At 43.7% G+C, this 144,179-nt stretch overlaps 1 protein-coding gene and 1 pseudogene across 1 annotated transcript in view; one reads left to right on the top strand and one right to left on the bottom strand.

Annotated features, from left to right (window-relative positions):
- Positions 1 to 75,528: 75,528 nt before the first annotated feature.
- Positions 75,529 to 129,561, bottom strand: LOC110525103 (annotated as a pseudogene).
- A 9,946-nt stretch (positions 129,562 to 139,507) lies between these two features.
- LOC110525308 (protein kish-A) overlaps positions 139,508 to 144,179 on the top strand; it is a 9,136-nt gene continuing 4,464 nt past the window's right edge. The window contains exons 1-2 of the mRNA XM_021605319.2: positions 139,508 to 139,659; positions 142,696 to 142,805. Of these exons, the coding sequence (XP_021460994.1) occupies positions 139,657 to 139,659; positions 142,696 to 142,805 (113 nt within the window). The 5' untranslated portion in view covers positions 139,508 to 139,656. The remainder of the gene's footprint in view (positions 139,660 to 142,695; positions 142,806 to 144,179) is intronic.

Here is a 144,179-nt window from a genome sequence, read left to right as displayed (position 1 = left end):
TGCTGCTTGCATCTTTTTCTGTCACCTCACTTTCCGGTGTCTGAACTGCGCTAGAAATAAACTTAGGTACCTCTGCAGTTGTCCCGATTGATAGAGTAGCATCAACCTCAACAGCTGTTTCAAGGGTGGCGTCACCACTGACAGACAATGTAGTAAATCCCTCCTTTGTTGTTGCTGGACTAGACAGGAGAGGAACAGTCATGCTTTCAGGTTGCTTAGTGGACACATCTGAGATGTCTTCACCTGAACTCTCGTGCTCTCTCCGTTCATCCTCAGCTATAGAGTCTATTGTCAAGTCACCACTACCCTGCTCTGTGAAGGAGGCTGTGGAAGCCTCTGTTGGTTTACCTGTGCTTGACATGAACGGAGATTGGGTTGATGTGGATTTTTGGGACTGTGTGATCTCTATTGAAGAAACATTACTTGGACTCTCAGATGTGCTCTCAGTCTCTCTGATTTCATTCTCATCGATTGCTACAGTGAACTGGTACTGTGGTTTAGTGGTGGTTTCCACTGGTGCCTCCTCAACTGTCCCTTCAGGTTTACTTGTCTCCTGGTTGTCATCTGCTGCTGAGATTCCCGAGACCCCCATGTCTACGTAAGTGAATGTAGTGAAAAATGGTGATGATGTGCTTGCTAGTCCAGCTGCTTGGTCCAAAGAAGGCGCCAAAGTTTCAACTGCTGCAGTGGGAGATTCTATGGGTGATTCATATATTTCTTCTGTGGGTGTGATGACTGTTCCTACAGTTGTGCTTTGGAATTGGTCAATGCTGATGATTGCGGAGGAAGATGTGATCATCAAAGCTTCTGACCCTAGTGATGTTGGTGTAGTAGATTCCTTGGTAAACATTTCAGGTGTCAGGTAGCCAGAGCTCTCCTCATCAGTGAATGTGACCACTGAGGCTGTCACACTTGAGACAGGGCCAGCTGAAGGTCCATCTGTGTCTGTTGGTTCTTCTGTCTGCTCAACCCCCTTGGTTCCATTAGTTACTTCAGTGCTTACTGATTTTGTAACCAATGAGACTGTTGAAGATGATGTAGTATGCAGTGGGACTGTTGTAATAGCAGATGTGTCATCACCTGAACTCTCACCTTCTGTGGCATCACTTTCTGAAATGCTGGGTTCTGTCAAGTCTCCACTTCCTTGCTCAGACAATGAAGCAGTATGTGATTCTATTGTCTCAGCTGTGCTAGTGGATAGAGGGTTTTGGGTTGATGTAGATTCTTGGCTGAGCTGTGTGGACTGTGTTGAGGCTGCAACACCTAGAACCTCAGATTTACTCTCGGTCTCTTTGATTTCTGTCTCATCTGTGACTACAGAGAACAGGTCCTGTGGTTTAGTGGTTGTCTCATCTACGACCTCCACACCTAATCCCTCTACCTGAGTTGTCTCTTGGTCATCCTCTGTCTTTGAGATTCCAGATCCCTCCAAGTCTCTGGGTGAAGAGGTGCTGTGTGTATACTGTGTTGATTCACTGGTTTGTTCCATCACCTGTCCAGTAGATGTATGAACAGTGGTATAACTGCTGACAAACTCAATCGTTGAGACTGGTGCCTTGGTAAACATATCAGTGGTCTGGTCACCAGAACCATCTTCTTCTGTAAGGGTCAATATTGAACTTGAGGTCACTGTTGGTCTTGATGCAGTGAAAGCACTAACTGACTCTGATGTGGATGAAGTTGTTGCAACAGAGTCCTTGGTGAACATCTCAGTTGTTGCTCCACCTGAGCTTGTATACTCTTCTGAAGGGAGGATGGTGCTTGTCTCTGTTTCATCAATAATGGGAACAACTGATAGCATTTCTGAGCTTGATGGTACCTCTGGCTGTTCTGGTCTGACAGTACTATACACTAGAGAAAGAAGGGTGGCAGCTGACTGAGTAGTAAACATATCAGAAGTCAGATCTCCTGAGCTCTCCTCCTCTAGGATGGTAGTTTCAACATGAGCAGTTTCCTCTGTACTATGTAGAGAAGAAAATGTATTAGCAGCAGCAGTCATTATCGACTCCACTGTTGCAATTTCCTTTGATACTGAAGTCGTTATATGACTTGGTTTCTCACTGCTAAACAGAGAAGTTGCTGAAATTGTAGCAGTCTTTTCACTGTCTTTTGCTGCAGTGTCCTGTTGCGCTGTGGTAGGTTTCTCAGTGCTATACAGAGAAGAAATTGTATTTGTAGCATTACTTGCAGTCTCAGCTGTTGCAGTTTCATGAGGTTCTCTGGTCAATATTTGTTTTAGCTTCTCAGTGCTAAACAGAGAAGAAACTTTAGTCGTGGACGTCATTTGTTCTGCTTTGACTGTGCTGTATTCAGAAGAAACAGTTGTAGTAACAGACTCTTTGGTAAACATATCAGGGGTCTGGTCACCTGAGCTTTTATCGCCTGCGAGTGTTACATTTGAAATGAAAGCAACTGATGGTTTCTCTGTGCTGCTTGCATCTTTTTCTGTCACCTCACTTTCCGGTGTCTGAACTGCGCTAGAAGTAAACTTAGGTACCTCTGCAGTTGTGCCGATTGATAGAGTAGCATCAACCTCAACAGCTGTTTCAAGGGTGGCGTCACCACTGACAGACAATGTGGTAAATTCCTCCTTTGTTGTTGCTGGACTAGACAGGAGAGGAGCAGTCGTGCTTTCAGGTTGCTTAGTGGACACATCTGAGATGTCTTCACCTGAACTCTCGTGCTCTCTCCGTTCATCCTCAGCTATAGAGTCTATTGTCAAGTCACCACTACCCTGCTCTGTGAAGGAGGCTGTGGAAGCCTCTGCTGGTTTACCTGTGCTTGACATGGAAGGAGATTGGGTTGATGTGGATTCTTGGGACTGTGTGATCTCTATTGAAGAAACATTCCTTTGACTCTCAGATGTCCTCTCAGTCTCTCCGATTTCATTCTCATCGGTTGCTACAGTGAACTGGTACTGTGGTTTAGTGGTGGTTTCCACTGGTGCCTCCTCAACTGACCCTTCAGGTTTACTTGTCTCCTGGTCGTCATCTGCTGCTGAGATTCCCGAGACCCCCATGTCTACGTAAGTGAATGCAGTGACAAATGGTGATGATGTGCTTGCTAGTCCAGTTGCTTTGTCCACAGAAGGCTCCAAAGTTTCAACTGCTGCAGTGGGAGATTCTATGGGTGATTCATATATTTCTTCTGTGGGTGTGATGACTTTTCCTACAGTTGTGCTTTGGAATTGGTCAATGCCGATGATTGGGGAGGAAGATGTGATCATCAAAGCTTCTGAACCTAGTGATGTTGGTGTAGTAGATTCCTTGGTAAACATTTCAGGTGTCAGGTAGCCAGAGCTCTCCTCATCAGTGAATGTGACCACTGAGGCTGTCACACTTGAGACAGGGCCAGCTGAAGGTCCATCTGTGCCTGTTGGTTCTTCTGTCTGCTCAACCCCCTTGGTTCCATGAGTTACTTCAGTGCTTACTGATTTTGTAACCAATGAGTCTGTTGAAGATGATGTAGTATGCAGTGGGACTGTTGTAATAGCAGATGTGTCATCACCTGAACTCTCACCTTCTGTGGCATCACTTTCTGAAATAGAGGGTTCTGTCAAGTCTCCACTTCCTTGCTCAGACAATGAAGCAGTATGTGATTCTATTGTCTCAGCTGTGCTAGTGGATAGAGGGTTTTGGGTTGATGTAGATTCTTGGCTGAGCTGTGTGGACTGTGTTGAGGCTGCAACACCTAGAACCTCAGATTTACTCTCGGTCTCTTTGATTTCTGTCTCATCTGTGACTACAGAGAACAGGTCCTGTGGTTTAGTGGTTGTCTCATCTACGACCTCCACACCTAATCCCTCTACCTGAGTTGTCTCTTGGTCATCCTCTGTCTTTGAGATTCCAGATCCCTCCAAGTCTCTGGGTGAAGAGGTGCTGTGTGTATACTGTGTTGATTCACTGGTTTGTTCCATCACCTGTCCAGTAGATGTATGAACAGTGGTATAACTGCTGACAAACTCAATCGTTGAGACTGGTGCCTTGGTAAACATATCAGTGGTCTGGTCACCAGAACCATCTTCTTCTGTAAGGGTCAATATTGAACTTGAGGTCACTGTTGGTCTTGATGCAGTGAAAGCACTAACTGACTCTGATGTGGATGAAGTTGTTGCAACAGAGTCCTTGGTGAACATCTCAGTTGTTGCTCCACCTGAGCTTGTATACTCTTCTGAAGGGAGGATGGTGCTTGTCTCTGTTTCATCAATAATGGGAACAACTGATAGCATTTCTGAGCTTGATGGTACCTCTGGCTGTTCTGGTCTGACAGTACTATACACTAGAGAAAGAAGGGTGGCAGCTGACTGAGTAGTAAACATATCAGAAGTCAGATCTCCTGAGCTCTCCTCCTCTAGGATGGTAGTTTCAACATGAGCAGTTTCCTCTGTACTATGTAGAGAAGAAAATGTATTAGCAGCAGCAGTCATTATCGACTCCACTGTTGCAATTTCCTTTGATACTGAAGTCGTTATATGACTTGGTTTCTCACTGCTAAACAGAGAAGTTGCTGAAATTGTAGCAGTCTTTTCACTGTCTTTTGTTGCAGTGTCCTGTTGCGCTGTGGTAGGTTTCTCAGTGCTATACAGAGAAGAAATTGTATTTGTAGCATTACTTGCAGTCTCAGCTGTTGCAGTTTCATGAGGTTCTCTGGTCAATATTTGTTTTAGCTTCTCAGTGCTAAACAGAGAAGAAACTTTAGTCGTGGACGTCATTTGTTCTGCTTTGACTGTGCTGTATTCAGAAGAAACCGTTGTAGTAACAGACTCTTTGGTAAACATATCAGGGGTCTGGTCACCTGAGCTTTTATTGCCTGCGAGTGTTACATTTGAAATGAAAGCAACTGATGGTTTCTCTGTGCTGCTTGCATCTTTTTCTGTCACCTCACTTTCCGGTGTCTGAACTGCGCTAGAAGTAAACTTAGGTACCTCTGCAGTTGTGCCGATTGATAGAGTAGCATCAACCTCAACAGCTGTTTCAAGGGTGGCGTCACCACTGACAGACAATGTGGTAAATTCCTCCTTTGTTGTTGCTGGACTAGACAGGAGAGGAGCAGTCGTGCTTTCAGGTTGCTTAGTGGACACATCTGAGATGTCTTCACCTGAACTCTTGTGCTCTCTCCGTTCATCCTCAGCTATAGAGTCTATTGTCAAGTCACCACTACCCTGCTCTGTGAAGGAGGCTGTGGAAGCCTCTGCTGGTTTACCTGTGCTTGACATGGAAGGAGATTGGGTTGATGTGGATTCTTGGGACTGTGTGATCTCTATTGAAGAAACATTCCTTTGACTCTCAGATGTCCTCTCAGTCTCTCCGATTTCATTCTCATCGGTTGCTACAGTGAACTGGTACTGTGGTTTAGTGGTGGTTTCCACTGGTGCCTCCTCAACTGACCCTTCAGGTTTACTTGTCTCCTGGTCGTCATCTGCTGCTGAGATTCCCGAGACCCCCATGTCTACGTAAGTGAATGCAGTGACAAATGGTGATGATGTGCTTGCTAGTCCAGTTGCTTTGTCCACAGAAGGCTCCAAAGTTTCAACTGCTGCAGTGGGAGATTCTATGGGTGATTCATATATTTCTTCTGTGGGTGTGATGACTTTTCCTACAGTTGTGCTTTGGAATTGGTCAATGCCGATGATTGGGGAGGAAGATGTGATCATCAAAGCTTCTGAACCTAGTGATGTTGGTGTAGTAGATTCCTTGGTAAACATTTCAGGTGTCAGGTAGCCAGAGCTCTCCTCATCAGTGAATGTGACCACTGAGGCTGTCACACTTGAGACAGGGCCAGCTGAAGGTCCATCTGTGCCTGTTGGTTCTTCTGTCTGCTCAACCCCCTTGGTTCCATGAGTTACTTCAGTGCTTACTGATTTTGTAACCAATGAGTCTGTTGAAGATGATGTAGTATGCAGTGGGACTGTTGTAATAGCAGATGTGTCATCACCTGAACTCTCACCTTCTGTGGCATCACTTTCTGAAATAGAGGGTTCTGTCAAGTCTCCACTTCCTTGCTCAGACAATGAAGCAGTATGTGATTCTATTGTCTCAGCTGTGCTAGTGGATAGAGGGTTTTGGGTTGATGTAGATTCTTGGCTGAGCTGTGTGGACTGTGTTGAGGCTGCAACACCTAGAACCTCAGATTTACTCTCGGTCTCTTTGATTTCTGTCTCATCTGTGACTACAGAGAACAGGTCCTGTGGTTTAGTGGTTGTCTCATCTACGACCTCCACACCTAATCCCTCTACCTGAGTTGTCTCTTGGTCATCCTCTGTCTTTGAGATTCCAGATCCCTCCAAGTCTCTGGGTGAAGAGGTGCTGTGTGTATACTGTGTTGATTCACTGGTTTGTTCCATCACCTGTCCAGTAGATGTATGAACAGTGGTATAACTGCTGACAAACTCAATCGTTGAGACTGGTGCCTTGGTAAACATATCAGTGGTCTGGTCACCAGAACCATCTTCTTCTGTAAGGGTCAATATTGAACTTGAGGTCACTGTTGGTCTTGATGCAGTGAAAGCACTAACTGACTCTGATGTGGATGAAGTTGTTGCAACAGAGTCCTTGGTGAACATCTCAGTTGTTGCTCCACCTGAGCTTGTATACTCTTCTGAAGGGAGGATGGTGCTTGTCTCTGTTTCATCAATAATGGGAACAACTGATAGCATTTCTGAGCTTGATGGTACCTCTGGCTGTTCTGGTCTGACAGTACTATACACTAGAGAAAGAAGGGTGGCAGCTGACTGAGTAGTAAACATATCAGAAGTCAGATCTCCTGAGCTCTCCTCCTCTAGGATGGTAGTTTCAACATGAGCAGTTTCCTCTGTACTATGTAGAGAAGAAAATGTATTAGCAGCAGCAGTCATTATCGACTCCACTGTTGCAATTTCCTTTGATACTGAAGTCGTTATATGACTTGGTTTCTCACTGCTAAACAGAGAAGTTGCTGAAATTGTAGCAGTCTTTTCACTGTCTTTTGTTGCAGTGTCCTGTTGCGCTGTGGTAGGTTTCTCAGTGCTATACAGAGAAGAAATTGTATTTGTAGCATTACTTGCAGTCTCAGCTGTTGCAGTTTCATGAGGTTCTCTGGTCAATATTTGTTTTAGCTTCTCAGTGCTAAACAGAGAAGAAACTTTAGTCGTGGACGTCATTTGTTCTGCTTTGACTGTGCTGTATTCAGAAGAAACCGTTGTAGTAACAGACTCTTTGGTAAACATATCAGGGGTCTGGTCACCTGAGCTTTTATTGCCTGCGAGTGTTACATTTGAAATGAAAGCAACTGATGGTTTCTCTGTGCTGCTTGCATCTTTTTCTGTCACCTCACTTTCCGGTGTCTGAACTGCGCTAGAAGTAAACTTAGGTACCTCTGCAGTTGTGCCGATTGATAGAGTAGCATCAACCTCAACAGCTGTTTCAAGGGTGGCGTCACCACTGACAGACAATGTGGTAAATTCCTCCTTTGTTGTTGCTGGACTAGACAGGAGAGGAGCAGTCGTGCTTTCAGGTTGCTTAGTGGACACATCTGAGATGTCTTCACCTGAACTCTTGTGCTCTCTCCGTTCATCCTCAGCTATAGAGTCTATTGTCAAGTCACCACTACCCTGCTCTGTGAAGGAGGCTGTGGAAGCCTCTGCTGGTTTACCTGTGCTTGACATGGAAGGAGATTGGGTTGATGTGGATTCTTGGGACTGTGTGATCTCTATTGAAGAAACATTCCTTTGACTCTCAGATGTCCTCTCAGTCTCTCCGATTTCATTCTCATCGGTTGCTACAGTGAACTGGTACTGTGGTTTAGTGGTGGTTTCCACTGGTGCCTCCTCAACTGACCCTTCAGGTTTACTTGTCTCCTGGTCGTCATCTGCTGCTGAGATTCCCGAGACCCCCATGTCTACGTAAGTGAATGCAGTGACAAATGGTGATGATGTGCTTGCTAGTCCAGTTGCTTTGTCCACAGAAGGCTCCAAAGTTTCAACTGCTGCAGTGGGAGATTCTATGGGTGATTCATATATTTCTTCTGTGGGTGTGATGACTTTTCCTACAGTTGTGCTTTGGAATTGGTCAATGCCGATGATTGGGGAGGAAGATGTGATCATCAAAGCTTCTGAACCTAGTGATGTTGGTGTAGTAGATTCCTTGGTAAACATTTCAGGTGTCAGGTAGCCAGAGCTCTCCTCATCAGTGAATGTGACCACTGAGGCTGTCACACTTGAGACAGGGCCAGCTGAAGGTCCATCTGTGCCTGTTGGTTCTTCTGTCTGCTCAACCCCCTTGGTTCCATGAGTTACTTCCGTGCTTACTGATTTTGTAACCAATGAGTCTGTTGAAGATGATGTAGTATGCAGTGGGACTGTTGTAATAGCAGATGTGTCATCACCTGAACTCTCACCTTCTGTGGCATCACTTTCTGAAATAGAGGGTTCTGTCAAGTCTCCACTTCCTTGCTCAGACAATGAAGCAGTATGTGATTCTATTGTCTCAGCTGTGCTAGTGGATAGAGGGTTTTGGGTTGATGTAGATTCTTGGCTGAGCTGTGTGGACTGTGTTGAGGCTGCAACACTTAGAGCCTCAGATTTACTCTCGGTCTCTCTGATTTCTGTCTCATCTGTGGCTACAGCGAACTGGTCCTGTGGTTTACTGGTGGTTTCAACTACTACCTCCACACTTAATCCTTCTGGCTGAGTTGTCTCTTGGTCATCCTCTGTCTTTGAGATTCCAGATCCCTCCAAGTCCATGGGTGAAGAGGTGCTGTGGGTAGTATGTGTTGATGCCCCGGTTTGTTCCATCACCTTTCCAGTAGATGTATGAACAGTGGTATATCTACTGAAAAACTCAATCATTGAGACTGGTGCCTTGGTAAACATATCAGGTGTCTGGTCACCAGAACCATCTTCCTCTGTAATGGTCAAGATTGAACTTGAGGTCACTGTTAGTCTTGATGTAGTGAAAGCACTAAGTGACTCTGATGTGGATGTAGTTGTTGCAACAGACTCCTTGGTGAACTTCTCAGCTGTTGCTCCACTTGAGCTTGTATCCTCTTCTGTGTGAACAGTAACAGGGGTACCTAAATGTTTTTCTGTGCTTGTTGGCCTCTCTGTGACTTCTGTGACTATCTCCGCTGTTGCATTTTCTTGTGACATTGTTTTCTCTGTGCTATATACAGATGAAACTGTAGTAGTAGCAGTTGCAGTGTCAGGTGTTGCAGTTTCATGTGATGAAGTGGTTACTTGTCCGGGTTTCTCAGTGCTATACAGAGAAGTAGCTGTCTGTGGAGACTCCCCTGTTGCAGTTCCATGTGATGCTGTAGTCTCTACATGTTCTGGGTTCTCAGTACTAAACAGAGGAAAAGTGGTGGTTGTTGTGGTTGCAGAGTCTATGGTGAACGTATCTCTTGTCTGGTCAACTGAGCTTTCTTCGTCTGTAGAGGAGATAACTGTGCTCGTCACCACCTCATAAATAACAGGTGTAACTGATGGTTTTTCTGAACCCGATGATTTCTCAGTCTGCCCTGTAACTTCACTCTTTCCTGTTGTGATCATTACATGTGGCATTTCAGTGGTTGTCATTTGTTCTGCTTTGACTGTGCTACAAACAGAAGAAACTGTTGAAGTGACAGGCTCTTTGGTAAACATATCAGGAGTCTGATCACCTGAGCTCTCTTCATTTGTGGTGAGAGCTGAGCTTGTCTCTGTAACAGGAATAGATGAAGGTTTTTCTGAGCCTCCCAGTTTCTCAACCTGCTCTCTAACTGCACTCTCTGCCGTTTCATATGACACTGTGGTAGTAATTACTGGTTTCTCAGTGCTATAAAAATAAGACACTCTGGGAATTGCAGTGTCTTTGGTGTAAATCTCACTTGTCAGGTCACCTGAGGTCACTGTCGAGGATAGGGTTGAGCTTGCCTCAGTCACTTGAGTATCCACATTAGCTCCACTAGAAACAGCTGGGCTGAAAGTCACAGAAGGTGAGACTGTTGGTGACACATCAACTTTTTTACTGGGTTCAATGCTTGATGATAATGTTGATTTCTCATCCTCCATTTTGCTCATGCTGAACATAGGAGTTGCTGTTGTCACAAGAGACTCCTTAGTGGACATCGGAGAAATCTCATCTTCATCTGTAGGGGTGACGGCTGTGCTAGTCTTTGTGTCATCACTAATCGGAGTAGCTGATGGTTTCTCTGTTTGCTCTGTAGCCTCACTGGTTGCTATTGAGCTTGTGGTCACATCATGTTCTGTTTTGACTGTACTATAAAGAGGAGAGAGCGGTGTTGCAGTAGATGTGCTAGTAAAGATACTCGAGTCACCTGAACTTTCTTCCTCCGTAATAGTTGGGGTAACTGAAGGTTTATCTTTGCTTGTGGTCTCTTCATCTTGTTTAGGTACCTCACTTGTCAGAATTGTGCCCTGTGTGGTGTATCGGCTGACTAAGTCTGAGAGAGTTGCCATGGTTGTCTTAATCATCTGAATAGTATTATATATTGGAGTTGTTGAAGGAAATTCTTTGCTGGACATTGGAGATATTGCCAGACTCTCAGAACCCTCTTCATCTGAAGTTGTCTCAGTCTCATCAATGACAGGAACAACTAATGGTTTCTCTGTGCCTGTTCGGTCTTTGGTCGGTGCTGTTATCTCACTTTCCTGTGTAGTGTCTGCTGAGCTTGTTCTTGGTAACGTTGTTGTGGATCCTAACAAGATCTGTTCCATGTTGGATGATGGAGAGCTGGTTGTGAACATATCAGGAGTGTGGTCTCCTGTGGTCTCCTGCTCTGGTGTGGAAACCATATGCGCTGCAGTCGTGTCTTTCACGGTGGGAGACACAAGAGGCTGGCTAACTGTTGTTCCCTCTTTCTGGCTTGTCAAAAATTCAGCAGTGGTAGAGCTCAAGGAATGAGATTTCGTGCTGCCTGCCTCTTTGGATGGCGTCACCTCAGTCGTGATTGTTTCTCCTAAAGTTGTTTGGGCACTTGTTGTTAAGGAAGGCAGAGTGGTGCTGGTTGGTTCCTGAGGAGTGTGTGTGTCCTGTGCTGATCCTTCCTCCTCGCCTGAGGTGGAGCCCTCAATGTCACTGGGGGTCGCTGGCGGTGAGCCATCTTCAACATCAACAGAAGTGGGTGTAGGGACGGACAGTAAAGGGGTTTGAGTGGAGATTACAACATCTGGAACTGCAGAGGTGCTCTTTGTTCCTTCTGCAATTTCAGGCGCATCTGTGGACACGTGCAGTTCAGTTGTGGGAGAGAGAGAGAGCTCTTCCACAGACCCTTCTGGCTGAGTCACCTCAGCATTACTGTCATCATCCGGGGGTTGTGTCTCTGATCCCTCCACCTCTTTGTCAAACACAGAGGTGCTGACTTGCTGGCTTCCTTCAGGGGGTGTGGGTGTATGAGATGTTTGGGTTTGTTCTGACGCTTTGGTTACTGCTGTGCCAGATGGTGAAACAGTGGACACTGCTTCAGTGGACGTAGTTATGATGTCACTTGGTCCCTCTCTGGTTTCTGAAAAAGATGATACACCCTTGGCTGTTTGCTCTGTTTTGGATGGGGTGGTTTCCACAATTGTTGTGACAGGTGCAGAGGTTGCAGTCACTTCTGTCTTTACAGCAGGGCCTTGTGCGGTTTCCTCAACCTGCTCTGGAGGTGACAGAGGAGGAGTTGACTCCACATTAACTATCTCAGGGCCATAGCTTTCAAAAAATGTGTCCAGAGTGGACATTGACAAAGGCAGTGGGGAAGTTGAGAACAGTTCCTCCTTGGGCACCAAAGAGATCTCATTCTGAACCTCAGTCTCATCTGTTATAGTACCAATCTCTATCACAGAGTAATCAAAAACGGTGGGGGTCATCTCCTCCTCGCTGCCCCCCAGAGCAGTCACATTGCCCTCAAACTGGAACTGGTCTCCTCCTGGTCTCCTCCCAACCTCCTCCTCTACCCGTCTTCTCTCTGGCTCCAGGGTCACCTCATGTTTTCCATTGATGAAGCTCAGCATTGGGGTGATGGTGACAGCAGCAGAGGAGAATAAGTCAGGTTCTCCACTGGCCAGCATGGGCTCACCATTCACCAGGGAGGGGGTGGCCTGGTCAGGAACAGCAGGGATGATAGGGAACTGACTCAAAGTGTCTAAGATCAGCAGAGTCGCATCCACTGAAAATGGACAGAGAAATGGAAAGAAAAGAAGAGTGCAAAAGAGAAAGAGAGAGAGAGGGATAGGGAGAAAGAGGGGGGAAAGAGACTGATTAGCATACATGACAATGACACTATAAAAAGTAATTGTGTTGCTAACATTAGTTGATGCATTTATTTATACTTAATACTAAATAATTATTGAAAGTGATTGATAAAGTGCACAAAATGAACAATTGTGACATTGTTCTTAAACTTATTATTAGATTTCTTTCCTCCTGAAATGTAACCTCACTGAACACAGTAATGGTCATTCTCTACAATTTTACTAAGGTGTGGATTTTCCAAAGATACAAAGAGTAGATTATGTGAAAATATACACATTCCTATCCATACGGAAATTGAAAAGCATTCCCACTGGGCACAGACGTCTAGTTTTGATTTACATTTCATTAAGTTGTGAATTCAACAACACATTTCACCATGTCATTGGATTTAGGTTGAAAGTTGGGTGAAAAAAATACAAAATGCTCTGACCTTTTGCAAATCCAACACATTTTCCATGTTGATTCAACGTCATCACATAGGGGGTTGAAATGTCGTGGAAACAACGTTGATTCAACCAGTTTTTGCCCAGTGGGTTGTCTCAACTTTCACAGTTCTCCATCCAGGCTAATTTAGTGAGTGGAAATCCAAATAAAAACAATTCCACGTTTGCCCTTCCTCTTTCAGCTGAACTCTATTCAGCTCCATGGTTTACAAAAACATTGGACCTGAAATCATGTAAGATCCCCTAGGCCTAGGTGATCAGTGGGGGGAAGGAGTCCGCTTCTACTCCTGTTAACCTCCTGTTGACCTTTATTATCTGTCTAGTCACAAATAGGAGGGGATGGTAAAATTGAGTGGCAAGATCCGGCACTAATTAGAGCTCAGCAGCTAATGCCTGTTATGTGCTTATGACTTAATGATTTGATATGGTCACAGCATCGTCACAACAAAGATAGCATGAGAGGACTAGTCACTTTAAAAGCCAGCCTACAAATAATACAAATATTATAAATCAAATCTTCTTGTACACACTTGGAAACTTTGTCTGCCAACTGAATACTATCCAAACCATAATCCACAGATTTATATCCCCAATTAATTTTCTAAGAAAATATGACCACAAGCCATCTAAGTGAGTCAGAAATGTAACATTTAGGCTTAACATTGAGGATTCCAAATTAAATAGTGACACTTCCAAACATCTTTGTGGAACAACGTTTGCTTGTCTGGGGTTACCACTTTTGCATTACAGGTCTTATTAAATATCTGTATTGATGGTGGCCACTTCCAACTTGGATTCATAAATAATACATGTCTTGCAATACTACAGATGTAGGATCTTAATTTGATCACCCTGTTGCAGGAGAAATTGCCTGCAATGCAGGAAATGTAAAACTTGTAGTGTATGAGGTTTAAAAAGGCTTCTGAAATTTCCCCTTCGAAATTTCAGACTTGATTTACCCTTACCGAAACTGTATCAACCCCCACGACAATGCCCATTAATTATAATCCACATAAGAATTTACATTTCCTATTGCTGCAGGATTATTTTCCTGCTGTAGCAAACTGGTTCAAATGAAGATCCTGCATCTGTACACATTCACAAACAATCAAATACCGCACATACAGTATAGCGGTCCAATGACCTTGTGTGACCCTAGGCTTCATCAGTAGTTTTTTTTTCTCCATCAGCTGTGTTAATTTCTTCTTCTTTTTTTATGGTAACTCAGCAGCATCCTTCACTCTCTCTAAAGTACAAAGCTATCCCCATCGTCCTACACGCTTTACGCCTTGCTTTGGAAAGCACACTAAGTGACATGCTTCAACAGTTAAGAGGATGGCATCTGGTATACCTCACAATACTTGGCAGTGATGTTTCAATCAGGCTGTTATGGGGAGCATTAAAGAATGCGTATGCTCGGTGTAACACGGCCCTTAAGCCCATGTCCTGCGGGCTGAAAGGTTCCCCTCAGACCCCAAGTCAACTAAGGCCCTGAGTAAAGACAGACATCCTGTTCCTGCCCTGCTTTGCAAACAAGAACGGCTGTTCGGAGTCAAACCCTGAGCAGATCCATTGGATGTCAGAGTGTCTCCCTGGAGAGGAACGCGTGCCACATCTGATGATCGGCCCACACAACCGTACAGCCTTTGGAAAATAAGTCCTCACACGTCCCCTTGAGATGCACACTCGTTTTTCCCTTCCCCTTATTAATAACAAACGTTGTGAGTCAGCCAGTGCTTCACGCCCTGATCTGACGGCACTAAAATGTATTATAAACAAGGTGGTAAATGGCTTGGCAGAACACAGAGCAGTGTGGTCGTCTCTCTGTCATGGTAATCAGCTCACCATTCTTTGGCTTGATCTGTTTACCATTTTCTACTTGCAATCCAACCAGCGCCAGGGTAGGGGATAATGGTTATGCATTCACCATTCACAACACACTCCTCCTCCATCTATTTCTCTCTCCCATCTGAAAAGAAAAGTTTCCCACAAGCTGTGGCTCAGATAGATTAATGGCTGGAAGAGAGAACACCTGCAGGAGCCGAGGCTGCAGAGGCTGACACTTGTTTAAGGCCAGTGGAGCCTGGGAACACAGGATAGCAATAACCCACCTGTTACACACACACACACACACTCTTTAATCACTGCATCTTACCTCACCAAACACTGCCAACCTCCCTACCCTTTCCACTCCCCCCCACCACCACTGCCACCACTACCACTACCCCACCCCCGCCACTACCCCACAATTACTACTACCACCACCACCCCCACCACTAGCACTACCCCTACCCCCACTACCACTACTACCACTACCCCTACCCCCACCACTACCCCACCACCATTACTACCACTACCCCCACCACTACCCCCACCACCAACACTACCCCCACCACTACCCCCACCACTAACACTACCCCCACCATTACCACTACTACTACCCACACCACTACCACTACCCATACCACTACCACTACCCCCACCACTACCACCAACCCCACCTCTACCACTACCCCCACCATTATCACTACCACTACCCACACCACTACCACTACCCACACCACTACCACTACCCACACCACTACCACTACCCCACCCCACCCCACCACCACTACCCCCACCACTACCACTGCCCCCACCCCCACCCACACCACTACCACTAGCCCTACACCAACCACTACCCCCAATCCCACCTCTACCACGACCCCCACCATTACCACTACCGCCACCCCCACCACTACCACTACACCCACCACTACTACTACCCCCACCACCACTACCACTAACTTACCCTCACCCCCACCACCATGCCTCCCCGCCTCCCTCTTGGCCCTCCCTGCCTCAGTTGCTCCGTGGCGGGTGCCCAAGCTCCTGGTGACATATTACACATCTGTTAAAATAAAACCAGCAGCCCACATAAACCCAGGCCAGCAGTGGCTCTGGAGGGAGAGCAGTGCTCCATGCTGAGGACAGGCACAAACACTCTGCTGTGTGCGAATCATGACCTCAGCCACAAAACTCACCAGCTGCACAACACCACTGCTCCAGAGTCCAGACCTATCTCCTGGCTCGAATTCAGTGGGCAGGTAGGTCATGTGGTTGCTTTGGAGGAATCATTTTGTACTGGAGGGCACATAACTGAAGATCAAATTATAAGTGGACAAATATCATTTTTCTGTGCTCACTGGAGTCACTGTAGCCTATAAAAGGGCTTGATAAGTGACAATAATCACTCACATCTCCCTGATAAGAATTAACAAAATGATCCCATAAGGGCACAGTGATATTTTAACGTGCAATAAAATATCACTGTGCCCTTATGGGATAATTTTGTTCATTCTGATCAGGGAGATGTGAGTGATTATTGTCACTTATCAAGCCCTTTTATAGGCTACAATGACTCCAGTGAGCACAGAAAACTGAGGCAAATTCCCATAAGCAAGTGGTGTCTGCTGTGTTGGCACAAAACAGGCAAGCCACCATGCCACCAGCTACTCAGATGTCCTCACAGAGAGGGGAGATTTTTTCTTAGTGGTGACATCACCCTAGAGGCGGTGTCCAGGCTTCAGTGTGCTGACAGGCATCTGTGCTTACTCAGGTAGGCTGCCAAGCCTCCTCCTTTACTGTCAGGCTGGCAGAAGGAGCTACGTGCGTGTGCGCACACACACACGCACAGGCTGTGCCCTGGGTCTGTTGTGTGGCTCCTCTGAGCACAGTGTTGGCTTTCTCCCCAGCAGGCTGCACCAGCAGGCCTGCACTCTAAGATGGAGTCCCGATCATCTGTACCCAGACTCAATGGCAGCCAAACCAAGCACGTCCTGTAGCACCATGCCAGATCACCACACTCCTTTACAACTAGTTTAGCACCACAGCGGGTCAGTAACACTGGAGTATCCCCCTGTTTTCTCCTTCTCATCTTTCTCATCCTCAAGGCCAGCCTACTCCTCATTTTGGCATAAATGCTGAGGGACAAGTAGCAAATATCCCCATTTACTGTAATCTGAAGTGGGTGAGGTAATGTTACTGACACATGTAAAAGGCCACTTCAGCAGAAACTGCATGCCAATTTGCTTACAACACATTAAGGATTTTATTGCCTTACACTGATGGAAATTAAAGAGGAAAAGTGGCATATTGACACTTGGTAAAATATTACAATCATGCTATTAATCTATAATCCAGCATTACTCAAAAAGCATGAGTAATCACACCTGAAACACACTGGCACTGATCAATAACCTGCTGAATAAATCGTCAGGTACCTGTACAGTAATCCCTCCCACTGGCCGATTGACTGTGAGGTGAGGCCCCACACTCCCTCGTCCTACACTGTTGCGGCTGCCTCAGTGAAGAAGAATACCAGCGATAGCAAAACGCGACGTGGGGAGAGTTATTCTTAACATCGGTCATTTACATAACTCAGGTCCTGGAGGCCTCACTGCTATGCTGACCACAAAACCTGTTAATCAAATAAACAGCTGCTTTCTGAGAGAGTGTGAAGTTCTCCATTTCTCATTCTGTGTTAATTTCCCTCTAAACCCACAGTCTGTCTGGACATCTGTTCAGCTGGACTGACTGACTGAACTGAGGTGGTCCAGGCACTAAGAACCAAGTAGTCTCTTAACGGATGTGGGGAGAGAGGATCCACTGAGGAATTCACTAGCTAGCAGGGGAGAGGAAAACATTTACAAAAAAAGGGTTTTGCAAGGGGTCCCTTGACAGGTCTACAGGGGTGGAAATATATTTAATATATTTAATGATTAGAAATAATGTTTTTTTGTTTTTGTTGCTCTGTAAGTGTCAGAAGATGTACAATTGTGACAATATGCTAATGTTGCAACGTCGGTATTCTTCAGCATTGTTTAGACAAGCTAATTTGCTAGAGAAATGTATGCGTTCAGTGCAGTAGTGGTTCCACACTATAACTGGCTATCCAAATGACAAGACAAGTCATCATTTTCCTTTTCAAGTATCCAGCTCACATAGAGATGCATGTTTCCCATCAAATAGAATTAACTTTACCCATGCTAAATCAGAATACGGTTAGACTATGCTTAGTTTTTGCACATAGGTTTACACAAAGACGATCTTTGTTACACGATCAAGAGAGTATAAAATATTAGCGCTCCATGCTCCTCCAAACTACAGCATCTCCAAAAGAAATCAGCTACACAATTTGCAAAGCCAAAAACTACAAACATGTTCCATAATGGTATTGAAATGAACAACAGTCACACCAAAAAGAAAGAGAGAGAAAGAGAGAGAGAGTGAGAGAGAAAAAAGAGAGAGAGAAAGAAAGAGAAAGAGAGAGAGAGGGAGAGAGAGCAGCACATGCATTCTCCTTGGCAGAGTCAACCCCCCCACCCCCCTTTCAGAACCCTGGACAGCACATGGTCTTACTGTCTCTTGCCAAAAAACCCTCTACTGTACATTCATGTTCATTGGCAGAGAGCAGCAGCACAGTAGGCAATAAGTGTTAACACATGCCTGCGTTACAGACTCTTTGTCATATTGGCCTATGCCTAAACATATTGAAAAGGAAAATAGCTGTTATTCACAGTTAAACCAAAACATGTACTGTGCTTATGTTTTAAAATGCAAGTTGACAGGAGGAGAGTGATCATGTTGAAGACCCACCCTAGTAACAGTAGCCTAACACATCTGACCTCCTACTAGAGCAGACATAAAGGATCCCGGGTAGGGACAGACCTGAAAGACTACTAAGCACATGTGCACCACATGACTGTGTAGTAGCCCTAATCCTATTATAGGGAGGTCCTGATCTTTCCAGGTGATGCACAGCAAACCTTAACCACTGCAATCAACTTAATTGCAGACATCCAGGTTATCACTGTCATGAAAATAAACATAATCTGGAGAGCTACTGGAAGTTTGACCTTTATATGTCATACTTTATATAGGTCACCAAACGTTGAATTGTTACAGATCAACGTTTACCTCTGTTTGCCTATATCATATGACCATAGCATTGGACGTAATGGAATACAGTGAACAAGAGGTATTCTTCTTACCTGACTTGTTCTGCTTCTGCTCGTCAACATTGACAATGATGACATGGATTGGAAGTCCGTCTGGGCCCACGGTGGCTGGAGCCCTGGTGGGCTTGATCACGGTGGAGGTCATGGGGGCAGATGTGAAGTATTCTGTGTCGATGTCTGTGGGGATGTCTGGGTCTTCAGTCAGGGTTTCACAGGGGAACTCAGGGATGTGAGTGGTGGACTCTTCAATGACCTGGACGCCTGAGGTCACATCCTCAGCTGACGTCTCAATGTTGATGAGAATGGCAACTGCTGTTGTGCTCACAGAGGAAGGCTGCTTGGATGTCACGGTTGCATGTAGTGTGGTGGATTCTGTTGGTGGGGCCTGTGTTTGACTTGCCTCTTCCCTGTACACGGTGGCTGGTGTCTCTACATCATGAGGAAGAGGTTTCTGGGTGGCCTCAGCTTCAGAAACACCCTCTGTCTCAGCCGGGTGAGCGACGGCTTGCACGGTTGAATCTTGGGATGAGTGTGTGGTCAGGGCATCAGTTTCTGAGCCATCTAAAGGCTTCAATGATGAATCCGTTGGTATTGCTGAGTGTGTGGTTCCTGGTTGTGTCGGGGTGGTGGTGGGCTCTGTGCAGGTGCCGGGATCTGTATCACACACAATTGGGAGAGTGGTGGGAGATGTGCTGGTTGAGGGGTCATCATGTACCTCTTGAGTTGGAGGAACTGGTGGAAGTCTCTCTACAATTCCTTCAGCGGATCCCTCAAGGACCTCTACTGCTGAGGGTTGGGCACTAGCCTCAACGTCAATATGATCAATTGGTTGAGAAGTAGCACCACTTACTGACACATCTGGAGTGGTAGAGGCAGTCATCATTGTGGAATCATCTGTGGTTTCAAGAGTGTAGGACAGTTCAGTTACATGTAGACTGGAATCATCTCTAGTGTCCTCGGTACTAATAGGTTCATCTGTAGTTTGCTCAGAGGTGATTGGTTCTTCTGTAGTCTCTTCAGTTGTTTCGGTTGTCGAAACTGATTGGGCGTCTTTCAGGTTTAAGGTCATCTCTGGAGTGATCCCTTCCAGGACTGTTTCCTCTGTGTTTCCATGAGCAAACATGGGTTCTGTGCTTGGAGAGGCCTCTAGAAGAATGTCAGGCTGAACCGTGCCGACTTCAATCATGGAGTGATCCTCTGGTTCTTCTGTGGCTTCAGCCAATCTCTGCCCAGATTCTGTGCTCTGTGGCTGGGCCACAATGGTGCCTAAAGACTCTTCAGGTTTGGCATCTTCCACCTGGATGGCTGCAGTGGCCGGAGGGGGAGCAGTGGAGGTAGTATCACCAGGAAGTGGAGCTGTTGGACTTCCTGTTGTAGTGGGTGGAGCTTGGAACGAGTCTCCACGGCCTGGGTACGACTCAACATGGCTTGAGATTCCCTCAAAGTCATTGACGTCGGAATCGGGGAAGGGCGTTGTAATGACATTGTCAATGGTCTGCTTGGTGATGGTGGCAATGGTAGTGTGTGGCTCTGTAGCAGCAGTTGTGTGTAGTGGGGTCACCTCCTCAAGATCATCTTCATGTGTTACCGGGGTGGGGCGAGGCGGGACCATGCTGGTTGAGAACATAGACGGAGTCACTGCTGTCTCAGCTGATTCTCCTGTCTCTGTGACAAGTTCAGAACTCAGGGTCTGGGTAGTGCTGCCTCTGTCCAGAGAAGAGAGCTCTGTTGTGGAACCAATGGGGGACGTGGCCAGCATGGGGGGAGGCATGGTAGAACCCTCCACAGACACATCCACCCAGGTAGTCTGATTTCTCAGCTCCCTCCTAGCTGCGGACAGAATAATAGAAATAGAATGTATTACTGTCAATGAAATGATCAATGAAAAAAGTGCTTGAAACAAAAAGAACCAATGACCGACACATAAAAATTTGGTCAGGCCCAAAAATAGTTTGTTACATAAGAACAGCGTGATTAATAGACAGTAAAATCATATCCCACTGTCTTATTTTTGGACCACTTAACTATTTAATCTGGGATCTTTCAATCTATTTTCAAACTACCCCGTTCCTGTCTGAGGCTCACTGGCTGGCACCAGAATGGTACGTTTGTCTTGGCTGTACCTTGCCAACTCACTCAATCTGCCAGATTTCACACAGCACTACCCACTTACAATACAGCACACACGCTGGTGTATGGCACGACGCCAGTATAGACTTCACTATAAACCCTACAGTGAGTGTCCTCAGAAGACCCAGCATCTATCATGACATCATCTCCCACAGGTGCAATAAGTCTAATAATGCAAACTCTGGAATAAAAGGAGAGCAACAAAATAATGATTTATTAGCATTATTGGCTAATTGTTTATGAAACAATGCAAAGTAACCCCCTTACTAAACTTGGGACTCATCTTACAACGTTCTAAATATACTTGCAGAGTTTATAATAATTTGTAACACTTGGTCAAAAGTGTTTCTTCTTGTGAGAAAACAACCAAATCAGAGTAAAATACCGGACATGGCTTACTAAATTAGTGTTGCCATGGCATTTGAGTGTAGGGCATGAAAGAACTCTGTGTAAACATGACGCTTAGAGACACAGCTGTAGTGTTTATCACTAGTCACTCCATAAATTCGAATTTTCTCTCCAAGAAATAATGATATTATTATGAAATTATTTTTTGACATGTTATGGAGTTGACAGTCCCTAGAGCATCAGTATTGGAAGCAGTTTGCCACCCCTGAGGTTTGTAATCATAACAAAGGTTCAAATGACCAAACAATGGTCATAAATTGTGTCTAGAAGTCCAGTATTATCATGTTGATCCACTCAGAACGTTCTTCCCCCCCATTCTCCCCACTAGCACAGGCTAGTTTCCCTAGCACAGGCTAGTTTCCCTAGCACAGGCTAGTTTCCCTAGCACAGGCTAGTTTCCCTAGCACAGGCAGATACTGTAATGTAGGTGAGGTCATTTTCTAAGCTTTCCATTTTAAATGTTAAGACAAGTACAAACTTTGAACAGTAATTTTACATTTCCAACAGTGTCTATCAGCATGCATATAGCCATTAAGTGTGAATTAAACAGTAGTGTAAAGTACTTAAGTAAAAATGCTTGAATGTACTACTTAAGTCGTTTTTTGGGGGTATCTTTACTATACTATTTACTTTTACTTCACTACATTCCTAAAGAAAATGATGTACTTTTTACTCCATACATTTTCCCTGACACCCAAAAGTACTCGTTACATTTTGAATGCATAACAGGACATGAAAATGGTCTAATTCACTTATCAGGAGAACATCCCTGGTCATCCCTACTGCCTCTGATCTGGCGGACTCACTAAACACATGCTTCGTTTGTAAATTATGTCTGAGTGTTGCAGTGTGCCTCTGGCTATTCCTAAATTAAGAAAATTGTGCCATCTGGTTTGCTTAATATAAGGATTTGAAATTATTTATACTTTTACTTTTGATACTTAAGTATATTTTAGCAATTACATTTACTTTGATATATTTTAAACCAAATACTTTTAGACTTTTACCCAAATAGGATTTAACTGGGTGACTTTTACTTGAGTCATGTTCTATTAAAGTTTCTTTACTTTTGCTCAAGTACGACAATCGGGTGCTTTTTCCACCACTGGAATTAAACAGCACATTAACTTTTAGATGTCTTTTGTTGTAGTTTTGTGGATTAGCTCTTGCTTTTTGGTCTCTTTGTGCCTGTCATCGCACGGTCTCTGGGTTTACTGGTGTTGTTCCTCGCTGTGCTCCAGCTCCTGACTTCATGTGGCTACTGCAACTGCTCCTCCAATATTCCTATTACATAGGCTAATCAGAATTATGATCCCTCCCTATCAGCTTAAAGGTTAAGCTGCTAAGTGATTAAGACTATTCCTCCCAGTCTGGTCTCAGTGACTGGATCAAAGCTTGATTGTTCAGAAGGCACATCCTCGCTCGTTCTCTCCCTGTCCCTATGTCTGACTCACTCTCCCCCTCTCCCTCTCTCCCTCATATATATATACACACACATACACACACACACTCCTCTCCTCAGCGGCGAGACAGGCTGTGTAAAGCAAATGACAGCTGTTCAGCATTACGTACTTTCCCTCCTTCTCTACCAGCTATCTCTGATGTAAGGTGTGAGACCATTTTTTCCCTACCAGGAAAAACAGACCGTGGTCTGTCAGAAAGCAGAGGGAGTGCACTTTCTCACTGATGTTTGTGTGCTGTCACTGTTACTCGGTCCTTTGTTTTCTCCAGTCCAGGGACCAAATTATCCCTCCATTTTCCTCCTCTGCCACTCATCTAAATGACTAATGTTTATATAATGTCTATTTGGTGTTTTTGTGTTCCTCGAAGGGGAAATGATGAAGTGTTTGAGTCAATGGAAAAGGGGGTACTTGAAAAGCACTTAGGTGAGAACAAAACCAAAAAGGGAGAGCTAAAAGGCAGCACAGGGAGATCTAAAATGGAATACAGGAATGTGGAGGTAAGGATGCCCTCTTTATGTGACCTCCTAACCCTGTGACTTCTAGCGTCTCTCAGGGAGGCCCAATGACCTGGCAGGGGGTGGCTTATCTAGCCGATCCTCGTTTAAAAAGATGGAATGGCTAGGTCAGAGGTCGGCTTATCTAGCCGACCCTCGTTTAAAAAGATGGAAAGGCCAGGTCAGAGGTCACCAAGGCTGACTGGTTTTAGAAGTCTGGTCAGTAGCTCCAAGTGAGTGTTACAGAAAAGGGGCAAACTCTGACAGCGGAAACGAGAAGAGAGAGGAGAAAAGAGAAAGATAAGGAGAGGAGAAACGGTGACAGACCTGTATCTGCACTTTCTTTTGGTGGCCAAGTCATTTGGCATCACCTGGAGATGTCATGTTTAGATAGAGTTTAAATAACTTGGATCAAATAAGTATATTACGTATTATATATATTTATTTTTTTTACATCTTATATTTGTATAGTTTATGAGGTAGTGTGTGACTGTTTTCTCTGCTCAACTGCACCAATGAGGTTATTCAAAGCTAGCCACAGAGAAAGAAAACACTAAATGTGCCCAGCCTTGAAGTAATACAGCTATTACAGCCAGACAAATAATGATTGTGTAGGACCCTCCAACACACTATTGGTAAATAAATCGTCCATTAGTATCAGATTGGGCTATGCATCAAGTAAAACACCCATCAGATTGGGCTATGCATCGAGATCAAAGGCAGCAAGAGTTTAGAGTCATGATTTCATTCTACTGTTAACCAATCCCAATTTAGTTGCTGAGGGCGGGACACAAAAGGACATACAATGAGGTGAGTAATTCACTGTAACGGGCTACATAGTCTATCTAGCACGAAACGAACAACGCTCTACATAGGGATCTGTTTTGTTGACAAAAGAAACATGAAAATTAACATGCAAATAAACCATACACTCAATACAAGGTGAGTTATACACAACATATTGAGAGTGGACTGTTTTGTAGACATTTCAGTATTTGTGTCAGAGAAGGTGCAGACAGGATGAGGATTGGTGGGTGGGAGTGAAGCAGCTGCACTCTAAAGGGGGGACACATCACAGCACTGTCCTTGACCAGAAATATTAAACATTCTCTGACCTCAGTCTGTGTCTGAGTAGTGTGCTCTGAGAGTACTCTGTTAAAATCCAAAAGGAACCCTTTCCACATAGATGCCTATGTATGTTTACCTGTAAAGCAGTAGGCTCCCAGCTGGGTGGAGGGTTCTGGGAAGCCAGTCTGGTTTCTGTAGCGGTACATGGTCCTGACGCCCAGTAGACCTCCACCGCACTGCATTCTGGGTACGGCGACGGGATGGCGAGCGCTACCGTCAGAGAGCCAGCCGTAGTCACATCTGTCCAGACCCTGTCTCCAGGCGGAGTGGAGCTGACCCGGCGACGCCAGTACGGCGTTCCTGTTCTCACACTCCTTCTTCGCCTCCTCAAACGTCATCTTACGGGTCACAGGCGCATAGTACACCTCACCTGAAAACAAACAGGCATTACATGTAAATTGTGACTTTCTAGAGAATGGGCATCAGGATGTTGTAATACAACTTATATGTGTGCTATCACTGATTATAGTGTTATCGCTAACTTTTTCGTCCTTTAAAAACCTGCTGCAGGCATAATATTGTTTGCTGTAGCTTGGAAAATAAATACATGTGACTCTGGATGACAACATAATGATGTTTGTTTCCCTGCCATGATACTAACGAGTATCACAATACTGGTATCATCCATAACAAATATGTCATTCCATTTTGACCATGGTAGCAGTGTCATGAAGATATAGAGCCATAACTATAAGCCAGTGTCAGTGCAGTGGAGGGCTCTGGGCCTAAACCTTCTCCCACTAATTCATTTAGGACTACAGTACAGCATTCATTCCATTATCCTGAGGTGGGCTAGCAATGCTGACTATGTGTTTTCACTATCAAAGACAGTCTGTCCCTCATGCCATTAAGTCCCCCACAGTGGGTGTGGCAGTCCATAGTTAATGTAGTCAACTTCCTTACTCATCATCCAAAGTTGTTTTTAAAGATGTCAACACTTATTGATTATGTTTTCAACCAGCCTGGAGTGGAATCTAGTTCAAAACAAGCGACAGTGGGGATAAAAAAAACTGCATGTTTTCAGTTAAGATTTGGGTGTAACGTTCACTGTCTTCTCAGTAGTTTCCATATGAATTGTCCCATACTTTAAACCTTACAGATTTACTGCCGTAAGTTTCGGACATCCCCAGTCGCAGTGTCTGGTGTTAAATTTGTCTTTAATAAAGCAGGCGTGAGACATATTAAATACCACAACAGACAACTGTCTGTTTCTGTTCTGTTGCCATGTGTCTCAGTGTCAAGGGAAGTATACTCTGGCTTGCTAAACATTGAAAAATGTTCACTGAAAGTCTCAGAATCCATAAATATGCATTGATATGCACAGTAATACCATACAGAAACATTGTAGTATAAGGTATGACAGTGTATATACCATACAGAGGAAGTATGTATAAGGTACAGTATGACAGTGTACATACAATACAGGTACCATTTTGGATTCAGGATCAGGGGTGTTTGATGCTATTTCCTACTTCACAGCAAAATATATAAATATATATATATATTATGCCTTCTTGAACATGTGAACTTTCATATGCCTGAATTACAAATGTGTATGGGTTCCGTAAATATGAATAAAACATTTAAATTATGAGCCTAGTTTAGCCAAGGAGAAAACACTGAGCTATATAGGGAGAAAGTTAGGACCCATGATTGGCTGAGATAATAGAGGGGGGACAATAGACAGACTACTTTCTGGAGGACAATGCCATGCTGACTCATGCGTTTAAATGTGGTTTTTTAAAGAGATGGGTGGGCCTAAGGCTTTAGAGGGCGTTAACAATGTTGAATGGGCATAAACAAAAAGGAGCTCTCTAGGAAGTGTGAAAATCATTCAAGGTCTGTTTTCTCCTACTTCTCTCCAAAGTGGGATAACAAGTTTATCCAATTTCAAAGAAGCATAACTTTTATCATGTTTCCCCCAACTGCAGTGTATGATATACAATTTTGAAGCTATGTTTCTGAACTTTCATAAAATGCATTAAAATAATGAACATTTGATATAAGCTCACCTTCCTAAATTCCGTCACAAATGTGTATTTGTGTACTGTGCATTATTGACATGCATACAGTGTATGTGCATTGTAAATGAGAGGGATGAACTGTGAGCAGAACATGGTGAGGTACGGGTGGGGTGGGGTGCTGCTTCCTGGCTGACATTATACTGGAGTAACTACATTTGTTCCTCAGCTAGCCTCCATAACAGTGCATTAAGATCAACACTACTACATGTTATCTTGGCCAGGTCGCAGTTGTAAATGAGAACTTGTTCTCAACTAGCCTACCTGGTTAAATAAAGATTAAAAATCAAATAAAAACCCTAATGGTATTATCATACTCCTTCTGATCCAAGAGGATTTGACCTGATAATACCACAAGGAAGACACGTGTGCTACTTTCCCAGCATGAGTGGAGGAGTGACGTTAGCGCTCATAGACAAGTGATGGAGCACGCTGCGACTCACATTCAATTTGTCAGCAGGCTCAGCGTGAAGGATAAACACAGATAATAAAGTGTATTGGCCGCTCTCAGGCTTTCCCTTTATGGTGCCAGAAGCATTTAAAGCTCCCATCACCACATAGTTTCTGGTGTCGTTTTTAGAGCCTTTGTGAAGGAAGGAAGGATCTGGTCCAACATTAAGAGCCTGGCAGTTTGTCTCTTTTGATGGTTGTGCCTGTCAGGGGAATAACGTTTGGCACCATGCTGCTTGTCAAAGTTATGTAGAGTTACTGTAGCCTTCACTCATTCCTATTTACAGACTGCAAGTATGTTATAAACAGGCAACAAACAAAATAGAATCCAGTAAATATTTAGAGAGGAAATGCCTTGCCACATGCATTTACTTGCTTACAATACCAGAATAAAGACCTAAATTGGTACATTGCCAACTCTTTCCATCACCAGGTGTGTAGAAACCCATTTCCCCCCCATCAGTGTCGTTTAGCAGCTTGTCTGTGTATGGTTCCATTGGATGTGCTCATCTTAGTTTTCATTGGACGTACCACTATCCGACCCTACATCCAACATGTTGTTCTCTTACCATCCAGCTTGTCCACATAACAGTAGACATCATAGGTCTCTGTGGCCTTCCTGGCTCCATACGTCCTCACCCCAGCCTTCCTCTGCAGGTTGCCATAGCAGCCAGGTCTAGGTCTGGTGATTGGGTATCTACACATGCAAACAGAAGATAAGATCACATCATGTAATTGGTCCCCAAAGGGAAAGGTGATTGCACCAGCTAACCTGTACATCATGTCATAAATGAGAAAGCCAGGGAGTCCGAATAGAGCTGGTACTGTCACTGGCTTAAACTCAGTATATGTCAGTACACATGCAAATTCAGACCAATGACAGCTATGGCAGAGAGGGTAAACTAAAGAGTTTTAGACTTCAGGCCCTGTAACAACCAGTTACCAGTAGCCTGGGAGAGAGTCCTTTTCTGATTTAGCCAATTACATCTATTAACTTTTTGACACAAACAGAATAGAACATGGAAGATCATCTCACCTTACTGACAGATCTGCGATCCAGCCTGCGTCACATTGGTCAAAGCCGTCATCATAGGCTGATTTAAGCTGGTCAAACGTGGCGATGGAGGCTCCTATGGTTTGGCAGGCCTGGACAGCGCTCTTGTAGTTCATGTTGTACCTGCTGGTGCTTGCCCGGTAGTGAAACACAACACCTGGGAACAAACACAAACACACAAACACACACACACACACACACACAAATGAGTTCCTGTGTAGAAAAGTGCTCTAGTAAATAATCTATTAATAATCAAAGAGTAAAAAACTGGGGGTCATGACTCCTGTCTAATAGCACACACGTGTGAAATAAATCGGGGTCTAATATGTTAATTGTGATGAGCTTAGATTAAGATGACTAGAACCCTCTGCAATGACCACAAATGAAGATAACACTGGATGATTTAGAGACGATACCATGACCCTGACTTCCCATATTTGTGGCAGTAGACTGACTCTGAAGAAATGAATGATAATTGCAACAAGTTGGAGAAATGGGTGGTTATGTCTCTGTGAAAGCCAAAGCGATCCCAAATCAACCCATCCCTGTTTTCAATGTCCCGAATATGAGTTATGTCTGCCAGATAATGTAACTCCCCAAATAAAGATTGAGAATATAGTCATGAATGATTGGGACACAGTTATCCTTCTACACAAAAATTAAGATTTACACCTCAGTTGCCATAGCTCTGGAACTGTTCTGCATAATATCCCACTTGGGACATAGACTGTAAACATGCCAAGATTCAAAATGGTATGTTGACATCAGTGACTGACCTTACTGTGTTTGTCTTTTATCAGATCATATCTAGTTTTCCTGGTGAGAAGATTAACTTTGCATGCCACTGTTTTCAATGAGAAACTGTTTCTTGCAAAACATTGGGAGAAAGAATGTTACACTAATACCAGATGTACTTCCTGATTAATGATTCCAACATGATTGTTTCCTGTGCTAAATCAAGGGGATAAAACAAGATGTCTTATTATAAGAGCATAGGGTCTCTCACCATTCAGGTAAAAAGGATGGGAACCATCAACAGGCACCAGTATCATCAAATGCACACAATACTTAGGCCTATAACGTAGCTGAGTAACTCCTCCCTATGGCATAGCCACTCCAGAAGTGATGTGCCCCATATGATGATATATATAGAGTTGGGTGTCTCTAGCACAAAATGCAGGAAACCCCAAGTCTACAGTCGACACATGTGCTCCCTACTTTCATATTTACTGAATGACACATTGAGGGAAATTGCTTTGAATTGTTACTAATACGTCTCCACCACTTCATTCAAAGGTTGGCTCATCCACTTCATAAGCTTATCAAATATTTTCCATTGTGAACTTGTCAAAGTGTCAATGTGCTTAGCAGATATTTTCTCCGGCAAAAGGGAATAGGCAGAGAAACTGACTATACAGAAATAAACAGATGACACCAACCCTTGACGTCGAGGTTGACCATGTCCTGCGTGTCCTCGATACCATACATGACCTCGCAGCGGTAGGTGCCGGCGTCGCTGGCTCGGAGCTTCACCATGGTCAGAGAAGAATCCCCCACATCCTCTGGGTGGCTGGGCACTGACACACGGTTTCTGTAGATGGAGCCAATCTTAATGATGCCATTTTGGGCCACCAGCACCGTGGATTCCTTTTCTCCATCCATCTTGGTCCATTTGATGCGCAGGTAGTCTGTGCTGGTGGGGGTTACTGTGCCGTTGGCGTTGATGGAAGGCTTGGCTGTGGGCATATTGGAGAAGTGGCACGGCAAAACCACCTTCCCCGAGAGGGAGCCACTCACAGGCCTCATCATAGTTAACGTGTTGGATGCTGGGAAATATTTAAAACAAAAAAGACTAGGTAAGGCAGCTGAAAATGTATAGAGAGATTACTGAACAATTGCAAGTTCTTTCAGAGAATAACAACTTTAACTCTGGTGCAGTATCAGTATGGGTGATAAAGGACAACAACAATAAAAGCAACAAGAAACAATACATTGATTCAAGGTTGTCCCCTTCAACCACACTACCCAAGCTTTTCCTCTAGCTTAAAACATCTGTTAAATATAGTCTGGGACAAGCTCTTCATAAAAAGTTTAACCTTTTATTCAAAGTTGAAACACTCTGCAAAGACTTCTAATTAGTCAAGCGTATTGCTAGTTTGCTATGAACCTCTTATTCAATAACAGACACAGAGGGTGTAACATTAAGTCCCAGACAACTAAAGGACATGCATCATAGCACCAAAGTAACCCTTGGAAAGTCAAGCCTCATCCTCAAAACTATGGGTGGGGAGACTCCCAGTGACATACACAGAATGTGATGTATGGTCATAAAAATGTGTATGACATAAAATAGTCAAACAGGGAAGGCATGTCTGCAGCCTTAAAAGTTGTTCCACTACTATACTACCTGTCAGGAACCATAAGAAAAACTGATCCACTGTTCTTCCAGGCTATCAGAGCTAAAAAATACACAATTGGCTGGTTTCCCAGACATAGATTTACCTTGGTTTTGGACTAAGGAGCACGTTCAACAGATAATCTACATTGACATGCGTTTAAATCCAGGATTAGGTTTAATCTGTGTATGGGAAACCCCATAAACTACGAATGATACTTAAAATGCAATGTCAAGTCATAAATTAAGAGTTTTCAAGTCATCAGAGTAAAAGCTATTATTTGGTCCACATATCTTAAAATATATTGTTACTCTCTCTCTCTATGAAGGCCAACACCGCAAAAAAAAAGGTTTGCTATGTGGGGCACAGCTACAGTATGACACAGCTATGACAGCTTATGAGCATCGCATCTGGTCTTTCTAAACAACTCAGACTTTCTGGCAGCAGGTCGGACAGGCAAACAGTCCTCTGGAGCAAGGTTATTCACAATTCCCTCAAGTATTGCTTTTTATAAAGTAATCAACACAGAGTAACTCCCAGTCGCTGTTTATGTTCCGGTTAGAACCACACCACACACAGCGCACATCCTCACGATGCCAGATGCAATGCCATGGCAACGGGATGAATCACCCTTGGCCACCGCCACGGGATTATCACATTGAAGGGAATCAATGAACGCTCGGAGCAACGATGTACAGAATGCTTTGGAAGCGGTGTGGGACAGCCGTGAGCAAGGGCTCTAAACAGAGGGCCTTACTAGGGCTGAGAGGTGAAACCAGCTGTTTTAGCTGAATCCAGACTGGGACCTGGGCCTAATTGAAAGGTATCCTGTCTGTACAGGGTAGCCTAGTGGTTAGAGTACAAATCTGACAAGGTACAAATCTGTCGTTCTGCCCCTGAACAGGCAGTTAACCCACTGTTCCTAGGCCGTCATTGAAAATAAGAATTTGTTCTTAACTGACTTGCCTAGTTTAAAAAAATGAAAAAATAAAAAATTTAAAAAAAGGACCTGAGGTTCTAGCGCCCATCATAGGGCTGACCTTACTCTGCTTGCAGGGCTCACAGGCATTGACTTGGCGTTGTCTGTCTGCTTTTTTGTTGTTGATTGGGGCGAAACCTCATTGCTGTTATTTATTTTTTTACATTTATTTATTTCACCTTTATTTAACCAAGTAGGCTAGTTGAGAACAAGTTCTCATTTGCAACTGCGACCTGGCCAAGAAAAAGCTAAGCAGTTTGACATACTGTATACAACAACACAGAGTTACACATGGAATAAACAAACATACAATCAATAATACAGTAGAAAAATCAATATACAGCATGTGCATATGAGGGAAGATAAGAGAGGTAAAGGCAATAAATAGTCCATGGTGGCAAAGTAATTACAATATAGAAATTAAACACTGGAATGGTAGAATGTGAAGAAGATGAATGTGCAAGTTGAGATACTGGGGTGCAAAGGAGCAAGATAAATAAATACAGCATGGGGATGAGGTAGATTGGATGGGCTATTTACAGATGAGCTACAGTGCCTTGCGAAAGTATTCGGCCCCCTTGAACTTTGCGACCTTTTGCCACATTTCAGGCTTCAAACATAAAGATATAAAACTGTATTTTTTTGTGAAGAATCAACAACAAGTGGGACACAATCATGAAGTGGAACGACATTTATTGGATATTTCAAACTTTTTTAACAAATCAAAAACTGAAAAATTGGGCGTGCAAAATTATTCAGCCCCCTTAAGTTAATACTTTGTAGCGCCACCTTTTGCTGCGATTACAGCTGTAAGTCGCTTGGGGTATGTCTCTATCAGTTTTGCACATCGAGAGACTGACATTTTTTCCCATTCCTCCTTGCAAAACAGCTCGAGCTCAGTGAGGTTGGATGGAGAGCATTTGTGAACAGCAGTTTTCAGTTCTTTCCACAGATTCTCGATTGGATTCAGGTCTGGACTTTGACTTGGCCATTCTAACACCTGGATATGTTTATTTTTGAACCATTCCATTGTAGATTTTGCTTTATGTTTTGGATCATTGTCTTGTTGGAAGACAAATCTCCGTCCCAGTCTCAGGTCTTTTGCAGACTCCATCAGGTTTTCTTCCAGAATGGTCCTGTATTTGGCTCCATCCATCTTCCCATCAATTTTAACCATCTTCCCTGTCCCTGCTGAAGAAAAGCAGGCCCAAACCATGATGCTGCCACCACCATGTTTGACAGTGGGGATGGTGTGTTCAGCTGTGTTGCTTTTACGCCAAACATAACGTTTTGCATTGTTGCCAAAAAGTTCAATTTTGGTTTCATCTGACCAGAGCACCTTCTTCCACATGTTTGGTGTGTCTCACAGGTGGCTTGTGGCAAACTTTAAACAACACTTTTTATGGATATCTTTAAGAAATGGCTTTCTTCTTGCCACTCTTCCATAAAGGCCAGATTTGTGCAATATATGACTGATTGTTGTCCTTTGGACAGAGTCTCCCACCTCAGCTGTAGATCTCTGCAGTTCATCCAGAGTGATCATGGGCCTCTTGGCTGCATCTCTGATCAGTCTTCTCCTTGTATGAGCTGAAAGTTTAGAGGGACGGCCAGGTCTTGGTAGATTTGCAGTGGTCTGATACTCCTTCCATTTCAATATTATCGCTTGCACAGTGCTCCTTGGGATGTTTAAAGCTTGGGAAATCTTTTTGTATCCAAATCCGGCTTTAAACTTCTTCACAACAGTATCTCGGACCTGCCTGGTGTGTTCCTTGTTCTTCATGATGCTCTCTGCGCTTTTAACGGACCTCTGAGACTATCACAGTGCAGGTGCATTTATACGGAGACTTGATTACACACAGGTGGATTGTATTTATCATCATTAGTCATTTAGGTCGACATTGGATCATTCAGAGATCCTCACTGAACTTCTGGAGAGAGTTTGCTGCACTAAAAGTAAAGGGGCTGAATAATTTTGCAAGCCCAATTTTTCAGTTTTTGATTTGTTAAAAAAGTCTGAAATATCCAATAAATGTCGTTCCACTTCATGATTGTGTCCCACTTGTTGTTGATTCTTCACAAAAAAATACAGTTTTATATCTTTATGTTTGAAGTCTGAAATGTGGCAAAAGGTCGCAAAGTTCAAGGGGGCCGAATACTTTCGCAAGGCACTGTATGTACAGGTGCAGTGATCTGTGAGCTGCTCTGACAGCTGATGCTTAAAGCTAGTGAGGGAGGTAAGTGTCTCCAGCTTCAGAGATTTTTGCAGTTTGTTCCAGTCATTGGCAGCAGAGAACTGGAAGGAGAGGCGGCCAAAGGAAGAATTGGCTTTGGGGGTGACTAGTGAGATATACCTGCTGGAGCGCGTGCTACGGGTGGGTGCTGCTATGGTGACCAGTGAGCTGAGATAAGGCGGGGCTTTACCTAGCAGAGACTTGTAGATGACCTGGAGCCAGTGGGTTTGGCGACGAGTATGAAGCGAGGGCCAGCCAACGAGAGCATACAGGTCGCAGTGGTGGGTAGTATATGGGGCTTTGGTGACAAAACGGATGGCACTGTGATAGACTGCATCCAATTAGTTGAGTAGAGTGTTGGAGGCTATTTTGTAAATGACTTCGCTGAAGTCGAGGATTGGCAGGATGGTCCGTTTTAAGAGGGTATGTTTGGCAGCATGAGTGAAGGATGCTTTGTTGTGAAATAGAAAGCCGATTCTAGATTTAATTTTGTATTGGAGATGTTTAATGTGAGTCTGGAAGGAGAATTTACAGTCTAACCAGACACCTAGGTATTTGTAGTTGTCCACATATTCTAAGTCGGAACCGTCCAGAGTAGTGATGCTGGACGGGCGTGCAGGTGCGGGCAGCGATCGGTTGTATATCATGCATTTAGTTTTATGTGCATTTAGGAGTAGTTGGAGGCCATGGAAGGAGAGTTGTATGGCATTGAAGCTCATCTGGTGTTTTTTATTATTTCATTTTACATTTATTTAACCAGGCAAGTCAGTTAAGAACAAATTCTTATTTTCAATGACGGCCTAGGAACAGTGGGTTAACTGCCTGTTCCGGTTACTAGTCCAACGCTCTAACCACTAGGCTACCCTGCCACCCCACAGGGTAGCCTAGTGGTTAGTTAACACAGTGTCCAACGAAGGGCCAGAGGTATGCAGAATGGTGTCGTCTGCGTAGAGGTGGATCAAAGAATAACCAGCAGTGAGAGCGACATCATTGATGTATACAGAGAAGAGAGTCGGCCTGAGAATTGAACCCTGTGGCACCCCCATAAAGACTGCCAGAGGTCCGGACAACAGGCCCTCCGATTTGACATACTGAACTCTATCGGAGAAGTAGTTGGTGAACCAAGCGAGGCAATCATTTGAGAAACCAAGGTTGTTGAGTCTGCCAATAAGAATGTTGTGACTGACAGAGTCGAAAGCCTTAGCCAGGTCGATGAATACGGCTGCACAGTAATGTCTCTTATTGATGGCGGTTATGATATCGTTTAGGACCTTATAACAGTAATGGTTACTGTCAACCATATAAAAACTAATTATATTTTCACATACACCGGATAGATATAGTGAATCTGTTGTTTTAACAGGTCAGCAAAGGAAGCACGGCACCCCTGGAACAGATTAGAGTTAAGTGCCTTGCACATGGGCACAACCACAGGTTTTTCACCTTGTCGGCTCAGGTATTTGAACCAGCAAACTTTCGGTTACTGGCCTAATGCTATAACCGCTAGAATATCTGCCACCCAAAGCACAATACTTTCCAACTGACTTAGTACCAACAAGTGTTTTTGACTAATTGCCTACCTGAATTGTGCTGAGACACATGCATGGGTCATTCCTCAAAATAAGTGCATTTTGTATCGCTTTGATATTTATATACGCTTGAAGTGGGAAGTTTACATACACCTTAGCCAAATATATTTAAACTCAGTTTTTTACAATTCCTGACATTTTATCCCAGTAAAAATTCCCTGGCTTAGGTCAGTTAGGATTCACCACTTTATTTTAAGAATGTGAAATGTCAGAAAAATAGTAGAGAGAAATATTTCTTTCAGTTTTTATTTCTTTCATCACATTCCCAGTGGGTCAGAAGTTTACATACACTCAATTAGTATTTGGTAGCATTGCCTTTAAACTGTTCAACTTGGCTCATACACACATGACCCAAGTGTGTGTAAACTTCCGACTTCAACTGTATATTAAATTAAGTGCCCTTTAATATAGACCGCATGGAAAATTCAATAAAGGCTTGCTAAAGTTCCAAAATTCAGCATTTTGACATGTCCCTCTGTCAAAACCTGTGCCACTTCTAGGAGGATTTTAACCCACTTAATCCCAAAACGTCTCCCAATTCCACTGTCACTGTGAAGCCCTAGTCATTTTGTTGCTTTGACAAAGTCATATCTGAAGATTATTATTTATTTAATGTGATTAGTGATTCATTTACGCATGTCCCTTATTTTAAGGACAACCATGTTATGTGAACTGAACTCTCACTTTAATATGGTGAAACTAATCATTTTTTAACAAACTCACACATACATAAACTGTACAGAGAGAGAGAGAGAGAGAGAGAGAGAGAGAGAGAGAGAGAGAGAGAGAGTATTAGTATTAATAGTAGTAGTAGTAGTAGTAGTAGCCTGTAGTAGTAGTAGTAGCAGTAGTAATAGTAGAAGTAGAAGTAGTAGTAGGCAACACTTACCGAATCCAGATGCACTTTGACACAGGCAGTATAACCAGAGGATATGTTTTATTTTCAGTATCATCTTGAACCTGAAGGTAGGAGGGAAACACAATGAATTAACTGATTGTTGTGAGACACCAGCCTTCTGCTATAAGTTCTAGCAAGATACACATTCCTCATTCATTACAGTGATGCGTCCATTGACATGTCAGCATGTTCAAAAGTGAGCGATAGCGGTGGACCAACAAAATTAGGTAATTGTTACAGGCGAACTCCAACGGATCGATTAGAAAATATAATCCTGATAGCGGTTAATGGAATGGTTCTGTCCGTCCCCGTTTCTGCGGTGTCACTCTACAGCCCAGAACGAGTGTCAAGCGGCTCTCTCTTGCTTAGTATGATGCCCCGGTGGTCGCTAAGGACAATTTGTCTGTCTTGTCACTTCCTCCGAATGTGGGTGGTTGGATTGAGAACCCCATGGAGGTAGCCTCCTGTTGGGTCAAATCACAAATGTTTGGGGGAAAGGGGGGACGCTCAACAGACTGGCTGTGAGTGGCCTCATTTAATTTGCACCTCGGCAATGTAAACACGAGTGACAGGTAAATCAGTTGGAACTGTTACATTATAGTCTCTCGGTCGGCTGGGCACGTTTCCCGAGGTGAAATGAAAAGGTAATAAATGTTTCTGATAGCAGGCACTCGGTTATTTGAGTTGATTGTGGGAGAGAGTTCAGGGCGGGTAGGCTGTGTGACATGTTCGTCTAGAGGGGCTGGGTTGGTTGGCTGGCTGGCTGGCTGTCCTGATTCAATACACTCCACCCTAAGAACAGTAATTCAAAGAAAAAAGAATCTCTGGCGGCTGGTTACTTTTTTACCTTATTTTTTGTTGGGGGGAGGGGTAGTCGATGAGTTGCCAATTCACATTGACCATGTATTAATCTAAAACATGTCTGTTTGATGTAACGCTCCGCGTTCTGTCAGCTTGCTCTATCATTAACCTCGTTTCCAGGCTCAATTGCTAGAGAGAGCCGGCTCGGCTGGGTGGACGAGATTACTCTCTCATCGACAAGTGAATGTCTAAAGCGACTCAAACTCAATTTGGCTAGACTTCCCTATACCACTGGATAGACTAACAGCGGTAACCAATGGCACACAAATAGGCTTACAATAGCCCAGTGTTTGTAATGCTTTCTCGAGTTGTGCATAAAAGCGCATTGCAAGAAATGTAGACTATACACTTGTTTAAATCCCCAAGAGCTTTCCTTGTTATGAGTTTGCTAAAATGTGAAACATTGATTATTTTCACTGTCAACATTTCCCACTATCACATATATATAGGGACACCTGTGGGCTACCTAATGTAAATGTCACATACATTTAATCAGGACTTGATATGACCAATATCGTTAAAATACCAACTTTGAGAAAGGTGATGCATAACTGAGTGAAACTGGTTCACCTGTCAGACTACAAATCTCAACCGTCGTCTACAGAAGAAGAACAAACATTTGGTGTCCAACAAGTGTGGACAAAATGTGAACTGTGGGCAGTGGTGTACCGTACTTAAGTAAAAATCCTTTGTAGTTTTTTGGGGTATCTGTACTTTACTTTACTATTTAAATTTTGGACAACTTTTACTTTTACTTCACTACATTCCTAAAAGAATGATGTACTTTTTACTCCATACATTTTCCCTGACACCTCAAAGTACTCGTTACATTTTGACAGAAAAATTGTCAAATTCACACACTTATCAAGAGAACATCCCTGGTCATCCCTACTGCCTCTGATCTGGCGGACTCACTAAACTGAGTGTTGTAGTGTTCCCCTGGCAATCCGCCAATAAATTAAAAAAAATGTGCCTTCTGGTTTGCTTAATAACAGGATTTTGAAATGGTTTATACTTTTACTTTTGATACTTAAGTACATTTGAGCAATTCCATTTACTTTTGATACTTAAGTCTATTTAAAACCAAATACTTTTAGACTTTTAGTCAACTAGTATTTTACTGGGTGACTTTCACTTCTACTTGAGTCATTTTCTATTAAGGTGTCTTTACTTTTACTCAAGTATGACATTTAGTACTTTTTATAACACTGACTGTGAGTTACACAGACAGGGTATTTAAGGACAATACAACTTAGTCTACAAATATGCACGCACTGAACTGTTTGTCCAATGAGGCTATCATCTGCAAAGGATGCTCAAATAGAATGTAAAAATAAATGTATAACTAATTATTGTATCCCTGGTCCAAGAAAATGTATAGGCCAATAGAGACATAAAATATGATACGATTTTTTATAAGACATAAAGGCTCATACATACATGCTTATAACAAGTTATAAAGCATTATACCTGAATGCTTTAAGTAAAGGCGTACTAATATATAGTATAATAAAATAACAACTACAAACATTACCTTAAACAAAGTTTTAACTCCATGAAATATAGAAAGAGAATCAGTTTATATCCTTGAAATTCCAGTTACTCCCAGTGTAGTCATGCGTAAAAAGTGGCCAATAAATATTTGATCTGAAAGTCGGTCACTAAGCACTTATTTCCCGGGTGCGCCGATCCTCTCCAATCACTGCTTCTGTGGTGCAGTGTCCCACTCCAGTATGTTGCTTGTTCTGATCCGGGCAAGAGCAACCAAGAAGTGGTAGCCGGCTGCAAGTTCAAATTCTCTTTACACCCACTGTTATTTCGTCACTGTTGGAGAGGAGGGGCCCACTGCCCATCCCAAAAAATTGTGGACACCTTTGGGAGGGAGAAAAAAAAACATAATTAGACCCTTTGTCTAACACGAACATCCTCATCCAATAACGTTGTTGCTACACCACATAATTCACTTGCACTGGTCAGACCGTTGTCAATGAAACCATTTAACTTTCCATTTGGAACCCAGATGTACCCATGCGTCAATTAAATTAATCAATACAAAATAGTGATATGTTTCTGTTCAATATTCAAATCACTAGTCAGAGCCATCATCTTTTTTTCCATACTTTGATCCAAGAAAATACTGAAGATGACGGATTCCTTTGGAATAAAAGGGTGTCCAAAATTATGCTAGGTGTAGACCGCTCCTACCTAAGGGTGCGCGTAATGGAACGGAGCGCGTTAAAGGACTGATGTGTAATTCAACAACTGGATAAAGTTCCTTGTGCTAACAGGTTGGACAACACACACAACTGTAGAGGGATGAGGTCGCCCACTTTTGACAAAATTTCGATACAACCCAATCGAATCAATAGGCTACAAATGGTGCGTAAAACATACACTTTTGAGCGAAAGCCTATTCCTGCCAACCTTGGGGTCCGGCGATAAACGCAAGCAACTGTATGATAATTAAATGAAAAAATCGGATGTAGCCTACTGCATGAGTAGTTGGCAAGTTCACTTCATTTGTTGCAGGCATTTCATTAAGTTCACCATTGGCAACGCAAATATGACCTAAGAACAAGGCTACTTCACGGCTCTAAGTTGATCGGATAAATGAGACCACTGACATGACCCAACAGAGCCAGAGCCTGAGAGCCAGTGACTGATCTGACAGTGAAGCCCCTTTGCCTGTCCTTTCCACACGGGGGAGAGGCCGGACCGCTCTACCTCCGAGCTGATAGTAACGTTCATTGGCTACTGTCATGATACAGAGGCTGGATGAACCTCTGGGGGAGGTGTGTGTGTGACCAAAACTCAAAAAAGGGATTCCATTCCGAAATCGTTGTCAGAGGAGCTTGTTCATTGTTAAATCAAACAAGGAATGCACATGCAGCCTTTCTCATGTAGCCTATAATCAATTTCAAATCTCCTAGTTCTTGATACAGTATGTGTACTGTCATTTTATAAAGTACATGTTGTTTGTTTGGGAGAAATTATATATTAACATTTTCACATTTTACACTTTAGTCATTTAGCAGACGCTCTTATCCAGAGCTACTTAAGTATTCTTAGGTCTAATACCACACTTCTGCATAAAACAATTCATTATGAAAATCATGCTTGGCCAGGCATAGGAAAATATATATTTTTAAGTAGCTATTGTTTTTGGATGAATTATTGTCATTTAAAAGTGCTTTAAGATAATATAAATGTTAGAATGTTTCACCTACTTTTGCATGACATGTTGGTCAATAATATGTATTCACAAATTCGTCATTAAACAATATTATCATGATATGTGTTATGGAATGGTTAGTTCCGTAGGTTAAGGGTTAAAATAACTATTCCCAACAGACACTGTATTCAGACTATCCCGTCAACTATTTACACAGGGATGTCCAATCCAACATAATTCATCCCTTACATGCCTTATAGGTGATTTAAGTCTTACCATTTGGATAGTGGAGATGGCTAACAGCTCCATTTGGGATGTCTACATAGTATAATGGGGACCTCCACACCTGTTATGTGCTTAGATGTGTTAATAGACTTTAATACAGTCTATGATCATTGATCACATAAAACTGACAACATGGCACTCCATTATCATTATAGTGGATCCACACAGTGGGAATGTGTGTGTTCCTTCTCTGTAAAGTATGTGAATGATGTAGCCTACTTTTGCACTATATTTGCCTAGTCAGAGGTGTTGCTAACATTTATGATAGCAAATTTCAATTTACAAAAAAAAATATCACTTTTTAAGGCTACTGTTTTACAGGCCTCCTGGGCCATGTACAGTGTTCCTCATTGAGTTCCATGAATTCATTTTGGACCTTGTAGTCATGGCAGATAATATTCACATTTCTGGTTACTTTAATATTCACAGTCCACAGACCCACTCCAAAAGGCTTTCGGAGCCATCATCAACTCAGTGGATTTTGTCCAACATGTCTCCGGACATACTCACTGCCACAGTCATACTCTGGACCTAGTTTTGTCCCATGGAATAAATGTTGTGGATCTTAATGTTTCTCCTCATAATCCTGGACTATTGGACCACAATTTTATTATGTTTGCAATCGTAATAAATAATCTGCTCAGACCCCAACCAAGGATCAAAGTCGTGCTATAAATTCTCGGACAACCCAAAGATTCCTAGATGCCCTTCCAGACTCCCTCCACCTACCAAGGATGTCAGAGTACAGAAATCAGTTAACCACCTAACTGAGGAACTCAATTTAACATTGCGCAATACCCTAGATGCAGTCGCACCCCTAAAAACAAAAAATATTTGTCATAGGAAACTAGCTCCCTGGTATACAGAAAATACCCGAGCTCTGAAGCAAGCTTCCAGAAAATTAGAATGAAAATGGTGCTACACCAAACTGGAAGTCTTCCGACTAGCTTGGAAAGACAGTACCGTGCAGTACCGAAGAGCCCTCACTGCTGCTCGATCATCCTATTTCTCCAACTAATTTGAGGAAAATAAGAACAATCCTCAATTTATTTTTGATACAGTTGCAAAGCTAATTAAAAACCAGCATTCACCAAGAGAGGATGGCTTTCACTTCAGCAGTGATAAATTCATGAACTTCTTTGAGGAAAAGATAATTAGAAAGCAAATGATGGACTCCTCTTTAATATGCATATTACTTAAAAGCTCAGTTGTCTTGAGTCTGCACAACTCTTCCAGGACCTAGGATCAAGGGAGACACTCAAGTTTTTTAGTACTATATCTCTTGACACATTGATGAAAATAATCATGACCTCTAAACCTTCAAGCTGCATACTGGACCCTATTCCAACTAAACTACTGAAAGAGCTGCTTCCTGTGCTTGGCCCGCCTATGTTGAACATAATAAACGTCTCTCTATCCAACAGATGTGTACCAAACTCACTAAAAGTAGCAGTAATGAAGCCACTCTTGAAACAGCCAAACCATGACCCAGAAAATATAAAAAGCTATCAGCCTATATAAAATCTCCCACTCCTCTCAAAAATGTTAGAAAAAGCTGTTGCACAGCAACTCACTGCCTTTCTGAAGACTGTCAATGTCTTAACACTGAGACTGCACTTGTGAAGGTGGTAAATTACTTTTTAATGGCGTCAGACCGAGGCCCTGCATCTGTCCTCGTCCTCCTAGACCTTAGTGCTGCTTTTGATACCATCGATCACCACAATCTTTTGGAGAGATTGGAAACACAAATTGGTCTAAACGGACAAGTTCTGGCCTAGTTTAGATCTTATCTGTCGGGAAGACATCAGTTTGTCTCTGTGGATGTTTTGTCCTCTGACAAACCAATTGTACATTTCGGTGTTCCCAAGGCTCTGTTTTAGGACCACTATTGTCTTCACTATATTTTACCTCTTGGTGACATCATTCAGAAACATAATGTTAACTTTCACTGCTATACGGATGACACACAGCTGTACATTTTGATGAAACATGGTGAAGCCCCAAAATTGCCCTCCCTGGAAGCCTGTGTTTCAGACATAAGGAAGTGGATGGCTGCACATTTTCTACTTTAACTCGGAACAAACAGAGATGCTTGTTCTAGGTCCCAAGAAACAAAGGGATCTTCTGTTGAATCTGACAATTAATCTTGATGGTTGTACAGTACAGTCGTCTCAAATTAAACTGTGAAGGACCTCGGCGTTACTCTGGACCCTGATCTCTTTTTTGACGAGCATATCAAGACTGTTTCAAGGACAGCTTTTTTCCATCTACATAACATTGCAAAAATCGGAAACTTTCTGTCCAAAAATGATGCAGAACGATTAGTCCATGCTTTTGTCACTTCTAGGTTAGACTACTGCAATGCTCTACTTTCCGGCTACCCGGATAAAGCACTAAATAAACTTCAGTTAGTGCTAAATACGGCTGCTAGAATCTTGGCTAGAACCAAAAAATTGTATCATATTACTCCAGTGCTAGCCTCTCTAAACTGGCTTCCTGTTAAGGCAAGGGCTGATTTTGTCACTCCCTGGCCATAGAGAGGCTTTTATTCTCTATTTTGGTTAGGCCAGGGTGTGACTAGAGTGGGCATTCTAGTTTCTTTATTTCTATGTTTTCTATTTCTTTGTTTTTGGCCGAGTGTGGTTCTCAATCAGAGGCGGCTGTCTATCGTTGCCTCTGATTGGGAATCATACTTGGGCAGCCTTTTCCCACCTGTGTTTTTGTGGGTAGTTATTTTCTGTATAGTTGATTTGCCTTACAGAACTGTTTGTTTTTCTCTTTGTTATTTTGTTAGAGTGTTTTGAGTAATAAATTATCATGTACACTTACCACGCTGCGCTTTGGTCCGATCCTCATTCTGACGAGAGACGTTACAGATGTCAAGGTTTTAATGCTAACTTACAAAGCATTACATGGGCTTGCTCCTACCTATCTTTCCGATTTGGTTCTGCCGTACATACCTACGTCACAAGACGTAGGCCTCCTTACTGTCCCTAGAACTTCTAAGCAAACAGCTGGAGGCAGGGCTTTCTCCAATAGAACTCAATTTTTATGGAATGATCTGCCTACCCATGTGAGAGACGCAGACTCTTTATTGAAGACTCATCTCTACAGTAGGTCCTATGATTGAGTGTAGTCTGACCCAGGAGTGTGAAGGTGAATGGAAAGGCACTGGAGCAACGAACCGCCCTTGCTGTCTCTGCCTGCACTGGGATTCTGCACTGGGATTCTCTGTCTCTAACCCTATTACAGGAGCTGAGTCACTGGCTTACTGGTGCTTATTCCATGCCGTCCCTAGGAGGGGTGAGTCACTTGAGTGGTTTGAGTCAATGACGTGATCTCCCTGTCCTGGCTGGCGCCCCCCCCCTTGGGTTGTGTCATGGGGGAGATCTTTGTGGGCTATACTCGGCCTCGTCTCAGGGTGGTAAATTGGTGGTTGTGTGACAAGAGATGAAAAGAATCTGCCCACTCCATCAAGCAATGGGGACAACAACACAGGGCATTCACGGGACCTCATGGAACCATGGACCGCACCTGCAGAAACTGGACAACAGGGGGAAGCAGAGGAGATACCTATCATAGACTTCTCCCAGCTGACGCTTGGCATACCACCTACGCCACCTCCAGTGGTAGAAACAACCAGCTGGTATGATTGAGTAGAATCAGCCAACAGTAACACGGAAGCAGCAATGTGAGAGTCAGTAGTGCATGACCTTAAAGGGTAATAATAGGAAGCTTCTGTTTAACACACAGCCCTAAGGTTACGTAGGTCTACAGCACCAGTGGGAACTTCCCCTGTAAAAAGGTATATAAAGAGAACAGAGATCATAAGACAGCGTGATCCTCACTGACATATGAGACAGACTTCATATGGAGAATCATCACAGGTAAATTTACTATTGCACTATACTCTTTTTGTTAGACTATAACAATATCTGAGAACTGGATTATTTTGCCTAAGTACTTATTGGATCACTATCTGAATATACTTGGTTGAATTTAGTGACCCAGAGACTGAGTCTACGAAACACAGAGATCTAAACGCCTCTTGAATACAGACGAAGTGGCAGTCACTCAGTGAGACATCAGGTACAGATGTGATTGGCAATACAGGGAAACAGCAAAGTACCAGTTACAATATATTGTGTTAAAGGTGGGAGACTGGATTAGGATCAAGAAACCACCAGGAGCTGATACAGGGAACAGAGTAATTTTTAAAAAACACGGAAAGAGACAGCAAATAACTGAGGTTGTCAGTGCTAACCCAGTTAAAGTAGACAGTAATATAACAGTAGATATCTCCCAACTTAAGAAAGTATGTCCGCCCCAGAGGTAGTGCCAGAATGGTTGCATCTGCTTAACTGCAGGTCAGGGCTGCAAGTGCGCCGTTCTGGAGATACTATATGGGTTGCCTCACACACCTGGCATGAGGATTTAGTCAAGGTTGGGGTGGTGGTGGCCCCGAACACAAAGCTGTTGTGGCAAGAACGTAAGTGTATGGATGTTACAGGGTCAGGACATATGAGCACTGTACCATGTGACAACTGAGGAGAACCAACTGCCGAAGTCCAATACCAAGGACCGGCTAATCTTAGCCTTAGGCAATCGGCCACAGGAAGTGATAGCGGAGAGAAAGGCGGGAGACAAAGAGTCGGCCGCATACTCATGTTTAGAGCATGTGGATTACATGTATTCCCGAATTGTGTATGGGGAGTACAAGTAGTATCGGGAACCTGGGACCCTAAAAGATGCTTATGCATGTGGAACCACAGGGGAATCATACAACCTAGGAGTGTAGAAATCAGCAAGTTAAGGGAAATACGGTCTTACTAAGAGGGAGCTTGCTTACGCCAGCAAGGCTAGAAGACCCTCTCTGGCCGGTGGAACAAGGACCCCTCCAGTTGGCCAAAGGGTCTAGTACCTATTGGAATAGTGAAGAGTGGCTAAAAGCCAGGGAAAGAGACCCAGTACCCCTTACGGGATATGGGACCAGTAAAGGAGAACCAGAATGTTGGATGATGGTAGACGGGAAATTTTCCCTATGGAACCCAAGGCATGACCTAAGTCAGATGCTGATAAACAGACATGACCGGGAACAAGATGATGAATATGAATTAGACAATAACCATGAGAGAAACGACCACCATGGAGTAATAAGAAGATGCTGATGGGAAGGAACATGTAAGCCAGTGAGAGAACATCACTGGGGTAGGTTAATGAGGAAAGAAAAGACAATGTGCTGTGTCTCTAAGCTTATGGCTATAGAGAATACAGAACCCGTCCGAGGTGACAAAAGAGAAAGCCATATGGTGAAATTGGGCTGGCAAATATACATTGCCCAGGACCCTAAGACTAAATTGGACTGTGTATACTTGTGCCACATGTTGGTGGACAGGAAAGCAGCTCCTGGAGAGGGAAGGGGTAGAAATGAAGCTGCTCCACCTGATCCACAAGGAAAAATTAGAAGGTTTATTAACCTAATAAAAAGGAAACCAACTCCAGACACACAAGACCCTGGAGAGGGCACATCTAGACAAAGGGATAGAGGCCATACTAGGTCCCCCATTTGTAAAAAAAAAAAAACAACAACAAAAAACAATTAGAACCCCCTCTGTCTCCACAGGGAAGCGTGAGACTGGGGTAAGTATTCTTTCCACCATAATCATAGTGCCAAGGGCTACAGTATTTGGACTAACCCTAGGGGTAATATACGAAAAACAAGAAAGAGAAATTATACAAGGTTTAGAGATAGAACAAGAAAGATGCCAGAATTCAATACCCGTATACAGGGCATTTACTAAGTGATGGGGGGTACCAGTACAATGCACCCCGAATAATAGAACAGACGGCCCTGGATATCCATCAGTAAAGTTAAAACAGAGATATACTATTACGAAATGGAATCTGACCTGGGATCATAACAATACCATAGTGGTGTTGTGGAAATCAGTTACCAATAACACACTCCAAGGGTATATAGTAAATATAACTAAAGGACCAGTTCTAGTTAATCAGACGTGAGAATGGACAATATATGAATTCATATAAAGGCGGCCAATGGAGGGGACAGCTGGGTGATGCAGAGAATATAACAGAGATCAAATTTACAATGCCTTGCGAAAGTATTCGGCCCCCTTGAACTTTGCGACCTTTTGCCACATTTCAGGCTTCAAACATAAAGATATAAAACTGTATTTTTTGTGAAGAATCAACAACAAGTGGGACACAATCATGAAGTGGAACGACATTTATTGGATATTTTTTAACTTTTTTAACAAATCAAAAACTGAAAAATTGGGCGTGCAAAATTATTCAGCCCCTTTACTTTCAGTGCAGCAAACTCTCTCCAGAAGTTCAGTGAGGATCTCTGAATGATCCAATGTTGACCTAAATGACTAATGATGATAAATACAATCCACCTGTGTGTAATCAAGTCTCCGTATAAATGCACCTGCACTGTGATAGTCTCAGAGGTCCGTCAAAAGCGCAGAGAGCATCATGAAGAACAAGGAACACACCAGGCAGGTCCGAGATACTGTTGTGAAGAAGTTTAAAGCCGGAATTGGATACAAAAAGATTTCCCAAGCTTTAAACATCCCAAGGAGCACTGTGCAAGCGATAATATTGAAATGGAAGGAGTATCAGACCACTGCAAATCTACCAAGACCTGGCCGTCCCTCTAAACTTTCAGCTCATACAAGGAGAAGACTGATCAGAGATGCAGCCAAGAGGCCCATGATCACTCTGGATGAACTGCAGAGATCTACAGCTGAGGTGGGAGACTCTGTCCATAGGACAACAATCAGTCGTATATTGCACAAATCTGGCCTTTATGGAAGAGTGGCAAGAAGAAAGCCATTTCTTAAAGATATCCATAAAAAGTGTCGTTTAAAGTTTGCCACAAGCCACCTGTGAGACACACCAAACATGTGGAAGAAGGTGCTCTGGTCAGATGAAACCAAAATTGAACTTTTTGGCAACAATGCAAAACGTTATGTTTGGCGTAAAAGCAACACAGCTCATCACCCTGAACACACCATCCCCACTGTCAAACATGGTGGTGGCAGCATCATGGTTTGGGCCTGCTTTTCTTCAGCAGGGACAGGGAAGATGGTTAAAATTGATGGGAAGATGGATGGAGCCAAATACAGGACCATTCTGGAAGAAAACCTGATGGAGTCTGCAAAAGACCTGAGACTGGGACGGAGATTTGTCTTCCAACAAGACAATGATCCAAAACAAAACAACATTTCAGTCTCTCGATGTGCAAAACTGATAGAGACATACCCCAAGCGACTTACAGCTGTAATCGCAGCAAAAGGTGGCGCTACAAAGTATTAACTTAAGGGGGCTGAATAATTTTGCACGCACAATTTTTCAGTTTTTGATTTGTTAAAAAAGTTTGAAATATCCAATAAATGTTGTTCCACTTCATGATTGTGTCCCACTTGTTGTTGTTACTTCACAAAAAAATACAGTTTTACATCTTTATGTTTGAAGCCTGAAATGTGGCAAAAGGTCGCAAAGTTCAAGGGGGCCGAATACTTTCGCAAGGCACTGTATCTATGATCAAAGTACGGCCAATTCACCTTGGGAAAGTGTTGAGTGCCACAGTTTAACGACTGCTTTCAACACCTCGGCCTGGCCTCGGAGAAGAATAACAACACGTTGGCCTCGGATGAGCAAAAATAGCATGGCCACAAGTCATGCATCTGCAAGTCATGCATATGCAAGTGCAGCAATAACAATACCCCGTGAACCAGGCGGAAATAATACTAGCACAACAGCACACGACAAAACAGAAATGAACATAACACACACAGAAGGCCTAAAACAGAGTATGAATCAAGGGGGCGTAGATATATCATGTCTGAAAGGGAATAGCTCCAGGTACTGAGTAAGGCGCAGTACGCAGAGGCGGATTACAGGACCAGGCCCTGAAGCTAAATGGTAACCTGTATTGCTTGCTGTTTGGGGTTTTAGGCTGGGTTTCTGTACAGCATTTTGTGACATCAGCTGATGTAAGAAGGGCTTTATAAATACATTTGTTTGAGAGTCAGTTCTAGTGTGCTGACTGATGTTCGAACATGCAAGGATACATACATCTGGCATTGGAATGCTGATTTCCTCTCGCATGACTTCTCAAACAAGCTGATCTGTCTCTAAACCTTTGACACTGCATGTGTTGTGCGAGGCCTGAGTCTTCCTGTGTGACCTCAGGCTAAATACAAGCAGGAAGTCAAAAATAGACAACATAAACATCATAGTGAATTACTTACAAACTTTATTATGACAATTAATATGAGATATGAAAAACAAAAATACTTATCAATATAAACTAAGAACCATGTCCCAACACAAAATAAAATGTGTATGGTGAAAATTTCTTAGGAGGTGAATATTTCACAAATATTACCTTCCTCTTCCACATTGTACAATGGTATTCCCCTTGACAACAAACAGCACATCAAATTAAATCATCTGGTTTTGTAGACCAATGCACTGCATTGACAGTGGTGAGTCATTGAAAGTCTGTCTTCCTTTAGTTTGGCTGTGATGCTGAGACCAACCTTGAAATGGCATCCTGATTGGTTATCTGCTCAGCTCACGTTGGTGGGTCCTTCCTGAAAATGTGAAAGTTGGATGTCGTTTAGTTTCCTTAAGCAAATTTAGCCGCTAATAACAACACTAATGACTGCCCTTAATAGTAGTCATTGAGAACAGGCTCTGTGAATCAAAGCTGACAGGCAGGTCTGGTCTAGCAGTGTAGGCAAGTTGTATTGTGACATCACTGTGTTGTCTTTGAGACTCTTCAGACCAGATGAGAGCTCGAACAGGGGTGATCAGCCTGTTTTTAGGGAAGATGGTCCTGGCCCACTGGGGGCCCTTGTAAAAGTGTTAGGTGTCGTCTCCATGCCTGTCTACACTGCAATCATCCCCGGGCTGACCACCAGGTACCTACTATACCCCCTCCCTACAGCTGGCTGGCCTAGAGTGGTGAAACTGGAAAAGAGAGGAGGGTACCCTCGTCAAAAAAATCCTATTTATTACAATCCAAAAGACAATCCAAAAGATTTTGGAACCTATCCTATAGGATTTTAACCTTTTGCACTGTATCTATAGAATATAATCCTTTGGAGTCCAATAGGACTGGTTTGAAAATCTGATAAGATTTTCAGATTGGATTCCAATAATTTTATTGGAATCCTATAGGATTTTTGACTAGGGTAAAATGTGTAGATCAGAGTTATTTTATAGTACAGACCCCTTGACTTTTTCCACATTTTGTTATTTACTATTTACTATTTGTGTATTAGTATTGTATTTGCGAGACATTCTACTGCACTGTTGGAGCTAGAAACAAGCATTTCACTGCACCTACTAAAACACCTGCAAATCTGTGTACACAACCAATAAACTTAGATTTTTATTTGAATCTTAGGACAGGTATCAATCACCTTTGGACAGCAAGTCAGTCATCAGGAATAACACAGAGTTGCAGAGATGTTATACAAGACCAATGGCATGGGGCATTGACTTCTGAGGTCTGAAACAACTGGAACACTTAGATTTTGGTAGTGAGTGATCACTACCAATAAGGTTAGGATTGAGGAAGATTAGCTGATCCTAGATCTGTGACTAAGGGCAATTTCTACCCAGACCACCTTGCTTAAAGAACTTTGCCATTGACCTTGTCTGTGCCAATACTCTGCTCACCATGGCATCCTCCAGTCAACACATCATATGACTCGACGGGGCTAACAGATTTTACAAGGGGGGCCCATCTCTTCCCTTACCCCCAAAGAGAGGGAGAGACAGTGGGTTGTAACAGGGTAGGGAGATAAGAGGGCCTTCCTCAGACAGCTGCTTTAAGTTAGTGGGCTTCATGTTCAGACACATGTTGGACCCTTCCCTGGTCTGTGAGTCAGATTAACGTGTCCTGAGACGCACAGCTAGGGAACATGAAACATACAAAGGAACTTATCAAGGAAGCTTCCTGGGCCTGGATTCGCAAAAGCGTCTGAAGGCTAAGTTAATCGTTGGAACCTTGGTAGGATCATCGTTAAATCTCCGAGCTCTTTTCCAAAACCATTATTACTAAAGTTACTCTTGAAAACGCTTGTTTATCACCAACTGCCTCAGACCACCAGTAGAACAGCTAAGTGCATAGTTAGATGCTTTTTTTGCCCTTACATGTCACTTTATCTCTGCTACAAAAGATCTCTGCTAAACATAGAATGAATATGTTTATCTGTCTCTGTGTGTCACGTCCTGACCTTGGTTCCTTTTTTATGTCTCTATTTTGGTTTGGTCAGGGCGTGAGTTGGGGTGGGCATTCTATGTTTTTCATTCTAGGTTTTCTGTTTTGTGTATTGCACCTTGCAGAACTGTTCGTTTGTTGATTTTTGTTCAAGTGTTGGTATTTATTAAACGCATTATGAATACTTACCACGCTGCACCTTGGTCCTCTTCTCCTTCTCCCGACGACAATCGTTACACTGTGGTCGCTGATAACTTTAGAAGTAGTTGACTAAAAATACAAAAGTTGCCAATGTTTTTGCAATTGTTACAAACAAGCTAAATATAAAAATATTATTCAAATTAAAACTGAGATGAGTGCATTAAAAGATCAATACAGTACAAGGCAACATGTAAAGTGTTGGTCCCATGTTTCATGAGCTGAAATAAAAGATCCCAGAAATGTTTCATACGCACAGATAGCTTATTTCTCTCCAATTTATGTACACATTTGTTTACTTCCCTGTTAGTGACCAAAAAGCCAGCAGCATACCACCCTGCATCCTTCTAAAGCTAAGCAGGGTTGGTCCTGGTCAGTCCCTGGATGGGAGACCAGATGCTGCTGGAAGTGGTGTAGGAGGGTGAGTAGGAGGCACCCTTTCCACTGGTCTAAAAAAAAAATCCCAATGCTGCAGGGCAGTGATTGGGGACATTGCCCTGTGTAGGGTGCTGTCTTTCGGATGGGATGTTAGACGGGTGTCCTGACTCTCTGTGGTTACTAAAGATCCCATGGCACTTATTGTAAGAGTAGGGTTGTTAACTGCGGTGTCCTGCCTAAATTCCCAATCTGGCCTTCATGGCCACCTAATCATCTCTGGTTTACATTTGGTTAATTCATTCCTGTAACTATTCCCCAGGTCATTGCTGTAAATTAAAACGTGTTTTCATTGAACTTACTGGGTTGCCAAGATAATCCATCCATCTGACTGGTGTGGCATATCAAGAAGCTGATTAAACAGCATGATCAGTGTACAGTAATGGGGACAATAAAAGGCTACACTAAAATATGCAGTTTATCCACAGATGTCTCAAGTTTTGAGGCAGAGTGCAACTAGCATGCTGACTGCGGGGATGTCAACCAGAGCTGTTGCCATAGAATTTCATGTTCATTTATCTACCATAAACTGCCTCCAACATCTTTTTAGAGAATTTGGCAGTACGTCCAACTGGCCTCACAACCGCAGACCAAGTGTAACCAGCCCAGGACCTCCACATCCTGCTTCTTCACCTGCGGGATCGTCTGCTGATGAAACTGAGGAGTATTTCTGTCTGTAATAAAGTCCTTTTGTGAAATCCATAGATTAGGACCTAATATATTTATTTCAGTTCACAGATTTCCTTATATGAACTGTAATCATAGAAATTATTTCATGTTGCGTTCATATTTTTTTCCAGTATATTTCTTGATGTGTAACAAGGATGTGCCAAATCTGTGATTTAGTGCATTAGCCTTTTATAGAGACATTGAACCACTGGTCACTTCCGTTTCACACTCTGTAATTAAATACTGTATCCCTGACGTAACTCAACATAATATTTCTACAACTTTGTATTTTAGTTTTGTTTCTACACACCGCATATTGATTTATACACTGGATTCTTGACATAGCTTATTGTAATATATCTACTGCTGTACAAATCATTCTTAGTTGATTTTGTGTAAATGTTCCTAGATTACATAAGTATAGATTGTATTTGATTATTGCTACAGTGCTACTTGGGCTGTTAATCAGATTTGTCCCGCCATTCTTGATTTTTTGTATTTTTTTCCTCTTACATTTGAATTGTTCAACATGTTACTGCATTGTTAGGAGCTAGTAAGATAACATCTGCTAAACTGTGTAGGGTAAGCATTAGAATAAGACACAATATTCCATATAGGTGATAATATCTCTCTAGGAGCTGATCCGTCATCAGTATTGTAGAATAATTATAATATTAATGTAAGATTTGAATGGAGAAAGTGGATCCAAGAGCAGAGCTGCCTTTCTTTCCATCCTATCAGTATTGACACATGCTCGAACTAAGCACTTAGTGGAAGTTCTTCCTAGAGTTGTTTGGCCATTATAGGAACAATACACTGTTAAAACACAAATTCCTGTTAAAACACAAATTTCATCGCTATTGGGAAACCAGGCCCAGAACAGTAATCCCAATGGGATGACTAACCAAACACCAAATCTGCATACCTGCACACAGTCCTACACCATTTGCAAATACACTTCTGTCAGAAAAGAGGTCACATTTTTTTCTTCCAATGAATCCAAGTAATTCCCAGCATAATGAAATGAGATTGAGTGAATCGATAATTTCATCCACCTACAATCTACCCAACTTTTGAAATTTCCTTCTGAGAAAAAGTGAGTTGATAACAAGAAACAGACTGCTTGCGTACTCATAGACTTGAGTCAGTTACAGTAAATAGATTGCAGAAGTGTGGGATCCATTTCATTCCCTACCCCCTTGCTGTAAATACGTTAACCAGTACATACTTCTTCATAGGGGATTCAGAATCACATATTTGTGGGGAAAATCTCCAGATTCTGCAACCGAACACGGTATGAGAAACGTCACGTGGGCTAGATTTCAGCCGTTAATTCATTGGTTTAAAATTGCAACTCACAATGAAAACATTGATTCTTGCTGTAGCTCAGCCACAGTTAAATGAAAAGAGCTAAGTGAGTGAGACGCTTTACAGTCAGCAGTCTAGCCAGGTTGCAATTACATGGGAGAAGGCATGATGGGTGGGAAGCTTGTCGATTGCCTAGTCTGACCAAGAGGCATGATAACAACATAATATCACAGATTGCTGATGAGAATAATCTAATTCATGCAATTAAGGAAAATGACTTTCAATAAAATCCATATAGGATTTTCAAAGCATTTTATTTGAACAAAGCCCAATAATAACAGTTTTGGACCACCCATTGTAACAGCCTGAGGTTTGAATTTATGATAGGGACAATAAAGATCTTGCCATGTTTTCGTCGGTCTCATTGAAAATGTTCAGTCAGTTGGTGCGTGAGAATCACAGAGCACATATAGAATCATGCTCAAGACCACTCTAAAGCGAGGTTTTCATTAGCAAAATGATGGTCCTATTCAATCCATAGCGTTTGCCCAGTAAATTCACATAAGAATATTTCACACGAGACACCGTACCGTCAGATAAACTTCTGAATCATATAACACTAAACAAGATAGTGTTTACTGTGTCCATGTTAAATCACTTCAAGGGAAAGATAGAGGTCAAGAATGTGGTTATGAGCAAAGACTCAACCATAGCTTTGTTAATCCAAAGGATGAGCTTGAGTGCAGGTATACGTTTAAAATTGGGTGACCAGCGGACATATACACTGTTCCCACGTCACCCTTGGCCCTGCAATTAAAAAAAAACAACAACATTTAAGTAATTTGGCAGACACTCTTATCCAGAGAGACGTACAGAAGCAATTAGGGTTAAGTGCCTTGCTCAAGGGCACATTTACAGAATTTTCACCTAGTTGCCTCGGGGATTCAAATCAATGACCTTTCGGTTACTGGCCCAATGCTGTTAACTGCTACGCTACCTGCCACCATCTGCTAGCAGTTTGGGGAAGATTGTAATGATACTAAAGTAGGCCAAGTGAACATGGAATACTGATAATACAGGAGAAGAAACTAACCGTCTTAGAACACACACATACACACACATACACACACACCAATTCGACTCGGAAACACTGGGCTCATCTGGTTGTACTGTACATGCACACTCAGTCTCAATACACTCAGTCACTACAAATATACTCAGTTGCCGAAGAGGATGAAAACCACTCAGGGATTTCACCTTGAGGCCAATGGTGGCTTTAAAACAGTTAAAGTTGGAAGGCTGTGATACGAGAAAACGGAGGATGAATCAACAACATTGTAGTTTCTGCAAATTGTAACCTAATTGACAGAGTGAAAAGAAGGAAGCCTGTAAATAATAAAAAATATTCCAAAACATGCATCCTTTTTGCAACAAGGCAATAAAGTAATACTGGAAAAAACGTGGCAAAGCAATTCACTTTTTGTCCTGAGTGTTATGTTTGGGGCAAATCAAATACAACAAATTACAGAGTACCACTTGCCATATTTTCAAGCATAATGGTGGCTGCCTCATGTTATGGGTATGCTTTGAATTCTTAAGGACTGGGGAGTTTTTCAGGATAAAAAAATAAAAAATAAACAGAATGGAGCTAAGCACAGGCAAAATCCTAGAGGAAAACCTAGTTCAGTCTGCACTGAGAGATGAATACACCTTTCAGCGGGACAATAACATACAACACAAGGCCAAATCTAGACCGGAATTTTTACCAAGAAGACAGTGAATGTTCCTGAGTGGCCGAGATACAGTTTTGAATTATATCTGCATAAGAACAGCCCTTAGCCATGGTATATTGGCCATATACCACACACCTCAGGCCTTATTGCTTAATTATACCATGGCGTTTTTGAATACTCGTTTTTTGATTGGCTTGAAGGTCATTCTAGAGTGTGCATTAAATCCCTATAATGCATGGTATATCAGCACGGTATAATTCAATGGCTAGTTCATTCTTACATGTTCTATGTTTGAGCTGCTTTTGAAAGCAAAAGTTGAATTGAAAACATTAACATTATTGCATTGTTGATTTAAATTTAGCAAGATAAGACTGATGGTTTGGTTTACTAAACTAGCAAGTCTATTTGGCTACCAAGGTAACTACTGTTGCTACCTAGTAAACTTGCTAGCTGCTTCAGTGGATGTTGAACACAATTCCACCGGCAAACAAACACATTTCTAGTGGCAAATGTGTTCAATTATAGCGATGGTATAAAAGGGATAATCAACTCAGGGCTCTATGCGTTCTCTGGAAAATAACGCAACTCAGTGGAAGGTTAGTTCCACTCCGCTAGTGCATCGTGGAACACACCTTCCAAGTCATTCACTATTTTCCATAGAATGCATAGCCCCTCACTGATTATCCCGTACAGATTTATAGAATGATTTCTCTAAAACTGTCAAATTTGTTATTTTAGACAATATATTCCCACAGCACTGGCAATCCATGATTGACCAACTCCCTGATCAACATGGCTGACCTTAGGACCATCGTAAGAAGGTTAATATCTGCTCTAGTCTTCTAATTTTTAATTCTATGTTTCTACTCTTGCATGCAGCATCAAATAGGGACAGGCTATAAAAAAACAGCTTCATAGAATAGAATCTCAATCAAGCACAAAACATGAGTTTACAGGTCCTTATCGTGACACAATATTCCTTGTCAACATTGTGTGAATTGTAAAGAACAGGAGTCATATGCAATATACACATACCCACACTGAGAGGCTACAGTAGCCACTTTCTGATCATTCGTGAAATGGCAGATCATGTTCCCTTTTTGGTGCTAAACAGACTTACAGGCCTGAGCCCCAGGGCAAAATATGGCCCTCTCTCTCTCACACACAAGATGGCACAGTCAGTTCAAAGAGGGGCAGAAGGAAGGCCTACTGCTGTGTTTGTAATGCCCTGAAATGTATTCCTCCAGTTTCCAACAGCCTGCCTGCTGCCTGACCTACATACCTGTACCACCCCCGGCGTGAATAGCTGCACTGCCCACTGCGAACACCAAGCTTGATGGGTAATGTGGTCTGACATTGCTGGGCCAACAAAACCAAATAAACTCATGAAAGGAAAGTTACCATAACTAAGAGGAGCACTGAACTGTTCAAATGTCTTCCTTTCTAGACAAAAAAGTCAGTACTATTTTTTTGATTTTCAAGTCCCATTGATTCAAATAAGATTCAGAGCCAAACATAACCCATGATGCTATGTTTTTTTGGAGCAAACTGAACCTGTGTATCTGCCAAGCCTTAAGAAAACGCTTCCCAACAAGCAAGATCATTCCAATAGTTATCTAAAAATACTGGATGACCTACAACAGACTGCCTGGGTAAAATGAACCAGTTAATTCACTACAATTGTTTCAGTAACATAATACTGCAAAACCCTCAAATTAAAAGACACAGAAGTTGCACAGGGAAGTTGTACAGGGAACACAACATTCTCTAAATATTGCTTGTTGACTGCAGGAGCTGTGTCAGACATTACAGTACCAGCACAGTGGGTAGTCTGAACACCACATACCTATTCCCCAGACAAGGAGCCCTATGTCTCTCCTCCAACATGGCAGGACAAGCAGCAGAGCAGGAAGAGTCCTGTCATCACCAGGACTGAGAGAAGGGTGCAGGTGCACACTTAAGTGAATTAAGATGATAAGCAAGTCATTGGACGCTTAATTTGAGGCTGGCATAGCAATCAACGCTTTCTCACTACCAGTGTTAACCTTTTCAGCTGCCAGGGATACTCTGTCTTTGACACATATAAGCCATAATATGGTATTACATGGAAGTCTAGAGTCTCTAGAGATTGAGAAAATCATTTCAAATTCTCTACGTCAAACTCTTCCTCATATACAGTACCAGTCAAAAGTTTGGATACACCTACTCATTCAAGGGTTTTTCTTTATTTTTAAAATGTTCTACATTGTAGAATAGTAGTGAAGACATGAAAACTATAAAATAACACGTATGGAACCACGTACTAACGAAAAAAAGTGTTAAACAAATCAAAATATATGTTAGATTCTTCAAAGTAGCCACCCTTTGCCTTGATGACAGCTTTGCACACTCTTGGCATTCTTTGGGGGCTCCCGAGTGGCGCAGCGGTCTAAGGCACTGTATATCAATGCTAGAGGCGTCATTACAGACCCTGGTTTGATCCTGGGCTGTATCACAACCGGCCGTGATTGGGAGTCCCATAGTGTGATGCACAATTGGCCCAACGTCGTCCAGGTTAGTGTTTGGCCGGGGAAGGCCGTCATTGTAAATAAGAATTTGTTCTTAATTGACTTGCCAAGTTAAATAAAGGTTAAATTCTCTCAAAACAGCTTCACCTGGAATGCTTTTCAAAGAATTGAAGAGTTCCCACATACACTGAGCGCTTGTTGGCTGCTTTTCCATCACTCTGCGGTCCAACTCATCCCAAACCATCTCAATTGGGTTGAGATCGGGTGATTGTGGAGGCCAGGTCATCTGATGTAGCACTCCATCGCTCTCCTTCTTGAGAGATCAAATAGCTCTGGAGGTGTGCCTGGAGGTGTGTTGGGTAATTGTCCTGTTGAAAAACACATTTTAGTCATGCGAAGTACAAACCAGATGGGATGGCGTATCGCTGCAGAATCCCGTGGTGGCCATGCTGGTTAAGTGTGTTTTGAATTCTAAATAAATCACTGACAGTGCCACCAGCAAAGCACCCCCACACCATCACAACTCCTCTTCCATGCTTCACGGTGGGAACCACACATACCTGTTAACCTACTCTGCGTCTCACAAAGACACAGCGGTTGGAACTAAGAATCTCAAATTTGGTCCAAAGGACAGATTTCCACCGTTCTAATATCTAACACCATTGCTTGTGTTTCTTGGCCTAAGCAAGTCTCTTCTTCCTAATGGTGCCCTTTAGTAGTGGTTTCTTTGCAGCAATTCAATAATGAAGGCCTTGTTCATGCAGTCTCCTCTGAACAGTTGATGCTGAGATGTGTCTGTTACTTGAACTCCGTGAAGCTTTTATTTGGGCTGCAATCTGAGGTGCAGTTAACTCTAATGAACTTATCCTCTGCAGCAGAGTTAACTCTTTGTTTTCCTTTCCTGTGTCGGTCCTCATGAGAGCCAGTTTCTACACAGAGCTTGATGGTTTTTGCGACTGCACTTGAAGAAACGTTCAAATTTCTTGACATTTTCCAGATTGACTTACCTTCATGTCTTCAAGTAATGATGGACTGTTGTTTCTCTTTGATTATTTAAGCTGTTCTTTCCATAATATGGACTTGGTCTTTTACCAAATAGGGCTATCTTCTGTACACCACCCCACCTTGTCACAACACAACTGATTGACTCAAACACATTAAGGCAAGACATTTAAAAAAAAAAACTTTTAACAAGGCACACCTAACAGGTGACAACCTCATGAAGCTGGTTGAGAGAATGCCAAGAGTCTGTAATGCTGTCTTTAAGGCAAAGGGTGGCTATTTGAAGAATCTCAAATATAAAATATATTTTATTCTTTAATAGTTTTTTGTTTACTACATGAATCCATATGTGTTATATCAAAGTTTTGACGTCTTCACAATTATTCTACAATGTAGAAAACTATACCAAACTTTTGACTGGTACTGAACATAATGTACAGTACTAGCTACTCTGAGGGAGGCTGAGTGGGACATTTCATTGTGGATTAGGGTTTGCGGAGGGATTAGCAGCAACATGGCCTCCTGCTGTCATTAATAGTATCATCAGGTCATAACACACAGTGGTCAGACTGGCTCCTCAGACACAGCCTCCAAGATCAGGTTTCCCTAAGGCACAGGTCTGGGACCAATCTACCCTCCCCAAATCCATTATGATAGACATTATGTGAGGGTTGGATGCTAAATTTTCCACCATAGTCCCATAATCCCTGTGCCCAAGAAAGTGGAGGTAACCTGCCTAAATGACTACCGTCCCGTAACACTCACATCGGTACAGTGCCTTGCAAAAGTATTCATCCCCCTCCTATTTTGTTGCATAACAACCTGCAATGGGGGGGGGGGGATTCATGTAATGGACATACACAAAATAGTCCAAATTGGTGAAGTGAAATTTTTAAATAACTTGTTTTAAAAAAAAAAATTGGGGGGCGGAAAGTGGTGCGTGCATATGTATTCACCCTCTTTGCTATGAAGCCTCTAAATAAGGTGCAACCGATCTGGTGCAACCAATTACCGTCAGAAGTCACATAATTAGTTAAATAAAGTCCACCTGTGTGCAATCTAATTGTCATGTAGTTATGTCCTTGAGCTGTTCTTGTCTAATGATGTTCTGTATGATGTCATTATGTATTATGTTTCATGTTTTGTATGGACCCCAGGAAGAGTAGCTGCTGCTTTTGCAACAGCTGATGGGGATCCTAATAAAATACCAAATACGAAATACATGATCTGTCACATGATCTCAGTATTTATATACACCTGTTCTGATAGGCCCCAGATTCTGCAACACCACCAAGGAGCACCACCAAGAAGCGGCATCATGAAGAACAAGGAGCTCTCCAAACAGGTCAGGGACAAAATTGTGGAGAAGTACATATCAGGGTTGGGTTATAAATAAATAACCAAAACTTTTGAACATCCCATGGTGCGCCATTAAATCCATTATTAAAAAACTGAGAGAATATGGCATCACAACAAACCTGCCAAGAGAGGGCCGCCCACCAAAACTCACAGACCAGGCAAGGAGGGCATTAATCAAAGAGGAAACAAAGAGACCAAAGATAACCCTGAAGGAGCTGCAAAGCTCCACAGCGGAGATTGGAGTATCTGTCCATAGGACCACTTTAAGCCGTACACTACAGAGCTGGGCTTTACAGAAGAGTGGCCAGAAAAAAAGCCATTGCTTAAAGAAAAAAATAAGCAAACACGTTTGGTGTTCACCAAAAGGCATGCGGGAGCCTCCCCAAACATATGGAAGAAGGTACTCCGGTCAGATGAGACTAAAATTTAGCTATCTCTGGTGCAAATCCAACACCTCTCATCACCCGAGAACACCATGCCCACAGTGAAGTATGGTGGCGGCAGCATCATGCTGTGGGGATGTTTTCCATCGGCAGGGACTGGGAAACTGGTCCAAATTTAAAGAATGATGGATGGCGGTAAATACAGGTATATTCTTGAGGGAAACCTGTTTCAGTCTTTCAGAGATTTGAGACTGGGACAGAGGTTCACCTTCCAAGCAGGACAATGACCCTAAGCATACTGCTAAAGCAACACTTGAGTGGTTTAATGGAAAACCTTTAAATGTCTTGGAATGGCCTAGTCAAAGCTCACACCTCAATCCAATTAAGAATCTGTGGTATGACTTAAAGATTGCTGTACACCAGCGGAACCATCCAACTTGAAGGAGCTGGAGAGGATTTTCCTTGAATAATGGGCAGAAATCCCAGTGGCTAGATGTGCCAAGCTCATAGAGACATACCCCAAGAGACTTGGAGCTGTAATTGCTGCAAAAGGTGGTTCTACAAAGTATTGACTTTGGGGGGGGGGGTGAATAGTTACGCACGCTCAAGTTTTCATTTTTTTGGTCTAATTTTGTCACGCCCTGACCTTAGTTATCTTTGTTTTCTTTATTATTTTGGTTAGGTCAGGGTGTGATGACGGTGGTATATGTGTTTTCTCCTGTCTCTGGGTTTTGTATGTTTATGGGGTTTCCTAGTGTAGGTGTTTTTATGTCTATGGTTGCCTAGATTGGTTCTCAATCAGAGGCAGCTGTTTATCGTTGTCTCTGATTGGGGACCATATTTAGGTAGCCATATGCCTTGGATAGTTTGTGGGTTATTGTCTATGTGTAGTTGCCTGTCAGTGTCTCATAGTTTCACGTTCGTTTTGTTGTTTTGTATAGTTTGTTCAGTGTTTATTCTTCATTACAAAAAGAGTATCGCCTTTCTGAGGAGGAACGAGAGGCAGCGAAAGCGGAACGGCGATACTACGAGGAGAAATTGTTACGGTGAGTGAATGAGGACCCAAAAGCGAATTAACTTAAACAGAGCTTCTTTAATAACCAAACGTAGGTAGGCTCAGATAGACCGGCAGATTCCGACAGGACAGGACAAGGTTACAGCAAACATGACGATAGTCTGGTTCAGGCATGAAACACAACAAACAAGAATCCGACAAGGACAGGAACAAAAACAGAGAGAGATATAGGGGACTAATCAGAGGGAAAAAGGGAACAGGTGGGAAAAGGGGTGACGAGGTGGTTAGGAGGAGACAAGGCACAGCTGGGGGAATGAGGGGGAGAAAAGGTAACCTAACAACGACCAGCAGAGGGAGACAGGGTGAAGGGAAAGGACAGAGACAAGACACAACATGACAGTACATGACAGTACCCCCCCACTCACCGAGCGCCTCCTGGCGCACTCGAGGAGGAAACCTGGCGGCAACGGAGGAAATCCTCGATCAGCGCACGGTCCAGCACGTCCCGAGAGGGAACCCAACTCCTCTCCTCAGGACCGTACCCCTCCCAATCTACGAGGTACTGGTGACCACGGCCCCGAGGACGCATGTCCAAAATTCTACGGACCCTGTAGATGGGTGCGCCCTCGACAAGGATGGGGGGGGGGGGGGAAGACGAGCGGGGGCGCGAAGGACGGGCTTGATGCAGGAGACATGGAAGACCGGGTGGACGCGACGAAGGTATCGCGGAAGAAGAAGTCGAACTGCGACAGGATTAATGACCCGAGAAATACGGAACGGACCAATGAACCGCGGGGTCAACTTGCGAGAAGCCGTCTTAAGGGGAAGGTTCTGAGTGGAGAGCCAAACTCTCTGACCGCGACAATATCTAGGACTCTTAGTTCTACGCTTATTAGCAGCCCTCACAGTCTGCGTCCTATAACGGCAAAGTGCAGACCTGACCCTCTTCCAGGTGCGCTCGCAACGTTGGACAAAAGCCTGAGCGGAGGGGACGCTGGACTCGGCGAACTGAGATGAGAACAGCGGAGGCTGGTACCCGAGGCTACTCTGAAAAGGAGATAGCCCGGTCGCAGACGAAGGAAGCGAGTTGTGGGCGTATTCTGCCCAGGGGAGCTGTTCTGACCAAGACGCAGGGTTACGAAAAGAAAGACTGCGTAAGATGCGACCAATAGTCTGATTGGCCCGTTCTGCTTGACCGTTAGACTGGGGGTGAAAGCCGGAAGAGAGACTGACGGAAGCCCCAATCAAACGGCAAAACTCCCTCCAAAATTGAGACGTGAATTGCGGACCTCTGTCCGAAACGACGTCTGACGGAAGGCCATGAATTCTGAAAACATTCTCGATGATGATTTGTGCCGTCTCTTTAGCAGAAGGAAGCTTAGCAAGGGGAATGAAATGAGCCGCCTTAGAGAACCTATCGACAACCGTAAGAATAACAGTCTTCCCCGCTGACGAAGGCAGTCCGGTGACAAAATCTAAGGCGATGTGAGACCACGGTCGAGAGGGAATAGGAAGCGGCCTGAGACGGCCGGCAGGAGGAGAGTTACCGGACTTAGACCGAACAAGCAGCCACGAAACGACGCGTGTCATGCTCCCGGGTGGGCCACCAAAAACGCTGGCGAATGGAAGCAAGCGTACCCCGAACGCCAGGGTGGCCGGCTAACTTGGCAGAGTGAGCCCACTGAAGAACGGCCAGACGAGTAGGAACGGGAACGAAAAGAAGGTTCCTAGGACAAGCGCGCGGCGACGGAGTGTGAGTGAGCGCTTGTTTTACCTGCCTCTCAATTCCCCAGACAGTCAACCCGACAACACGCCCCTCAGGGAGAATCCCCTCGGGGTCAGTGGAGGCTACTGAAGAACTGAAGAGACGAGACAAAGCATCAGGCTTGGTGTTCTTAGAGCCCGGACGATAAGAAATCACGAACTCGAAACGAGCGAAAAACAGCGCCCAACGCGCCTGACGCGCATTAAGTCGTTTGGCAGAACGGATGTACTCAAGGTTCCTATGGTCAGTCCAAACGACAAAAGGAACGGTCGCCCCCTCCAACCACTGTCGCCATTCGCCTAGGGCTAACCGGATGGCGAGCAGTTCGCGGTTACCCACATCATAGTTACGTTCCGACGGCGACAGGCGATGAGAAAAATACGCGCATGGGTGGACCTTGTCGTCAGAGAGGGAGCGCTGAGAAAGAATGGCTCCCACGCCCACCTCTGACGCGTCAACCTCGACAACGAACTGTCTAGAGATGTCAGGTGTAACAAGGATAGGAGCGGATGTAAAACGATTCTTGAGGAGATCAAAAGCTCCCTGGGCGGAAACGGACCACTCAAAGCACGTCTTGACAGAAGTAAGGGCTGTGAGAGGAGCTGCCACCTGACCGAAATTACGGATGAAACGACGATAGAAGTTCGCGAAGCCGAGAAAGCGCTGCAGCTCGACGCGTGACTTAGGGACGGGCCAATCAATGACAGCTTGGACCTTAGCGGGATCCATCTTAATGCCTTCAGCGGAAATAACAGAACCGAGAAATGTGACGGAGGAGGCATGAAAAGTGCACTTCTCAGCCTTCACAAAAAGACAATTCTCTAAAAGGCGCTGGAGGACACGTCGAACGTGCTGAACATGAATCTGGAGTGACGGTGAAAAAATCAGGATATCGTCAAGGTAAACGAAAACAAAGATGTTCAGCATGTCTCTCAGGACATCATTGACTAATGCCTGAAAGACAGCTGGAGCGTTAGCGAGGCCGAAAGGAAGAACCCGGTATTCAAAGTGCCCTAACGGAGTGTTAAACGCCGTCTTCCACTCGTCCCCCTCCCTGATGCGCACGAGATGGTAAGCGTTACGAAGGTCCAACTTAGTGAAAAGCCTGGCTCCCTGCAGGATCTCGAAGGCTGAAGACATAAGAGGAAGCGGATAACGATTCTTCACTGTTATGTCATTCAGCCCTCGATAATCTATGCAGGGGCGCAGAGACCCGTCCTTCTTCTTGACAAAAAAAAACCCCGCTCCGGCGGGAGAGGAGGAGGGGACTATGGTACCGGCGTCAAGAGCTACAGACAAATAATCTTCGAGAGCCTTACGTTCGGGAGCCGACAGAGAGTATAGTCTACCCCGGGGGGGGGTGGTTCCCGGAAGGAGATCAATACTACAATCATACGACCGGTGTGGAGGAAGAGAGGTGGCCCTGGACCGACTGAACACCGTGCGCAGATCGTGATATTCCTCCGGCACCCCTGTCAAATCACCAGGCTCCTCCTGTGAAGAAGAGACAGAGGAAACAGGAGGGATAGCAGACATTAAACATTTCACATGACAAGAGACGTTCCAGGAGAGGATAGAATTACTAGACCAATTAATGGAAGGATTATGACAAACTAGCCAGGGATGGCCCAAAACAACAGGTGTAAAAGGTGAACGAAAAATTAAAAAAGAAATGGTTTCACTATGATTACCAGAAACAGTGAGGGTTAAAGGTAGCGTCTCACGCTGAATCCTGGGGAGAGGACTACCATCCAGGGCGAACAAGGCCGTGGGCTCCTTTAACTGTCTGAGAGGAATGTCATGTTCCCGAGCCCAGGTCTCGTCCATAAAACAGCCCTCCGCCCCAGAGTCTATTAAGGCACTGCAGGAAGCTGACGAACCGGTCCAGCGTAGATGGACCGACAAGGTAGTGCAGGATCTTGAAGGAGAGACAGGAGTAGTAGCGCTCACCAGTAGCCCTCCGCTTACTGACGAGCTCTGGCCTTTTACTGGACATGAAGTGACAAAATGACCAGCGGAACCGCAATAGAGACAGAGGCGGTTGGTGATTCTCCGTTCCCTCTCCTTAGTCGAGATGCGGATACCTCCCAGCTGCATGGGCTCAGCACCCGAGCCGGCAGAGGAAGATGGTAGTGATGCGGAGAGGGGGGCGACGGAGAGCGCGAGCTCCTTTCCACGAGCTCGGTGACGAAGATCAACCCATCGCTCAATGCGAATAGCGAGTTCAATCAAGGAATCCACGCTGGAAGGAACCTCCCGGGAGAGAATCTCATCCTTTACCTCTGCGCGGAGACCCTCCAGAAGACGAGCGAGCAAGGCCGGCTCGTTCCAGCCACTGGAGACAGCAAGAGTGCGAAACTCAATAGAGTAGTCTGTTATGGATCGATTGCCTTGACATAGGGAAGACAGGGCCCTGGAAGCCTCCTCCCCAAAAACAGATCGATCAAAAACCCATATCATCTCCTCCTTAAAGTCCTGATACTGGTTAGTACACTCAGCCCTTGCCTCGCAGATTGCCGTGCCCCACTCACGAGCCCGTCCAATAAGGAGAGATATGACGTAGGCGACACGAGCAGTGCTCCTGGAGTAAGTGTTGGGCTGGAGAGAAAACACAATATCACACTGGGTGAGGAACGAGCGGCATTCAGTGGGCTCCCCAGAGTAACACGGCGGGTTATTGATTCTGGGCTCCGGAGATTCGAAAGCCCTGGAAGTGGCCGGTGGATCGAGGCGGAGATGGTGAACCTGTTCTGTGAGGTTGGAGACTTGGGTGGCCAGGGTCTCAACGGCATGTCGAGCAGCAGACACTTCCTGCTCGTGTCTGCCTAGCATCGCTCCCTGGATCCCGACGGCTGAGTGGAGAGGATCCGAAGTCGCTGGGTCCATTCTTGGTCGGATTCTTCTGTTACGGTGAGTGAATGAGGACCCAAAAGCGAATTAACTTAAACAGAGCTTCTTTAATAACCAAACGTAGGTAGGCTCAGATAGACCGGCAGATTCCGACAGGACAGGACAAGGTTACAGCAAACATGACGATAGTCTGGTTCAGGCATGAAACACAACAAACAAGAATCCGACAAGGACAGGAACAAAAACAGAGAGAGATATAGGGGACTAATCAGAGGGAAAAAGGGAACAGGTGGGAAAAGGGGTGACGAGGTGGTTAGGAGGAGACAAGGCACAGCTGGGGGAATGAGGGGGAGAAAAGGTAACCTAACAACGACCAGCAGAGGGAGACAGGGTGAAGGGAAAGGACAGAGACAAGACACAACATGACAGTACATGACAGAAATACCGGAGAATAGTGGAACGGCGACGATATGAAGGTACACGGCTAGCACGGAAGTCTGAGAGGCAGCCCCAAGAATATTTTTTTGGGGGGCACACGAGGAGATTGCATGAGTCAGGTAGGAGACCTGAGCCAACTCCTCATGCTTACCGTGGGGAGCGTGTAACTGGTCAGGCACCGTGTTATGCAGAGATGCGCGGTGTCTCCAGTGCTCTATTCTATCCCGGTGCGCTCTATTCCAGCTCCTCGCATTTGCCGGGCTAGAATGGGCATCCAGCCAGGGCGTATTGAGCCAGCTCTATGTTCTGGATCTCCAATGCGTCTCCAAGGTCCAGTGTATCCTGTGCCTCCTCCCCGCACTCGCCCTGAGGTGCGTGCCACCAGCCCAGTACCACCAGTGCCAACACCACGCACCAGGCTTCCTGTGCGCCTCCAGAGCCCAGTGCTCCCTATTCCTCCTCCCCGCACTCGCCCTTAGGTGCGTGTCACCAGCCCGGGTACCACCAGTTCCGGCACCATGCACCGGGCCTCCAGTGCGCCTTCCAGGGTCCAGTACGTCCTGTTCCTGCTCCCTGCACTCGCCCTGAGGTGCGTGTCCCCAGCCCGGTACCACCAGTGCCGGCACCACGCACCAGGCCTACAGTGCGCCTCGACAGTCCAGTACGTCCTGTTCCTCCTCCCCGCACTCGCCCTGAGGTGCGTCACCAGCCCAGTACCACCAGTGCCGGCACCACCCACCAGGCCTACAGTGCCCCGTCCAGAGTGTCTGGCGACAGTACCCAGTCCACAGCGTCTGGCGACAGTACCCAGTCCACAGCGTCCGGCGACAGTACCCAGTCCAGAGCGTCTGGTGACAGTACCCAGTCCAGAGCGTCTGGCGACAGTACCCAGTCCAGAGCGTCTGGCGACAGTACCCAGTCCACAGCGTCCGGCAACAGTACCCAGTCCAGAGCGTCCCGCGACAGTACCCAGTCCAGAGCGTCCCGCGACAGTACCCAGTCCAGAGCGTCTGGTGACAGTACCCAGTCCAGAGTGTCTGGCGACAGTACCCAGTCCAGAGCGTCTGGCGACAGTACCCAGTCCAGAGCGTCTGGTGACAGTACCCAGTCCAGAGCGTCTGGCGACAGTACCCAGTCCAGAGCGTCTGGCGACAGTACCCAGTCCAGAGCGTCCGGCGACAGTACCCAGTCCAGAGCGTCCGGCGACAGTACCCAGTCCAGAGCGTCCGGCGACAGTACCCAGTCCAGAGCGTCTGGCGACAGTACCCAGTCCAGAGCGTCTGGCGACAGTACCCAGTCCAGAGCGTCTGGCGACAGTACCCAGTCCAGAGCGTCCGGCGACAGTACCCAGTCCAGAGCGTCCGGCGACAGTACCCAGTCCAGAGCGTCCGGCGACAGTACCCAGTCCAGAGCGTCCGGCGACAGTACCCAGTCCAGAGCGTCCGGCGACAGTACCCAGTCCAGAGCGTCTGGCGACAGTACCCAGTCCAGAGCGTCCGGCGACAGTACCCAGTCCAGAGCGTCTGGCGACAGTACCCAGTCCAGAGCGTCCGGCGAAAAAGAAGAATGTATTCTTATCACGCTGCGCCTTGGTCTCATCATTACGAAGAACGTGACAAATGTATTGTTTGATACACAATAAAAAATATTTTGCATCTTCAAAGTGGTAGGCATGTTGTGTAAATAAAATGATACAACCCCCCAAAAAATCTATTTTAATTCCAGGTTGCAAGGCAACAAAATAGGAAAAACGCCAAGGGGGTGAATACTTTTGCAAGCCACTGTAGGCATGAAGTGCTTTGAAAGGCTAGTCATGGCTCACATCAACACCATCATCCAGGAACCCTAGACCCACTCCAATTCGCATTTCACCGGAAGGATCCTTAGATGACACAATCTCAACAGCACTCCACACTGTCCTTTCCCACCTGGACAAAAGGAACACCTATGTAAGAATGCTGTTCATTGACTACAGCTCAGCGTTCAACACCATAGTGCCTAGAAAGCTCATCACTAAGCTAAGGACCCTGGGACTAAACACCTCCCTCTGCAACTGGATACTGGACTTCCTGAAGGGTCACCCCCAGGTGGTAAGGGTAGGCAACAACACATCTGCCACGCTGATGCTCAACACGAGAGCCCCTCAGGAGTGCGTGCTTAGTCCCCTCGTTTACTCCCTGTTCACCCATGACGGTAGGCCTGATCACCGACAACAATGAGAGTCGCTGGTGCGCGATGAGACAAGGAGATCCCTACCGACCAATCCCTCCCTAACCCGGACGACGCTAGCCCAAGTAAGCATTTCACATACAACACCTGTTGTATGTGACAAACACAATTGAATTTGATTAGATCAGTGTCTAGGGGGAATCATCATTCTACTCCGCAGGGGGGCGAGGGATTCAAGTTCAGACTGACACAAAGCTTCAGTAACAGACTCCATCTTGGGCATTCTGACCCAGTCCTCCGCTAGATGCCTCCGGGGTAGACCAGGCCATGGAGGCACCATGGAGAGAGATAGGGGATTGGATGCTCCACACTACCATCAGTTAAAAGGTTTAGCACATCATGGCAGCCTTGTCATGAACGTGTCAGTAGACAAGATAAATAAAAAAGATTTTTAGTAACCTTTCAGTAGGACAGGTTACTAAAAGACAAACCACAATGTCAATGCACATGCTGCCTGTACAATATCACTAGTTTGTTTGGGATGTATCAATATTTCCAAATAAAAACTGTGCACATCCCTCCACACCATCAGCCATTAAAATTAGCAAAAATATTGTCTATGGAAATAACCACAATCTGTGCCACATTTGTCAGAACATTCTGCTGTTCCATTTTAACGGCCAAGTCTCAGGGCTCTGAGTAAACATGTCTAGTTTATGAGGAAATGTTCTATGTGTCAGTATGTGCCTCTGTGCGTGTGTACAGTGTAAGTGTCAATGGTTCTAGTTTTGTAAACAAAAGACAGTGAATGCAACATGTTTGTGAAGACCCTTTATTGCACTGTATATTCATGGTTTCTCTTTGTGTCTCGTGTGTGTCAGGTTTACTGTGGATCCTTTATGGGTCATTCTTTAAAAGAGTGCGAGATTAGCAAGTTCTCTTAAAAGGTGCAATGCAGAGGTTTTTATCTCAATATCTAATCATTTCTCAGTAACAATTAAGTACCGTAATGGGGTTGGTTTCAATTAAAATGGTCAAAAAGAAACCAAAATAGCTTGTTAGCAAAGAGCAATTTCTCAAGCAATAATTTTTGTAGGACTGTCTGGGAGTGGTCTGACTGGGGAGGGGAACACTGAAAACTAGCTGATATTGGCAGAGAGGTTCGGAGCTATCTTTCTTATTGGTCTATTAACTAATTTACCACCTGGTGATGTCACCAGGCTGGCCAAAACCCCATCCCAACCAAACAGGCTGAAATTTCAGGCGGTCTTTTCAAACAGCTTTAACGCTAAAAGGGCTTTATCATAATTTTCACAATTTCACAGTATTATTCCAACCTCATAGTGTGGACATATATATAAAACAGAGGAAAATCATGTTTTTGAGTGCACTGGGCTTTTAACAACAGTTCAGGTATAGGTGCTCATAATGCCTTTACAAGACTAGCAATTCTGTTAAAACAGACCGTGAGACAATAGATTACGACAGCAGCCGAAGTCAAGTAATAGTAAAACCGAACCTTTACGCTACCGTTCAATGATAAATATTTGCAAGTTGAGGTGATCAAGACATAATGGCACCATATCAATTTGCAATCCGTATTCTAACCATTAATCAAAGGTAATTATTGCTGTAAGGTTTAAGAAACCACACAAACAACAAATTCAGACCCTTCCCCGAGTCTGACTGATCAGCCTTACCACTGGGAAAACACAAACAACAAATTCAGACCCTTCCCCGAGTCTGACTGATCAGCCTTACCACTGGGAAAACACAAACAACAAATTCAGACCCTTCCCCGAGTCTGACTGATCAGCCTTACCACTGGGAAAACACAAACAACAAATTCAGACCCTTCCCCGAGTCTGACTGATCAGCCTTACCACTGGGAAAACACAAACAACAAATTCAGACCCTTCCCCGAGTCTGACTGATCAGCCTTACCACTGGGAAAACACAAACAACAAATTCAGAACCTTCCCGAGTCTGACTGATCAGCCTTACCACTGGGAAAACACAAACGTAGTGTGCTCCAGCGGCGCCTCCTACTATGGCTGAGCCTCCTACTATGGCTGAGCCTCCTACTATGGCTGAGCCTCCTACTATGGCTGAGCCTCCTACTATGGCTGAGCCTCCTACTATGGCTGAGCCTCCTACTATGGCTGACCCTGTAAAACAACACATTTCACTGCACATATCTGGTATTTGTGACAATGAAACAACTTGTATTTTTTAGAACTGTGGTGGCAGGTCTGAATGTTATCAGACTAGACAAGACACCATGTGAAGGGAGTAGTCTCCACAGTCTCTGACATTCCCCCATGGTGTGCCGCTGCATGGTCTGACTCAGAACTTAGGCCTGGAAGTTGGCAGCTCCAGCTCTGGGGCGAAGTCAAGCTCTTGAGAAATTGCTTCCATATCTTTGGCCTCGAATTGCGACCGCGTCTTCCAAGTGATTAACTCCCAACGCCATTCCCGGGTTGCACTGGAGAAGGATAAGTAACTGTCGTCACAAAACCACAAACATGTCTGTTGTGTGTTTTTGACGCAGCACTGCGTGGAGAAAACCGCCAGAGGCATTTACAGTATGTAAGAAAGATGGGATGGTGTCAAATCATAGCCTGACGACTCACACTAAATTATTCCGCTGCTCTGTCGTTTGCTACATACTTTGGTCAGAGACTGCCATCATTGAAGTCGTTTTTACGTACAAAACAAAGTCACCAGCGATTGGATCGTCTCTAACCAATCAGATTATCAAAGCCAATGACACATTTTCAAACAGACTCATTGCGGTTAAGAAACGTTTGGCCAAAGCAAGGAGTCAAGTCAACCTTGTGACCTTGTTGATTGGATCAAGATGTTCAAATTACAGAAGGACAAGACGCAACTTGTCAAGAGACCCGTGCCAAATACAATTCTACTGAAAATGGTGTGTAACATTTCTACAAGTAACAAAGATCTAATGGTAATAAATGTGACCTGATGATATGTCACTGAATATGAATGAAAAATGAAAAGATCTTCAGAAGACAGCTGCATACAGTAGTTGTTGTTGTTGTGGGTTTTGGTGTGAGGATTCACTGGTTAACAGTGACCTGTCTCCTGGCTGGAGAGGTTTCATGGTTTACAGGGAGTCATCCACAGCACTAAGGAAGATTCTAATCAGGCTGTTTGGGAGCTCTGGCTGAAGTCCAGCCATACAGAGAGGGTGGGGGGGATGGGGCGATAGAGAAAGGGACAGTGTTTGAAAGAAAGAGGGAGCAAGGGATGGAGAGGAAGAAAGACAAATCCAGGAGCAGTGCTCACTGTCGTAGAAAGTTTTCTTTTCCATTGCAGTGCATGGGCTAGGGCTAAATTGCCCTGAGTATACCACTCCGGGCAACCATGATATTTGTTTAAGAAAAAGAGGGTAACAACAAATTAACTCATGCCGTTTGAACTGGCCAGAGTGCAAATGAGAGAACTGCATGTTTTTACTGGAGCTAATGAGCTGCAGCTGTTAACGCCTTGTTGTACATGCTGCATCATGGTGTTCAGCTGCAGTCTTTTGGGTGGCTGTTTATTTGCAGACACCTTGAAGAAGAAGTGATGGGTTCTCAAAAACAAGGCGAGAGGAAGTGATGCGACGCAAATTCATTTGAAAATTGGAGGCAGCAAGCTTAGAAGAAAAGCACATTTTTAAAAATACTCCAAAAGCTTTAGAGTTGCGCAATTATCACAGACTCATCTACAGTGAAAGAACCAATACTAATGTGTAAATTAAAACTCACAAAGGCTAAAATGTACAAAACGCAAACACCAAATCATAACATCACATTTACATTCAGAAAGTGTGATGGCTCCTCTGCCAGTAGCTAAGGTCTATGTTCAAGCCCATTAAAGCATTAAAGCCCATTAAAGCAGTGCACTTTGACAGAGAGCAATGATTTACAAGTATCCAGTGTTTGCGTGCATAAACGTGATAATGAGGGGTGTTGAAAGGTGCCAAAGCAAACATACAAAACAGCCACAAAAATGCCACAACAAAAATCTATCTAACATCTACCCGAGCCCAGGTGTGTCCCATTTTGCTGACGACCCTCCCGGCTCCGCCCACCGACATCCTATTAAGGAAAACAAGAACAAATATAAATAATTTGGCAGACAGAGTGGGAGGGTCGTCACATACTGGTGAAATTGTTCTCCCAATGCCTCTTTGTGTATGTGGAGGAATGGCCAATTTTAAAGGATGTGGAAAGATTCACGAGATCAAGCATAATTCTGTCGAAATGACTCAGTATGTTTACCATTTGAAAGATGCATAGATCAGCTTCAGGCACATATGGACCGGGCTACACAAACAACCATGAAACCTTTAGGGTTAGGCCAACAATTTCTGTTTCTGCAAAGAAATACCAGCCGACCTACATCTAGTTTTTGTATGTATTTTTTATCTCAACCTTGAAAGACCCTTTGGTGATAATTATTATTATTAGTAGTAGTATTTATTACATGATTAGCAATATCAAGTTCTTGCCAAAATAACTTTTAAGCCTGAATGATGCACAAAAAGGTACTCTTTGTTTGATGTAGGCATCGAATCGGGATGCCAGTGGCTGACTGGTTAACCACTCTTTACAAATTAGCCCGTTAAGCTTATCAGTTTAATGGTTAATTTGCACTATTTATGGATGTTTGCATAAGGTACATTGTATTAGTGAACATTGCAGGACACTGTGAAAGCTGAAAATAGTTTTGAACACCACAAGGGGTCACAAAGGTTCAATAAGTAAGATACGGGGCAAGAGAACAGGTGAAGGGGTCTGAAGAAAGTTTAAAGTTACACAACAGCTGTTTTTATCTGAATATCAAAACATTTCAGGGAAACAATTAAGCACCTTACTGTGATTGTTGTCAAAAATAAACAAAAATAGCATCTTAGCAAGAAGAGCAATTTCTCAAGCAAGAATATTGCTAGGGCTGTCTGGCAGTGGTCTGAGTGGGGAGGGGGAAACTGAAAACTAGCTGTTATTGGCAGAGAGGTTTGGAACTCTTTCTTATTGGTTAATTAACTAATTTACCGCCTGACCAAAACTCCATCCCACCACAACAAGCTGAAATTTCAAAACAGCCCTTGTACTAAAAAGGGCATGATCATAATTTTCACAATTTCACAGTATTATTCCAACCTCATAGTGTGGAAATAAAAAACACAAGATAATCATGTTTTCTACTGCAATGGGCCTTTAAGGTTCTGTAAAATTATTGAAGTGGCCAAGCTGCTAGTTTTGACTATGATTAAATCCCTCGAATAGATATTCATTCAGGCTATATACGCATGATATTATTATGAGTATTCAGGGATGATTGTGTAGACATGAACTTTTTGGCATGGATAACTGGTTTTCAACTGTTAAAAAAACTGGGCACTCACTTACAGTTGAAGTTGGAAGTTTACATACACCTTAGCCAAGTACATTTAAACTCAGTTTTTCGCGATTTCTGACATTTAATCCTAGTTAGGATCACCACTTTATTTTAAGAATGTGAAATGGCAGAATAATAGTAGAGATAATTATTTATTTCAGCTTTTATTTCTTTCATCACATTCCCAGTGGGTCAGAAGTTTACATACACTCATTTAGTATTTGGTACCATTGACTTTATATTGTTTAACTTGGGTCAAACGTTTCGGGTAGCCTTTTGGCCCCTTCCTCCTGACAGAGCTGGTGTAACTGTGTCAGGTTTGTAGGCCTCCATGCTTGCACATGCTTTTTAGTTCTGCCCAAAAATCTTCTATATGTTTGAGGTGAGGGTTTTGTGATGGCCACTCCAATACCATGACTTTGTTGTCTTTAAGCCATATTACCACAACTTTGGAAGAATGCTTGGGGTCAATGTCCATTTGGAAGACCCATTTGTGACCAAGCTTTAACTTCCTGACTGATGTCTTGAGATGTTGCTTCAATACATCCACATAATTTCCCTCATCATGATGCCATCGATTTTGTGAAGTGCACCAGTCCATCCTGCAGCAAAGCACCCCCACAACATGATGCTGCCACCCCGTGCTTCACGGTTGGGATGGTGTTCTTCGGCTTGCAAGCCCTCCCCCTTTTTCCTCCAAACATAACAATGGTCATTATGGCCAAACATTTCTATTTTTGTTTCATCAGACCAGAGGACATTTCTCCAAAAAGTATGATCTTTGTCCCCATGTGCAGTTTCAAACCATAGTCTGGCTTTTTTTATGGCAGTTTTGGAGCAGTGGCTTCTTCCTTGCTGAGTGGCCTTTAAGGTTATGTCGATATAGGACTCGTTTTATTGTGGATATAGATACTTTTGTACCTGTTTCCTCCAACATCTTCACAAGATCCTTTGTTGTTGTTCTGGGATTGTTTGCACTTTTCGCACCAAAGTATGTTCATCTCTAGGAGACAGAATGCGTCTCCTTCCTGAGCGATATGACGGCTGCGTGGTCCCATGGTGTTTATACTTGCATACTATTGTTTGTACAGATGAACGTGGTACCTTCAGGTATTTGTAAATTGCTCCCAAGGATGAACCAGACTTGTTGAGGTCTACAAAAAAAATTCTGAGGTCTTGGCTGATTTCTTTTGATTTTCCCATGATGTCAAGCAAAGAGGCACTGAGTTTGAAGGTAGGCCTTGAAATACATCCACAGGTACACCTCCAATTGACTCAAATGATGTCAATTAGCCTATCAGAAGCTTCTAAAGCCATCACATAATTTTCTGGAATTTTACAAGCTGTTTAAAGGCACAGTCACGAGCAGTGTTGGTGCAATGATTGAATAACATCTATGTGCAACTTCTGACCCACTGGAATTGTGATACAGTGAATTAATTATAAGTGAAATATTCTGTCTGTAAACAATTGTTGGAAAAATGACTTTTGTCATGTCATGCACAAAGTAGATGTATTAACTGATTTGCCAAAACTCTAGTTTGTTAACAATACATTTGTGGAGTGGTTGAAAAACACGTTTTAATGACTCCAACCTTAGTGTATGTAAACTTACAACTTCAACTGTACCTAAGTATCATACATATATGATGTCAATGATGCCAAAATCATAATAATATTCATTCAATACAATGTTGACATATGACATTTTGATAATAATAATGGTGGTAGGGAGGTCAAAGGTAATGAATAGGATCATTCTGATGTTGACAACTACCATATTAGGGCTTCATTGGCTGTTGCACTAACCTGTGAGTTTACTTCTGGTCTGGAGAGGGCTTCTTGACCTTTAACTCTGGGCTCTGATGGTAACAGAGCACATGCTTGCTGCTGGGCAACACATCTTTACTGTCTTGCACAATGTCCTCCATAGAGCTCGTCTGGCTTGACATGTCTGGGTGACAAACACATACACACACAAATTACATAAAAGACACCCTCTCAAAGCTGTTGGTGGTGTCAGTAGTCAGAGGGGATGTATTTACTTTAAGTCAGTTTGGCTGTAAAGTGATTAAGGGGGGCCATTCAGAGCCACATTCTTTGATGAGCTCATTCATTCTCAATGCCAGAAAACACACCAAGGTTATGAAAAGATCTATGAAATGTCTATAAAAAAGGTGATCGTACGGAATCAGTTTACACCTACGTATGCAACTGCCCCTTGAGGTTTAATTCACATGTATCAAATGACTGTGTCTAAGGTCCTATTATCCTAAACCTAACATGCTGACCAAACTGGACGCGCGCCTCCGTCCTCGTGCGCACTTCGATTTTGTTCACCCACACCAGAAGCGATCAGGACACACAGGTTGAAATATCAAAACAAACTCTGAACCAATTATATTAATTTGGGGACAAAAAGCATTGAACATATATGGCAATTTAGCTAGCTAGCTTGCTGTTGCTAGCTAATTTGTCCTGGTATATAAACATTGGGTTGTTATTTAACCTGAAATGTACAAGGTCCACTTCTACGACAATTCATCCACAGATAAAACGGTAAACCTAATTTGTTTCTCATCATCTCTCCTCCTTCCTTAAGGCTTCTTTTCTTTGGAGTTGGCAATCAACTTTACAGCATTACTACAACCTACCGGAGTGTGGACCTAAGTTCCTCTTTCAGTCACTCACGTGGGTATATGCTCCTAAAAACCTATGAGGAGATGGCACATGGGTATATGCTCCTAAAAACTAATGAGGAGCATGTTGAGCGTCACAAATAGAACCAATTTCTATTTTAGCACCTGGCCACGCAGACGCTTGCTGACGCCCATGAGCAGTGTTGGTGCAATGATTGAATAACATCTATGTGCAAATGTATTTTGCAACGCTTGCGCACGTGATGCAAGCGGTGTGGTCAGCATGTAATTCCTTACTCCAACCCGGGTCCTAACCCTAATTCTTTACTCCAACCCGGGTCCTAACCCTAATTCTTTACTCCAACCCAGGTCCCCAACCCTAATTCTTTACTCCAACCCGGGTCCTAACCCTAATTCTTTACTCCAACCCGGGTCCTAACCCTAATTCTTTACTCCAACCCGGGTCCTAACCTATTCATTTGCCTGTACTACTGTCTCCTTTGTAGAGTAATTGGCAGGGAACTGTCAGTGTCGTGATGAGTGATGGTCAGAAATGATTTAGGTCAACTGATCTCAAGGAGAGTGACTGGCCATGGTTGATGAACTGAGATGCTGAAAACCTCCCCAGGTTGTAATCACTCTGTTTCCACCTTTAAACCTTTTCCCCCCTCATTCATAGGAGAGCAGGGGTGATAATGTAGTGTCATTTAATGTAGCCTACATACATTATAGAATATACAAGGGGGTCACCTGGGGATGCTGTAGGTTTAGAGGTCTGTCATAGTCTAAAGGACACCTCATCATCCCCACTTCCCTCTCTGCTCCCTCACACTCCTACTCTCCTTCCCTCCCTACCCTTCCCTCTCTCAGCCCTGACACTCTCTCCTTTGTTTCCACTCCATAGGTCTTTGGGTCCTAAATGTACTTCCTGTAAGAGTGTGTCATAGAGTCACATGTAGACATTTACAGAGCACAGAAAAAATGACGGGAAAATTGTAGGCTAGATTTCCTTTTTCCCTCACACTTATCTGTCTGTCATCCTACTCTCTCTTATCAGGCCATAATCAAGAGGAAAATTTAAACCAGGACACTCACAGACGGACATGGGTTAACTAGGGTCAAAACAGCCACATGGGCTTACTCTGGTCTGGTCATGTTCACAGACAAACACAAAAACACAAAAGAAGCACATATGGCGACAGATTTTCATTTGAATATTCTAAAATCAGCAAAAAGTCAGTGTGTGATTACATAGTACACACAAAATTAAAATGTTTATGTGCTGAATAAAAATCTAAAGTTTAATGTGTTTCCATTGCATTTTCAACGTAATAATTTTTGTCAATGTTTTGTCCCAAAAACTGTTGCATTAAATAGCAGTTATGCCTACTCTGGTTTTGGCACATGCACTCTGGACAACAGCTCACAGATACAGTGCAGGTAGGCTAGTCTGCATGATGAGATTAATATGGATAAGAGCGAGAATATTCAAATTTATGAAACGGCAGTCAAGCATTGATCATCATGTCACCAAAATTAGACCCTCAATATTTATTGGAAAGGAACACCAAGCTCATCATCGGGCACTCTCACCACACTGAAGTTCATTGTAACTTGTTTCATCTGTAGCCTAATAAACTGCATGGTTTCCCAAATTGTAGTGGGAGGACCACACACCATATCATCGCGTTGACTCCAAGTTTGCTACGATATGATGAATATTATAATCTGTATTTGCGCATAAAGGCATTTACACCACCATTTCTCGCAAAATGAACTTTACCGACACAAAACGATCCCACCATGTCGAATGAACAAATTACCTGTAAGACTTTACTCGCATGAAAACTGTGGATGGAAATGTGGTTATAAACAGAATATATAGTCAGTTTGAGAATATTGAACAGTGCTAACACACACACACACACACACACACACACACACAGAGAATAGACCGACCCATTGGACAGAGCCACCACAACTAATCCCGATGCTACAGTACAGATGAGAGAACCATGACTGTGTTGCATATCAAAACCGCCTGCTCCATCCCTCTGCTGGGTTTGGACCAGACACAAGGAGGCCCCAGTTCCCCCCGTACAGTAGAGACAGGGGGGTGGCTCTCTCTGACGCAGACAAGGGACCACCTCGCAGGCGGACGTGCTGAACCCCTTGGAAGCAGAGAGGACTACACACAGTGGGTTTATGACTCACTGGTGAGAGCTTTCCAGGCATCCAATACCCCAGGCGGTGGCGTTTCGATCTAAACCACTGTTCTAACATCAGTTCTGTTGCCATGTGGAGTTTATGGAGCAGTAAAAATTAACATGGATAAACTTGGGAGCTCGCAGACATGGACTGGGAGAGCCTGACCTAATATGTCGTCATGGTAATTCATATCATGACCTATGGCATCATGAGCAGTAAAGGGAATGGGTGAAAAATTCAACCCAGTTGAACACCCCACCCAAACTGTTGCTTGTGCTCGTGGTGCTGGAGTGGACCAATAAGAGTGTTGGTCACACTACTGTAACTTAATAGAGCACACATGAATCAGATTTTACCACAGGTAGAAGCTGCTATGTCAGTGTTCCTGAACTGCACAGTGGTTAAGAAGGTGAACTCTGTGGTTAAGAATGCTTCTTGGCACCTCTCTGTGGGTGTCGGCCAAGGCAAAATGACACTTCCACAGACCAATGGGGTGCTTGATTGATTGACACACAATGTCCTTTTATAGTCATACTCCAAATTCCCAATGGACTCCTAGACCCAATCACCTATACCCTTGTGGAGATCTGAAATGATAAGATAGGTACATTCAGATTTTTTCTTAAACCTATTCAACCCTTTCAACTAAAAAAAAAAGTGCATTTATTTGTGAATTGGCATGCGCCATGCTTCCATCTTGGTGGAACAATTGGAAGTGAGAACCAATGGAAGAACACCTATGGAAAAAAAGCTCACGTAATGACAGAGTACCACAGAATCAACATCAACAGTGTGTTTTAGGGAAATTCATTAGTCAAGCCTTGTCATGGTGTCTAAATTACAATGAGTTTCAGTATTTGGCTGCTGTATTCATGGTGGGAAAAAATTGGAATATCAGAATAGAAACACACACACAAACCTCTGATGAGCACGGTGGGTGCCTGAGATGGGTGGAAGCTCTGAGGCAGGTCCTCCTCCTCCTTAATGCTGTCTCCAGCCTTGGATTTGACAGTTACCCCAGTTACCCTACGGAGAGACAGGAGTGAGGGAGAAGAGACAAGGAGAGAGAGGGATCACTCACTGAGGCATCACACTTTATTTGGGGACATCATTGACATCTCTCTCAATAATTAGATCTTTTTTTGACATCTGTTTACCTTTTTCAGACATTAGCAATCGATTAAAATGTAATTAAAATTCTCAACAGATTTTCCTGGTTACACAAGCAACTAAATTAAATACAATTAAATCCAAGACCATGAGGGACAGCAAGAGAGCCAAGCACAAGCAACTAAATTACGTGTAAAATCTACTATTCCGATAGTATCCCGTGTAGAGCTTTCAATATAGTATGGACTGGACTGTCTGCTCAGTTACACGCACGCACGCACGCAGGCAGGCAGGCAGGCAGGCAGGCAGGCAGGCAGGCAGGCAGGCAGGCAGGCAGGCAGGCAGGCAGGCAGGCAGGCAGGTTGGCCTGCTCAATAAATGAGCCACTTGGGTCTCTAACTAACTTCAACAGTAGGGTGGCTGTCTTTCCACTTTGGGTTGACTATGGCTACAGCTCACTCAGAAGCATGATGAAATCATATATAACGTCCATCATTGTAGGTTTTTGTCCATCAAAAGTACAACTCAAGTCAACTACTTTCAGACAAGTTAGTCCCTCAAAAGACACCGATTGTACGTTTTCTTATTTATAGGACAATCATCATGCGGCGGCCTATGTCAGAAACTGACAAGTTGGTAAAGAGACAGGGGTGCCGGGGACATGAAGACAGACAAAACAAAGAACCCGACGGTGTGTTGGAATATGCAGTTGTTGAACCACCAACCGGTGGTTCTCCTGCTCTTCCACCCGCTGTTGGACGTGTCTGATGGTGTCCTGCAGGGCCCTGATCTTGACCTTCTTCTCATTAAGCAGCATGATGAAACGAGAAAACAGGTCTCCCTCCATTGTCTCCATCTCCTGGACATGCTTTTCCAGACTGGGGATCACAGGTGGTATCATCACATTAGTGGTGTGTGTGATGCACGCACACTATTAATGCCACAATGCCATAGAGAGAGAGAGAGAGAGAGAGGGTGAGAGAGAGAGAGACAGAGAGAGAGAGAGAGAGAGAGAGAGAGAGAGAGCGAGAGGGTGAGAGAGAGAGAGAGGGTGAGAGAGAGAGAGAGGGTGAGTGAGAGAGAGAGAGAGAGAGAGAGAGAGAGAGAGAGACTGGAATATACAAGGTTTGAGGTCATCTGCTTTTTGCCTAAAGAGCAGGAGCCAAGACTTCACCAAAGTAATCAGAAATGCAGACATTGTCTTCCTGAAAGAAGAATGGTATAGAGCAGATGGACCCACTGGTTGCCCTCTAGGTTACAGAGAGCTGGTAGTCCCATCCACCAAACAACCAGGTGTGAAACAGGGATGGGACTTAGGGGGTATGCTTATTTGGTATAGATCACACTTAACGCACATTAAATTAATCAAAGCAGGAACATTTTACATTTGGCTAGAAATTAAAAAATAAATAATCTCAAAAGAGAAAAATGTACCTATATCCCCCGACTAGAATCCCCATACTTTAATCAAGACAACTTCTCCAACCTAGAGGGTATTAACTATTTCCAGACACAGGGATAGGGCTGTGGCGGGCACAACATTTTGTCAGCCGGTGATTGACAAGCAAATAACTGACGGTCTCATGGTAATTGACCGTTAATTAACAAACACATTTAGCATCTTCTGGCTTCCACACATATCCTACAAGCCACTGATGGAACATTGGAACGCAGACCTTTGGAACATCTGCATTGTAAAAAGTTGAATAAGTCCATGTAATATAGCCTAAACCTTCACAATAAATCCAATACTTATTTTAGACAGGTCTAAAGAAGCATGATATGAAGAAAATATAGTCTATTTCAGAAGAACAGAATAGCATACTCTTTGGCTATGCCAAATGGTTACGGGATACACTAGTTAATTTGCTTAGAATTCCGTGACATTATTTTATTTGATAGTATGAAGAATACAATTGAACAAAGCTGAATAAAATATAAAAGGATATTTTCTCCAAACGATTTGAGGGAGTGTGCAAATGCGGCTATTATGTGTTTTATTTTAAATAACCTTTATTTTAGAGGTTAACAAAGAAATAGGTACTCCTATATGCTTAATTTAGAGTTATTAATGTAACTTCAGTTATTCCACAAACATTGGGCTATATGTTTTGATTTTTACATTGTAAGGCTGCATGATTTGACACTAATCATGATTTTAAAAAAGTAGCTTGAAAGGCAATAGCTCTGCTTTGTTTTTTTTGTGCAGGCTGTACACACTTGCACAGGCGGTCTCTCATTCACAATTTGACAAGCACTTAATAATGCCTCGAATTTCACGGTGGCATCCACTTTGTGTGGCTGTAATGCCCCCTAAAAAAATCCATGCCTTTTGAGGCCAGTGGCTGTTGTGCTCATGGCCCGGACTGCTGTGCTGTGCCCTTCTCCCTGAGTGCTGCTAGCTCCGAAGCACCTCTCACTCACATGGCTTTCCCTCACGTGATCGGGTCTTCCTCACAGGCTAAAAGTGAAAACAGACACATCAGGGAGGCAACTGCGCCTGTCCTTATCCAATTCGGAGGTGCATATTGAAGATATTCATCAGCCAACAAGATGAGTAGGCCTAACAAACAGCAAAAGCACTAGCCTATGTCAATCTACTATTCCCCATAGTATAAAAGTTGAACTATTCTATTCTGTGCAAGGAATAAATATTCCTAACATAGTCTGTGACAGTTGTGGGATGCAATAGATCCCAAATGAATACAATCACTAGCATCAACAAACCTTTATTATGCAATGTGGCTGACGCAACAGATCAGAATGTTTAGCTTAAAATGTTGATAAACGATAAGGCTATTTCTTCACATTACAAGTGCAGCAATGTGCACATAGCAGTAGGCTACACGTGCGAATGTTCCATTAGCGGAAAAACACCATTATCAGAAGTGACCGCAAATGCGATTATGCATGTAAAGCTTTTATTATAAAGGTGCATTTGTATGGTGAAAATATTCTACAAAGTTGAAACTCGTGTGCTACTTATGTATGCCAGTTAGGCTCTACACTTGCACATGAATGTGCTTAATTTTAAGAAGTTATTTGGCCTATATAGGCCTATGGGCTAGGCTACATGAGGTGTGCAACTATGATTCAAAAAAGTCGCAAAAAAAAGGCATTGTCCAATAATCCAGAGGGCGCGATCAGAGAATTCATGCAATCCGCCTTGAAACTTTCTACAGAGACTGTAAACGAGGTGGCTTTCCACCGAGTACGTAGACTTGGAGCTAGGAATGACAAGACCAAGGGTTCCCCGACCGATCATCGCAAAATTTGAACACTACCAACAAAAGGAGTTGATCAAAAGCAGGGGAAGGGAGTTTAAAGGGACCAAATTTGGTCTCAATGACAAATTTCCAAGGGAGATAAACAAATGTCGCAAGAACCTGTATCCGGTACAGAGGCAACAAAGGGAGAAGGGTAAGCGTGCCGTTCTCATTGTGGACAAACTCTTTATAGATGGACAGCTATTCCGAGACAGCTCCATAACACCATAGCTGTACTAAATTCTACAGGGATTTCAGGTTACGAAAAAAGAAAGTATGGGGACTGTAAAAATATCTGAACACTATGAAGTGAATATGAACACAAATGTACTCAATTACATACTCGCTTACACATACAGACCAAATACTTACACATACACACTAGATCTAACTCTCTTCTCTCACTCTCTTCTCTCTTCTCCTCTATTGTCATGAACTGTTTTATAATTTAATATATTTCTTGTTTGTCTATCTTTTTTATGTCTTTGTCTACATGTTTATATATGTTTACAACAAGAAAGGGGAATATATCAGAATAGGGGAATTGGGGAATAATAACATATTGTACGGAATACATTTGCACTGTAGTGAAGCCGTCTCTATGGTAATGCAAGGTATCTTTCATGATCATGTGAAACGTCAATTGCTGGGATGTGTTTTTCAATGCTGTTAAAGATAATTATGATGCAACTATGATGGTGATACGATATGGATTACAATTATCATCGTGAATATTAAGGCTATACGCACTAGATGTTACACATATAGACACTCAACCATGCAAATTGCCGGAGTTATTATTGATTTGGACAGCACACATTATAGTCTTACTGTTAGATGTCGTACACACTCTCACTACAGCATATCACATCCAATATCATACACATCAACCTACTCAGATTTACAACACACATATCTTGTCTCAATTTTCTAACATTGCTGGCATTGGCTCACAGGCAAACAGGCAAGGAAATAAAACAAATATTGCTGGATTTCTTGAATTCTAAATATCAGACATTTGAAATCTCTAATTGTGGCAATCATAATACCTCTGATGGAAGTAACTTTACAAGCAGTAATTATGGTCAATTTAGACTGAGAATATAGTATCTAGTTATGGTAATGGGTGAAATAAATATCGGCAGTTAAAATTGTAAAGGTTTAGCAGATTATAAAAAAAGAAGATCAGTCTTTACGTGGCTAAAAGAAAAGCAATGTAACATATACAGTTGACAGGAAACTCACTCTACATCCTTAGATAAATTTGTGTGGAAAAAGGAATGGGATGGTGAAGTAATTTTCTCTCATGGACAAAGGAACTCAAAAGGTGTGATGATATTCATTAACAAAAATGTGATCTGAATGTGCAAATAGTCAGGAATGATTCGCAAGGAAGGTGGATATTTTTGAATATGAAAGTGGACGAAAAAGAGACTTGGCTCATTAATCTATATGGTCCAAAGCAGGATGATCCATACTTCTTAGAAAATATTTCTACCAATGTATTGAACTGACAGGCAACAAATGATCAAAACATTATGGTAGGACACTATAACACAGTGTAAAGTACCTGAATGGACGGTACAGGAAATCACAAATATTATGGACACATTAGAAATAGTGGATATTTGGAGACTAAAAAACCCAAACCTAGTGAGATAAAGGAGGAGACTTAATCAAGCTAGTCGTCTTGACTACTTTCTTGTCATTTTCTCTCTTGCGTCAAAGGTTAAAAAAGTTCTAATAGGAGACAGAATGCGATCGGATCATCATCTAATTGGCCTTCACATAACTCTTATAGAATTTCCACGTGGACGGGGATATTGGAAATGTAATCAAAGTTTACTGGAGGACAACTTTATTTTGAACTAAGACAAAACATCCACAGCATTATGGTAAACCCAGGGAGTTCTTTCAGAACAGGGCAGAATGCTTCATGAAACATTGCTTCGACAGTGGAAAAGTAAGTCAGCTAGCAAGGCATTGTAGTCATTTTATAACGGGTGATGATAAGCAGAAATAAGGGAGTACTAACTAACTCTCATAGTAGTTTATATGAGTTTCTCTTTCAAACAATCCGCTGGCCTCGTACACAGTCAATAGCTAACATTCGCCAAAACAAACACGCTACTGATAGTGCAACCGTAGTAACAGTACAGAAGAAGATTAAAAATGATCAGTACATATTACTGTAGAAATTATTGTTGAAAACTAGTATATGTTGGAACTGTTGCTGTTAAAATACAATAATTGTTATTCTTAACTGGAATAAACTCATTGACGAAAGATGCTTTTTGAGGCAAACACACTCACACAGTTCTGGGTTGCTCATCTACAGCAGGAAGCGGTCTCCTGCCTGACTGAGAAAGCAGTGGATGTTCTGGTCCAGTTTGGCACAGCATACAGTTGAAGTCGGAAGTTTACATACACTCTGGTTGGAGTCATTAAAACTCCTTGTTCAACCACTCCACAAATTTCTTGTTAACAAACTAGAGTTTTGGCAATAATTTCTCCAACAACTGTTGACAGACAGATTATTTCACTTATAATTCACTGTATCACAATTCCAGTGGGTCAGAAGTTTACATACACTAAGTTGACTGTGGCTTTAAACAGCTTGGAAAATTCCAGAAAATGATGTCATGAATTTAGAAGCTTCTGGTAGGCTAATTAACATAATTGGAGTCAATTGGAGGTGTGCCTGTGGATGTATTTCAAGGCCTACCTTCAAACTCAGTGTCTCTTTGCTTGACATCATGGGAAAATCAAAAGAAATCACTCAAGACCTCAGAAAAAAATGGTAGACCTCCACAAGTCTGATTCATCCTTGGGAGCAATTTCCAACGCCTGAAGGTACCACGTTCATCTGTACAAACAATAGTACGCAAGAATAAACACCACGGGACCACGCAGCCATCATACCGCTCAGGAAGGAGACGCGTTCTGTCTCTTAGAGATGAACATACTTTGGTGCGAAAGTGCAAATCAATCCCAGAACAACAGCAAAGGACCTTGTGAAGATGCTGGAGGAAACCGGTACAAATGCATCTATATCCACAGTAAAACAAGTCCTATTTCAACATAACCTGAAAGGCTGCTCAGCAAGGAAGAAGCCACTGCTCCAAAACTACCATACAAAAAAGCCAGACTACGGTTTGCAACTGCACATGGGAACAAAGATCGTACTTTTTGGAGAAATGTCCTCTGGTCTGATGAAACAAAAATAGAACGGTTTGGCCGTAATGACCATCGTTATGTTTGGAAGAAAAAAGGGGAGGCTTGCAAGCAGAAGAACACCATCCCAACCATGAAGCACGGGTGTGGCAGCATCATGTTGTGGGGGTGCTTTGCTGCAGGAGGGACTGGTGCACTTCACAAAATAGATGGCATCATGAGGCAGGAAAATGATGTGGATATATTGAAGAAACATCTGAAGACATCCGTCAAGAAGTTAAAGCTTGGTCGCAAATGGACAATGAACCAAAGCATACTTTCAAAGTTGTGGCAAAATGGCTTAAGGACAACAAAGTCAAGGTATTGGAGTGGCCATCACAAAGCCCTGACCTCAATCCTATTGAAGATTTGTGGGCAGAACTGAAAAAGCATGTGCGAGCAAGAAGGCCTACAAGCCTGACTCAGTTACACCAGCTCTGTCAGGTGGAATGGAGCAAAATTCACCCAACTTATTGTGGGAAGCTTGGGGAAGGCTACCCGACACGTTTGACCCAAGTTAAACAATTTAAAGGCAATGCTAACAAATACTAATTGAGTGTATGTAAACTTCTGACCCACTGGGAATGTGATGAAAGAAATAAAAGCTGAAATAAATTATTCTCTCTACTATTATTCTGACAATTCACATTCGTAAAATAAAGTGGTGATCCTAACTGACCTAAGACAGGGAATTTTTACTAGGATTGAATGTCAGGAATTGTGAAAAACTGAGTTTAAATGTACTTGGCTAAGGTGTATGTAAACTTCCGATTTCAACTGTACCTATGCGAGTCTGTGTTCTCAACTCTGACATACTTTTAAAAAACAAGTACAGAAAAAAGTTAAGGCTGAGCATGACCTCAGTGTTGCAATGTCAAAAACGGAGCCCAGAATAGACATGCTTGTTGAAAACTTCAACCAGACACACACCTCTCATTAGGACTGTGTGTGTGTGTGTGTTTCTGGTCTACATCTGTGTGATGTGATCAATCAGTTTATTCCAGTTCAGAATAAAATATGTATTGTATTTTACCAGCAACAGTTCCAACTTAGACTTTCTTTCAACAATAATTTATACAGTAAGATGTACAGTAGGCCTGATCCCTTTTTCATCTGTACTGTTACTTAGGGTTCACTATCAAAAACTGAGCCTGTGTTTGTGTTCTGTTATTCATCTGTGTGATGTGATCAATCTGTTTTTTACAGTTCAGAATGAAAATTATTAATTGTATTTTAACAGCAACAGTTCCAACCTAGACAGATATGTAAGAGTGTTTTTAAGAGGGGGAAATAAACATTAACAGATATTTATATGGATATTTAATTTCATTGTTATTTGTTTTTGTCTATATTGCATTTGTTTAAGGCATAAGGGCAATAAAATGTACCGATATGTATGTATAGTTGCATATTTTCCTAAGCTTAGGTCCCAGGTAAACACAGAATTTCTCATTTGGGTCCCAGGTTGAAAAAGTTTAAGAACCCCTGCACTAAACCTCTCTTCCTCTCTAAAAGTTTCACTTATTAAAAAGTTTTACTTGAACCCTTAATGGTTCCCAAGTAGACTACTAAGAAAAGCTCATCCATTGTTTAAAAATTGCCTTTTTCGATTAATTGAAAATTATACTTTTTTCAAAGTATCTCGCTGTTTCAAAACAAGAATTGCAAAGCTAGCTACAATTTCAATTTCATGCCCCTGAAAATATTGAACAAATATAACAACAAATATTATGGCTGAACTTGAATGTGCTGGTTGATAAAATACCTGTATTTATGGGAAAGATGTTTGAAAATTGTATTTTGTTCTTAAATGATATTGTAAATTGGAATGGTGGAGTTATGTCCTTCGTGGAGTTATCAGAATTGTACGGGAAGGTCTGCTCAATCCAAGAGTATAACCAATTGATTACCCCAAAAATGGAAGAGGCAGGTGGCAGTGGGAAGAGGTATGGAACTGGTCTGTCTGCCCAATATAAAGGATCAAAACTGGCAGAGGAATAAAAATAGTATGAATAGGAAAGTATACCAGTTTCATTTGAGGACCAGGATGTTGACAACATTGCCATATAGATTGCAAAATAGTCGGGAAGAGATTTTTGATACACCGATTCCAGAGTACAGGGTTTACGAGCTGATATATAAAACAACGCAAGATTCAAGACTTTGTGCTTTTCAGCTAAAAGTGTAATATAGAATTATTGCCACCAACAAAATGTTGAATATTTGGGGCATAAAATCATTGAAGTTCTGCAGATTTTGTTGTCAGGATACAGAATCAATGGAGCATTTATTTTGGTATTGCCCTCAGGTAGCCTGTTTCTGGTCTCAGGTTCAGGAATGGCTGAAAATACATAGCATTGATCTAGCAGGTGTTAATGTGAGTGTAGCAAAATGCTTGTGCTTCTAGTTCCGACTATGCAGTAAAATCTAACAACTAATCTAACAAATTAACAACAACTACCTTATACACACACAAATACACACAAATGTAAAGGGATGAATAAGAATATGTACATATGGATGAGCGATGGCGTGCGGCATAGGCAAGAAGCAGAAGATGGAGTAGAATACAGTATATACATATGAGATGAGTAATGTAGCATATGTAAACATTTTTAAAGTGCCGATATTTAAAGTGACTAGTGATACCTCTATGTAAAATGTATTAAAGTGGCGTTATTTGAAGTGGCTAGTGATACCTTTATTAAGTTTGTTTATTTAAGTGGCCAGAGATTTGAGTCTGTATGTTGGCAGCAGCCTCTCAATGTTAGTGATGGCTGTTTAACAGTCTGATGGCCTTGAGATAAAAGCTGTTTTTCAGTATCTTGGTCCCAACTATGACGCACATGTACTCACCTCACCTTCTGGATAATAGAGGGGTGAACAGGCAGTGGCTAGGGTGGTTGTTGTCCTTGATTATCTTTTTGGCCTTCCTGTGACATCGAGTGGTGTAGTCGTCCTGGAGGGTAGTTAGTTTGCCCCCGTTGGGCAGACCACACCACCATCTGGAGAGCCTTGCGGTTGAGGGCGGTGCAATTGCCGTACCAGGCGGTGATACAGCCCGACAGGATGCTCTCGATTGTGCATCTGTAAAAGTTTGTGAGTGTTTTAGATGACAAGCCAAATGTCTTCAGCCTCCTGAGGTTGAAGAGGCGCTGTTGCGCCTTCTTCACCACGCTGTCTGTGTGGGTGGACCATTTCAGTTTGTCCGTGATGTGTATGCCGAGGAACTTAAAACATTCCACCTGCTCCACTACTGTCCCGTCAATGTGGATGGGGAGGGTGCTCCTTCTGCTGTTTCCTGAAGTAAACGATCATCTCCTTTGTTTTGTTGACATTGAGTGAGAGGTTATTTTCCTGACACCACACTCCGGGCCCTCACCTCCTCCCTGTAGGCTGTCTCATCGTTGTTGGTAATCAGGCCTACCACTGTAGTGTCGTCTGCAATCTTGATGATTGAGTTGGAAGCGTGCATGGCCACTAAGTCATGGGTGACCAGGGAGTGCAGGACAGGGCTGAGAACGCACTCTTGTGGGGCCACAGTGTTGAGGATCAGTGGGGTGGAAATGTTGTTCCCTACATTCACCACCTGGGGGCGGTCAGTCAGAAAGTCCAGGACCCAGTTGCACAGGGCAGGGTTGAGACCCAGGGTCTTGAGCTTGATGACGAGTTTAGAGGGTACTATGGTGTTAAATGCTGAGCTGTAGTCAATGCACAGGTGATATGATCATGGATATGGTGGTGATATTGTCCATGACTAGTCTCTCAAAGCACTTAATGATGACAGAAGTGAGTGCAATGGGGCGATAGTCATTTAGTTCAGTTACCTTAGCTTTCTTGGGGACAGGAACAATGGTGATAATTTTGAAGCATGTAAGGACAAGACTGGGATAGGGATTGGTTGAATATGTTCGTAAACACACCAGCCAACTGGTCTGCGCATGCTCTGAGGAAGCGGCTAGGTATGCCGCCTGGGCCGTCAGCCTTGCAACGGTTAACACGTTTAAGAGTTTTACTCATGTTGGCCACGGTGAAGGAGAGCCCACAGGTTTTAGTAGCGGGCCGTGTCAGTGGCACTGTATTGTCCTCAAAACGAGCAAAGACGTCGGTGTCAGCGACGGGCTGGTTTTCTTTTTGTAATCTGTGATTGACTATAGACCCTGCCGCATACGCCTCGTGTTTGAGACGTTGAATTGAATTGCGACTCTACTTTGTCTCTATACTGACGCGTTGCTTGTTTGATTGCCTTGCGGAGGGAATAGCTGCACTGTTTGTATTCAATCGTGTTTCCGGTCACCTTGCCATGAGTAAAAGCGGTGGTTAGCGCTTTCAGTTTCGCACAAACGCTGCCATCAATCCATGGTTTTTGGTTAGGGAAGGTTTTAATGGTCACAGAGAGAACGACATCTCTGATGCACTTCCTAATAAACTCGCTCACCGAGTCAGCGTATAACAGAACTGATGTTGCAGGCGAAAGCCTGAGAAAAATCCAATCCGGAAGTGCCTCATGTTTTGAAAGCCCTGCGTTCCAATGCGTCCCTATTGAGCAGTGAATGGGCTATCAACCAGATTACTCTTTCTCCGTATTCCCGAAGGTGTCTACAGCATTTTGACGTAGTTTTACGCATTTATGTTGAAGAATACACGTAAGCGGCTACATTGCGCAAGTGGTCAATAGATGCTCCCAGAGAGATTGTCGCGTAAAATACAGAGGTAGCCATTACTCCAATCGGTCCTACTGAAAAACTCATTGTCCCGATGGATATATTATCAAATAGATATTTTAAAAACACCTTGAGGATTGATTATAAACAACGTTTGCCATGTTTCTGTCGATATTATGGAGCTAATTTTGAATATTTTTAGCCGTTTTCGTGACTGCAATTTCCGGGCGACTTCTCAGCCAAACGTGAAGAACAAACGGAGCTATTTCGCCTACAAAAATAATATTTTTGGAAAAAAGGAACATTTGCTATCTAACTGGGAGTCTCGTGAGTGAAAACATCCGAAGCTCATCAAAGGTAAACGATTTAAATTGATTGCTTTTCTGATTTCCGTGACCAAGTTACCTGCTGCTAGCTGGACAAAATGCTATGCTAGGCTATCGATAAACTTACACAAATGCTTGTCTAGCTTTGGCTGTAAAGCATATTTTGAAAATCTGAGATGACAGGGTGATTAACAAAAGGCTAAGTAGTGTCTCAATATATTTCATCTGTGATTTTCATGAATAGGAATATTTTCTAGGAATATTTATGTCCATTGCGTTATGCTAATTAGTGTCAGGCGATGATTACGCTCCCTCATGCGGGATGGGGAGTCATCAAATCTGTCGTTCTGCCCCTGAACAGGCAGTTAACCCACTGTTCCTAGGCCGTCATTGAAAATAAGAATTTGTTCTTAACTGACTTACCTAGTAAAATAAAGGTAAAATAAATAAAAAATATCCCAGTCCACGCAATCTTGAAGTGTGGAATCCGAATGGTCAGCATGGTCCGAATGACCAGCATGGTCAGCATGGTCCGAATGACCAGCATTGTATGGACCTGAGCATGGGTCTTTCCTGTTTTAGTTTCTGTCTATAGGCTGGGAGCAAAAAAATGGGGGGGATTGTGGGAGGGTTCTCAGATGGTTGAGGGACATCTATTGGGGATCTTGGAGGGTTCAGGTCCCCGTGTTTTTGGCCTGGTGGGAGATCTGTCGATGTGCCCTTGGGCAGGGCATTGACCCTGGATATTTTGGGGTGTCGCTCTGAATGGGAGTCTGTTGGATGACTGGTGTGGTGTAGTTGTTGAGTGGCTTCACTGCAAGTATATTGTATGTTTTGGATATAAAAAAAAAATAAGGTAATTTTTTTTTTTAAATAAATAAAGGCATTGTTTCTTGCATATGCTGGACATCATTCACAAGTGATAATATATAAGTGATAGGCTAATATTGTCACCCATCACTAAATACTAAATAATATATGTGTGACATTTGTTTTGAATTTGAATGGACCATTATCAGTCACCTGTCTCGAAACAGAGGCAGCGTGAAAATATACATGCACTTAAAAAGTGAATGGAGGGCGCTTTTCCCGTGGTTCATTTTCATGACAGCCAGGTAGGCTATACTCCTGTTGTAAAGATAAGCAATGTGTGTTAATATTAGAAAAGTTGAGAAATAAAAATATAGCAGGCCAAGCCTATAGAAAGCTGATGGGATCCTCCTCTTTTTAGTATTGGCCATCACTCTTGCAATTGCATAGCCTACAGAATGTTGCGCAACATGAGCTCAATGGGCTCTCATGAAGTGTTTGATTAGATTTTCGATTACATTTGCATTGACATCAGAGTAATTAGAGGGACAATAGAGTGCTCAGTACCAGGCAGTTAGCAAGTTTGGTTGGCTACTAATGACCATCAGTAGCATCAGAGCTTGGAGAAGCCCAATCACCGTGACTAAAAGGTCAGGTGGAATTTGACTGCCTTCATGACTCACAACTCGTGATCTTCGGTGTGGTGGTAATATGGTCACCGCAACAGCCCTACCCAGGGAGATGAACTAGTTTTTGGGGACATAAATGCCATAACTGGACAAGACCCTGACACTCTCAGCACACAGGGGGACAATCACCTACCTGGAGGTGACACCATTCCCTCCCAGATATGCCCCCCTAGACAACTATGTCAAAACAACCAACAAAAATGGGTCACAACTCTTGCAGTTCTGTCACACACTGGGTCTGTACATAGTCAATGGTAGGCTTCGAGGGGACTCCTATGGTAAGTACACCTACAGCTCATCCCCAGGCAGTAGTACTGTAGGTTACTTTATCACCGACCTCAACCCAGAGTCTCTCAGAGCGTTCACAGTCAGCCAACCAACACCGCTATCTGATTTATACCACAGCAAAATCACAATCTACTTGAAAAGAGCAATGCACAACCATGAGATATCGAGGCCGAACAAACTGGGCAGTGTAGTGTAGAGACCTACCAAAAAACTATTGTCCAACAACAAATTGACCAACAATCCAATCCCTCCTAGACAACCTCCAGGACAAAATGTTTCCCTGCAATAGCAAAGGTGTAATCTTAGCAGTAGGAAACCTGAACATAGTATTTGACCTAACAGCTAACATATTGCTAATCAAACAATTATTTTTTATTAGTCACATACACAGCGTTGCAGATGTAATTGCAGGGTACAATTGTAATGGCTTTCTTTAGGTGAAGGAGAGGCGGACCAAAATGCAGCGTGGTGGTTATTCATGTTCTTTAATTTATAAAGACACTACACATGAAATAACTAACAAAAACAACAAACGTGAGAAAACCTAAAACAGTCCTATCTGGTGCAAACACAAAGACAGGAACAATCACCCACAAACACACAGTGAAACCCAGGCTACCTAAGTATGATTCTCAATCAGAGACAACTAATGACACCTGCCTCTGATTGAGAACCATACTAGGCTGAAACATAGAAATACCCCAAAACATAGAAAAACAAACATAGACTGCCCACCCAACTCACGCCCTGACCATACTAAATAAATACAAAACAAAGGAAATAAAGGTCAGAACGTGACAGTACCCCCCCCCCCCCCAAACATGCGGACTCCGGCCGCAAAACCTTAACCTATAGGGGAGGGTCTGGGTGGGCGTCTGTCCGCGGTGGCGGCTCTAGTGCTGGACGTGGCCCCCACTTCACCATAGTCTTAGTCTGACTTATTGTCCGCTTCCGTGGCCTCCTAACCATGGCGACCCTTCTCAATGGACAGAGGGGCAGCTCGGGACAGAGGGGCGGCAGCTCGGGACAGAGGGGCGGCAGCTCGGGACAGAGGGGCGGCAGCTCGGGACAGAGGGGCTTTGGCGCCTCTGGGCTGAGGGGCTCTGGCGCCTCTGAGCTGAGGTGCGGCACTGGCGGCCCCTGGCTGACTGGCTGACTGGCGGCCCCTGGCTGACTGGTGGCACTGGCGGCCCCTGGCTGACTGGCGGCACTGGCGGCCCCTGGCTGACTGGCGGCACTGGCGGCCCCTGGCTGACTGGCGGCACTGGCGGCCCCTGGCTGACTGGCGGCACTGGCGGCCCCTGGCTGACTGGCGGCCCCTGGCTGACTGGCGGCACTGGCGGCCCCTGGCTGACTGGCGGCACTGGCGGCCCATGGCTGACTGGCGGCACTGGCGGCCCCTGGCTGACTGGCGGCCCCTGGCTGACTGGCGGCCCCTGGCGGCCCCTGGCTGACTGGCGGCACTGGCGGCCCCTGGCTGACTGGCGGCACTGGCGGCCCCTGGCTGACTGGCGGCTCCTTGCAGACTGGCGGCACTGGCGGCGCTGGGCAGACGGGCGGCACTGGCGGCGCTGGGCAGACGGGCGGCACTGGCGGCGCTGGCGGCGCTGGGCAGACGGGCGGCTCAGGCGGCGCTGGGCAGACGGGCGGCTCAGGCGGCGCTGGGCAGACGGGCGGCTCAGGCGGCGCTGGGCAGACGGGTGGCTCAGGCGGCGCTGGGCAGACGGGTGGCTCAGGCGGCGCTGGACAGACGGGTGGCTCAGGCGGCGCTGGGCAGACGGGTAGCTCAGATGGCGCTGGGCAGACGGGTAGCTCAGATGGCGCTGGGCAGACGGGAAGCTCCGGCAACGCTGGAGAGGAAGGCTCTGGCAGCGCTGGACTGAGTAGCTCTGGTGCCTCTGAAATGAGGGGCGGGAGCTCTGGTAACGCCGAACAGGCGGGAGACTCCGGCTGCGCTGGAGAGGAGGAAGGCTCTGGCAGCGCTGGAGAGGCGGGAGACTCCGACAGCGCTGAAGAGGAGGAAGGCTCCGGCAGCGCTGGACAGGCGGGAGCCCCTGTAAGGATGAGCCTGGTGCGGGGGGCTGCCACCGGAGGGCTGGTGCGTGGAGGTGGTGACGGATAGACCGGACCGTGCAGGCTGGAGCTCTTGAGCACCGAGCCTGCCCAACCTTACCCGGTTGAATGGTCCCGGTCGCCCTGCCAGTGCGGCGAGGTGGAATAGCCCGCACTGGGCTATGCAGGCGAACCAGGGACACCGTGCACAAGGCTGGTGCCATGTAAGCCGGCCCAAGGAGACGCACTGGAGACCAGATGCGTAGAGCCGGCTTCATGGCACTTGGCTCGATGCCCACTCCAGCCCGGCCGATACGCAGAGCTGGAATGTACCGCACCGGGCTATGCACCCGCACAGGGGACACCGTGCGCTTCACAGCATAACACGGTGCCTGCCCGGTCTCTCCAGCCCCCCGGTAAACACAGGAAGTTGGCGCAGGTCTCCTACCTGGCTTCGCCACACTTCCTGTGTGCCCCCCCCAATACATTTTTGGGGCTGACTCTCGGGCTTCCATCCACGCCGCCGTGCTGCCTCCTCATACCAGCGCCTCTCCGCCTTCGCCGCCTCCAGCTCTTCTTTGGGGCGGCGATATTCTCCAGGCTGTGCCCAGGGTCCTTTACCATCCAACTCATCCTCCCATGTCCAGTACTCCTCGCGCTGCTCCTGCTGCCTTTCATCACGCCGCTTGGTCCTGTTGTGGTGAGTGATTCTGTAAGGGTTTTCTTTAGGTGAAGGAGAGGCGGACCAAAATGCGGCGTGGTGGTTATTCATGTTTTTAATAAAGACGACTATACATGAACAGACAAAACAAGAAAAGTGAAAACCTAAACAGTCCTATCTGGTGCAAACACAGAGACAGGAACAATCACCCACAAACACACAGTGAAACCCAGGCTACCTAAGTATGATTCTCAATCAGAGACAACTACTGACACCTGCCTCTGATTGAGAACCATACTAGGCCGAAACATAGAAATACCCAAAACCTAGAAAAACAAACATAGACTGCCCACCCAACTCACACCCTGACCATACTAAATAAATACAAAACAAAGGAAATAAAGGTCAGAACGTGACAACAATGAAATGTTTAAGTTCTGAACACCAACATTGCAGTGAATGAAGTGAATGAAACAACAATAACCAGGGTAGAATGTCCTCGAGGGAATGTCTATAGGGGGAGCAGCAGAGGGGGAAGTGAGAAGTAAATTAAACTATAAAAAGAATAATAAATACATATTTACAACTGTAACAATGATAAATGTCCATTTGGGGGTGGGGGCAGGGTAAATTACATCTCAAGGATGATCAATGGAAATTGGATGCACCTGAGCTCAATTTGGAGTGACATAGCAAAGGGGTGTGAATACTTATGTAAAATAGTTATTTCTGTATTCAATACCTTCGTAAAAATATAAAAAAACATGCTGTTGTCTCATTCTCATTAGGGCTATTGTGTGAAATCCACTCAGTAACATAACAAAATGTGGAATAAGTCAAGGGATATGAATACTTTCTGAAGGCACTGTTTGTGGTCTGTCGTACGATATTTACTGTAGGTAAGAAACCAATTTGACATTTGCTCAGGACATTGTTTTCACTGAAGAAATGTTGGAGTCTGCTATTGATGATACTGCAGAGGATTTTTCTGAGCTTACTGTTGATGCAGATTCCACGGTAGTTATTGTGGTCAAATTTAGCTCTACTTTTGTGAATTAGGATGATCAGACCTTGCTTCCAAATACTGGGGAAGATGCCAGTCCGTTGAAGACTAAGAATAGCCCATTTGAATTTGTGGTCTGTATATTTTATTATTTAGTTTAGTATACCATCAACACCACAGGCCTTTTTGGGTTGGAGGGTCTGTATTTTGTCCTGTAGCTCATCCAATGTAATTGGAGAATCCAGCTGGTTCTGGTAGTCTTTAAATATCTTATTCTAAGTTTGGCAAATGATCACGTACTGTATATGTGTTTGCGCCTGGTTCTTTGTTATATGGTCAAAAAGGTTGGAGAAGTGGTTTATTGCAAAAATGTCTAAAAACATGTTCTCACTTTGCCATTATGGTGTATTGGGTGTAGATGAGTGAAAAAAAAGTTGTAACACAACACAATGTGCAATAAGTCAAGGGGTATGAATACTTTCTGAAGGCACTGCCACTGCCGTGGGGTGAGACAAGGATGCACCTTGAGCCCAACCCTCTTCAATATGTATATATTAATGAATTGGCGAGGGCACTAGAACAGTCTGCAGCACCCGGCCTCAACTTACTAGACTCTGAAGTCAAATGTTTACTGTTTGCAGATGATTTGCTTCTGTCCCCAACCAAGGAGGGCCTACAGCAGGGATCATCAACAAGATTCAGCCGAGGGGGGGGGGGGGTCATTTTGATCTTGAGCGGATGGTCGGAACGTTATTACAAATAATTTGTAGTCTAACAATTGACCACAAGAAGCCCAAACAGATATATCTGACTAAAACATAATCATTTCAAACCTTGCTTACATTTGTATACGGTCACTCTTTTATGTGCGGCAATACTTAAATTAAATCACTTGGAGCTGATTTGCTGGGTTGGGGAACTCTGGCCTACAGCATCACCTAGATCTTCTGCACAGATTCTGTCAGACTTGGGCCCTGACAGTAAATCTCACTAAGTCAAAAAATAAAGGTGTTCCAAAAAATGTCCAGTTGCCAGGACAATTCTATCTAGACACCTTTGCCCTAGAGCACACAAAGAATTATACCTACCTCGGCCTAAACATAAACACCATAGGTAACTTCCACAAGGCTGTGAACAATCTAAGAGACAAGGAAAGAAGTGCCTTTCATACCATCAAAAGGAACATAAAACTCAACACCCCAATTAGGATCTGACTAAAAATACTTAAATCAGTTATAGTACCCATTGCTCTCTATGGTTCTGAGGTCTGTGGAGCACTCACCAACCAAGAATTCACAACATGGGAAAATGATCCTTCATGTACAACGCAAAACATCAAACAATGCATGCACAGAGCAGAATTAGGACTGTACCCGCTAAATATTAAAATCAATAAATAACTGTTAAATTCTACACCCACAAAGCCCCCACCTACAGAGATGAACCTAGAGAAGAGTCCCCTCAGCCAGCTGGTTCTGGGGCTCTGTTCAGAAACACAAACAGACCCCACAGAACCCCACAATTAGACCCCCCCCCCCCCCCCCCCCCTAAAAAATAAATAAAAAATAACCATTTGACACACTGGAAAGAATCAAACAAAAAACTGAGCAAACTGGAATAGTATCTGGCCCTAAACAGAGAATACACAGTAGCAGAATACCTGACCACTGTGACTGACCCAAAATTAAGTAAATCCTTGACTATGTAGACTCTGTGAGAGAGAGAGCCAGGTATGCCTATGTGCCCACTGCCCAAATAAATGAGGTGGAAACTGAGCTACACTTCCTTACCTATTGCCAAAGTTATGACCATATCACAGACACATATTTCCCACAGTTTACACAGATCCACAAAGAATGTGAAAACAAATCAAACATTGATAAACCCCCATATCGGTTAGGATAAATACCACAATGTGCAGTCCCAGCAGTGAGATTTGTGACCCATCGCCATGAAAACAGGGCAACCAGTGGAGCACAAACAACATTGTAAATACAACCAATATTTATCTGTGTACTTATCTTCCCCTACTATTCGTACTACAACTATGTGCACAATGTTAAAAACAGTGTACAAAGCTGATAACAATACATTTGAAATATATTTATGTCTTTGAAACCTTTATGAGTGCAATGTTAACTGTATATTTTTTATGTTTTTTATGTGCTTTTTTGTTTCTTCTCACTTTTGTTAATTTCACTTGCTTTAAAGCCACTTTGAATTGAGAGAGAGAACTTTGGGTGGGTGTTATTGGGATGATGATGTGTCCCACCCTGGCCAGACATGAGCCACTCTACTGTCTGGCTTTTTCAGCTACTCAAGGGATCAGGGAGGAAAGAAAAAAGAAAAAAAAAGAGCAAAAAGAAAAAAAAGAAGAAATTAATTAATTAATAGAAGTCAATTCCCAGAAATCCCCAATAGTCTTTGTGGCCTGGACGTGGGTAACTCTCTCCTCTCACTTGGGCGGCTAGTGATGATGTTATTGAGTGATGATGTCATTGTTGAGTCTCTGGGGAAAGAGGGCTAGGGAGTAGACCTAAGACGAGGAGCACGGGCACAACAACCCACAGATAAGTGGACTGCATCGTAAAAGTGGAAAGTTACTTCCTTTTTTCGTGCCCTCAATCTAAACATACACGTGCACGCGTGTACACATACACAGTCCTTACTCTGCAAGGAGGTGCTGCCGCTCCTGCCGGAGGGTCTGATTCTTCTCCTGCAGCCGTCTGTTCTCTGCCTCCAGGTCAGCGCTGTGCTCCAGAGTGTGGGCTATCATCTCCCTGTTGAGATCCACAGGGGCAGGGTGCAGCTCCACTGCACCCATGTTCACCTACACATAGAGAGTTGGTTGGGAAAGTAGAGGGAGAGAGTGAAACAGACAGAAACAGACAGAGAGGTGGTTGGGAAAGTAGAGGGAGAGAGAGAAACAGACAGAAATAAAGAGGGGAACAAGATTAAGTGAAGTTCTCTTCTTGAGTGTGTGCCTGTGTGTTTATGCAGTGTTAGTAGGTGTGTGGTGTGTGTGAGGAAACAATATCAGTGTGGGATTCACTACTATCGCTTTAGAAACCACTACAGAACAAGCACCCAGCTCTCTACCCACCCAAACGGGCATTCAGCAGCAAGGAAGCAGCCTCTCAGCACAAGAGGAACTCAAAGTTGTTTATCAGAATGGAGTGCTTTAGAGGAGATACTAGACTTTCAGGATCTAGGCCTCGGTGGCTTGAAGACAAGACTTAAAGTTCCAAAGCTCCCTCTCTCTCACTTCATCTCACTTACTCCTTGGTGAGAGGGAGTGATGTAGGGAAAGAGAGGAGAAAGGCAAGAAGGAGGTGAGACTGAATAGGGAAAATAAATGCTCCAAGCTTTTTCTCGTCTCCTCTCTTGTCCCCCTCACCATCCCCACTCCTTCTAAACAAGGTATAACAGTCAACTTAATTCATCGGTCCAGACACATCTAGCTACAGTACTGTACCTCCTAGGGGCTCTTGACTGACGTGTCATTATGGGGCGTCCCACAATCGTCATTCTCTGTTTTTATACACTAATAACACAGGAATGCCTGTACATGCACACAGTGAACATCCATTGATCTGAGCACATAGACAGAGAGCTGTCAAATATAGGGGGCCTTTCAAAAAGGATAAGAAAATAAGTCATCAAATGGTGCCAAGGTGAGGTCATCAAACAGAGACAGGGTGGGAGTTGGTTTACTGCATTTCCCTCTCTTTCTGTAACATGTTGAACACACTTCTAAGCTTCACTCTCTCAGGTAATGAGGTAGCCCGCTGTGTGTCTGCTGTTGTTTCCTGAAGGAGACAGACTGGTGGTACAGTGAATGTTCCTTATAAACCTGTCAGCTTGAGGGGGGCTGTCTCTGCTTCTGGCTAGCCGTCTCCCATCTTTCACCCTCAATGGTCACTTGTCTGGGCATATCTACTAGCCTATAAGCATCCAAAAAAGCACCTTTAAAATCTGTATGGCAAAGTGACCTGTGACGGTCCTTACTAGTGCATGTAGCTATAACAAAGTGGAAATGTAGCTACAGTAGTAACTAAATCACATCAATTGAGTTATGCTAGCTAATATGTTGTCAATGATTGTGATGTTGTTGAGGTCATGGTGGCTGGAGTAGCTAACTGAATGATATAACGCACAGCTCCACCCTCTCTCTCAGTCACTCTTTCCTTCTCTATGAAGTGGTCTATATACCGGATGGCGCTAGCTGGATGAATTAGCTAGCTAGCTATGTTAGCTAGTTAGGCCATGGCTAGTAGTACCTTTTATTGGTTTCTCGCAGTCATAGACTGAATTGTACATATACTTACAATTATAAAATCAATCATAAATAATGAACAAATGGTAAAATCCTAAACTAGCAAAACACCTGAGTAGTCAGGGTTTGAGTGAGGCCAGGGTGCCAGGGACAGCATATTCCAGAACTGGTTAGATGAAGATGAAGATGGACGGTAGGTCTGCTGTGGTTACAGAGAAGTGCTTAATGCGCTTGAGGAGGAACTGCTTCCTGCTGGTGCTTGTGGTCATGGTGTCAACCTGGCTGCTCCAGCGCAGGTCCTGCTGGACAGAAACCCAGCACCCTGAACTTTGATGTCTATGACAGGGGGACACCATTGATGAAGAGGGGGTGGTGCAGGCTGGGTTTTCAGAGAAGATGACATGCATCACTACACATTTATTCTCATTGAGAAGCATGTCATTGGTAGCGGTCCAGGTGCTGAGATCATCCAGTTCCCTCTGCATTGATGATGGTTGCTGCAGTTTCGTGGTTTCAAGCAGATTCATGTCATATTTCGACACGGTTGGCAGCTTCATGTGAAGCATCATTGATGAGGGCAAGGAAAATGACAGGGTCAAGGAAGGTCAGAGATTAGAAGGTCAGCTAGCAATAATGCAACAAGGATGCATCCACCAGATGCGGAAGCAATTGAGCCTAGGGATGAGGTTACGGTTAACGATAGGTAGCTAACAGGCTAATATTTAATTAGCTAGCTAGCTAGATAGATAGATTCCCAATATTTCTGTCATGTACTGTCATGTTGTGTCTTGTCTCTGTCCTTTCCCTTCACCCTGTCTCCCTCTGCTGGTCGTTGTTAGGTTACCTTTTCTCCCCCGCTTTCCCCCAGCTGTTCCTTGTCTCCTCTGACTACCCATTCACCCCGTTTCCCACCTGTTCCCTTTTTCCCTCTGATTAGGTCCCTATATCTCTCTCTGTTTCTGTTCCTGTCCTTGTCGGATTCTTGTTTGTTGTGTTTCATGCCTGAGCCAGACTATCGTCATGTTTGCTGTAACCTTGTCCTGTCCTGTCGGAATCTGCCGGTCTATCTGAGCCTACCTATGTTTGGTTATTAAAGAAGCTCTGTTTAAGTTAGTTCGCTTTTGGGTCCTCATTCACTCACCATAACAGAAGAATCCGACCAAGAATGGACCCAGCGACTTCGGATCCTCTCCACTCAGCCGTCGGGATCCAGGGAGCGATGCTAGGCAGACACGAGCAGGAAGTGTCTGCTGCTCGACATGCCGTTGAGACCCTGGCCACCCAAGTCTCCAACCTCACAGAACAGGTTCACCATCTCCGCCTCGATCCACCGGCCACTTCCAGGGCTTTCGAATCTCCGGAGCCCAGAATCAATAACCCGCCGTGTTACTCTGGGGAGCCCACTGAATGCCGCTCGTTCCTCACCCAGTGTGATATTGTGTTTTCTCTCCAGCCCAACACTTACTCCAGGAGCACTGCTCGTGTCGCCTACGTCATATCTCTCCTTATTGGACGGGCTCGTGAGTGGGGCACGGCAATCTGGGAGGCAAGGGCTGAGTGTACTAACCAGTATCAGGACTTTAAGGAGGAGATGATACGGGTTTTTGATCGATCTGTTTTTGGGGAGGAGGCTTCCAGGGCCCTGTCTTCCCTATGTCAAGGCAATCGATCCATAACAGACTACTCTATTGAGTTTCGCACTCTTGCTGTCTCCAGTGGCTGGAACGAGCCGGCCTTGCTCGCTCGTCTTCTGGAGGGTTTCCGCGCAGAGGTAAAGGATGAGATTCTCTCCCGGGAGGTTCCTTCCAGCGTGGATTCCTTGATTGAACTCGCTATTCGCATTGAGCGACGGGTTGATCTTCGTCACCGAGCTCGTGGAAAGGAGCTCGCGCTCTCCGTCGCCTCCCTCTCCGCATCACTACCATCTTCCTCTGCCGGCTCGGGTGCTGAGCCCATGCAGCTGGGAGGTATCCGCATCTCGACTAAGGAGAGGGAACGGAGAATCACCAACCGCCTCTGTCTCTATTGCGGTTCCGCTGGTCATTTTGTCACTTCATGTCCAGTAAAAGGCCAGAGCTCGTCAGTAAGCGGAGGGCTACTGGTGAGCGCTACTACTCCTGTCTCTCCTTCAAGATCCTGCACTACCTTGTCGGTCCATCTACGCTGGACCGGTTCGTCAGCTTCCTGCAGTGCCTTAATAGACTCTGGGGCGGAGGGCTGTTTTATGGACGAGACCTGGGCTCGGGAACATGACATTCCTCTCAGACAGTTAAAGGAGCCCACGGCCTTGTTCGCCCTGGATGGTAGTCCTCTCCCCAGGATTCAGCGTGAGACGCTACCTTTAACCCTCACTGTTTCTGGTAATCATAGTGAAACCATTTCTTTTTTAATTTTTCGTTCACCTTTTACACCTGTTGTTTTGGGCCATCCCTGGCTAGTTTGTCATAATCCTTCCATTAATTGGTCTAGTAATTCTATCCTCTCCTGGAACGTCTCTTGTCATGTGAAATGTTTAATGTCTGCTATCCCTCCTGTTTCCTCTGTCTCTTCTTCACAGGAGGAGCCTGGTGATTTGACAGGGGTGCCGGAGGAATATCACGATCTGCGCACGGTGTTCAGTCGGTCCAGGGCCACCTCTCTTCCTCCACACCGGTCGTATGATTGTAGTATTGATCTCCTTCCGGGTACCACCCCCCCCCCCCGGGGTAGACTATACTCTCTGTCGGCTCCCGAACGTAAGGCTCTCGAAGATTATTTGTCTGTAGCTCTTGACGCCGGTACCATAGTCCCCTCCTCCTCTCCCGCCGGAGCGGGGGTTTTTTTTGTCAAGAAGAAGGACGGGTCTCTGCGCCCCTGCATAGATTATCGAGGGCTGAATGACATAACAGTGAAGAATCGTTATCCGCTTCCTCTTATGTCTTCAGCCTTCGAGATCCTGCAGGGAGCCAGGTTTTTCACTAAGTTGGACCTTCGTAACGCTTACCATCTCGTGCGCATCAGGGAGGGGGACGAGTGGAAGACGGCGTTTAACACTCCGTTAGGGCACTTTGAATACCGGGTTCTTCCTTTCGGCCTCGCTAACGCTCCAGCTGTCTTTCAGGCATTAGTCAATGATGTCCTGAGAGACATGCTGAACATCTTTGTTTTCGTTTACCTTGACGATATCCTGATTTTTTCACCGTCACTCCAGATTCATGTTCAGCACGTTCGACGTGTCCTCCAGCGCCTTTTAGAGAATTGTCTTTTTGTGAAGGCTGAGAAGTGCACTTTTCATGCCTCCTCCGTCACATTTCTCGGTTCTGTTATTTCCGCTGAAGGCATTAAGATGGATCCCGCTAAGGTCCAAGCTGTCATTGATTGGCCCGTCCCTAAGTCACGCGTCGAGCTGCAGCGCTTTCTCGGCTTCGCGAACTTCTATCGTCGTTTCATCCGTAATTTCGGTCAGGTGGCAGCTCCTCTCACAGCCCTTACTTCTGTCAAGACGTGCTTTAAGTGGTCCGTTTCCGCCCAGGGAGCTTTTGATCTCCTCAAGAATCGTTTTACATCCGCTCCTATCCTTGTTACACCTGACGTCTCTAGACAGTTCGTTGTCGAGGTTGACGCGTCAGAGGTGGGCGTGGGAGCCATCCTTTCTCAGCGCTCCCTCTCTGACGACAAGGTCCACCCATGCGCGTATTTTTCTCATCGCCTGTCGCCGTCGGAACGTAACTATGATGTGGGTAACCGCGAACTGCTCGCCATCCGGTTAGCCCTAGGCGAATGGCGACAGTGGTTGGAGGGGGCGACCGTTCCTTTTGTCGTTTGGACTGACCATAGGAACCTTGAGTACATCCGTTCTGCCAAACGACTTAATGCGCGTCAGGCGCGTTGGGCGCTGTTTTTCGCTCGTTTCGAGTTCGTGATTTCTTATCGTCCGGGCTCTAAGAACACCAAGCCTGATGCTTTGTCTCGTCTCTTCAGTTCTTCAGTAGCCTCCACTGACCCCGAGGGGATTCTCCCTGAGGGGCGTGTTGTCGGGTTGACTGTCTGGGGAATTGAGAGGCAGGTAAAACAAGCGCTCACTCACACTCCGTCGCCGCGCGCTTGTCCTAGGAACCTTCTTTTCGTTCCCGTTCCTACTCGTCTGGCCGTTCTTCAGTGGGCTCACTCTGCCAAGTTAGCCGGCCACCCTGGCGTTCGGGGTACGCTTGCTTCCATTCGCCAGCGTTTTTGGTGGCCCACCCGGGAGCATGACACGCGTCGTTTCGTGGCTGCTTGTTCGGTCTGCGCGCAGACTAAGTCCGGTAACTCTCCTCCTGCCGGCCGTCTCAGGCCGCTTCCTATTCCCTCTCGACCGTGGTCTCACATCGCCTTAGATTTTGTCACCGGACTGCCTTCGTCAGCGGGGAAGACTGTTATTCTTACGGTTGTCGATAGGTTCTCTAAGGCGGCTCATTTCATTCCCCTTGCTAAGCTTCCTTCTGCTAAAGAGACGGCACAAATCATCATCGAGAATGTTTTCAGAATTCATGGCCTTCCGTCAGACGTCGTTTCGGACAGAGGTCCGCAATTCACGTCTCAATTTTGGAGGGAGTTTTGCCGTTTGATTGGGGCTTCCGTCAGTCTCTCTTCCGGCTTTCACCCCCAGTCTAACGGTCAAGCAGAACGGGCCAATCAGACTATTGGTCGCATCTTACGCAGTCTTTCTTTTCGTAACCCTGCGTCTTGGTCAGAACAGCTCCCCTGGGCAGAATACGCCCACAACTCGCTTCCTTCGTCTGCGACCGGGCTATCTCCTTTTCAGAGTAGCCTCGGGTACCAGCCTCCGCTGTTCTCATCTCAGTTCGCCGAGTCCAGCGTCCCCTCCGCTCAGGCTTTTGTCCAACGTTGCGAGCGCACCTGGAAGAGGGTCAGGTCTGCACTTTGCCGTTATAGGACGCAGACTGTGAGGGCTGCTAATAAGCGTAGAACTAAGAGTCCTAGATATTGTCGCGGTCAGAGAGTTTGGCTCTCCACTCAGAACCTTCCCCTTAAGACGGCTTCTCGCAAGTTGACCCCGCGGTTCATTGGTCCGTTCCGTATTTCTCGGGTCATTAATCCTGTCGCAGTTCGACTTCTTCTTCCGCGATACCTTCGTCGCGTCCACCCGGTCTTCCATGTCTCCTGCATCAAGCCCGTCCTTCGCGCCCCCGCTCGTCTTCCCCCCCCCCCCCCCCATCCTTGTCGAGGGCGCACCCATCTACAGGGTCCGTAGAATTTTGGACATGCGTCCTCGGGGCCGTGGTCACCAGTACCTCGTAGATTGGGAGGGGTACGGTCCTGAGGAGAGGAGTTGGGTTCCCTCTCGGGACGTGCTGGACCGTGCGCTGATCGAGGATTTCCTCCGTTGCCGCCAGGTTTCCTCCTCGAGTGCGCCAGGAGGCGCTCGGTGAGTGGGGGGGTACTGTCATGTACTGTCATGTTGTGTCTTGTCTCTGTCCTTTCCCTTCACCCTGTCTCCCTCTGCTGGTCGTTGTTAGGTTACCTTTTCTCCCCCGCTTTCCCCCAGCTGTTCCTTGTCTCCTCTGACTACCCATTCACCCCGTTTCCCACCTGTTCCCTTTTTCCCTCTGATTAGGTCCCTATATCTCTCTCTGTTTCTGTTCCTGTCCTTGTCGGATTCTTGTTTGTTGTGTTTCATGCCTGAGCCAGACTATCGTCATGTTTGCTGTAACCTTGTCCTGTCCTGTCGGAATCTGCCGGTCTATCTGAGCCTACCTATGTTTGGTTATTAAAGAAGCTCTGTTTAAGTTAGTTCGCTTTTGGGTCCTCATTCACTCACCATAACAATTTCACCATTAAACGTAGCTAGGTTTATGTAATGTTCCCTCGAGCTATCAAGCATTGTTTCATGATAACATTTGGTAGGTAGAAAACCAGAGAAGGCTGGTGGGAGGAGCTACAGTATAGGAGAATGGGCTCATTCTAATGTATGGAATGGAATAAATGGAATGGTATCAAACGCTGCCTTTACTGTCAATATTACTCGCCAATGTGCAATCATTGGACAAAAAATTAGACGAGGTACAATCACGAATGTCCTACCAATGGGACATCAAAAACTGTAATATCCTATGTTTCACAGAATCGTGCCTGAATGATGACATGGATATTCAGCTAGCGGGATATGCGCTGCACCGGCAAGATAGAACAGCACACTCCAGGAAGATATTGGGGGGGGGGGTCTGTGCATATTTGTAAACAACAGCTCATGCATGAAATTTAAGGAAGTCTCTAGATTTTGCTCACCTGAAGTAGAGTATATTGTGATAAATTGCAGGCCACACTACTTGCCTAGAGAGTTTTCGGCTATACTTTTCATGGCAATTTATTTACCACCACAGACAGATGCTGGCATTAAGACCGCACTCAGTCAGCTGTATAAGGAAATAAGCAAAAAGGAAACCACTCACACAAAGGCGGCGCTCCTAGTGGCCGGAGACTTTAATGCAGGGAAACTTAAATAATTTCTATTAAAATGTTAAATGTGCAACCACAGGGATAAAAATTCTAGATCACCTGTACATCACACACAGAGACGCGTACAAAGCTCTCCTTCGCCCTCTATTTGGTGAATCCAACCACAACTCTATCCTCCTGATTCCTGCTTACAAGCAGCAATTAAAGCAGGAATCACCAGTAACTCGGTCTATAAAGAAGTGGTCGGATGAAGCAGATGCTAAACTACAGGACTGTTTTGCTATCACAGACTGGAACATGTTCCGGGATTCTTCCGATGGCATTGAGGAGTACACCACATCAGTCACTGGCTTTATCAATAAGTGCATCGAGGACGTCGTCCCCATAGTGACTGTACGTACACACCCCAACCAGAAACCATGGATTACAGGCAACATTCGCACAGAGCTAAAGGGTAGAGCTGCCGCTTTCAAGGTGCGGTACTCTTATAAGACAAGGTGACGGAAGCTTTTAAGAAATCCTGCTAAGCCCTGCGACGAACCATCAAACAAGCAAAGCGTCAACACAGGGCTAAGATTGAATCATACTACACCGGCTCCGATGCTCATCTTATGTGGCAGGGCTTGTAAACTATTATAGACTACAAAGGGAAGCCCAGCCGCGAGCTGCCCAGTGACAAGAGCCTACCAGACGAGCTAAATCACTTCTATACTCGCTTCGAGGCAAGCAACACTCAGGCATGTATGAGAGCATCAGCTGTTCCAGACGACTGTGTGATCACGCTCTCCATAGCCAACGTGAGTAAGACCTTTAAACAGGACAACATACACAAGGCTGCGGGGCCAGGTGGATTACCAGGACGTGTGCTCCGGGCATGTGCTGGCCAACTGGCAGGTGTCTACACTGACATTTTCAACATGTCCCTGATTGAGTCTGTAACACCAACATGTTTCTTGGAGGGAGTTGAAAGTCCGTGTTGTACAGCAACAGCCCCAAAACATCACTGCTCTAGAGGAGATCTGCATGGAGGAATGGGCCAAAATACCAGCAACAGTGTGTGAAAACCTTGTGAAGACTTACAGAAAATTTTTGACCTCTGTCATTGCCAACAAAGGGTATATAACAAATTATTGAGATGAACTTTTGTTATTGACCAAATACTTATTTTCCACCATCATTTGCAAATAAATTAATTAAAAATCCTACACTGTGATTTTCTGGATTTTCCCCCCTCATTTTGTCTGTCATAGTTGAAGTGTACCTATGATGAAAATTACAGGCCTCTCTCATCTTTTTAAGTGGGAGAACTTGCACAATTGGTGGCTGACTAAATAATGTTTAGCCCCACTGTACATACTACCTCAATCAGACCGACTAACCGGTGTCTGCATGTAGCCTCGCTACTTTTATAGCCTCGCTGCTATATATAGCCTCGCTGCTATATATAGCCTCGCTGCTGTTATTTTTCACTGTCTTTTTACTGTTATTATTTATTTCTTTACTTACCTATTGTTCACCTACTACCATTTTTGCACTATTGGTTAGAGCATTTCACTGTTGTAGTCGGCGCACGTGACAAACTTTGATTTAATATGATTTGAAGACAAAAGAAGAGAGGTCAATCTTGAGGATAGAGCTTGCTCAAAAGGGGTGCTTGCAAGTTCACCGTGCTTACTCAATAACTATTTTGGTTTGCTAGATGGTGTATTCATGACAAGTTGGAAAATCTGAACCTCTGAGTTAAAATTAAGTTATTTGCGTAGAGCTTCCTATTGGTTGATTTTGATACTTTCCAAGTGGGAAACTCAGACCTCACAGCCACAAAGTCATAAACCACACCTATTTCTACATTTTATCTTCTTAAAATCGGATTTTCTCTAACCCTAACCTTAAATCTAACCCTAAACTTAACCACAATGCTAAACTTATGCACTAACCCTAACCTTAAATTAAGACCAAAAAGCAAATTTTGGTTTTCATGACATTTTTCACGATATAGAGCCCTACTGTGGAGGTGTCATAATACCCATAAAACCTACCATTTATTTTTCCCATAGGGAATTTTAAAAACACTTAAAGGGCTGTGTTTTGTGTATCCTTACCATGGCATGACGTTTTGATAACCATGTAAATCTCTCGCGGACAAGGTGACTTTTAGCAATTTATTCGCCTCTATCAGATTCAGAAATGCTAATTAGCATCAAAGTAGACATCATGCAAAACTACAAATCCCTGCAAGCTCCTGCATGTAATCTTTAGCTGACACCTTTGCTAACAGGTATTGTGTCAATTTAAAAGATACACAAGATAGTTCACAGAATTGTCCATTTAAAGAAATGTAGCCAAATGCTTACTTGCAGGCTCCTTCTCAACAATGCAACAGCAATTACAAATGATAAAACATAAGAATACAAACATAAAGTAAATGGCTCGGTAGAATAGAATAAACCTTTTATCATAAGTATAATACAGGAAGGCACAATATTTACAAGTTTCAGGGAAGGGGGGATTGAGGGGCAAGTGTTTAAATGTGTTTAAATTGTGCAGTATTAACAATAGTAAATAAGAGTCTGGTAGCAGCAGTTGTGATGTGTGTGTAGCATGAATGTATGTGTGTGTGGGTGTGTGTGTGTGTGTGCGCGTGTGCATGTGTGTGTGTGTGTGTGTGTGTGTGTGATATGACTGGTTTCACATTTGTTTCCACCGACTATAAGTTAAAATAGATCTAAAACAAGTGTCATTTTATATTTACAATCCCCTTATCCAAACAGATTACTCATTTACCTAGGTCTTATTAATAGCTCTTATCAAGTTGTAAATTACAGTGCATGGAGAATGGTGTTATTTCTATCAGAAAAAAGAAAGTTGATGTTTTTCCACTTGGAACCGATAGGTTGCTGGACCTTATTCATAGTTTCCTCACGTGTAAAGGTGGTGGAATTATGAGAGAATTAATACATGCATTTCCCCATACTTAAATTCAAGAGGGACGTGTGTAAAAAAGGAATTAAGTTAATTTTACGTATGCATACCTCAGGTCTAAATTCCCCCCATAGAGAAAGAGGATGCAATGCCTCATGATGAGTTGGGAAACCAGAAGGTAGTGAGGTGCTAAATCTTTGCTGGGCTGTGTTGGGGTCGTTGACCCACTGTAATAAAGGCTGGCGTCTTCAAAAGCTCTCATTAAATGCTTGTAATTTTTTGTCTAGGCCAGAGTTGTCCTGGCAGGCCACACAGCTGTTTTCCCCTGGCACGGTGAACCTGATCGTGTCAAAGTAGACACTCCTCATCATCACCGTTCTCTCTATGTTTCCCTTCCTGCTCTCTGTTGGTCTCTTTCTCCCCGTGTATTCTCTCTCACAAAGAAGAAGAAAACACAGAAATCAGACCTGTGAGGAAACCTGCACACCACACTTTTCAGAAAATACGAAAACTTAAGGAAACCTGAACACAAGTTTGGGAGAAGTTATATGTGCACAGTGTTCCTCATTCTTACTGTGACTAGACCATGCTAGTTCACTCTTATACAGTATTTAAATAACTTGCGCAATGCTAGTTTATTCTGACTTCTGTAAGTAATTTCAATTTTGGACAAACTGTTGTCCAATATTTGACATTTCTTTCCACCAGTGTTTGTTTTTCATGGTACTAAAATCAATGTTTAATTCCTGTAAGGATTTCATTGTGTTTGGAGATCACTGATTTAGTTTATATGTTATTCAATACTTTGGCTTGCCGAATAGGGCCCTTTATACAGCTCTGCCTCATTCACTTCTCAATAAACTAAGTTATGCTCTTCTGTTTTCAATATACAGCATAATATTTTATTGTTCACTAACTATATAGCTTTCAACACTCAAAAACGTGACAATACAAAGCTAAAACACCACAATGCACATTAACCCCCCTCAGACTCCCTGTCCTTGTTTTGTGTGATTGCTAACCTAAGCGCTGCCATCGGCCTTGGTGTTGCCAAACAGCCGATGTAACGGCTGTGAAAGAGCCCCAACAACGAGGGCTGATTACGACATGGCCATGTAAATCAGCACTTTAACAATGCACTAATGGCTTCAGGATTCGGAGGAGACCACCCAGGTTATATTGAAAGACAGCTTCCCAACCTCGTAAAAATAAGACCAAAATGAAGATGTTACTGACTGATCCTATGCAGGCTGAGCCCCACAGCCTGAGAGTCTATGAAACTGTAAGCGTTCTTAATAAGAGATGATAAAAGTAATGTGCAGAGTTTCAAATGAGAGAGCTGTTTAACTAGAGGGTGTTTGTACACAGGTCTGTGTGAGTGACCGTTACATGTCTGAACGAGCAAAGGTGAATCTGAGCAAAGGTTTAGAAAGTGCACGTGTGTTCAGGGAATGATGTGTCACACTGAGTCACACTTAAGGCTTTGTTCTTACTTTAGCTCCAACCAACCTTCACTTCTTCCGTCAGATCTCCCCCTTCACCCCCGTGCCAGGGCAGCGTGTCAGTCAGCTCAGTGTAGCTAATCACAGGTCAGTCTATCTATACTGTAAAGTACAGTACATCTCTGTGACCCCGTGGTTCAACCCTGGTTCACATTACTCTGCCTGTAAGATGTGCTGTTTCATTTATCACTATAATGATAGGTTAGGGGAGTAGAAGAGGTCATAATAGCATGGGGTAAACTATAACCCTTGTGTACACTAACACGCTGAGCATTGCTGACAAGTCAGAGTGAGCCCTGAATTCGACTGCAGCTTGGCTACTCCTGTTCTGGGCCTCTTGTATTCAGTTGGTTTTGCAGCTCATTATATTTTGAAGATCATTATGTGCACATTTGTTTCTCTGCTCCCTCTCATTCTGACGACAAACTGTTTCCTTGACACAAGTCCTTCTTGCGAGTGACCAATGTAATGTGTTTAGGCTATGTTGGGTCCATAATGTCCTGTGAGTGGGTGTTTAAAGCCCTGGGGGCCAGGTCACTGGGTGTCCTGGGACCCTTGTCCTGGTAGAGAGAGGGAGGGCTGGAGGGTAAGAAGCTCTGTTAGCAGGGGCCATAAATAACCTGTTTATGAACTAGGGCCGGCTCCATCTAAGACATTTTGAGACAAAAGATCACAGGACTAATGCAAACAATGAGTATGGTTACATAATGTGATTACTGTGAAAAGTCAGATGAATATAATAGTTCAAATTAAAATGTTTACATGCTTTGGAAGAAGAACGATTTCCTTAATAATCCTGTTTACATGGACACATCTGAAATCAGGCTACCTGATGGCACTCTGATCAATGCCGAAAATCACCAAGCAAACTAAACATTCTACCACAGCAACCATGTTATTTTTGGGACATATAAAGCTTGTATGTGAAAACTACTTCTAAGATGCATACATTCAGTTGTTCTGAACTCACTTCACTCACGCTAGAGGGAGGCTCGCCCGGCTGGCGCCAACACATGAGCAGATCAAATACACTGCTGGAACACCGATTAAGGTGTTTATATGTCCTAATAATTAGAAAGACTGCCCTGAAAACCAGGTGTTTTAATCGGCGTAAGTTTACTTTGATTTTGAACTTATGCCGATTAAGATAAGCAGAGTAAGGTGTTTACATGACTATTGCATAATCTGCCTACTGGCATAATCAGTTTAATATCAAATTATTACTGTGCATGTAAACGTACTCAGTGTGTGTGTGTGTGTGTGTGTGTGTGTGTGTGTGTGTGTGTGTGTGTGTGATGCACACCGTGAAAAACAAAACATATTGCAGACTTGTTGAGCAGAACAGCCATTCTTTCAGGAACTGTTGATTTCTCCATCTCAGAAAATCCCCAAAGGATCACCACATCGTATTATACTAGAAGAGGTGCAGAAAGACGGACAGGGTGAAGTCTCCGTGGAAAGACGGACAGGGTGAAGTCTCCGTGGAAAGACCGACAGGATGAAGTCTCCTGGGAAAGACGGACAGGATGAAGTCTCCTGGGAAAGACGGACAGGATGAAGTCTCCAGGGAAAGACGGACAGGATGAAGTCTCCTGGGAAAGACCGACAGGATGAAGTCTCCTGGGAAAGACGGACAGGATGAAGTCTCCTGGGAAAGACCGACAGGATGAAGTCTCCTGGGAAAGACGGACAGGATGAAGTCTCTGTGGAAAGACGGACAGGATGAAGTCTCCGTGGAAAGACGGACAGGATGAAGTCTCCGTGGAAAGACGGACAGGATGAAGTCTCCTGGGAAAGACGGAGAGGATGAAGTCTCCGTGGAAAGACGGACAGGATGAAGTCTCCGTGGAAAGACAGACAGGATGAAGTCTCCTGGGAAAGTCGGACAGGGTGAAGTCTCCTGGGAAAGACGGACAGGATGAAGTCTCCTGGGAAAGATGGACAGGGTGAAGTCTCCTGGGAAAGACCGACAGGATGAAGTCTCCTGGGAAAGATGGACAGGGTGAAGTCTCCGTGGAAAGACGGACAGGATGAAGTCTTCTGGGAAAGACCGACAGGATGAAGTCTATGTGGAAAGACCGACAGGATGAAGTCTCCTGGGAAAGAGCGACAGGATGAAGTCTCCGTGGAAAGACTGACAGGATGAAGTCTCCTGGGAAAGACAGACAGGATGAAGTCTCCGTGGAAAGACGGACAGGGTGAAGTCTCCATGGAAAGACCGACAGGATGAAGTCTCCGTGGAAAGACGGGCAGGATGAAGTCTCAGTGGAAAGACCGACTGGATGAAGTCTCCGTGGAAAGACGGACAGGATGAAGTCTTCTGGGAAAGACCGACAGGATGAAGTCTCCGTGGAAAGACGGACAGGGTGAAGTCTCCATGGAAAGACGGACAGGATGAAGTCTCCGTGGAAAGACCGACTGGATGAAGTCTCCGTGGAAAGACGGACAGGATGAAGTCTCCTGGGAAAGACGGACAGGATGAAGTCTCCATGGAAAGACGGACAGGATTAAGTCTTGCTTCTCTCATTCCTTTACTTTTCTTTTCCTTCTGAGACGCAGTGATAAAGCTAAAGGTCAAAGTCTATGCCGTGTGCCAGGCCTTGCCAGGGTGTGGGCAGATAACTGGGCAGGACCAGAACTGCCATCCTGTGTGACCGATATAGGCTACCCTTTCACAGAGAGCTGAGGTATTGAAAAAAAGGCCTCCTTTCAGACAGAGCAAACACATCTTTCTGTTTTCATGTGGAATTTGTTAACTTGTGAATTTTGCATTTGCATATTGCTAGTGCTGTGAACACACTTCATAGCACATATATACTTGCTATTCAATAGGGAGATTTGCATTCACCTGTCTGGTTATTTCTGTAAGTGAATATAACGAAAAGGAAGCAAGGATACAAGGGAAGGTAGGTCAAGGGGAGGAAGGTCCTTCAGACAATTGAGATGCATCTCTGTGAGGAATTGTTGCAAGGAAACACTATAGACCAGGTATATTTTCTACGAATATTGAACAGTCCAAGTACATGACATCCTTGAGAAATGTAGGAGATTAATGTTGAAAGTTACACTTACACTGTGTAAGCAATAGGGAAATGAGAACAGAAGCCATGGATTTGACGGAAGGCAACCTAGTGGTTAGAGCGTTGGGCCAGTAACCGAAAGGTTGCTGGATCGAATCCCCGAGCTGACAAGGTAAAAGTCTGTTGTTCTGCCCCTGAACAAGGCAGTTAACCCACTGTTCCCTGGTAGGCCGTCATTGTATAAAATAATTTGTTCTTAACTGACTGGCCTAGTTAAATAAAGGTTACATTTCAGAATACAAAAAACAAAAAAGAACTAAGCTAATGGATACCACACACATTTGTAAATGTTTGTAAAAATATCCTATTAGATACATGGCCTTGATATGCATACTCCATTCACATACAAAATTACTTATACATACCATACATTCCCCAATTTGTAGACACACACAGTTATGACCCCAGCCTTATTACCCCAACCCGCTATGTCCAAATTTACAAACACATCTTCGACACTCAGAATATACCTCCCCACTTTGTAGTTTAACACACAACTGCCATACACACACATCCTTAAGAAATATATCCTTAAAGAAAACATGTTCCATGTGCTCTCTCAATACAGGCATAACAGCCAACATACTGTATATGTACACCCATCCGCCATACAGTGCCCATATGCCCATCACACAGACACACTTCCATTATTCCCCTGTCTTATACATCCGACACAGATAAATCCCAGCGGTAGCGTGCGGAGCACAGCTTAGGACAATACGCCAGGGCTCAGTTTTATTGGAGAGAATGAAATGCATAGAAATATAATGAATAGAACAGGAGTCCCAAACAAGTGAAAACATTTTTGCCTGTTCTATTCGTTGTATTTATATGCAACCTATCCGATAGGCGAAATACAGGGCCCAGGCTTTTCTTTACCAGCTTCTCCTGTCCACACACTGTGTGTGTGTGTGTGTGTGTGTGTGTGTGTGTGTGTGTGTGTGTGTGTGTGTGTGTGTGTGTGTGTGTGTGTGTGTGTATGTATGTATGTATGTATGTATGTATGTATGTATGTATATATATATATATATATATATATATATATATATATATATATATAGACCTAGTCCAGACAGTCAGTGCCCAGAACAGAAGGTCAGCAGCAGGGAGGGGAGGTGGAATGTAGGACTGGAGAACAAAGGGATAATGAGTGAAAATGGAAACACATAGTGGGCATAGAGAGGAACAAGGCATTCCTTATGGGGTCACCCAACTCCCAAGTGAATGTCCTGAAGTCACCCTGGTTACACTGGGAGCATCCAACTCCCAAGTGAATGTCCTGAAGTCACCCTGGTTACACTGGGAGCATCCAACTCCCAAGTGAATGTCCTGAAGTCACCCTGGTTACACTGGGAGCATTCAACTCCCAAGTGAATGTCCTGAAGTCGCCCTGGTTACACTGGGAGCATCCAACTCCCAAGTGAATGTCCTGAAGTCACCCTGGTTACACTGGGAGCATCCAACTCCCAAGTGAATGTCCTGAAGTCACCCTGGTTACACTGGGAGCATCCAACTCCCAAGTGAATGTCCTGAAGTCACCCTGGTTACACTGGGAGCATCCAACTCCCAAGTGAATGTCCTGAAGTCACCCTGGTTACGCTGGGAGCATCCAACTCCCAAGTGAATGTCCTGAAGTCACCCTGATTACACTGGGAGCATCCAACTCCCAAGTGAATGTCCTGAAGTCGCCCTGGTTACACTGGGAGCATCCAACTCCCAAGTGAATGTCCTGAAGTCACCCTGGTTACACTGGGAGCATCCAACTCCCAAGTGAATGTCCTGAAGTCACCCTGGTTACACTGGGAGCATCCAACTCCCAAGTGAATGTCCTGAAGTCACCCTGGTCACACTGGGAGCATCCAACTCCCAAGTGAATGTCCTGAAGTCACCCTGGTCACACTGGGAGCATCCAACTCCCAAGTGAATGTCCTGAAGTCACCCTGGTTACACTGGGAGCATCCAACTCCCAAGTGAATGTCCTGAAGTCACCCTGGTTACACTGGGAGCATCCAACTCCCAAGTGAATGTCCTGAAGTCACCCTGGTTACACTGGGAGCAGGGACACAATGAACTCATTCAAAAAGGCAAAGTCTACTTGATAATCTAGACATCCTTTGGTTTTCCAAAAAGTTAAGCAATTTCATCCATACTGTGATATAAGAAACTTTAAGGAAAATGACCCTGTTGCAGAGTACGCAAGGTGAAACCCCATTAATTGCTTAATATACAGTACACATTACAACAGACAGGATTTAGTAGAGAGTATATATTACTACAACAGACATGATTTAGTAGAGAGTACACATTATTACAACAGACAGGACTGAATAGACAGTATATATTATTACAACAGACAGGACTGAATAGACAGTATCAAATCAAATAAAATACAATTTTATTTGTCACATACACATGGTTAGCAGATGTTAATGCGAGTGTAGCGAAATGCTTGTGCTTCTAGTTCCGACAATGCAGTAATAACAAGTAATCTAACTAACAATTCCAAAACTACTGTCTTGTACACAGTGTAAGGGGATAAAGAATATGTACATAAGGATATATGAATGAGTGATGGTACAGAGCAGCATAGGCAAGATACAGTAGATGGTATCGAGTACAGTATATACATATGAGATGAGTATGTAAACAAAGTGGCATAGTTAAAGTGGCTAGTGATACATGTATTACATAAGAATACAGTCGATGATATAGAGTACAGTATATACGTATGCATATGAGATGAATAATGTAGGGTAAGTAACATTATATAAGGTAGCATTGTTTAAAGTGGCTAGTGATATATTTACATCATTTCCCAAGTGGGAAATATTATTACAACAGACAGGACTTAATAGACAGTATATATTATTACAACAGACAAGACTGAATAGACAGTATATATTATTACAACAGACAGGACTTAATAGACAGTATATATTATTACAACAGACAGGACTTAATAGACAGTACATATTATTACAACAGACAGGACTTAATAGACAGTATATATTATTACAACAGACAGGACTTAGTAGACAGTACACATTACAACAGACAGGATTTAGTAGAGAGTATATATTACTACAACAGACATGATTTAGTAGAGAGTACACATTATTACAACAGACAGGACTGAATAGACAGTATATATTATTACAACAGACAGGACTTAATAGACAGTATATATTATTACAACAGACAGGACTTAATAGACAGTATATATTATTACAACAGACATGATTTAGTAGAGAGTACACATTATTACAACAGACAGGACTGAATAGACAGTATATATTATTACAACAGACAGGACTTAATAGACAGTATATATTATTACAACAGACAGGACTTAGTAGACAGTACACATTATTACAACAGACAGGACTACTACTGGAGCCCACGCAACCATTAATCATAGCCATATACCCCTTTCCTAGCTAAAAATGGCATGTATCTCTGGAAAACAATGATGTGTGTGTGTGTGTGTGTGTGTGTGTGTGTGTGTGTGTGTGTGTGTGTGTGTGTGTGTGTGCATACGTGTGTGTGTGTGTGTGTGTGCATACGTGTGTGTGTGTGTGTGATTGTATAGCACTGTGTGTGTGTTTTGGGGTGGGAGGGGGTCTTTATTATGGGAAGCGTGGGCAACTAGCGGAAAGCTTGCCCTGTCAGCAGCAGATCCACCTTGCAGAGGCTGTGGGGAAGATAATGAGACGGAAGTGAGAGGCGGCAATGCCCTGATAAAGACTGATAATTTGAGGCTTTCTAAACAGTTTAGTGTGTGCCATGGAACACGGTGACACTATTGGGTCACATTTCTGATTGTACCAGAAAGACTCCAGCAAGATTGTGGGAGAAATCTGCATGTCAAAATGACTGCAGTTCTTTAACAAATATCTGTAAGTGCAACTTGTGCAAACAGACAAAAAGATGAATGATGGACACCCAGACAGACCACATGGATTAGTCCTAAATTGTATCCTCCATTGTGGTCTGGAGAATCTTCATTTTCAGCTTTCTTCCAATTGTCATACAGAACTGGCCGTCTCAATTTCTTTGTAATTTGCAACCAAATACACAATTTGAGTTGTATTAATTGTCCTACTTTTCAGTCACTCTGCTCCCTGTCTGCTTTTGTTGGTTTAGCAATTTATCCAAACACAAATTAGCGTCATTGCACCACTACACAAAACTGTGAAAATGAAAGCACAAAACGGGACAACATTATTTCTTGGAGAGGATACTATTGTATCCGAGAGGGGTCTGGATTAGGACTGAAATGATTCTGGATTTCACCACTACTTGTTCTGCCCATCACTGAACATGTTCTTAGTAAGACATTATCTGCAGTTCTTTAAGTAAAACAGACATCTAGACATTTTCCTTGCAGTGTTACCTGTATCAGAGCTTGTCTGTTTCGGTTGGCAAGCTCAACAGTCAAGTCGCCCTGCGTATCTATCAATGCATTCTGCCTAACAAAAGCCACAGCACCCTAGACAAGGGCACCACTATATGACTGTTTGCCAACAATGACGTATCTGTGGTATTCACAGACGTGTTTGGTTTTGGGCTGGGTGGGTGGGGACAATTCATTTTGATTTCAATCACACTGTTTTCTTTAGTTTCCTTCGCTGTTCTTCCTCTTTTCTGACACAGAAGCAGGCGTTGGAGCAGCTCCACGCCCAGTAGAGACAGCTAGATGAGACAGTGGTATTATTGGTATAGAATGGGTTGGACATGATATGGACCTTTAGACACCCTACAGTAGTACAATAGCATGGATACTGGAAACACAGTGAGAAAGGCCCTGTATATTCTAGTCATAATATGGATAAGTACAATATTTAATGTGAGTTAATGTAGCACAAAGAAAAGGACAGGGAACTTTCCTAGTCCATAGAAATCCAATAGGAAGCATCATAATCCGCAAAAACATTATGTTTGTCCTCTCTCTCAGACCAAAGGTTGAGAGAACGCCAAGAGCGTGCAAAGCTGTCATCAAGGCAAAGGGTGGCTACTTTGAAGAATCGCAAATATAAAATATTATTTGATTTGTTTAACACTTTCTTGATTACTACATGATTCCACATGTGTTATTTCATAGTTTTGATGTCTTCACTATTATTCTACAATGTAGAAAATGGTCAAAATAAAGAAAAACCCTTGAATGAGTAGGTGTGTCCAAACTTTTGACTGGTACTGTATATATATAAAAAAAGGATTTGTCTGACATGGTAAAGCAGTTATCCCCCAGCCTGTTAGTTCTCTAGAACCCCTGACAGATGATGTTGCTGACAATATCCTGATAGTATCCAACTTCACCTCAACACCGAACTAGCACATCTCAATTCGTTCAAGTAATACTTTCACAGAGGAGCATCAATGAATCAACTGAAGATCCAAACAAGAGAACCTGAACATGTGTCAAGTGCAGTGTACTGTAGGTATTCATCTAAATATATGGCTCTGGGCAAGTGAGCGGCTGCAAGAATGCCCTTGCCACAAGTCATGGGTCAAATCAAAATGTATTTGTCACGTGCGCCGAATACAACAGGTTACGGTCCTTAAATACTATTTTATCTTTTTTTTTTTACAGTTCTGTTAAACATAGTTTTTTTGTGACGAACTGCCACATCCTCTCTGTTCTCAAAAATAGTTGTATCATGATGAATTTGTATATTTTTCACCTTACAGTGAAATGCTTACTTACAGGCTCTAACCAATAGTGCAACAAAGGTATTTGGTGAACAATAGGTAAGTAAAGACATAAAAGAAACAGTCTAAAGACAAACAAATAACAGCGGCGAGGCTGAATACAGTAGTGAGGCTGAATACAGTAGTGAGGCTGAATACAGTAGTGAGGCTGAATACAGTAGTGAGGCTGAATACAGTAGTGAGGCTGAATACAGTAGTGAGGCTGAATACAGTAGTGAGGCTGAATACAGTAGCGAGGCTATATACAGTAGCGAGGCTATATACAGTAGCGAGGCTATATACTGTAGCGAGGCTATATACAGTAGCGAGGCTATATACAGTAGCGAGGCTATATACTGTAGCGAGGCTATATACAGTAGCGAGGCTGAATACAGTAGCGAGGCTATATACAGTAGCGAGGCTATATACAGTAGCGAGGCTATATACTGTAGCGAGGCTATATACAGTAGCGAGGCTATATACAGTAGCGAGGCTTATGTACAGTAGCGAGGCTATATACAGTAGCGAGACTATATACTGTAGCGAGGCTATATACAGTAGCGAGGCTGTATACAGTAGCGAGGCTATATACAGTAGCGAGGCTATATACAGTAGCGAGGCTATATACAGTAGCGAGGCTGTATACAGTAGCGAGGCTGTATACAGTAGCGAGGCTATATACAGTAGCGAGGCTATAAGAGTAGTGAGGCTACATACAGACACTGGTTAGTCGGGCTGATTGAGGTAGCATGTACATGTAGATATGGTTAAAGTGACTATGCATATATGATAAACAGAGAGTATCAGCAGCAACAAATTGAGTTTGGGCACACAATGCAGATAGTCAGGGTAGCCATTTGATTACCTGTTCAGGGGTCTTATGGCTTGGGGGTAAAAACTGTTGAAAAGCCTTTTTGTCCTAGACTTGGCATTCCGGTACCGCTTGCCATGCGGTAGTAGAGAGAACAGTCTATGATTGGGTTGGCTGGGGTCTTTGACAATTTTCAGGGCCTTCCTCTGACACCGCCTGGTGTAGAGGTCCTGGATGGCAGGCAGCTTAGCCCCAGTGATGAACTGGGCCGTACGCACAACCCTCTTAAGTGCCTTGCGGTCGGAGGCCAAGCAATTGCCGTACCAGGCAGTGATGCAACCAATCAGGATGCTCTCGATATTGCAGCTGTAGAACCTTTTGAGGATCTCAGGACCCATGCCAAATCTTTTTAGTTTCCTGAGGGGAATAGGCTTTGTCATGCCCTCTTCACGACTGTCTTGGTGTGTTTGGACCATTCTAGTTTGTTGGTAATGTGGACACCAAGGAATTTGAAGCTCTCAACCTGCTCCACTACAGCACCGTCGAAGAGAATGGGGGCGTGTTCGGTCCTCCTTTTCCTGTTGTCCAGAATCATCTCCGTAGTCTTGGTTACGTTGAGGGATAGGTTGTTATTCTGGCACCACCCGGCCATGTCTCTGACCTCCTCCCTTTAGGCTGTCTCGTCATTGTCGGTGATCAGGACTACCACTGTTGTGTCGTCTGCAAATTGAATGATGGTGTTGGAGTCGTTCCTGGCCATGCAGTCGTGGGTGAACAGGAAGTACAGGAGGGAACTGAGCACGCACCTCTGGGGGGCTCCAGTGTTGAGGATCAGCGTGTTCCTACCTACCCTCACCAGCTGGGGGCGGCCCATCAGGAAGTCCAGGATCCAATTGCAGAGGGAGATGTTTAGTTCCAAGATCCTTAGCTTAGTGATGAGCTTTGAGGGTACTATGGTGTTGAACGCTGAGCTGTAATCAATGAATAGCATTCTCACATAGGTGTTCCTTTAGTCCAGGTGTGAAAGGGCAGTGTGGAGTGCAATAGAGATTGCATCATCTGTGAATCTGTTTGGGCGGTATGCAAATTGGAATGGGTCTAGGGTTCTGGGATAATGGTGTTAATGTGAGCCATTACCAGCCTTTCAAAGCACTTCATGGCTACGGATGTGAGTGCTACGGGTCTGTAGACATTTAGGCAGGTTGCCTTTGTGTTCTTGGGCATAGGGACTATGGTGATCTGCTTGAAACATGTTGGTATTACAGACTCAATCAGGGACATGTTGAAAATGTCAGTGAAGACACCTGCCAGTTGGTCAGCACAAGCCCGGAGCACACATCCTGGTAATCCGCCGTGTCACTGGGCAGCTCGCGGCTGTGCTTCCCTTTGTAGTCTGTAATAGTTTGCAAGCCCTGCCACATAAGACGAGCGTCAGAGCCGGTGTAGTATAGTTCAATCTTAGCCCTTTATTCACACTTTGCCTGTTTGATGGTTTGTCGCAGGTCATAGCAGGATTTCTTATAAGCTTCGGGGTTAGAATCGTGCACCTTGAAAGCTGCAGCTCTACCCTTTAGCTCAGTGCGAATGTTGCCTGTAATCCATGGTTTCTGGTTGGGGTGTGTACGTACAGTCACTATGGGGATGACGTCCTCGATGTACTTATTGATAAAGCCAGTGACTGATGTGGTGAACTCCTCAATGCCATCGGAAGAATCCCGGAACATGTTCCAGTCTGTGATAGCAAAACAGTCCTGTAGTTTAGCATCTGCTTCATCTGACGACTTTTTTATAGACCGAGTCACTGGTGATTCCTGCATTAATTGCTGCTTGTAAGCAGGAATCAGGAGGATAGAGTTGTGGTCGGATTTACCAAATAGAGGGCGAAGGAGAGATTTGTTTGCGTCTCTGTGTGGAGTACATGTGATCTAGAATTTTTTCCACTCTTGTTGCACATTTAACATTTGGGAGAACTGATTTAAGTTTCCCTGCATAAAAGTATCTGGCCACTAGGAGCACCACCTCTGGGTGAATGGTTTCCTGTTTGCTTATTTCCTTATACAGCTGACTGAGTGCAGTCTTAGTGCCAGCATCTGTCTGTGGTGGTAAATACATAGCCACGAAAAGTATAACTGAAAACTCACTAGGCAAGTAGTGTGGCCTGCAATTTATCACAATATACTCTACTTCAGGAGAGAAAAATCTAGAGACTTCCTTGGATTTCGTGCAGCAGCTGTTGTTTACAAATATGCACAGACTGCCCTCCCTCGTCTTGCCGGTGCTGCGAATATCCCGCAAGCTGAATATCCATGTTGTCATTCAGCCACGATTCCGTGAAACATCGGATATTACAGTTTTTGATGACCAGTTGGTTGGATATTCGTGATTGTACCTTGTCTAATTTATTGTCCAATGATTGCACGTTGGCGAGTAATATTGACGGTAACAGCAGCTTTTCCACTCGTTTTCTGCAGATCCTCTCGAGGCATCCCACTCTGTGTCCTCTGTACCTGCATCTCTTCCTCTTGCAGATAACTGGGATGTTGGCCTTGTCGGGTGTTAGGAGAATGTCTTGTGCGTCCTGCTTGTTGAAGAAAAAATCTTCGTCTTATCCGAGGTGAGTGATCGCTGTCCTGATATCCAGAAGCTCTTTTTTTGCCGTAAGATAGTGGCAGAAACATTATGTACAAAATAAGTAACAAATAACGCGAAAACCCCCCCACATAATAGCACAATTGGTTGGGTGCCCGTAAAACTGCTGCCATTTCTTCCGGCGCCATCTTTCAATGGGTATGAGAGGGTATGAGAGAAGTGACTCAACACGCAAAACCTCAAAATATTGGAGAGCCTCCATAGGAAGCCTCTGGGAATTCCCTGGGACTGGATGCTCCTGGACCTGCCCTGTCCTCTGGGAATAAGAGGAGCAGTGACAGTCAGGGTGTTCCCCCCTCAGCTAGGCTAGCCAACAACATCAGCCTGTGGTCTGTGTGGAATGGTGACAACTCAGGCAGGCCTGTCATGAGGGAACGTAGTGTGGAGTATGTGCCATATACTGAACATGGGGGTGCTATTTTCCCCCAGGCATGGCAGTTTGTGCGAATGGGGAAAAAGCATACAGTGGCTAGTGCATTGTGTAGAAGGGTAAAGAGTGATTCATAACATAGGGAGGCTCTACAAGAGTATAGTCCAACATACCATAGTACACAGGGCTTCTTTACTGAAGCCCAACAAATCAATATGCATATGAACGCATTCACAGTATGTGTAACTATGCTTGAAATCAATGCAAGCAACGGGTGACAATGCTTAAGAAGGAGAGTAGGAAACTAAACAAAATACCTAAATCACTAATCAATGTGCTTCAGAAAAAGCACCTTCAGGAAACTACCCCAGAACTGGAACTGTCCTATAGGTGTTTTTAAGCAGGAAGGGAATCCCAGACAAGGTATAGACAATTCCTTGGGCGGCAGGGTAGCCTAGTGGTTAGAGCATTGGACTAGTAAGCGAAAGGTTGCAAGTTCGAATCCCCGAGCTGACAAGGTACAAATCTGTCATTCTGCCCCATAACAGGCAGTTAACCCACTGTTCCTAGGCCTTCATTGAAAATAAGAATTTGTTCTTATTATTTTATTTTATTTTACTTGCCTAGTAAAATAAAAAATCCCAGACAAGGTCGTCCTAGGCTATACAGTATGCTACAAACCATGAGTTGGTGTCTGTTGAAATGAGGCCACCCACAAAGTTAGCGTCATTGCCACAGAAGTCCCAGCTGACTGAGAGTCAGTCATCATCCCTTCTACCCTATGTGATAATCCACTGACATCTAAAATTCAACGAAGCATGTAGTTTGTCAGTATAATCTGCACTCATAAACTATATGACCAAAAGTATGTACCTGATCATCAAAATCATGGGCATTAATATGGAGTTGGCCTTCTGGGAAGGCTTTCCACTAGATGTTGGAACATTGTTGCGGGGACTTACTTCCATTCAGCCACAAGAGCATTAGTGCGGTCGGGCAATGATGTTGGGTGATTAGGCCTGGCTCGCAATCGGCGTTCCAATTCATCCCATTAAGATTTCCCTTCACTGGAACTAAAGGGTAGCCTAAACCATGAAAAACAGCCCCAGGCTCATCCTCCGCCAAACCTTACAAACTTACAACCTTACAGTCCCTATGCATTCGGGCAGCTAGTGTTCTCTTGGCATATGCCAACCTCAGATTCGTCCGTCGGACTGCCAGATGGTGAAGCGTGATTCACCACTCTTTACAGCTATCTGTCACTGTCAACTAGACCACACTACTGAGTACTGTTTACAGGCAATATAAAAAGTTACACATTTTACAGAGATAGTCCCCTATTCAGCAGAGACTGGGTGTGTGCGCCTATAGATTAATAGATTGTGTGATCAGTGTTCCTGATCCAAGATCAGAGTTTACGAGCATAGTGAATGTGATAGCAATAGCACCCAGGTCGTTTCTTTTGCAAACACTCCGACTTTACATAGCTATATCATACAATCACTAGTGTGAAGGGACGCTGTGTTGACATAATGATTGGGCAAGCTGCTGTGGACATTCAAGCAAAAATGAGGAATATCAGCTAGTGCCACAATGCTACCTCAGACTCTGAAGCAACAGGTGTAGACTGTTAACCACCTGGCAAGAGACACTCTCTCTCTCCCTCTCCCTCTCCCTCTCTCACTCGGAAAAAACGTTAGTTAATATTACCAACAGTGACTTAACTCCAGCAATATCAATATCAAGAGCATACTGTGTCATGAACTACCATAATAACAGTATTAAAAACATTGCTAATGCTAATACATTAGCAATGTTTGCTAATACACAATCTTCAAGTCGATTTAAAAGCTTGATCTTTTCCACCAGCAATGGTGAGGCTATAAAATGCACCGTTAGGAGTTTGATGTCAGAGTAACTCATCTAAAACACCTGCTTAAGAGCAGTTTAACAGCAAAACCTTATATTATATATAGTGTATCATTACAACTTCTAGGGGTCATGTGCATCAGATATTAATGTCAGGTTAAGTTCAACATCTGTTTTGTACTCTTTCTTCTCCTTTCTTGTGCTCCCGAAGGAAACTTGCCTCATCTTAGTCACTTTTGTACCCTACAATTATCTTGCTAAGAAGACATGTTATACTTTCAACTTCTGTGTGTGTTGAAAAAGAAAGAGAGAGAGAAAAAAGAGCTAAGAAAAGAAGCAGGTGATAAGCCAGCTAAGTTGTTAAAGTTTAATGCAAACAGACCCCAGGAATCCTCAACAAAGGCCTACCACACACACACACACACACACACACACACACACACACACACACACACACACACAGTTTGTATTAGTCCTCTGTAACTGACCTTTTGTCTCACATCGTCTTAGATGGAGCCGGCCCTAGTTCATAAACAGGTTATTTATGGCCCCTGCTAACAGAGCTTCTTACCCTCCAGCCCTCCCTCTATCTACCAGGACAGGGGTCCCAGGATGCCCAGTGACCTGGCCCCCAGGGCTTTAAACACCCACTCACAGGACAATATGGACCAAATCCTACCTTGAGATCTGTGCAAAGACTAAGAATGTTCTCACAAATCCCCCATTGATTTCTATGCATGATTTACACACAGGGACTAAGCCATTCTGTTCTGATAAGATGGGTAATAAATTGCCAGATTGTTATCTTGGTTTCTCCTCAAGTGGCCCTCAAGGGAACACAACCTTCTTTATCCTGGATTGTGGAGAAACAATACATCTTATCTTTAAACAGCCCCTTGTAAACCCTCTTAGTGACTTCCTGTGTATTTTTTGTGTGTGGCTAGTGACCTACGTCCTTGGGGCATCATGGGAAATGAAGTGTGTGGTCAAACAAATTGAGCCGCACATAAGAAAACCCTATGGGAAACCAGAAGACTAGAGGATCTTGCAATGAGAGCCATTAGGCCTAGTAACCGTTTACATTTGGGGACATGTTCACAGGCCCAGATTAAGACGACTTTCAAGTCCTTGACTAAAAAGAATGTTCGATGGAAACTCTCCATTGGTCCAGGAGTAGTACAGATGTAGGATCTTAATTTGGACCAGTTTGCTACAGCAGGAAAATAAATCTGCAGCAACAAGAAATGTGAATTATAAAAAAATTGACATTTTTGTAGGGGTGGATACATTTTTCGTAAGGTAAAATCAAGTCTGAAAATTCAAAGTGGAATTTACAAACTACAGAATACTTTTTAAACTTGAAATGAACTATATGTTTTAAATGTCCTGTATTGCAGGAAAGTTCTCCTGCAACAGTGTGATCAAATTCATATCCTACATCTGTATGAGTAAAAACAAGCAGTGGATTAGGCTACTATTCTACCTGGTATGTTAGCATAAACATTGGGATGTAGCCTGTATCTCCATCTGAAAGGGAAGGAGTCGTGTGGGGTGTCATGCTATAGTAGCCATGGCTGACACTTACCAAAACGCCTCTCTGGGTCTTCTTGTCATACGACAGACAACCATGGTCAGAGGAGAGGTGGAACAGGTACTCCTCCTTTTCTGCCACTCTTCCTCTTCCTCTTTTGCTTTCTCCTCCTCCGGTCAGTGCCTGATGAAGATCTTTCACATATTTCTCCCTTTTCACTCCCAACTCTGTGGCTTTCCCAGTCATCTCCTCCTATAGTACTGTAAGAGTACAAAGCAGGGGTTAAAACAAGAAGACACAACTTTAGTCCCCAAGGTTTCTTCTGGCATTGATCCTCACTTTTCAATCAGAGATTCTACTTAGCTACCTACATGTAGGTGTGTGGACTGGCCAGTCAATGATATTGATGCCAGTAAATAGGACTGGAGTTGTATAAAATTGCTGACGTGACTATACCGAAGTCTCACTGGAAGGACAATGCATACTTTAAATGCATGCATAAAGGAGGCTTAAAGATTAGGGGAAAATGTGCATTATGGGAAACAGCACCACTGTTTGCCCCAGCGCCTTTGCTATTGTTTTTGTTTTGTTGATAAAAACAATGTAGAGGGGCATTCGGCAGTGTGAAAAGAATCTAAAAATCAGTACACTGCTGTCCTATCGCACGTGCTACGATATTTTCAGTATGTTCTTTGTTGTTGTAACATCCCAAACAGACGTGGCAGTCTCACCAATTAAGAATTCCAGCTTTAAGGAAAGCATGCAAGGAACCCAAGGAGAAGATCATTAACTGCTCTCCAAGGGGCCAGGGTGCCAATTAACACAGGTTCAAACACACACACACTCACACATGCACGTGCATATCTGTTACAAAGCCGTTACTGCCTGTCATCTCCCAGATGGACAGCCAGAGAAGAGAGTAGCTATGTTCCATGTGTACATGAAAGCAAACATAGCAGTGCTTTGTTGCCATTCCTAAATGATACAAAACAAATGGTGCACTAAGTAACTTCTTAGTTGAAAGACACAGTGTGGCATTCACTCGGACACCCCTCAACACACACACACACACTCTCGTGTACGCACGCACGCACGCACACACACACGCACACGCACACACACACACACAAAGACAGGCCTTGTAAGGCTTCATCAATGTAATACACCTGTAAGCTGCACCATATGAGTGAATATGGATGATGAAACAAGCCTGCTGCTGTCCCTCTGGCTAACAGACCTGCAGTCACAGTGCTATGAGTCGAGGTACATAGTTGGGCCAGGTGCCTACTTAAGAAGCCTTATGAAGAGAACCCCAAACACACCTGGTGACAACACAGTCTGGAGGATGGTGAAGGAGTCGGGCCTCTACCATGTGTGTGTGTGTCTGTGTGTATGTGTGTGTGTGTGTGTGCGCATCTACATACATGCTTGTGTAAGCCGCATCTAGCCCTTACCTTCTCCGATCCAGGACGAGCTGCCGTCACTGAGGGCGAGAGTGAAACCAGCACCCAGGTCTTCGGCCCAGTCAACCCGCAGGAAATAGGGGATGCTTGGCTCCAACACCACACTGATCTGACCACTCATGCCTCCCAAATACCGTCCCACTTCTAGCTCCAGACTTGCAGCGATAGAGACCCAAGGGACAGACTTTAGACAAGGACAATCTTCATCATGTACATAAAACACTCTTAAAAATGTTTTAAAAAGTTTTCTGTTACGTATTTGGAGTATTAACAGTGGTTGCATCAATGCCGGGCATTGTTTCATTGCTCATGGTTTACTGTGAATACGAGCCCCCATGTAAATTCACTCAGGGATTGGGCAGTGTCATACAGTGTGTTGCAACAAAGGGCCTTTTAGGAGGTTGTATATGTGTGTGTGTGTGTGTGACGTTAAAACCACAGGGGATATCCATGGGGTCTGGCATTGGGGTGTTGGCTCTCTAACCACCAACAAAGTGCAGAATAAAAGAAAAGAGCACAACATCCTGGTTGTTTAACAGCTAACTCAATTAGAATGTTGTGTATCAAAACATATAGGTTAGGCATAGACTGAATCACTTCAATCCCTGCAGGTTTTGCCAGACAAAGATTTTATCCTCAATCCCAAAAATGATAATCTGAGGATTACAAACCAATCTCAGATTCCCCTACCTGCAACATTTCTTCAAATCTCCCAATACAGAAACCATTGATGAATTAGAAATGCATTGGAAAATGTGTTTTCCTCGACAAAGCCAGGGAAACTTTTACTTGATTACGAATGTCCATGCCAAAAAGCATAGAGCTTCCAGGTGAAGTGAGAGGTGAGTTGGACTATTGCCTGCCAAAGTATAGGGCTGAGTGAAAAGAACAGCTTCATTGGCAGTTGGCCATTTGGACACGTTTGAAGAAATGAAAAGGAGCCCATTCGGAGAGGGAGCCAAAAGTTATGTGTACACACATTTTTTTTCTCCCTAAAGAAGTCCAAGGAGCAGGTCAAGGTGATTCAAAATCAGTGGTACAGCTGAGACCTGTCCTCTCTCACACACACACAGACACACACACAGCAGATTAAAGTTGACCCTTTGTGCTCTGAGGAGGGTTTGGTTAGGCAGGATGGAGGGGGTAAAGGATAAGGAGAGAAGGGGGGTAGGGTCAACTTTAACCTCATAAAGAGAGCCCAGCTTCTCATTAGTTACTGTAACATCTGTCTGAAGGGACGATGACCCTGCAGTAATGACAGAAGGACACTCCAATTAAATAAACACTGTGCTGACTCTCAGGAATGGAGCATTGCCCATAGAGCTTCAAAGCCAATGATGGAATTCTGGCCATGTCATCCTCATATCCCTTACACACAATCATCCCTGTATCCCTAAATCATGACACAAACTCCCTCCCTTTCACCTCCAGCCCCTCACTCCTCTATTCTCCTCTCACTAACTCTGTAATTCTTTGTTCACTCCTCCCCTCTTTCCCAATGTTATGTTCTGTCCTTTCTGTTCTGAAGCACGTTTGACAGGGCCTCAAATCTCAATGGTGCAGTACCCTACTGTAGGGGTCATCAAAAGTTACCGCAGCCACAAAGTAAACCCTGCCTATATCTTCAATTTCTCATCTTAAAATTGTATTTTAAACCTAACACTAACCTTAACCCCACTCCTAACCGTATGCCTAACACAAACCTTAAATTAAGACCAAAAAGCTAATTGTTTAAAAACTATTCTAATAAATGCAACAGTCGGAAGATCGACAAAGATACTCCAAACTTTTTAATCCGTGTATAAAATGTATTGTCAAATTTTACATTTTATTCTTAGAATGAAATCATATATACATTTTCTTATTGTATCAGGTATATTTTTGAAATATATTTAGTGTAAAAAAAAAAAGATTATATGTTCCTCATTTCCATAAATACACAGGGTACTGTATATTTACATATATGAACACATGAACAAAAAAGGGTTTGAACAGGGCTGCAACCAGCACTCACCTGAACAGCCTAGACTGCCTCAATTACTTACTCAACAAGTGTGAATAGCAGGATACCCTCAGAATAAAAATCAACACACTTGGATCACACTAGATTACACCTGTCTAAACATCAAATCGTATTGGTCAAATACACATATTTAGCAGATTTTTTTTAAATAACGGGGAGCCCGTTATTGCGAGTGTCGCTAAATGTTTTCCATTGTTTGCAAGTTTATACATAACAATCAATATTATCATTTTCGGGAGGAGCTTTCATTTCAGCGCATCTAATTTGTAAAAATTTGAACCAATTTCTAAGAATGATTATAAAAACTTTACCTTGTCTATTAAGACAAAAAACAGGGGGTAAATGAAAAAAAGGGTGGAAATACATGTTGTGAATGAAATATTTTGCCATGATGAAATCTTGGAAATAAAAACAATGAAATATTTTTTGGGGTTAAATCCAAACAAGCACTTGTTCTTTATAGTAAATCACTGTAACTTGATTCCTGAATAGACCACACTGTGTGTTTTTTGTTTTATTATTTGTATTTATTTTGGGTTTTTACACGTTTGCGCAGTCTGTTCATTGAAAGAGATGGCAATTCTATATGTAAAATACGACTGTAATATTTCTTTAATGTATATACACTGCTCAAAAAAATAAAGGGAACACTTAAACAACACAAAATGAGAAAAAACATTGTAGAATTTTTTATGGATTTATTTGCAAATTATGGTTTATCTCAATACTTTGTTATATACCCTTTGTTGGCAATGACAGAGGTCAAACGTTTTCTGTAAGTCTTCACAAGGTTTTCACACACTGTTGCTGGTATTTTGGCCCATTCCTCCATGCAGATCTCCTCTAGAGCAGTGATGTTTTGGGGCTGTTGCTGGGCAACACAGACTTTCAACTCCCTCCAAAGATTTTCTATGGGGTTGAGATCTGGAGACTGGCTAGGCCACTCCAGGACCTTGAAATGCTTCTTACGAAGCCACTCCTTCATTGCCCGGGCGGTGTGTTTGGGATCATTGTCATGCTGAAAGACCCAGCCACGTTTCATCTTCAATGCCCTTGCTGATGGAGGGAGGTTTTCACTCAAAATCTCACGATACATGGCCCCATTTTTTCTTTCCTTTACACGGATCAGTTGTCCTGGTCCCTTTGCAGAAAAACAGCCCCAAAGCATGATGTTTACACGCCCATGCTTCACAGTAGGTATGGTGTTCTTTGGATGCAACTCAGCATTATTTGTCCTCCACACACGACGAGTTGAGTTTTTACCAAAAAGTTATATTTTGGTTTCATCTGACCATATGACATTCCCAATCTTCTTCTGGATCATCCAAATGCTCTCTAGCAAACTTCAGACGGGCCTGGACATGTACTGGCTTAAGCAGGGGGACACGTTTGGCACTGCAGGATTTGAGTCCCTGGCGGCGTAGTGTGTTACTGATGGAAGGCTTTGTTACTTTGGTCATAGCTCTCTGCAGGTCATTCACTAGGTCCCCCCGTGTGGTTCTGGGATTTTTGCTCACCGTTCTTGTGATCATTTTGACCCCACGGGGTGAGATCTTGCGTGGAGCCCCAGATCGAGGGAGATTATCAGTGGTCTTGTATGTCTTCCATTTCCTAATAATTGCTCCCACAGTTGATTTCTTCAAACCAAGCTGCTTACCTATTGCAGATTCAGTCTTCCCAGCCTGGTGCAGGTCTAAAATGTTGTTTCTGGTGTCCTTTGACAGCTCTTTGGTCTTGGCCATAGTGGAGTTTGGAGTGTGACTGTTTGAGGTTGTGGACAGGTGTCTTTTATACTGATAACAAGTTCAAACAAGTGCCATTAATACAGGTAACGAGTGGAGGACAGAGGAGCCTCTTAAAGAAGAAGTTACAGGTCTGTGAGAGCCAGAAATCTTTCTTGTTTGTAGGTGACCAAATACTTATTTTCCACCATAATTTGCAAATAAATTCATAAAAAATCCTACAATGTGATTTTCTGGATTTTTTTTCTCATTTTGTCTGTCATAGTTGAAGTGTACCTATGATGAAAATTACAGGCCTCTCTCATCTTTTTAAGTGGGAGAACTTTCACAATTGGTGGCTGACTAAATACTTTTTTGCCCCACTGTATCGTCGTTCTGCCGCTGAACAGGCAGTTAACCCACTGTTCCTAGGCCGTCATTGAAAATAAGAATTTGTTCTTAACTGACTTGCCTAGTTAAATAAAGGTTAAAAAAATATATATCTACACAAATGTTTGGACACACCTGCTCATTCAAGGGTTTTTCTTTATTCTTAATATTTTCTACATTGTAGAATAATAGTGAAGACATCAACACTATGAAATAACACATTTGGAATCATGTAATAATCAAAAAAGTGTTAAACATGTCAAAATATATTTTATATTTGAGATTCTTCAAGTAGCCATCCTTTGCCTTGATGAGATCTTTGTCCACTCTTGTCGTTCTCTCAACCAGCTTCACCTGGAATGCTTTTCCAACAGTCTTGAAGGAGTTCCCACATATGCTGAGCACTTGTTGGCTGCCTTTTTCCTTCACTCTGCGGTCCGACTCATCAAAAAAACATCTCAATTTGGTTGAGGTCGGGGGATTGTGGAGGCCAGGTCATCTGATGCAGCACTCCACCACTCTCCTTTGTGGTGAAAAAATAGCCCTTGCACAGCCTGGAGGTGTGTTGGGTCATTGTCCTGTTGAAAAACAAATTATAGTCCCACTAAGCCCAAACCAGATGGGATGGCGTATCGCTACAGAATGCTGAGGTAGCCATGCTGGTTAAGTTTGCCTTGAATTCAAAATAAATCGCAGACAGTGTCACCAGCAAAGCACACCCACACCATAACACCTCCGCATTCATGCTTTAAGGTGGAAAATACACATGCAGAGATCATCCGTTCACCCACACCTCGTCTCACAAAGACATGACAGTTGGAACCAAAAATCTCCAATTTGGACTCCAGACCAAAGGACAAATTTCCACCGGTCTAATGTCCATTGCTCGTGTTTCTTGGCCCAAGCAAGTATCTTCTTCTTATTGGTGTCCTTTAGTAGTGGTTTATTTTTGGCAATTTGACCATGAAGGCCTGATTCACGCAGTCTCCTCTGAACAGTTGATGTTGACATGTGTCTGTTACTTGAACTCTGTGAAGCATCTATTTGGGCTGCAATTTCTGAGGCAGGTAACTGTAACAAACTTATCCTCTGCAGAAGAGGCAACTCTGGGTCTTCCTTTCCTGTGGCGGTCCTCATGGGAGAGTTTCATCATAGCACTTGATTGTTTTTGCGACTACACTTGAAGACACTTTCAAAGTTGTTGAAATGTTCCATATTGACTGACCTTCATGTCTTAAAGTAATGATGGACTGTCGTTTCTTTTTGCTTATTTGAGCTGTTCTTGCCATAATATGGACTTGGTCTTTTACCAAATAGGGCTATCTTCCGTATACCCCTTTACCTTGTCACAACACAACTGATTGGCTCAAACGCGGGAAGAAATTCCAGAAATTAACTTTGAACAAGGCACACCTTTTAATTGAAATGCATTCCAGGTGACTACCTCATGAAGCTGGTTGAGAGAATACCAAGAATGTGCCAAGCTGTCATCAAGGCAAAGGGTGGCTACTTTGAAGAATCTCAAATATAAAATATATTTGTATTTGTTTAACAATTTTTTTGGTTACTACATGATTCCATATGTGTTATTTTATCGTTTTGATGTCTTCACCATTATTCTACAATGTAAAATAGTACAAATAAAGAAAAACCCTTGAATGAGTAGGTGTTCTAAAACTTTTGACCGGTATTGCAGGCTATCACAGTGCCATCCGTTTTGTCACTAAAGCCCCATACACTACCCACCACTGCGACCTGTATGCTCTCGTTGGCTGGCCCTCGCTACATATTCGTTGCCAACCCCACTGGCTCCAGGTCATCTATAAGTCTTTGCTAGGTAAAGCCCTGCCTTATCTCAGCTCACTGGTCACCATAGCAACACCCACCCGTAGCACACGCTCCAGCAGGTACAGTGCCTTGCGAAAGTCTTCGGCCCCCTTGAACTTTGCGACCTTTTGCCACAATTCAGGCTTCAAACATAAAGATATAAAACTGCATTTTTTTGTGAAGAATCAACAACAAGTGGGACACAATCATGAAGTGGAACGACATTTATTGGATACTTCAAACTTTTTTAACAAATCAAAAACTGAAAAATTGGGCGTGCAAAATTATTCAGCCCCTTTACTTTCAGTGCAGCAAACTCTCTCCAGAAGTTCAGTGAGGATCTCTGAATGATCCAATGTTGACCTAAATGACTAATGATGATAAATACAATCCACCTGTGTGTAATCAAGTCTCCGTATAAATGCACCTGCACTGTGATAGTCTCAGAGGTCCGTTAAAAGCGCAGAGAGCATCATGAAGAACAAGGAACACACCAGGCAGGTCCGAGATACTGTTGTGAAGAAGTTTAAAGCCGGATTTGGATACAAAAAGATTTCCCAAGCTTTAAACATCCCAAGGAGCACGGTGCAAGCGATAATATTGAAATGGAAGGAGTATCAGACCACTGCAAATCTACCAAGACCTGGCCTTCACTCTAAACTTTCAGCTCACACAAGGAGAAGACTGATCAGAGATGCAGCCAAGAGGCCCATGATCACTCTGGATGAACTGCAGAGATCTACAGCTGAGGTGGGAGACTCTGTCCATAGGACAACAATCAGTCGTATATTGCACAAATCTGGCCTTTATGGAAGAGTGGCAAGAAGAAAGCCATTTCTTAAAGATATCCATAAAAAGTGTTGTTTAAAGTTTGCCACAAGCCACCTGGGAGACACACCAAACATGTGGAAGAAGGTGCTCTGGTCAGATGAAACCAAAATTGAACTTTTTGGCAACAATGCAAAACGTTATGTTTGGCGTAAAAGCAACACAGCTGAACACACCATCCCCACTGTCAAACATGGTGGTGGCAGCATCATGGTTTGGGCCTGCTTTTCTTCAGCAGGGACAGGGAAGATGGTTAAAATTGATGGGAAGATGGATGGAGCCAAATACAGGACCATTCTGGAAGAAAACTTGATGGAGTCTGCAAAAGACCTGAGACTGGGACGGAGATTTGTCTTCCAACAAGACAATGATCCAAAACATAAAGCAAAATCTACAATGGAATGGTTCAAAAATAAACATATCCAGGTGTTAGAATGGCCAAGTCAAAGTCCAGACCTGAATCCAATCGAGAATCTGTGAAAAGAACTGAAAACTGCTGTTCACAAATGCTCTCCATCCAACCTCACTGAGCTCGAGCTGTTTTGCAAGGAGGAATGGGAAAAAATGTCAGTCTCTCGATGTGCAAAACTGATAGAGACATACCCCAAGCGACTTACAGCTGTAATCGCAGCAAGAGGTGGCGAGACAAAGTATTAACTTAAGGGGGCTGAATAATTTTGCACGCCCAATTTTTCAGTTTTTGATTTGTTAAAAAAGTTTGAAATATCCAATAAATGTCGTTCCACTTCATGATTGTGTCCCACTTGTTGTTGATTCTTCACAAAAAAATACAATTTTATATCTTTATGTTTGAAGCCTGAAATGTGGCAAAAGGTTGCAAAGTTCAAGGGGGCCGAATACTTTCGCAAGGCACTGTATATCTCATTGGTCATCCCCAAAGCCAACACCTGCTTTGGCCGCCTTTCCTTCCAGTTATCTGCTGCCAATGACTGGAACGAATTGCAAAAATCACTGAAGCTGGAGATTTACATCTCCCTCACTAATTTTAAGCATCAGCTGTCAGAGCATCTTTCACTGTACCTGTACACAGCCCATCTGTAAATAGCACACCCTCATCCCCATATTGTTATTTTTTTTTTTGCTCTTTTGCACCCAGTAACTCTACTTGCATATCATCATCTGCACATCTATCACTCCAGTGAAATGCGAAATTGTAATTATTTTGCCACAATGGCCTATTTATTGCCTTACCTCCCTAATCTTACTACATGTGCACACACTGTACATAGATTTTTATTTTGTGTTATATACTGTAAGTTTGCTTATCCCATGTGTAACCCTGTGTTGTTGTTTTTGTCACACTGCTTTGCTTTATCTTGGCCAGGTTGCAGCTGTAAATGAGAACTTGTTCTCAACTGGCCTACCTGGTTAAATAAAGGTGAAAATAAAACAAATAAAAAACATTACAAACTGTTATATGCAAATCTCTTTTGATTACAAGGGAAATGATTTTGTCAAAATCAAAACAAATGTACCAGAAAGAAATAAAGATTACGGCCATGTGACACTATGATCTTGTATAGGGCACATTGAGCTGCCTGAAAAATGTGAACTAGGCCTAGGTGATAAAATGTAATTCTCTATAGAGGATGAGTTATGGAGGATATGAAGTCAAACAACCCCAGCCACTAATTCAAGGTGCTTCCAAGAGATAAGTGATTCTCTAATTACATATAGCCAAGTCACTGCAGCCAAGGCCTGGACAACCAGCAGTGTAATTAACTGACATTTCCAACATGCTCTGCACTTGCAAAACTGATGATTTGCCTATGGGCAGAAACATCAGAGAATCACTTTGGCAGCATGACAACAGCACTGTGAAATATTGGGACTTTGTTTTCCTACTAGGCCTAGTTCATGAAGTCTCTCGCCCCTCCCCCACCAGTCTTTCATGATCAGCCCATGGGAGTTTGAACAGATTGGGAATGATTGAAAAATATGGTGTCTCAATATTTTTTGTTAAAAGTGACGCTTCAGGGCATATCAAGTGGCACTGAAACCAATGTTAATGGTCATTACATTGGCAGGTGAATTGTCTACATGGTATATAGTCCCACCTGTCCATGGCTTGCACAATGTTGTAGACATGCTCATTAACTACTTTGTAGCTTACTTTTTGCATATCTAAATAATGGAAAATGAAAATATTTAATTGTGTAGGCCTAAATACATAAACCACGAGGAATCACAGTTGAAACGAGAATTTGTACCAACCCTGCAACACTTTATTTACATGACTAATTGTGTAACATACTAGTCATTGGAACACCACGTGTGTATTCATTAGTCGCACACTGTAGCAAAACTTTTGGACCATAGCGAAAGGTTTTGCAATGAAAACTCCTATTGGACAAATTCCAGTAAGTCCCTCCCTGTTTGGATCCTAGTGAATACCCCCCTGGGAACTTTGATTATTGTCTTGTCGACTCATGACCAGGACCTTCAATTATTTAATCAAGGACATGTCTTTTTAATATCAATAATAACTAGGTGAAGAAGGCTAGTGTGCAGTGTGTTATTTAAAAGAGATTGAATTACAACAAACATTCCAAATCCGATTCAAATAAACACTTCTGGAGCTAACAAGTCTCAATTCCAAGAAATCATGACCAAATTCCCCTCTGCATTTTACTGTAGAACACAGTTGATTTATGTGTGGTTTCGATTCAAAATTCTTGCATTAATGGTACATTAGGAGTGTCTAAGAGGCAGGCGTTGGGGAGATCATAAAACATGGTTTAAATGCAATCATGTCAAGATGTCTTCGAGGTATAGTCGGAGGGAGGGGGCATATTGTGAAAACTTGTGACGTGAGGAAATGACCACAAACATGTCTAACGTCAGAGAAAAAGAGAGCACATCATTGCCAGTAACCTTAAATGTAGAAAGTTTAGTAATGTCCAATTGTTAATCTTCTCCTTCCCTGCCTACATGATTGTAAACTGTCGGAAAACTGTCACTGTTCGCTGAGAACTCTACTATAAATAATATAACACATGACTGTGTTGTACCGAACTTTTGATAACTAGCTAGTATCGTTCACTATTTTTCCTCCATTCAAATGTAGCTCATTTGATATTGACCACACCTTCATCAGGAAGTAATCAAGCAACTTCTCAATCAACTTTGCACGCATTCATTATGAATAAAAAGATTTTCCGATATACATCGCATGTAACCTGCATGACGCAAGAGAAACAAATCTTACATGAAACTTGCCTCTTATGAATGAGTTCACCTCAGAGTAATACCTTGACTTCCGCGTTTCAGAAGTAGGTTAGGTATTGTCACTGTCTCTAGCGTTTAAATTGTACACCACTGAAATAAATGATGCACTGACTGCATGTGTTTTCGACACTAAAGAAACCAACTGAAATAGCTAGCGAATAGTTTGCGCTAGCTAGTGCCCCATACTTTAAATTATACGCATGTTTTGAAAGCAAAGATATTTGAAGTTTGATAACTTAGCCCATAAAAATATCCAGTAAATTGTAAGCCAATCAGGGAAGGGCTTGTGTGAGTGCGTAATGACGCACCTGTAACTAGGTCATTTCAAAGGACGAAGAGGAAGTGTGATGTGGCTTTGAGAAATTTAGCTACAAAAATGGTAAGAGTGAGAGTTGTTCAACTTTTCAATATCAATTCGTGACAATGGTTGATATAGGTTTTAGTATATAGTATCCAATTACCTCTATATGACATGAGTAGCTGGCAAATGTTTCTGCAGACAGTATGTGTAGCTAGCTTACTTGTTAGCAAACAGTACTGTAACGTTAGCTAGCTTTGCCAACAAGGGCAATAAATCACGACAAAACATCTCGATCTGTTGTCTCAGTTTCTCCCATCATACTGAACCAGCCCTTTCATTTGATAGCCGTATTTGTTAGATGTCGATTGCATATCCACATGGTAGATGCCAATCAGTGTAACAGTTCGCAAACTCGACCAAATTGTGCCACGTCTGGTGCTTTAAAGACGACGGGGTTTGCGAACTCAAAAATAGGTCAAATGATGACGTCAGTGATCTTCGGGTTGGAAAGTGGGGACTCCAGAAAGAGGCCCGAGTTTTCGAAATGTAATTCCGAGTTGGATGACCGTTCAAAACGATTTTTCCCATTCGGAACTCGTTTTTTCCGAGTTCCCAGTTGTTTTCTAACGAGCCATTAGCCTTTCCGTTCCGGGCCACCAATGTAGCATGCCTTTGTATTTTATACCGCATTCACGTGCTAGTCAGAACTTGAACATTTCCGACTTTCTAACTGGTTCTACTTATACACGAGCAGCGTTCAACGAATCAGCAAGTCGAACACTTCCGTGTTTCCCAGTTCCAACTAGAATGCGCCGTTTACATCGTGACCTATTTCATTACGGCTTACATCATCTTCACTGAGTCCTTGCCTATGTTTTGCGTTACGCCTTACATCATCTTCACTGAGTCTTTGCCTGGTGGCGGAGCCTTTGTAACGCAAAATATGGAGGAGAGCCTGTCTCATCAGCTAGCGAAATATGGGATGGGTATAATTTGTGGCACGTTTCAACAGGCATCTGTGTCAAACACTTCGTAAAGTACAAGGTTGCCAACAAACAACGCATACAAAGTAACATGATCAATCCACCTAGCGAACTAGCTGCCGAATAGGCATCCATTTATTCTTAGTTTGTCGATAGGCTACCAGAGTGAGCACAGGCATTTTTCGAGAATAAACATTGAGAGTAAAACACGTAATTAAATGGCCCACTCCCTACCCCGGTATCTTATTCTGCCGCTATACAACTTTGTGTGCGTTGTTTGTTGGCAACCTTGTTATTTACAACGTTTTTGGAACGGAATCCTGTTGGAATGTTCCACAAATTATACCCACCGCAAAATATGACTTTTTCGTTCAAGACAGGATACATATTGTTTCGGGTGATAATATAAAATGTTTTGTATAGTTATTTTTTTCTCAACTTGTTTCTTTAACTTAATTTATAAACCGGGTGGTTTGATCCCTGGATGCTGAACATATGACAAAACAATACTGTTTACTGTTCTAATTACATTGGTAACTAGTTTATAATCACAATAAGGCGCCTCTGGGATTTGTGGTATATGGCCGTATACCACAGCCCTAAGCCGTGGTATATTGGCCACATACCACATCCCCCTGGGCCTTAATGTTTAAATATAGCAAGTCAAGCTAGCTTGTACTGCAGCGCAGCTAGCTGGCTAAAAGGTAGGCTAGGTTGAAGATTCCATTGTAGCTAGCAACCAACCCCCCACCTTATAATTATCATCAAAAACGTCATTACCATCGCATTAAACTTAAACGGGAAGCAACTGTCATATAATATAATTGTCTTAATAGCCAATGTGTATTATTTAACATTACTATTAAAATGGTACTTATTTATAGGAATGGTTAATTGTTTACAAGTTGCTAGCTATCCCATAAAGCCATCACTGAAAACCACATATTTTCATCTTCTGTGGTTTGGTAACTTCCTGTTCTTCAACAGAGTCTGGCTGGACTGAAGATGATACAAAGTTTGGAAAGTTTCAAAGTATGCGGCCTCAGTCTCGCAATGGACCCTTCCATTTTCACTCAGTTGTGGATGTCTCATTGAAATGCATGACATCCAGCGCAACATAACTGAGTGCTTATGGGTAATGGGAACGAGGCTTGACATGCTGAATACACCGGCCATGCGCGCCATCATGCGCATGCGTATTTTGTCTATCCCCACCAGACACAATCGTGACGTGCAGGTTAAAATACCAAATTCAACTATGAATCAATTATATTAATTTATGGGCAGGTCGAAACACACATTCAACATTAATTGACATTTAGCTAGCTAGCTGTTGCTAGCCTATTTGTCCAGGGAGATTAACGTTTGGTTATTTTACCTGATATGCATATGGTCCTCCTTTTAGTTGGTTATTTGTTGAATTTTGACCTGGAGTCATACAAATCATGAGTTTCTCTAGTCCAATGCTTAATCCACAAATGTATTATATTATTTGTATTGTTTAATTCACTTCCCTTTGACCTGCACTGTTGGCGCGCGCATAAGAATTACATTGTACCCTACAATAGCATCTGCAACCCTATGCATGTGACTCATAAATTCTGCAAATCTATAAAAGAAAAGCTTTTTAGTTATCTTTTAATCTCTTCTCATTTGTCTTTCAAGCACCCACGTGGGTTTATCTTCCTGAAATCCAGTAAGGAGGGGACCTGTGGAGTGTCTCAAATAGAACCAAGTTGTATTCTAGCGATGGCTACGCAAAATGCTCATTCACACGCGCGAGCGGTGTGGGGGAAATTATTGAATAATATGTATGTGTTAAAAATACATATGCTCACACGCCACATGTACGATGAGGTTTGCACGTTATGTTGTCTACAGGAGGATGCCCAACTGCTGAACGTTTTTGAGAAGGTCCTCCGCAAAAGCAGCCACTAGCTAATGTTACAGGCGTGGGCTAGGTTTAGAGCCTTTATACCAAATCAAACTTGATTTCAAATATTGTATGCCCAATTGTTGGGATGCTAAGAATTTGTTTTATATGTTAGTTTTATTAATTTAAATACCTATTTTCTTGGTGAAAATTTTAGTCTGCTGCATTTCTTTCATTTGTCACTCTCTCCTCTTGCAGTCTGCCATTTTTAACTTCCAGAGTCTTCTGACTGTGATTCTTCTACTCATCTGTACATGTGCCTACATCAGAGCTCTAGCCCCCAGCCTGCTAGACAAGAACAAGTCAGGGTAGGTACCATTTGAGTTCAGTTTATACAATTATGGGCAACTCGGGGTGTTAGCCCATGTTACAGACAAGGTCTATGAGTATATCACAAGCAAACCGTGCAACTTAATTCCCGATCTGTGATTGTACTGTTTGTGCCAAGTTTTCCACGTCAGAAGGTCCTTAATTGGTAGAAAATTCTAATTTTAAAAAGGCATTATTTACAGTGCCCAATAAATAATTAAATCCAATTGTTAGATGGTACTTTTTGGACCACCAGCCACTGTGGCAAGTAGATTTTTATTTATTTTTAATCTTAAAGCCACTCAGATTTTTTCCCCAGACAAAATATATTTTTGCCATGCATATATAAAAGAAGAAACTAAAAGCAGATGACCATGCTTTGTAATGTTTCTAAAACAAGAAATTTCTTAGTAAAGATACGAGCCTACCAGACGAGCTAAATTACTTCTATGCTCGCTTCGAGGCAAGCAACACTGAAGCATACATGAGAGCATCAGATGTTCCGGATGACTTTGTAATCACTCTCTCCGTAACCAATGTAAGACCTTTAAACAGGCCAACATTCACACGCATTACCAGGACGTGTACTCGGAGCATGCGCTGACTCTTTGCTGTCAGTGGAAGCAGAAGACTCAAACTAGCATTGAAAAACAACCAAGCCACCTCCCGGGTGGCGCAGTGGTTAAGGGCGCTGGTGGCAGCGCCAGCTGTGTCACCAGAGACTCTGGGTTCGCGCCCAGGCTCTGTCGCGACCGGGAGGTCCGTGGGGCCACACGCAATTGGCCCAGCGTCGTCTGGGTTAGGGAGGGCTTGGCCGGTAGGGATATCCTTGACTCATCGCGCACCAGCGACTCCTGTGGCGGGCCGGGCGCAGTGCACGCTATCCAAGGTTGCACGGTGTTTCCTCCGACACATTGGTGCGGCTGGCTTGCATGCGCGCTGTGTTAAGAAGCAGTGCGGCTTGGTTGGGTTGTGTATCGGAGGACGCATGACTTTCAACCTTCGTCTCTCCCAAGCCCGTACGGGAGTTGTAGCGATGAGACCAGATAGTAGCTACTAAACAATTGGATACTACGAAATTGGGGAGAAAAAGGGGGAAAATTCGGGGGGGGAAAGCAACCAAGCTTGTGAGCAAACCAATGTATTAAATCCAGTTGTTAGACGCTAACAGAAAAATGCAGTGAAGTGCTGCGCACGGGCATAAGAAACACGAGGACAAAGTCTAATTTCGTAGACTTGCGCATAAATTAGACAAATTTTTATGCCCGTGCGCAGCACTTCACTGCATTTTTCTGTTAGCGTCTAACAACTGGATTTAATACTTTATTGTGCACTGCTCAGTGATGCCAATTTAACAACAGCCTATCAATATA

This window comes from Oncorhynchus mykiss, chromosome 6, assembly GCF_013265735.2.
Source record: "Oncorhynchus mykiss isolate Arlee chromosome 6, USDA_OmykA_1.1, whole genome shotgun sequence".
Taxonomy (NCBI): Eukaryota; Metazoa; Chordata; class Actinopteri; order Salmoniformes; family Salmonidae; genus Oncorhynchus; species Oncorhynchus mykiss.
This window is presented reverse-complemented; position numbering and strand designations above follow the sequence as displayed.